This window comes from Motacilla alba, chromosome 4 (assembly GCF_015832195.1).
Source record: "Motacilla alba alba isolate MOTALB_02 chromosome 4, Motacilla_alba_V1.0_pri, whole genome shotgun sequence".
Classification (NCBI taxonomy): domain Eukaryota; kingdom Metazoa; phylum Chordata; class Aves; order Passeriformes; family Motacillidae; genus Motacilla; species Motacilla alba.
Window position 1 is genome coordinate 69,955,281 of NC_052019.1, and position 121,896 is coordinate 70,077,176.

A 121,896-nucleotide genomic window follows, 5' to 3' on the forward strand; every position below is an offset into this window, starting at 1 on the left:
TTGGTGTATTTGTTTTATAAACACTTCTATATTTACAGTTTCATTTGAATATGCATCGGTGCTCTCGTCAATACAACAGCTTCAGAAAAACAGAGCTCAACTCGTTTTCCTGATTGGTCTGGAAGTTAACCAGATGGCAAAGAAAAGGGAAAGCAATCTTGAATGAATGATGTGAAAACAATCCTGGCTTTTGTTTCTGGAATTGTTTTGGTTTTGTACTGTGGTGGTGTTTTTTAGAGGGATCCAAAAATAGGGAGGGGAGAACTGTTGACACAGGTCAACTGGACTAAGGATCTTGGAGAAGTGTTGTAGTAAGGATGCAACACAGAATTGAGTCCTTCTGGACATGTTCATTAAGGCATTTGGCATTTTAGACTATACTGAACTGTCTTGTAGCAATTGTTCTTATGACTGGAATCTTCTAGTGCAACAGTGGAGGATATATCAGTAACTCAGTAGAAAAGGAAACAAGATTAGGAAATAATTTCTATTATTTGAATAATGTTTTATCACTTTCAGTCCTCCATTAAATAGTTGATGTATCCCTTGAAAGTAAAAATCTGTGAGAATCTGTTAGCTGCTTAGAAAAATAAAATCAAGCTCTTTGTACGAATGTGTTTTGACATGCAGTAAACAGCATTTCATTAACATTTGTTAAGCAGGGGCTGTGTTTTGTAGAGTAATCAGAAGCCAAGGTAATCATTTGTGTTGCAGTGACACCCACAAATGATCCCTGGTCTCTGGTGTGCAGGCTGGTGTGCATGAGAGAGCTGGTCCCTGCCTTCAGGTACCTCCCAGCTAATTGCCTGTGATGCACTGCAGGTGGGGAAGGAGAGATGGAGGATAAGGCTAATTGACAGCACCATCCAGCTGGGTTACCCTGGTGCCAAGCCTGCAATTATCAGCAAACACAGGTCTGTCCTGCAAGGTCTGTCCCACCAAGCAGGGGCTGATGCAAAGGCCACCAGCTGACCAAGGAAGAGCTCGTTGCTCCTCCAAGATTGCTGTTTCTCAAGCAGGTGTCAGGGAGGAGATCCTGTGTCATGGCTCCCAGGTAGGAAGTGTTGTACTCTGCTCTGATGGCAGCTCGCAAGTGGCACTCAGAGGTCTGCAGTGGCACTTCTGCCATGCAGCTGGGAGAGAGGCAAGTCTTTCAGTGAGGAAGGAAGAGCACTTTGTGGATGGAACTTCAATTAAAACTCCAGAGAATTAGAGTGGAAAATGCTACTTTAAATTAGTAGTGTTCAGCGATGTCCATATACATAAAGCCTTGCTTTCCCACATTTCATTTTTCTTCTCATCTTGTTGGATATATGACCTTTTTAAAATCAGCAGACATAAGTTAATGGAGCTGCATCCATAATGATTATTCATTTTTACTTAGGGAAAGAGGCCTACAACAAAGCCAAAGAAGTTGACAAGATGGCTGCCGCAGCATGCCCATGATACTGTTCTAGTTCTTGTGTTTTAGTGGCGGAAAAGGGATTTGTCATATGCTGATAACCAAATAAGTGCAGTTAGCTGATATGTTGGAGGCATTTCCCATATTTTGCTTTACAGTCATCACTGGGAGAATAAACTTCCCTACTGCACGCTTTACCCCTTGCCTTTCCCCACATGTACTCTTGAGTAGTCCTGCTGAAATTAATTGCATTTTAACATGTTTTTCTTCCTCCCTCAGTAGATGTAAGGTAGCATCACAATCTGCATTCAGTGGTTTCCACGGGCACCCTGGCTCTGGGTTGTGATTTCAGGCTGATACAAGCAGAGGCTGCTTGGTGCTGTCATTGCCAGAAATGAAGATGCATGGCAGGCCCAGAAAGCACCTCTCACTGTTGAAGCTTAATTAACTCCTCTGTGTTAGTGACAAGTGCTAGTTTGGGACATGCCTGTGACAGTCACTGCCCCCATGTTGCCGGAGATGGGCACTCATTCAAATGCAGTGTGAGCAGCTGTTTGGGTGAAAGCAGAGAGAGATGGTATCTTAGGTATTTAGAGAATCCAGGCTGCCGGTCCCGATGCCGCTCAGCAGCAGGGAACCTACAGGACCTGCGGATAAGGCGTTGACAGCTCGTGGAGGACCTCTAGAGAGCCAGAGTAGTAAATGGTCATTCCTTGTTGCTCTGTGTTCCTGCGGCACTGGGCCAGCACGCACAGCAATGTCCCTGTAAGAAATCCACAGGTGCTCAAATGCTTGGGATTTACATCAGAGTTGAGTCTTCTTGTGGAAACTTGTTTTACGGTTCATGCATTTGCACGAACTTTCGGTTTATTTTCTGTTTATGGAAGTGTCTGAGCACATAGATAATAATTTTCCTTGATATAGTGACTATCCAGGAGTTTGGATGCTAGATGACCTGCACTGGTGTTTGCAATCCATCTTCACATAAGGCTAACATGTACTATCTTGTCAGTAAATTACTGATTTTGGTCAAGTTGCAACTCCTAGCAGCCATTCTCATCTAAGTGCAGGTGTCATTTAATAACATGCTGGTCTTTCTTGCACCCTTGGGGTTTAAGAAAGGTTCATTTGTGCGGGACGCCCAAGAGTCGGAGCTGCTGCATGGCACAGAGGATCAGGAATGTTTATAGCAAAGATCCTTCTCAGGCTTTAACATGCTTATTTCAACTCCTTCATTTTACAGGAGGGGCACTGCTTACATGTAAATGCTTTTTATTGCTTTTTAAAAAATTGTTCTGCTGTTTTATTCCTCTTATTCATGAATATAATTTCAGCAGAACTGATTGCACATAGAGTGTTCAACAGAGTTCCTCACTAACAGTGTCCTGTTTAACCTGGGAGGTCAACATCTCTGTCCTTACCTTCCTGTGTTGGGGTGGTTGCGTTCAGAGAAATGAGCACTCGCTCGAGGAGTTTTTTAATAAAAATTGTTTGTGCTAAAACTTTGACTTGGGGATGAACAGATTAAATAATACCATGTTTAAAATTATAAGGACTTTTTATAAGAGGCTTTGACATGGTAAGGTAATTCCTCAAATAGATTAACTTTGCTTGACTCACCTGTTTCTGTGACATCTGAGAACCATCACTTGCTCTCCTATAAAATTATAGCCTTCAAATCCAGAATACAAATCAGCAAAAGCCCTTATTAGGAAAAATCAATTTTCTTTAACAACACCTGCTTGAAATGTCATTTGAGTATCTGTGTGCTGAGAAGAGCCAAAAGTAGATTAACTCTTCCTTGGATTATAGTGAAGTTACCAACAGGAACACAACTTTTCAGTGGTTTTTGTCATGATTATAAATGAGCTTGTTCACTTGCCTTGAGTCAATTTAATCCAAATATGCAGAGTGCATGGGATGAAGAAGGGCTGCTAGAAACAAATAGAACAAGTGAAAGGAAGCTGTGTTTTGCTCCCTTGTACCAAGACCATAAATAGATTAGAAATGGTTGGCTTTGCCATAATAAGTAAATCCTTGGGAAAACGTCTCAATAAAGAACTGTAAATGTCATTGGCACTTACTAGGATATTTTGTGAGAAACCCTCATATCTTTTGACACCTTCCAAGCACTACTCAAATCACATATTGGAAAGGCTGCTGGTATTTTCATGTCTATGCTAACATTGTGAAACTGTCTCTGGAGCCATGTGTAATTCTTTCAAAGAGAAAAGAGCCAAATTAGTAAATATGGGAAGGAAAACCCGTTTCAAGAATTATTTCATATTTGAATGGTTTATATCCAGCCTGTCCTATTATGCATGTGCTTCAATAGCTCTTCCACCTGAAGATGTCAGTGTTCTACAGTTATTGAGCCAAATCCTACTGAAATAGATGATTGAAGTCAGCAAATTATTCTTGTCAGAGTAAGTACCTCATAGCTCATAGTCTTGTAGAACTATGTTGCCGTGAAAGAAATCTCCTATTTCTAAGTGAGTCTTCTTTGGTTGCACTTCTTTTGTGTTTTTCATTACTATTTAATTTCCTGTAGAAGATTTGAGTTCAGCTCTAGAAAGCAGAACTGAGGTTGTTTTATGCTTGGTAAGTACCTTTGATAATCTGAAATAATATAAAAGCTGAAGAAGAGGAGGCTAAGAAGCAAACATGGGCAGCTGCTATCAATTATTTGGTGAAAGCAGTCAGGTTCTAGCAGACACTCAGTTGCCAAGTACCTTGTCCCTTTGCTAGGACATGTCATGTTACAGTTGAGCAGGTGTATTGATGGAGAAATGGGAGACCACAGACAATCCAGGTTCGCCTCATTTAATATTTATTTCAAAGGAAATTGATTGAGATCTAGTGATGTAAATATTGTTATTTGCGATGCAGGGTACTAATTATGTAATTTCCATTCTTGGGCAGTCAGTCTTGTAAAAGAATAAAAAGATGTGTGTAATTTGTGTGTAGACATCACAGCTATTCAGAGTCACAGAAAAGGCAAATGTAGGGTCACCGTGGGCAAGTCCTTGGTCAGTCCTGCTAAATTAAGGGGAGCTTTCATTCTCAAATTCAGTGTCCAGGCTCTTTGATTTGCTGAGGAGAGGTAGCAAAGACTTAGGTGTCAAAATGTGCAGCAGCTCATTCTGACCAAGAACATAATCTAGTTTTCATGTCGTAAGGAGATGAAACAGCCAGGTGAGCATGAGCCTTCACGTCATTGGGGGAAAAACTGGGAGTTACAGGTGCAGTCACGGGGGTGAAAGTTGGTCTATGGTCTCGGAGGGACTCCCTCCTTCCCCGTCCAAATTCACAATGCCGTTTTGTTCTCACGAAGACAAGAAATGGGCGGGATTGGGTGTTTGCCCTTTCTGCCCTGGCTGTTCAGCGCAAGGCCGTGGAGCCGGTCCGGGTGCATTTGCAGGAAGTGCCCACAAGGCGGCGCTCGGGCAACACGGATAGAGGCAAAGCCTCGCTACCTTGCTTGGTTACCGCTCTGGAGTATTGGGGCGCTTTAGAAATGGAAACGGAATGCTCATTGAGAAATGCGGTATTTACATCTTAATTAATCACCAAAATACAATTTCTTCATGCAAAATTATTTTCTGTTATATATATCAAGTCATGTAACGATCAACTTTAGGAAATACCCTTACCACTATTCTGTTTAGTAGCCAAGGGACTGGGAAAAGTGTTAAACTCTGTGGAAGACCCTCAGAACACTTGTATTACAAGATTATTATATTTTTACCTGTATCTGAACTGGCTGTCAGCTTTGTCCTCTGAACTCTGATGAAACTTTGTGAAAGTTTAATACAAAATTTCAGGTATTGAATAATTTCAGATTTCCTTATTTCCAGCCTAAGCTTATCAAGTATCAGTTTCTAATTATTTCTTCTTGCATCTGCATGGTTTCACACACTCTGCCTGTAGTGAATTGATGAGAAAGGGGTTTTGTCTCTTCTTAGTTTGACTCTGAAAATCAATTCCAACTTCAGCCCATTTCAAGTTCCCCTTCTTTTAGCTTCCCATGACAAGAAAAAGGCATGGCCAGTTGCTGGTTTGCTGCTGGACGAGTTGGCAGAACTATAGTCAATGCGCCACTGACCTCAGAGCAGCTCTGTCAGGGACAAGAAATGAATTAAAGATGGCAGCTGTGTAACAGGAGTCAAAGTTGCAGGGCTGAAAGTGAGAGAAAATAGACATCTGCTCATCAAATACAAGCTGCTTCTGAAATCTGTTGGAGGAATGGGATGCCATCTTTTCTTCAAGTGCTTCAAGTGCTTTGGAGCCTTATGGTTTAGCTGGAATTTCCGAGGGTAACATCAGATATGCTGTGCCTCCTTCCCAAAATGTAGTTGGTTTAAATCTTTTATGGGGCACAGCCACAAGATCATCCTTATCAGGAGAAGGAGGCATTTGATTTTTCTCCTTGGTGTATTACTACTAAATCTCATAAATGCATGTGGTAGGAAGGTGAGACTGAGCAAACTTAGCTGCTGGTTTAAGATACTGCTTTGACCTAGCACAACTTTACCACTCTGGTCTCTGAGACCACGCTCTACTGGTACTTCAACATTTGTGCCGTACCTCTGGATTTACACATGTGCAATACCGAACAAGGGTGTCCAGAATGTGTGTGGACTTGATGGAATGAAAACACGAGATGCAAGTTTGCCAATATCAGTGTGCCTCAATAGCAACTCTGATTCAAGCACACGAAACAAAATGGGACTTCATTTTTCCACCCTTTCAGTTCAAAGGCTGTTGGATTAACCTTTTAATTCAACTCCTTTTATTCCTCTTCCATTTATATTAAGTGACTGAAGTGAGAGAAAGTGAATACAATTCATCCTTCAAGTGGAGAAAAGTCAGGAACAGTGCCAATGAAGTTGAGTCATGTAAAGCTCATAAGGTGGCTAAGTATTATATTGCTTTATTCTCTTCTCTTTTGTCAGTGTTCATATCCCTAATGATACACAAAGCTCTCAAAGGTTGGTAATGTTTCCAGGCAATGCTTTGGTATAAGAAAACCTGTTTAGGGAAGGGGGGAAAAAGGGGGACCTGGCAGCTGCCTCCTTGTTTTAGATAATGAGCTTGATTGCCTATTTGTGATAATTAGATCCACGTGTACCTGGTGTTGAACTGTTAGAGTTTGAAAGAGGAAAAAAATCCCAGTTCAAGACAAAAAGCCAAAAAGTAGAGAATATTTGTAGCAACTGCATCCCTGGTAGTGTTTTGTTTGACTGCATGAAATCCTTGGCAATCTCAGCAGTTTATCATCATGTATGGATTCAGCCCTGTAGGGCTGAGCAGTGCTGAGGCAGGAATTCTTTCTGAAACTTGCGAAAGATAGCTCACTTCTGACTTCACTTTCAGGAGCAATGTTCCACCTATTCCTAAAAGGAAGATAGCCATTATGGGCTGTCTCTTGCTTCTCAGCCTGAAGAAGCTGAGGGTTTTAATGTCTAGGTAAAAATCAGTTGGACTTCCCACATAAATAAACCTGCCTTTGTCCTCATCTCAGGTGTGGAAAGCTCAGAGTTGTCATCAGAAAAGACTGTGGATGTTACTGAAAGCTGTAACTGGCTCAGCGCCCAAAAACATGACTGGTCTTTGTCCTAGTAAAAGGTCTGTGGCCATGCTGATGAAATGGGATTATTGATGTATGTGCCAAAATCCTGCAGCAGCATAACGGTAGCTCTGAAAAAGAATGATTAATATTAATTCTTAATTATTTGGAATCAGTTTTTGGGACATAGAGAGATCTTCTGCTCCAGGAAGCTTCATAAATATCATTCCATTATGTCACTTAATTTATTCCACTGCTAGGAAGTGGCCTTAATTTACCAATCGCTTTGATCCTAGCACACAGGATCTGCTTCTGAAAATTATTATTTCTTACACAACGAATTTGTTTTCTCTCTGCTCCCCAGCTGGGCTGGATGCTGTCCCATCCCCTTTGTTTTTCTGGACTGGGAGTTGGTTGCTCAATGCCAGTGGCACATCCTAGAGCCTTTAATCTTCCCCTGCTACCTCAGTGCCTAGCAGATTCCATCAGACTGCAGCCAGCATCACTTGCATAGTCAGATGTGTCTGGTACAAGGCAGACCGTGCCAGGAAAGCTCATCAAGAATTTGTGTCATGTCAAAGCTGAGGGATGAGGTTACTCTCTGTTAGTCAGCAAAGATTCTGGGGAAATCCATCTTCCCAGAGTGTCCCCAAGCCTTAATTAGAGAACAGATTCATTCTCAAACAAGTCAGGATGCTGTCAAGTTCAGGAAAAGTCAAATTCATCTCTTATTTTGTTTCTCATCTCCTGCTTTCAGTTTCTATCACTAGATATCACGAGTTCTGTAATACCTTATGTGAAACTTGAGGTTCTTGATTAAAACCTACAAATACTGATTTTACTTGGAGAAGAGATCTGTGTAAAATAGATTGTATTTAATCATTGTCTGGGCTGGAAAAGGCTGGTGGTTCACCTGGGAAGCTTTCTTCGTACCGGAGCCTTGGAACAGGACAGGAGACAGAACTGGCCCCTTTTCAGTCGAGAAAAAAACATGATGACTTGTTAAAACAAAAATGTAACCAATTATCAGCATGCTGTCCTGGGAAACCTGCTTTTGAGGCTTTCTCAGCACTCTGTGTATAAAAAAATAATTAGGAAATGGAGTTCTTATGGTAGAAGTTGTTCAAAATTGGCCTGGAATACTGTTTTTTAATTTCTGGTGTCGAGAGTAACCTTCTTGGCAGAGCATTCCTCACGCAATAGGAATCTGTATGGAGTAGGTCATATGCAAAAGCATATAGGGGATGTACAAGTCATCCCCGAGACACGTTTGGTTTATGAGCAGGGGTAAATTGAAAACACTGATTGGAACATCTGGATGCAGTGCTTTCAGATGACTCTTTGCAGGAAGGCACAAGTGAGAATTGCTTATGTTGCAATTTTAGGCCTGTTTGCAGGCAGCAAGGAGCTTGCCAAGAGCTGAAGCCTCACGAACATTCCTGTCACTGCTTGCAGCACTGAGGTAGAAGAACAGCCAGCAGAGCTGGACACCTCCCTGTCAGTCCCAGCTCAGCTCATCGATTCACAGCCTGCTGGAGTGCTCACAGAGTTTGCTGGCAAACTTCTTTCTTAATAGGAATGTTCTTGATCTACAGCAGAGCCACTTGAAGTTGTTCCTGATGGTGTTACTGTGATGTGTGAAATCCAGGAGGGCTTTTCATGCGCTCAGCCTGAGGAGAGCTGGCACAATAGTCACAGGCTCAAACACAAAGGGTGTGTGCAGGCAGGGCTCCAACATGAGAACTCTGCTGTCCTTGAAGCATATCTGGCTCCTGGAGAAGTCAGCCTGTGGAATTCAAGCCCTGTTGCTTGCCCAGTCATTTGCTATATCTGGCTCAAGTGGGAAAAGCTCTTCACAGTCATGATAATGTAATTTCTTCAAAAAGCATGAAGCGTGCACAGCATGAAATAATAGCTGAGGCAAATCTGATAGTTTTATGTCCTCTTTTATGAAGGAGTTTGAAGTATGGGAATTTGGAATGGTTCTTTTCTGTAATGGTTTCAGACTTTACATGATGACGACCATGTGCTGCTCCAGGGTGAACATGATCCAAAGCAGTTCATATACACTAAACCCATGAAGATAGCCTGTCTTAAAAGGGTTTATCATCCTTTATTATTCTATCTGCCTGCAGGATCTGCTACAACAGATGTGTAGTGAGAAATGAAAGGCACAATGGTGGAGGCAGTGGAGCTGAGAGAAAGCCTTGCGTCTACGTTGGCAGCAATTGGCATTTCCATTGGTGCTGTGGTGTGTACTCTAAATTGAAGTGGGAAAGGTCTGTGTATACAGCTCTGCACATACAGCTCTGCTGCCATTTGGGCACAGCGGAGTTGTGTATTCAAATGCAACTCAAGTATTTTAAGCAAGGACTCTTATCAAACAGTAGTGTTCTGTACAAATAGGTAGGTATTGGAGCAGGAAATTAAGGAAAACTGACTTTGAAGTCACATAACAAAGAGTTTGATTTAGGTTCTCAGTGTATATTTTTTGTGTAGCATTAGAGAGTTCTGTCACCTTTCTCCAGCAGGGCTTGTTTGGGATTGAAATGAACTGTCTCAAGTAGTTCATCCTGATCCCCTACTGCCTTTTCACTCTACTGTGTAGTCTTTCCCTTAAGTTGTACACATTAGGCAGCCATGGAAGAAATCTTATCTTGCCTATATTAGATTTTATTTTTCCCCCAGAAAATGCAGCATTCATATCAGTTTCTTTATGAAAGTGGTATTTCTAACTGCCTGAGAAGATGTTTGGCTGTGAGCACTGTGTGCACGGGTGACAATGGTGGTGGCTCTCAGTGTGGGCAAAGTGAGGATTTTTGGTTTTGTGCACTCTGTGATCAAGGCTGCCCATAATACTGATGCCAGTGCCTTTGGCAGCTGACTGTTCACTGTCTGCATTTGGTCCCGACGGAGGTCTGCATTAAATGGACCTCTGTTAGTCTTTTAAGCAGTCCAGTGAATCCAGTTAATCATTTTCTGAACAGAAACCAAATCAGAATTTTCCAGCTGTAGAGATAATTGGAACAACTGAAAAGTCAGGGTCTGGTAATTACTGCTTGGAATCTAGCTCTTTTCTGAGCTGAGGTGATTTCTTTCCTCAGAGGCTCTTTACAAGTTGGCTTTTCCACAGCATCATATTCCATGAGTTTTTTGTTCACCCTGTCAAAACTGCACCCTTGACTCAGCTTTAAAAAGTCACCATTTCTGCACAGAGGCCTTTGAAAGAGCTGAAGTTCATGGTGTTCTTTGCATCACTGCCTCTCAAACCTTACTCAGTCGTGGATATTTACTGGGAATTATAGAAAGGGTGAGAAGGAATTGCTTATTTCTCTTGAGTTTAAAAGCAAAGCACAATGAAAACAGCCCTTCAAATGACATGGCCTGTGTGGCAACTCAATAGAGAAACACAGGTTATAGGGAATCATTAGCCTTATTTTTGCTTTTTATACATCACTACTGTTACTATTATCGTGTCTTGATCTGTCAGTACTTAATTTTATCATCTGCTGCCAAGAGATTTTCATCCTGAAATGGATCTCTCTAGAAAGAAGGATGGGTTTCCAGTGAAATTGTGAAAGAAACACTACAGGTTTAATGCTGACAGAGATGCCTGGATTCTGTCTTTCAAGAACATATATGTCAGCCTTAACTTTTCAAACTTAGCAAATTTATTTGCTGTAGTGTTAAAAAATCCGAAAAAAAATATGCCTCGGATGGATCTTAAGGACAGAGGAAAAGAAGTGAGAAACCCTTAGAGAAAATATTTCAGGGTGAAGTCTTCTGGCAGGTAATTCTAGGTGGGTGTACACAAGGTTTTCTGCTGTTTGCCAGCAGGAAAACGATTGTCTTTATGAACTTGTTACCTGGCAGCTCCAGTGAAACACCTGGTCATCATTTCAGTGACTGGTTCCTGGTAGATTTAAGCTCCTCTACCCTGTTCAATGTGCTCAGTGTATCCCTTTCACACAGGATGTAGACTGTACACAGTGTGTTTAATTTGAAAGAATTAATTAAACCTTTCATTTTTTATTATGCAAACGGTAATTAATTTCAAATTAGCATGCCAGAAAGCTGAAATGTGTGGGGAGAACTGGGTGGTTTGTTTCCATTTCTCTCTACTTCCATCTCTATATGTCAGCATCACTCCACCTGAGAATGGATGTAGAGAGCAGATAGAAATTGGGCAGTCTTTCATTTCAAGTTGAATGGTCCTCTACAGTAGCAGTGGATCAGCTCTGTTTTTCCACTGTACTGGCTTCTGAGGGTTAGAGCAAAACAAACCTGAAAACCACAAGAATTGAAGGTTGCTGGGTGAAGCCTGATGATATGTGATCCATAAGGGCCAATATTGCCAGTGTCCTTTGCCCAAATGTGCATCTTCTGTGCCTCATAAAGATACTTAGAATAGATATTGGACAGCTATTTTCCAAGTTCTTGCTTGTGCCTTTTGAAAATTGTTTGGTTTTGTGTTTTTCAGCTCTTTTCCTTTGCCTCATTCTGAGAGCACTGCAATTTGCATTTTAGCACTGCAGAGCAAGGAGGGCAGGAGGTTATAGCTACCCCAAAAAAGAGGAAAAAAATTTAAAAAAAGGACAAGCATACTTGCTCTCTTCTGAACCTCTTCTTATATATCAGGGATCAGATTAAAAAAACAAAACACTGAAGGTAACAGGACTGACTCTACTAATATTACTGGGTTTTGAACTAGACTTTAGTCTCTGCCCTTGCCTTAACCAGTAGGGAAAAAATTGGTGGTTTTTGAATGTGCTGCCAGCAGATGTCTCACACATTTCCTTACAAAAGGAAATTAATGATTTAGCTCACTTTGATCACACAGCTCTGAGAAACTGAAAGTCCATGAAATGGTTTTCATTATGTTATGGACACATCTTCAGTAGCTGCAGCATCAATTATTTTTAGACCTTCCCTGAGACAGGGTTTACATAGTAATCAAACCAGAACAAAATTTCAGGGGTTCTTCTGGTGTTTTCATGCTCAATGTGAAACTTAATGTACCCAAAAATGTCCAACTCCTCCCATAAAAATTAATTTATATTTCAGGCTTTCTCATTTTTTATTCCTTCTTCTCCCCTTCACATTGCTCATGCGAAGGGACTCTAAAATGGCCTGGAAATCCCGATTTATCACAAATGTAGAGAGTTTGGCAGAGTACCACTGATGCAAATGAGGTTGGCTGGGTTCTTCCATAATAACTGCTTGCATTAATTATTCTTTCTGGTAGTAAAGGAGCACTCTGAATTACACTGTACTTTACACAGCTTGGCATTAGACAGAGATTACTGCTAAAAGCCTCAGAGGGCCAGTTGTGCTGTGCCACATCACATTTCAGAGCCTTTTTTTGGAGGTTCAGTGCTTTGCTGTGTGTCTGAGGTCTGTGCAGGCTGAGAGCGCTGAGCTTTCTTAGCTGAGGAGCCAGAGAAGGATTAATAATATTTGTGCTCCCTGAAAAGTTCTTAGCAGCCTGATTAGTCTGATTGCAAAGCTGGAACGCAGCAGGAACAACAGACCAGGAAAGCAGTGTAGTGTCTGCTCACATGAGATATGAGTGATTGTGTAAAACTGAGAGCTACCTCCATTTTCTACAGAAACAAGGGAGATCTGTCCCCAGACAGAGAAAAGGTACCCTGGTGCTTTTGTGCTCTTGGAGTTGCCAGAGAGTGGCTGCTGTTGCGCTGCACTCAGACCCAATGAGCTCCTGAATACCTGGGAAAGCAGCCTGTGTAACATAACCCACCTGTCCTTATTCACAGCAGTCCTGGGCTGCAGTGACAGGGATGGCTCTGAGTATATTGCATTTGCTTGATATTCTGTGTAAAGGGAGGAAATCCATCCCCAGAGTCTGAGGGGCAGCTTTTTTAGATAGGCAGGGGGATGCTGTTGAGGCATTTCGCAACTGGTTAATCTTTTAGCTGTCTGATTTTGTACATTAAAAATTGTGTCCAGTGTTTCTCAAAATTCAAGGCCTGGATCGGGGACAGAAATACAAGACATGAGAAGGGTAATAAAAGCAGGTGTAACAAATATAAATACACAACTCCACTGTTTGGCCTGTGTTTTATATGCCCTTCTGTCCATCTTCTACTGTGTTTATTTACACTGTAAATTCAGTATGTTGAGCTCGATAAGTAATGGCAATTTAACCCAAAACAGGTGTTGCTGCTAAGCACGCTTGCCCTTATAAAGGAGGAACAGTCTAACAAGATCACAAAAGCCAAAAGGAGTAATAATAAAACCAGAAATAATTGAGACAGTGTGTCCCATATTCCTCAAGGGCAACAGAGAACAGCGTAAAATAAATATGTTCAGTCTTTACTTCTCAGACCTCATAAAAATCCTGGGGGCTTGTCTCATCCTTGTCTTACAAGGCTGATTTCACATGTGCCACCAATGTAATAAACCAGAAGGGGACTTTATTTTAGGGCCCAGGACTTTGACTTTGAACTTTAAAAGCTTAGCCCTTGGTAAATATGGGATTCTGGATGGGTGTGTGCTGAGCTGCCTTAAAATGTGAACTTTTGTCGGAGTAGTGCTCTCAACAGTTGGGAAATGAATTGTCCTTGGGTTTATGGGGTGGCTGGATTGAAATGTTTTACAGAGACAGAGGAATAATACGCAACTCAGAGCCTCTGCTTTATTCTCAGCAATATTGTATGCAAATGGGAACAGCAGCTTCAAAATGTATTCAAGTTTATCTTCCAAATACTATGGAGTTCTCTTACTCTACTCCTGTAATTTTACATGATGGTTTAACAAGCAGGTTGCATGAAGCTGGGTCTGCTGTATGAATACAAGCAGAGCACTCCAGCTGTTTGCCCTGTGGCTGATGCTGTCACATGCTGAACTAAGGACTCACTGCTGCAGCTCTAAACCAAACCCAAGCAAGTGTGGAGGGTATTGGTTAAACCAAACCCAAGGAAGTGTGGAGTGTATTGGTGAGCCACTACGTCCCCTGGAGTCATATTTTGCTTTCATGAGGGTTATGCACCTGCATGTTGTGGTTTGAATTCTGGACCATTCCTAAGGTGCCTGGGAGCTGCTCTCCTCATGGCCATGCTGGCCTTCATGTGAGGAGAGCAATGCCTGTGGAGCACACACAGAATTCCTTGTGTCTGGTGTGATTCCCAATCAGTTCCCTCCAGGAGTCAGACTTTGGCATAAACTTAGACTCAGGTTGACGTGTAGAAGTCAAATATTTGCCTCATATTCCTACCACTGCTTACCCCTCTGCTTCCACTTGCATGTTTTATTTGGGCTTTGGTGAAACATAAACATTTAGCCTCCAGTAACTTGATCCATGGAAAGTTGTTGGAATGCTTCCTGATGTAGGGGAAACGTGCTGAAATCTCCCAAGCTGCGAGAGATTCTTATGGCAACGCACAGGATATAGTGGCAGAATGACCCACAGGCACGAGTGTTTCAGTCATGTCTCCAGGAGCTCTGCTTCCCTGAGGAGGTGTTTGACGGTTTGTGGCTGACTGGAGTACTTTAGAAGTGATCAGACAGCCAGATTTTTGACAGCATTTGGCCGTGTCAATGAGTGCGTGACATGAGTATGACTTGGCATGCTGCTTTTTCCTCGAACATGTGGCTGTGTTGCTCGGAGACTTGCTGTTCTCAGACAAGCCACATTTCCCTGACCAGGGGGCATCACACCACTGTGCTGCTCCCTGGCCTCAGATTCCTCCTCCAGTGAACTGGGGCTTAGTTAAACTGTTGTTTGAGTCAGCCCTTTAGCCAGAGCACTGAGAAAATAGGTCATCCAGTTCTAAAACCAGGTAATTTGATGTTTGATCTGGCCTTGTGAAACACCATGTCAGAGTAATGCCCCTATAAACCAAGGTTTGTTGTTGGAGCTGCTGGAGTGAGTTGAGGGGCAGGCCTTGAGGGCTGGAGATTCTCTTCTATGAGAAAAGGCTGAGAGAGCTGGGCAGGCTCAGCCTGGAGAAGAGAAGGCTCCAGGGAGTCCTGATAGCTCCTTCCTGTGCCTCAAGTGTTGCAACTGGAAGCGCTGTCCCTGCTTGCCCAGCCTCCTGGGCTCCTCCTGGGGCTGAAGGCAGGCAGACAAAACCAGGCAGGCTCACAATAAATGCAGCAGACAGTCTACACTATAAATCAAAAGAAATTCAACAGTTCTGTCAGACAGCATCCCACTCCAGCTAATGATACTTCATTATGTTCTGGAAAAGAGATGGGGCTCTGATAGGTCTAATTAGAAGAAAAGGAAATGTAATTTCTATGTCTCTCTTTCACTGTACTTCTGCACAGATGTTTTCAGGGTGGTTTCCAGGTAACTCCTGAAATCATAATAGAATAGTTATAGACGGATTACGTGCATTCAGTCATTATCCATTGTTTATGTAGCACTGGGGGCTTGTACTGCCCTATACTACACAAACATGATTAGAAGATATATGATGGGAAGAGATGAAGTCATATCCTCCACAAAACATAAATAAGCTGAAAAGTTGTCCTTTATGTGAGTATAGATCTTGTCTTTACCTTTCACATCTTTCCAGAGGCAGAGTTGTGTTGTAAAAATGTAGTTCTTATTGAATTACAGTGTCTAAGGCCAATTCAGATAAGTAAACTTTCTCAGTATTATGGATTCTTGTGCTTACAGCTCCAATTCAAAATCCCTGCCTGCCTTGATTTGAAAGTCTGTAATGGAAATTATTTCACCAAGTGAAATGGAAAGGATCTGAATAATATAAAACTCATAATAAAAATGCATTGAAGTGTTCTGACAAGATCTTTAAAGGCAAAAATACTGTTAGATTGGGAAGGCCATTAACACAGCACAAAGTCATAAGCCTCTTTTTAGGCTTCTGTTTCTTCTGTAGGCTTTCCATTATCTGAGCATCTTTCCAGTTCTAAATTGTACTTTTAAAAACACCCAGCACTTCAGTTTTGCTATTACATACACTTTGCTTTCTCAATATTATCTGAATGTTTTGTTATTTCAATTGCAAGTTCTGTAGAGCTTCTCACTTATAAAGTCCAATCAAAATATATTTTAAAAAATGTAGCGGAGGTTTACTTCTGGGGACTTCTTCCTGCCCATGGAACTGGATGAGCTGTAAGGTCACTTCCAGTTCAAATAATTTTGTGACTTACAGACTTGGTGTTTCAGCTCTCAGTACAGTCAACGGATGTGCCCGTGGTTGGCAGCCAGGAATCTCTATGTGTGGTTGTCTTGGCCAGCTGCCTTTAATTGGGAATCCTTCTGATTAAATCCTGCACTGAGTCCTTCATTTAAGCCATGGTAGGAGATGTAGCTATTGATGTATTTTCTGCCTAGTTGCAATCTTCCTCTATTTCCCTTGTGTGTCACAATTCAAACTAACAATCTTTGGAATGCAATAATGCCTCTGTGGGTCACTTCAGAACTGCCTGCTTGTGTCTTAATATATCTCTATTGGGATGAAAATTGGCATGACTGTGTTCTGCTTTATTTCTATAATTAAACTCACGATATTAGGCAGCAGTTATTGACTAAATTGTGTTTTACCTCTCTACCTTCCTGTAGCCTGCAACAGCAACCTTAGAACTTGTGTTGACTGTTAAGTAAAGAATGCATTTTATGTTTGTTCTCATATAACAGACTATGTAAGGCTGCAGTTCTTTTTCTAGGCAGTTGTTAGCAATGCTTTTTTATATTTGCAATGATGATGAATGGTAGGTCTAATAAAATTGAGGTCCAAAAACTTCTTTATAAATTGGCTAAGGCAATGAACATATAAGCGTGCTTTTAAAACCATTCAGAAATGTTAAAAGCAACTGAATTATTAGAAGCTTGGTCATTTTGTCTAAAAGTAGGTAAAGTTATGACTAGTAGATAAAAACACCTAAAACATTTAAAAATCTAGAACTTAAGCCTCATATGTGGCATAAATATTTTTTGAGTAACTTTTAAAATTTATAAATATCAGTGAAGGTGTACAAGACCACAGAAGGTATAAGAAGAACCCTATCCCATTAACATCTACTTTACATTTCTTTTATAATTACTAATAGGCATAACATTAGTCTGTAGGATAGGAAAATACTTCAGAAGTCTGCATCCAGACTAAGAAAGCTGAAAAATGTTTTTCTGCTGTGCATGGTCATAATTATCTTTTCAGAGTGTAACAGAGAGAAATTACTTCACTGGCTCTTATCAATAAATGCTAATACAGATTTATTTTAAAAATTCCAGAGACCATTAATCTAAGAATTCACGGAAGCCTGAAAAACAAGACGAAAAATGAATCCCCGAGAATTTTCAGAGGGAAAATGAAGTTCTGGCTACTGGAACATCCTGGTTCAGGTATGTAGAATGCACACAATTAGGGATGGCCCTGTCAGATGGCCTGCCAGCAAAGAGCATTAGCAGTGAGGAGGTATCTGCCATTTATCTCATCCTTTCACACCAGAGTCAGCTTTTCATATTTTATTGGTTTTTATTTTTATTCTCACATTTCAAAGTATGCTAAGTTAAAAATCTGCAACAAATACATTCAAAGCTTTTCACGTAACAACTAAGGATCCACTAAGTGGAATTAACATTGGGAGCATTGTCACTTAAGCAGGAAAGAAGGAGAGCACAGCATAGGAGGGAAATCAGAAACAAATATGCCTCCTGGTCCTCCCTGGATATGTTTTGTTCTGAGAAGGATGCAACATTTGAATTTATTTGCAGAGTTTTCTAGAATCATTCAAAATACTACATTTAGGTAGAATCTTTTTTTCCCTTTAAAAATAATTTGGAATGATTGTCGTCTTTTTTATTTTGATGAGAGTCTGCTGCCAGCACGCTTGCTCTGTCCTCAGTGGGTGATTCTGCCAGCATGTGCCTTTTTATACCATTTATTTGCAAGCAAAATACTTTTCAGCTCTGCTTTTGGGCTCTTCAGGTTGTTGTTAGCCATGGGATATCATGGGACAAATTCAATTGTGCTGGATCCACCAGCAAATACACAGCTTTCAATTAATTGTTGGATCTTCAGTTGTTGGGGTCAGCTCTTGTGCCTAATCTCTATTTGAGGCTTTTATGCTACCATTCCCTGGAGAATGACAGGAATTCCTAAGGGATTTATTGGCACCAGCCAGCTGCTGCTGTCTGTTGCTAATGCTGAGATCTGTCAGGTACAGTAATTTATTGAATTGACATGCTTCCTGGGTTTTGAGGGCTGTCCATAAACACAAGATTCAAATCTTGTGGTTTCTCAACTGTTTGGTTACTGGACCTTTTAGTAAGGACATGTGATGCCCTTGTGAGTGAGACAAGCAGAGCTCTCTGACAGGAGAGAGGCTGTGGAGGTCTCAGCTCACACTAAGCATAGCCAGATGTACTGCTGACTGCCAGGAGTGTGCTGACACTACATCCAGGAATTGACACAAATATCTTGCTATAAATGTAAGCTATAATCCTGGATGTATTTCTCCCTATCAAACAATATGAAACATCTGTCAGATAAATCATAGGCTGTTACATTCAATCTTCGAAGCGGTTTCTGAAGTGCTGCAGGACTTTTTGTGCTGAAGATATAATATTCCACACTAAGAAGTACAATATGCTGCATCTAAAAAGTAAAAGTTTTCACAAAACATGTATGCATGTATATATAACCACAGTGTAAATGGTTTTTAGCAAGGATATGAGACTCTACCAAAGATAACCAAAGCCACATAAACTAAAAATGAATGTTGAGATGTCTACCCTAATTTGTAATGATGCCTTTTTATGGTCTTCTGGGCAATGCTACAAAAAAATGGGAGTACTCTGTATATTTTTCCATGGCACAGCAGTGCAGTTCGCCCAGTGAGTTAATGAGCTTGTGGGGAGATCTCTGTGGTGTCTGAGGTGGCACAGCTCTGGGACATCAAAGGCTTTTGTTGCACGATATGGGAAGAGAGCTAGGAAGAGTTCAAGATAAAAGAATGATGAAAGGATAGGTGCTCAAAGCTGGCCAAAAGCAAAGAGAAATCCAGCTGGCTGCTTCTTGTGTTAAAAAAGGACCATTAAGTAAAATGGTACATTAGGAACTCCTCAGCTTATTCCTCAGCAGAAATTTCATTAAGCCAAACAAACTGCTCTTTTAAAAGCTCTTTGCACAGGATCAGAGGTCTCAAGATACAACCGTTTAAATTAAAGGTACTAAAAATATGGAAGATTTTCTTTTATAAATTGTTGCAGTGTTCAAAAGCCACCTATTAAAAATTGATAATATTGAAAAGAAAAAGATATTTGAATCAAAGTCTTCCCTGCTGGATCATGCTTTTTAATAGCCTGGGTTAATGGTAAATTCCTAAGTGGCACTAAGCAGAAGTTCCAAGTGCTGGAAGTACTGCTCTTATCCACCCAAAATCAAATGAGATGTGAACTTTTAAACTCTATAAAGTAAGGTTGTTCTGAGGCTCATGCTATGAGCTGGGGACCTGGGTGACCTGGATCAGTTATTTGCTCTGACTCCTTGATAACCTGGGCTGTATTTTTGAGGCCTGCAGAGACCCACGTTGACTCACTTGGTGCTTGGGTTTTTGGCCAGGCTGTGATTACTGTGAGTACCCTCCAGGCACTGTGTGCTGTGCAGCTCTGGGGATGTGTGGCATTCCCAGTCTGGAAGTGGTTTATGTCTGGCAGGTTTGTAGCTCAGGAAGATCAAACTCTGTTCCATCTGCAGAAGAGTCTGTACACAGACATTTGGCTTCTCTGCCTGTCTTGCTCTCCACATACAGCTATTAAGGATAATTATCCTTTCCCACTGCTGAATTTTATAGATAAGCACATTAGTTGGGAAGTACAGGGGAAAGGAAATCATAAACCTTCATTTATTAATTTGCTAAAACACATCCAAGGAGATTATGCAAAATATATATGTATTTCTGAAAGCTTAAGGGCTTTTTAATTAATTCATCTAATCTGTTAGCAAAAGAGAACTAATTTATAATTTAGTATTTCAGTGGAACATCTCTGTTTAGTGATGTTACAAGGGCAAAGGATAGAGAATGCTGTTTCCATTCAAGGACACCCATTTGAAAAGAGGTTTTTAAAACACTTCTCTGCTCTTTTCAGCTCAGTGATATTTAAGGTAAGAACCTCCAAGGCACAGAAAAGCAGGTACTTACACCACAGGGAAATTGTGAACTTGTAGGCCTGATCTTGTCAATGGTAATGCTGCTGACCTCAGTGGGAGCAGGTATTTGTTCTAAAAGCATCTGTATCATGCCAGCTTTATCTAAGTAAGGTATCCTAGTGAACTCAAAACCAGTTTTAGATTTATCTGTAAAAAATACTTGCATTTGGCTTACAGGAGGTGGCCCATAGCAGCCATGCTTCTGAGGCCATGGCTTGCCTGTATTTTCCAGCAGCAAGCACTCTGATTGAAGCTGAAGTTGCTGCTAAGAAGTGGAAACATTTCAAAATGGATAGAGGGCAGAAATAGCATTTGTCAATCCTGTTTTTCAAATAAGAGAAGTCATACCTTAAAATACTACTTTACTAGGCTATGCAGTGATTTTTCTTTGGAGGAAATGCTGCCAGTTCTCACTTTTCTGTCAGTCTCCCACAAGTTAGTAGCAGTTTTGAGTGTCAAAACTCAATCTGAGAAATTTAATTGCTCTTTCTGTACCATTCTTTCTCTTCTCTGGACTCTTCCAGCAGGAAGTCCAACGCTGAACCCCGTAAGTCAAAGTATTAATTAGATATTCTGCTTTGTCCCCTGTGTTTATGAGTTTTAGCTAACATCTCATGTAAATCTGTAATTCTGGACAGAGAATGAGGCAGTATAGAAGAAAATACTTGCTACATTTTGGGTTGCTGCTGCATGTTTTGATCTGTTTCTCTTGGCTTTCAGCTTTATCTTTGCTCTCACAGATGTCAGTCCCATTAATCTTGCCTCAACAAGTGCACTGAGAGAAGGCTTTTTCAGCATGGCCTGCCTATTTCTACCAGTGTCGATTGATTAGGTCAGTAAGAACTCCCCCACAATTTACACTAGGCAGCTGGCTCGTGCCACAAGTGCTCTTAGAGAGCACTCTGAGAGCTGGAAGCGCTCTTGGGTGAGAAATACACTCCAAAGCACATAAAGGCGTGTCATTTCCAATGGTGTCAATATCATCTTACTGTCAAGTGTTGCAGAAAATACCAGACACATTCACCCATCAAAATCAAGCTGGAGCAAACCCTGTGTTCCTACTGTAAGTTGTCACTAACTGTGTGCTGCAATTGATTCCAAGTTAGCAAGATCTGGGAGGTCATTCTGTGCAGTACTTGCTGCAGAGACATTACCCTGTTCAGATAATGCACAAGAGTTATGCCAGTAAATACCATTCCTATGCTTAGGATATCATCAGTGGCACCATCAGATAGCTAAGGCCTGCCTGTGAATCCTTGAAAACCTTTTCAAGAGATATCTAGAAAAGGTCAAGATGTTTTCCCACTGCTTTGTGGAGTCATGTTTGTTTCGGTGGGTTTATGGTTATTTTTATGTGCATGTGTGAGGATTCAGTTGAGGTAAAATTTGTGGGATGATCTTGTGGTATGTGTAGTGCAACTTTTTTAATTATAAAGAAGACCTGCAGTTCTCACTCACCTGAGCGTTCCCTTTCATTGGTGCTTGTGTGTAGACAGAGAAACTCCGCATGTTGGAAATAAAAAGGAGTTAGCTCTATAAAATCAAGGTTCAACACTTTGCTGCCCAGTCTTTTAGGCATGAAAGCAGAAACTTTCCTAAAGTAATTTAAATCAAGGTGAATGAAAGCTGCCTTTGAAAGCATCACCCTGGATAATTCTCCAGCTTAGCTGTCTTGGGAATAGTTAGTATTAACAAGTATTTATCAACTATATTGCACAATAGAGTTTGGGAAAACTTTCCACCCACTCTTCTGAAGAAGAAGCAAAGTTTGTGGGTGAAAATACCAGCAAGCCTTAGTTTTAGCAAGCAACATGAAATCATCATGCCTACAGTATCCCTTTTCTTATCCACTCAAGCTGAATCATACATAATTGACTGTCTGCAGTGTATAGAAAGTGTGTCCATGTCTGTGTGACATTTTATTGAATATGTTCTGAAGAAGTTTTAAAACTGAAAACGTTAGAAAACTTGAGAAATAATCAGAAATATGAAAGCAGAGCTGAAAAACACAAAATTGAGGAGGTATTTTAGAAGTCTTTTTCAGGAAGTTAATACATGTAAAATGCTGGCAGTGTAATGTATTATTATTATGCCATGTTTTACTTCAGTTTGTAAGAACAGGTAAGTGTGGTACTGGAGGAATGAATCCAATGAATCCTGCGATACCATCTCGGACATGACCACTGATTCTGTTTGTTTTCGTGTGCTAAAGGTAGGTCTTGGAGCAACTCTCATTTCGGCTGTAACACCAGATACTGCAGCTGGGATACCTATTTTTCAGCAGGGTCTGTCTCCAGCCTAGGCTTCTGGCTGAAAGAAATGCTACTGGATGGTTTTCTATCCAAGAGATCCAGACACGACACATTGCAAGGTTTCAAAATGATACAATAACCAAAGGGAATACTCCAACGCTTAATTTCAGCAGTTTTGAAACTTATGAGGGCCTCATGCCAATGGCATAAATCACTTGCTGCTATAAATTGATAAAACTCCATTAAAACTGAATGATTCATGGACATACCAAAAATTAATTCAATCCAATGTAAATTCTCCTTGTGATAAAAAAATCTAAATTTTAGCTTCCAAGTGCTAATGACCTCTGAGAGAATTACAGCTGGTGTTTATTGTATTTCTGATAAATTGCTCTTCTCAAACATATCCAAGTGCTGATGTGTTTTGCTTAGGCTAATATTTCATCAGCTGTCAAAGTGACCAGAGTTTCTGTAGGAAATTTTAGTAATAAGTGAACCAAGCTGTGCCTCCTGATATTGTCCTAGCCTTTATCACATCTAACTCCTGAATGCTTGCCATTGGTTTGCAGATGTAAAATCATGATTGGGTTGTTAACTTCATGTTTGCATGTGGCAATGCTTATCAGATCCAAAATCCACTGGAGTAATGCGTTGGATCTGTTAAACTGGCAGAGCAAGGACATTTAGATTGCATCAAAATTTAACTGCAAGATGAGAACCAGCATTGCAGAATCTCAACGCCGTGAGGGCACAATGGGCTGGATGCTGTTGAAATTTGTCGCATCAAAAACTAAGGCAAAGGGAATGGAAAAAAGAGAAAAGTTTTTGCAATCAGAAGATTTTGAATTTATCAGAAAAAATATTTGAAGTCTTCAGTATGAAAGATAATCTGGGATGTTTATTTTATTATTGGAGTAAGTCCTATTTTTGAAATGTTAGATAATGCTAACAAAAGCAGTGACGTGTTTGCAGTGGTTTTATTCAAACTGAAAATTTTCAAATATTCCAAAAGTACATGGGAGTTTGACTGGTAACAGTTTGAGACTTCCAACTTCTTTTTTTCACAAGAAGTGAAAAAACCCATCTTTCTGAAATGTTCAGAGGTAACAAAATGATTTCTCTTCCTATTCTAATGCTGTATATGAAAGCCAGGATTCATCTGTGTGGGATCTGCATCACATCTAGTTTATTGCAATAGGAGAAGCAATGGAGTTGAGCTCTCAACCTTTTCAGAAATGCAATAAGGGATGTTTTTAAACCTCTCGGCTGCCTGGGGTTGAATCTGTTCCTACTGGATAGAAACAATTCAAATGCACGCTGGAAATGACAGGAGGCAAATATGGGAGGAGTAAGATGCGGAAGCATCGGATCTCTGGCAGCAAAGCCTGTAGTGTACTAGCAGTAACTGAAATTTTGCTAGGCAAACAAATAACAAGTGAGAAACAGTAATAAGTTGATTTAGAATACAGGAAAATTAGGCTGGAGGCTTGAATTGAATTTGTGACTGAACTGTTGAATTACAGGGGAGCTGGATGGTTTATTGAGATTTTTGATTTCAGTTCCGTTCCTTCTCTGACCATTAATGGTGTATATTTAGGTTCTTACTGTGGAAGAAATATTTCTTAATACATGTTTTCCTGCAGAGGGACAAGTACAAGGAGTCTTGAGCTCAGTGTAGGAATTCTGGGGACTCTAGAGATCCATGAGAAAAACACCTATAAGATTTCCATTACTGTCAAGTTTATTTTTTTCTGCAGTATCACCTTTGGTCCCTAAATATTTCAGCCTGTCTCCTCCTGAAACCCGTGGTAATCTTAGTTTGCCTGGAAGCTCCTGAGTGAAGGGCATTCAGCTGCTCCTGTATCTGATGAAATGGAGAGTTTAAAAAATATCTACACCAAAGTAAAATATAAGTGTAATATTTATATGCATTTATATTTATAGATAGAGTGACTCTTTTTAAACACTTTTACAGCCAAAACCGATGAGAGCTGAAACTTGAAATACTGCTTGGAAATTGCTCTCACCAAGAAGAAAGGCTTTTGAGTTCTCTGGAGAAAATTGGTTTTCATTGGATTGAGTTATGAGCATTCCAAAGTGAGTATTGAGAATGCTCTGGGTTTTGCAGGAGCTTTTCAAATGGGCTCATAAATTGAGCAGATAAGGGTGGCTGGTGCAAAGAGTGGTGCAAAGAGCTCCTTAAAGGAACTCCTGACTCAGGAAAAGTTTCATAGCTCCAGCAGTTCTGGCACTGAGGTAGAAGTCAGGGAATGGAGAGCATTTAATGTAGTTGTGGTCAAGCTTTAAGCAGACAGCAACCAGCTAACTCACTCTTAAAAGTGATTTTTCCCCTCTGTTGGAGTATATCTAGTAGAAATTGTTAACTAATGGGTTTTTCAGGTCAATTTGCTTCTTTAATCCAGCTTAATCCTTAAAACAACCTTGAGATATTGTAGGTACATGGGCACTGCCCTTGGAATCTCCAGTTTCCACCTCTGTGAGAGCACTTGAGGTTTTTCTGCCTCTGGTCCCTTTTGCTGGAGGTCACAAGTGTGGTGTAGGAGCCCAAAGGGAAGGTTTTGCCTGTGCTGTAAGGATGGCTGCCCCTGGGGGAAAGAGCCTGGGTTCTGACCCTGCCATCCTTAGGGAACTGGTAAAAACTCCTCTCAGCTCTCTTACAGACTTGAAACTTCCTTTCTAGTGCTCTGTCCCTAAAAGGTTTCCTTGACAAGCAAAGCGGTTGTCTTTCAAAGGGAAAACGTGGAACTTATCAGCATTGGGATGTGAAGCTGAGTGCACACAAGGGCAGGCCAGAAACTGCTAATCCCAAGGGTGTCAGGAAAACCCAACCTTCTCAGCTTCCTCTCCACAGATAAATAGCAGCCAGAGCATTTCCTGGACTGAACCCTTTTTTCCTTTGTTTTCCACCACAGAAACCAACCTTTGATTATTTTATTAATGACAAGATTGATTCATACTGACAGCTGTCTGTTCTTTCCTGAACTACAGACATGCAGAATCCCTTTTTTCTCTGCTGCAGTTATTTGGCCACTGCTTCAGTTTTAAATCTGATATAAACACACCCCAGGATACAGTGAACACAACCAGGCTAGAATCAAATTATCTCTCTATTTATTGTTTTTACTTCTTGGTTTTACTTCTTCTTTTACTTTACTTCTTTACTATTCTTTTTACTTCTTTGAACTCTGATAGGTTGAAATTCTTTAATGACATGGAGCAAATTAGTTATCTGCCATATTAGCAATGTAAGTCAAGAAGATTCATGAGGCAGTAATGAAACAACATAAACTATCCTCTCATTGAGTTGTAGTAATAAGTTACTATTTGGTGTAAATAATTGAGCAGTGTTGATTATTAGCCACTGTGAGTTCTTGTCTTAAAAAGGAAAAGCAATTTTGTGGTACAAGTAGGAAAGAAAAAATTCGAAGCAAAAGAGTTTTGGTTCTTTTTTCCCTGGATTTTGAAGGATCCAAATAGAAAGATTTTTTTTTTCTTTTTTGACAAGCAGGTATTCTGTTATTCCAGAAGGTTCACAGGAACAACAAACTTTAACAAGTACAACCTTGAATTTGACAAATCTTTCATGAATGTCATTATTATCTGCCAATTTCTTTAGTAGTCAAATACACCCACCTTCAGCACCTTCTGTTCTACATAAATTTGTTCTGTCTGATGAAGGCAGAATGCCTTCAATCAAAAGAGATCTTCAGATTGTTTCAAAGGCAGAAAGCAGCTCAAAGCAAAGAGAAACAAATACATTCTGATTTTAAACTCCTGAATAATCTCTGCTTAAATTAGTGAATAGAGAATTATAGAAGAAACAATATGAAGCATTTGTTTAAGCCTTGAGAGACAAGAGCCAGTAAAGTATCTGCTAAAAAATAGAGATGCTGTCTCCTAAAATAAAAGTGACTGGAGTACCAGAGTGCTTTGATTTATAGAAACCATTAATAAATAGCAAAATTGATCACCTATGTCAGCTGAAGTGTGGATGTGGGCCTATGGGGTGGAGACTATGCGTAATTCCCATGTTTAAGACGAAGATGCTTCACTTTCCTATTTGACTGAGCAACACTGCTTTGTTTGTTCAGTGTGATTTGGTTATTTGGTAGTAACCCGTGTAAATGCAGGTGCTGGTACAGCTCGCTTCGAGGGCAGCAAGGAATGGTGCAACAATTAATGCCCAGCTTGCAGTCAGGTTTGCTGTTGTAATTTCAGTATCAACTGTCTTACTCTAATATTCTTTCATATGCTCCAAAAATAGACTTTAAAGACAGCTGGAATTTGCTGGTGCTTTTTAGCCTTTTTCACCTTTAATTCCTCGCATCCTCACAAGCAGCTCAGTACCAGGCTCTGTGGTGGGTTGGATTGTTTGCCTTTGCCCTTTTCCAATCTCAGGGATGTTCTTGTCCTTCAGAATCACAGAATATTCTTTACTGCCATGGGTTTATCACCTATACGAATCTGCTTCCTTCAACTCAGGAACATTTGCTGAGTAAAGAGCAAATAGAAAAATATATGGTATTAGAAAAATATCGCTGCCTGTTTGAGGTGTGAAAATTACCAGGGAAGTGTCATGTTTTGCCTGCTGAGTTTTCTTTAGAGTGGAATAGCAAAAAAACCCCACAAGCCAAGAATCAGGGTTGCATTTTTCCACAGCTACCAGCTTAACAAGATGATGTTGCTGATACTTTTAAAATAGCAAGAGTGCTGGGGGTCTACTTTTCAATTAAATGTGATTTCCTGGCCAGCCATGGTCCCTGACAAAGCAAACTGTTTCATGGCTGTTTGTTACACAGATCTTAGAGAACCACAAGATTCTCAGTCCACCTTGTTATCCTGTTTCTCTCTTGCTCTTCAGCCACTTGCTGCAGTTCCTTGTGAGACTGGTTCATTTCTCCTGGCCAGTTCATCACTCCCTGTGCCCAAGGATTGGCAGGTGAACACATGAGCTTTGTGAATAAGGTTCCCTCCTAAGGAGTTTCCTGGTTTCTCCCTTTGTCATCCGACGAGTCTTCCCAGTATTTCAGTGCATACCTTAAGATAAAAATACCAAAAAGCACACGATTCTATCCCACCAGAACTTCTGCTCATTGTGCAGAGAGAACCAACTTCAGCCTTTACTGTTGGGCTTCTGGTACTGACATGAATATGTGAACAGGTTCCAAGGTTGGGAGGTCATTCTGTGACCTGTGATGCTCAGCTATTCACCCAGACCTCCAGGCTTAACCATCTCGTCATCTCATGACAATGTAAAAATCCTCCTCTCCTACCTAGATATTCTGATTTCATTAAATAACTGTACCAGTCAGCTCGCATGGTATCCATTATTCTTATTGACTTCAAATCTCCTTTTTTCTACATTAGCTCAGTTGCTTTAATTCATACCCCTATCCTGCCACTTCCCTTAAGTTTTCATCTGAACACCACATTCTGTTCCCCAGCAAACATCACAGCCATCCTGCAAGCAGTCCAGGCCTGATAGTGATCTTTCAAAAGGTATCATTAATATTTATTACTTATGTGTTTACTACTCAGAAAGGTGCCACCATGTGTATGAGCAAACAGCAAAACTATCACAATGGTGCTCTTCGTTTTAACTACAGGATCTCACCTGAATGTGCCACCTTAGCCTGCACTAGTGAAGGTGTTGAGTGCGAGCATGACATGGAAGGTTTAGATGGACTTGGAGGGTTTTGATGGCAGAAGCCTCTTGGATATTCTAAACTGATGTATTACTTAATTTACTATAGATTTTGCCCAGTGGTTCCTGGCCTAAATACTGTTTTCTGCTGGGTGAGGAAGCCAGCAGTCATCCACTGCTGGAATTTAAATGCTTATGCTGTCACTTTAAATCTAGCCCAAAATTACATTTACTTTTTTTTCTCTTTTTTTGTATACGTGATAAATAAGTCCATTTCTTCAGGTGCAGATAAATGCAGGAAGCAGGTGTTCTAAAAGTACAAAAGCATTAGATTTGGCTTCCTATATTTAATTCCAACTGCATAACAGCAGGGAGTTTATGCTGCAGGGTGATAGGGATCTGTGCAAACCAAGGGTGCTTTGCAGGAAAACTATGGGAGTTCTTGTCTTGAATGAAATGACATTGAGATTCAGTTTCTCTACCTTGCAAGGTGGTGTTGGGTTGTTTTTTTTCCTAGTTGCTAACAAGGTCAAATGAAATACAGTTAATAATATAATTTCTATCCAAGATATTGCTTGTTAATATATCGGAATGAACAAAATTCAGGAGGGAGTTGTGAAATTGGCGTGAGTTTTCCTGCACCTACATCTGAATGGCTGGACTGATGGCTAGACAGGAATCTTTGCTGCATCCCAGCTTGGAGGGATTCTTGGTGTCTTTCCCACAGAACATGACGCACATTGCAACAATCCCTGCGTACGGCTGGTACCTCCAGTTCTGTCGAGGTTTTTGGTGCTAACATTAATCTACACTAGCTTGAGGCAAATATGCAAAGCAGGACTTTGAAATGTAGATATTAGGAACAGTTTAGTTAGGTAAAAAATTGCTCATGGGTACAATTGATTAGGTTGGGAAAATCATCCATTAAAGGTAAAAAAAAACTTTGAAGGAACAAAAAATGAGAACCACCGTGACTTTTTTTCTAACCCATGACAAATCTAATAATTGCTTTAGCAAAATGCCACTTTGAATGTGCCTCCAAATGAGCAGAAAGAGTTCTATATGAAACATTGAACTGGAGGAGTAGGCACACGGTTATGGCAAGTGTGCATTGCCCAGCATGAGTTAATTCACCCAGAGTGATTCCAGGAGAGGCTGCTCCTGAGCATTTGCAGCTGGGGCAGGACCTTCAGGGACTCATTCCCAGCTCCCTGCCTTCTGATGCAAAATACTCAAGACACCTGATCTGACACATATTTAAATTAAGGAGGAGCTTTCCATATGAAGCATATCAAATCCCACCTGATTTATATTAAATGCTTATTTGGCACATTTTCTCATTTTACCCAAGAGCCACTTCTGGGTGATGGCCAGACAGGAAAGCGGGTTCTGTAGAACACTGATTCAAGATGAGGGCATCATGCAGAGGCTCCACATCAGGCAAATGCATTCAGGCAGAATTGTGAATAAATTTAGTGTGGGGTTTAACGGGAAAAGGAAAGTTGCATGTACAGAGCTCCTGTGTCAGCTGCTTGACATCCTTAGTCTGCACAGACCCTGATTCATGGTTAGGGCAAAATAACTCTGAGGTTTTACATGACTGCTAACACATGAAATTAAAACATATGCATGGTCTGATGGAGTCAAAGATGGCTGCTTGTCTTGCTGCATCCTCAGTACTGCAGGGTTTATATATACAAAAGAAGTGAGGGGTTGCACTGATACTGAATTCTGTGCTGTGGTAGCAATATTATTAGGGATGAAAGCCATCAGAGGCTGCCAGACTGGGACACGAAATAAGTGAGGCTTCCTTAGAGTCTTTGTTTCTCCTCTATTATAGTTGTAGGACACAGATCATAAAACGCTTTAGGACCTGGCAATCTAGATTTTGGAGCTGTGCAAAACCAGTGTTTCTTTCAGGGGAAGTTTTAGAAATTTAGAAGTCTGGTCGCACTGGGGAGTGGAACAAAATGCTAGCATTTCAGAATCCTTTACAAAGAAAAAATGTTTGGTATTTTAAACACAAAATCACTTAATATTTGCAGAGACATGTTTTAACTATTGTGCTTTCTCCTGAAACAAAAGAAGACAAAAACCACGCATTCCCACAGTTTTGTCTTGAACAGATTGGCATATTCAGATAAAACATGCTTCCAGGGCTGTTTTTCCAGCAAGCTGTATGAATTGACATTTCCTGTTCAGATGGTTTCACCCTCCCCGATGACGTTACGCATATCTAAGCATGAATGAGCTCTAATGTATCACAACACTTTGCTGTCATGGGCTCGGGGCCCAGGTTTCCTATGGGGACACCAGAGTCAGTTTTCTCTGGTGAAGGCCTGGCAAGTTTGCAAAGCTGGGTTTTCCAGAGGGGTCAGAACCTCGTCCCCAGAAGGAGGTTGGTCAGGGTGTCAGACCCGAGAGCCATGGGAAGACTGCAGTGGCCTTGGACCACATGTGTGGAAGTGTGACATCTGTGTCTGTGTTTCTTGATGGGATTCCAGGCCAGTTCTGGCCAGTCTCGGTGTGAATTCCAGCCCAAAGCACCCAGCAGCAGAGGGGCTGATTTGGCTCCCAGCCTTTCCTTTCTCTGATTCTTGCACAGAGCAGTGTGTATCTTTGGCTCTCGTCTCTGTTCCCCTTAGACCAGGCAGAGGCCAGCTGGAAGCACAAGGAGAAACTATAATAGAACTCAGCTAGCAGGATTTTATGTTGTTATTAAACAGCTGTCCAAATACCACGTCAGAGTTGCTTAGAAGAATTCTTTCTCTCAGGTTATAATGTACATTTCTCAAGCAGGATGATAATCTCACATCTTCATTTAAGGCCAGATTTCTTTTGAAATACTATAGTTCTTTATAGTTGAGAAGGATTTGCATGGCTGTAAATGGCAAGTGAATTTGGGTTATGGTGTGGCTTGTGATGCTTTGTTTGGTAAATATTGGCACAAAGGGTCTAAGTCCTGAAAAAAATTTACTTCATAACACTGCAAAATGTCAATTGTCCTTTACAATGGGTTTTTTTGAGAAATGTTGTCACAAGCATTTGCATGATTCCAGCTTTGTATTGGTATGTCATAAAAGAGAAAAGTTCGCGGTTTTGCGTTTGATGAAATTGATTTAAAAATCCCTGTTTTCCCTCTTGGAAGATGCAAAAAAAGAACAGTTGATCAGACTCTAGTCGCAGCTTGTGTGTATTAAGCATTCCACATCTATTTTACCTTTTCCACTTCTTTCTAAAAAAATACTGAAGAAAAATAGGGAGCTATGCCAAAAGTAGATGAGCAGAAGATTCATACCAGGACGGGTGGATTAATAGTAAATGGTGAGCTGAGCTAAAAAAGCCCTAGAAAAATGAATTGTGCTGAGAGTTTTTATCTTTAAACAGAGAGTTTAAAAGCAGGAATGTGAAATTCCAAATGGTGAAGAATAATGCCAAAGATTTACCCATGAGTTGCATACAGCTCTGCATCAATGACTCCTCCTCAGTTTGAACTTGCCCCTTCTCTGATTAAATGTCATTGCCACTGTCAGCAAAAATGAAAGAGAGAATTGCAGTCTGGTAGGGAGGCATTTTGATTTTTTGCTTTTAGTACAACCTAGATTAAGTCTTTTTCTGACTATTATAATTAATGGTCATTATGAGAAGGGAGGGGTCTCCACACAGAGAAAAGGCCAGAACCACCACGGATGGACACAGGAACCCAAGGGTAGCTGGGGTTGCAAATACACACTTAGTTCTCGGAGATATTCTTAAGAGGAGCTGGCTGAGTTGGTTACCCTCCAGAAGTTGCACCCAGGATGATATCCATGGGCATCAGAGCTGGTTTTCTCTTCTCAGGATGCTGAATATTGCTAGATGGGTTTCACCTTGGTGGCTGCTTGGAAAGCAAACAGATCAATGCCCCCCATTAGGAATGGGCAGGCTGGCACAATTGTTTAGCGCTGTCATGTGTGGAAGCCACTAAAATTAGCTGCACAGCTTGGGGAAAGTAGACTTCTAGAGCAAAATCTTTTTTAAACTGAAAGGAAAATCTAATGTGTATTTTTAGCAGGAAGAGAAGCACTTTTTGCAAGATCTGCTCTTCCCCCTCTGCTATTCTGTGTGTATTTTCATCAAGTTTTCATACTTTGCAGTTTGCCAGGAGTAGAAACATTATCTAGAGTATCTGCTAGTATAAATGAGTTCTGTGAACTTCTGCCTTTTACACCCACAGAGAATCTGGTCCGTTTTTCGGAGATACATATGGGCACAGTGAAGTGACTAATCTTTAAAGAATGTTCTGTCCTACCGTTGCCCACCCTTCCACTGCTGGGCTGCCCATTTGTACTTCTAAGCCTGGTTTTCAGTTTATTTTGGAATAATAAATAACCTGAATGTGCAAATCCATTCTATCTTCCTGCCCTCTTCCAGCTGCAAAGATTTTGCTTATTTCTTTTTGAGCTATGATTTAATTGTTGTGATTTTTTTTTTTAATTCGTATCCTTTTTGCTATCCAGTTCCCAGCTGCAAATTCCCAACATTATATTCAGCATTTTCACCATGTGTTTAAAATAAAGAGCCATCCTTTCCAACCCCTTTGGAGAACAGATCACTCCCAACTCCACCAATAAGACTGTGGGGAAAGACTTGCTAAATACCACCAGGCACAGAGGGGAAAAGGCAGCTCTCATGAAGATTCTCCTGTTTCTTCTCTCCAGCAGGGCTTCCTCACTGCAGCTGAGCATGGTAGGGAGTTAGTCCCACAGGGCTGTGCTTTCAACAGAGTCAAAATTTACATTCTGCTAGCCCTTCTCCTTCCCACATGTGCACACAGAAGGGAGATTATTTTATCTCTTGAATCTTGAAATATAGACATTAGCAACTTGTCTGAACAAGTACAAAGAGGACATTTCTTGGCATGCAATGCTTTTCCATGTTGAAAAAGTGAAAAATCGCTGCATTTACTTACAGCTTCCCTCTCCCTTCAGCATATGGACACTACTCATGGAGATGGAGTCAAAACTCCGATTTGGAAGGTGCAGAGAGAGCTGAGGGATGGCTGATGTCAGTGGGAAAGGCGGTTAATGGCTGCCTGGATAGTGAAGGCTCACATGGTTAGGATGGCTAAAATACTGCCACCCTCCTCTGTCAGAGCTCCAACCAGCTCTGTGGTTTGTACTCCTGACAGCTATCACATAGCAGGACTTCAGGTAGTCCTGGATGACTGCAGCCCCAGGCACCACAACCTTCCTGCTGCAGAATCCTTGCCCGGGACAGTCAGCCAGATCCCAACCTATCCATGGGCCATGGAGCTCCAGCATGGTTTACTTACTGCTATTCCCAGGAATTTAGATCATCTGGTCAGCTCCATGCTTTGCATGGCAACTCCTCTGTTAGCAGAAGAGCCCCAAGCTGGCCACTGGAATATACAGAAAACTTCTCTTGTTCTTCAGAGTCTTGGTTTTGCATGCCAAAATCACAGGATCTTTCCAGACCCCAAGTATTGCAGCAGACACCTCAGGCTTTTAGGCACTTGTGTGCTTAGTGCTTTTGCAGCCCTTGATTAAGTGAAATCAATTTCATTCTTCACCTTTGAAAAGATCTATCCCACTCTTCTTTCGGAATATGTCCGCTGGCTGCTGACAAATTCCAGACGTAGCAGCTCTGATCCTGAATCATAGACGGCCCTGCTGAATTGCTGTCAGGAGCCACCTGCAGCACTTGCTGTCTTGACATTTCTTGCACTCTTGGCAAACTTTGTTTCTTTCCCAGCTGCACCTGGGGCCATGAAAAATAATTCCTTGTGTCCATGCCGAAGTGCATAACTCTGGAGCAGAACCAGCCGTTCCCCAGGGCTCCAGACTAGTGACACATTACATGAACTGCCCTCACAGTTGTGATCCACAGAGACATTTCTTTTAAAATTGGATTGTTGGGAAAGGCTCTCTTGGCAAGGGCCACACAGCTTTGGAAGTCCCTTCTCAGTGTTGGGCAACAGCTGGCTAGGTTTATGGACTATTGATCAAAATTTTTTATTCCTCAGGTACAGGCTGTGAAGAGCAGAGGTGAGCTGAGTTTCTGGGAACACATTGGAAAGTACAGAGGCTTCAACTACACTGGGGGCAATACTGGAGGTGACTCACTGGCCGTGTCTGTGTGAGGCATATTTTCAGGAGCTTGTCAGAGGTATCTATAAAGGGAAACGGGCTTTATTTGAAGCTATAAAGGAATAATGGTCTTATCAGCAGGACACCAGTATATTTACTTCACAGTAAGTAATATCTGGAAAAAGCTAATCTTCGCATGCCATAAAGGAGGAAAGAGGTATAGCTTATTTATAACGCACTCACATTCTTCTGCAGAGCTAGAAGATCTATTATTGAAATAGCATTTTGCAGGTTTCGTGAAATGAGGCCTTAAAAATTATTTCAGCAAGTAAAAATGCTCAAGTCAGTCTTACAATAGCAGGAACAATTCTTCCAAGTCTTTGTGGTTATATCAATATGTCATCTGGCCCAAGAATTAGTATCTCATAAAATAGTAATTAACAAGAAAAGGAGGGCAGATATGGATTGTTTTGAGCAAGAATACCTGTTATACCTCTCCAGCCTCTCTGCCATCTCAAATTATGACAGAGCAAATTCAGCTATGGTATAAAATCAATGATTTTCATGAGGCTGAATTAGAATTTGAAGTGAGGAGAGTGGAAGTGATCTGTTACTCTTCCTCAGCTAAAAGAAACTGAGAAGTGATGTTTATATAAAAAATATGGCAATAGTTTTCTGGGTTTCAAAAACTTAACCACTGTAATTCCTAAAGCTCTTCATCCAGTGTGATGTTCATCTAGGGAACAGTATGCTATTCCTCATCTCCTGTTAAACAGGATGCACCAATTTGGGTCTATAGCTTAGTAAAGCAGGGCAAATTCACTATGGGTTCAGAATCTGGCCCAATGTGTGCTAAAGAGATCTAAGGGTGTCCCAGACTGCTGGGCTACTGCAGTTGGAAGGTCTAGTTAGGTGGAAAGGTGTAACTGCATCTTTACAGCCATTTATAAAGTTGTCTGAGTCAGTCAGTTCCTCTGGAAGAGTCAATCAGCCTCATGTGGTTCTGGGGAGAACACAGATGTTGCCTCTATAATCTGTAATCTATATGTGGGATGTTTTTCTGAAAGTAATGCAGCAGCAAAATGTGGAAAAAATAACAACATTGCCTTCTGCTTTTCCCGAAGGTCTCCAAAGAATATACCTCATCACCAGTTGAAGGCTGTCTTAAGTATGACACCTTGCCTTGGAGTTTCATGTCTTTAAAAAGAAATGCAGGGACTTCAGTGTTTGGTCACTGTCATGCAAAAACCGTAGGCAGCAATTCTCTTCCTCATTACTGGGCATGCACTTGACAATAAGGATGTTAGATAAAAGGCTGGCTGGCAGGAATGAGTTTTGCTTTCCCTTGAAGCTCTAGAAAAGGGGAAATAAGTGACAGGTCCTCCTTCACTTGATGATTATCCCGTCCCTTGATAAGATCTGCTGAAGCTGGATTCTTTTCATCTCTGTGCTTTGGGTGTGTTGTCTCAGCTAGTTCTGTCTTGCAAAGGGTAGGGCCCTGCTTTCTAAGCCAGCTGGTGAGATAGCTGAGGGTACTGCAGAGGAGAGCACAATTCAGTGTGTCAAAGAACATGAAGAGAGACCATTACTGCTCCTCAGGTAGTGGCCATGTGTTACTGGAGGTCAGTGGTACACTGATGCCTGAGCACTACAGAGATGGGTACAGTGCAAAGTGTTCAGTCTTCTTTATAGACCTGTTCCTGTAACCTATGGTATAAAGGTATTTGCATTGCAGTGGAAGAAAATTGAATTTATATCATGAAAAAGAGAGCACACAGTATATTCTGAGTAGGTAGTTTGGTAGCTACAAGGGTACACATGAACCTCTTTAAATACTTAGTTTGCAAACTTAAAAATCTACCAAGGTACTGAAGTTTTCTGCCAGCGTCCTTTACTTAATTTTTTATTGAAACAATCAGAGAATAAATCACTTCCCTAATTCCCCAAAAGCCCAGCTAAAGCAATACTTTCCAGCATGCATGGTTAGTAAAAAGATTTGGGTTTTCTGAAAGCAGGACAAGACAGTTTGAAAGCCAAGGAGTGGTCCCAAGAAAATAGCAGCCTTTTGACTCCTGTCAGGGACTCCATCCATCAACAGTGTCAAAATGGGTAAAAATAGCACATCTTTCCATTAAAGTTCTGCACGGGAGACATAAAGCAAGGGAACAGGAGCTGAGGCAGCTCTGGCCACTGGAGGGCTCCTGGATTTTCCTGGCTGCCTGCAGGCCGGGCAGGTCTCTGTGCCTGGCTCAGGAGGCTCTCACAGAACTGGCGGGGATGCTGGCGCTGCCTCCTGTCCTGGAGAACAAGCAGCCAGGAAAATAGACTTCAGCTCAGTCTCGTTAACACTTCCTCTACCTGCACTCCAAAAGCAGCTTTTCATTCCTGAAAATTCCTGTTGTCCTTTCTTCATCTTGAATTCCTTTTACTGAGCTGGGAACTGTAACATCCGCAGCTGCTCTGCTCCCGCCTTGCTGGGAGGATTGCTCAGCCAGCCTGGGGAAAGGCATCTGGTTTGGGAAACCTTTGTTGTCATGTAAACAGTCAGCCCTGAGTGCATTTTTTCATTCTTTACCGACAAAGATTAGAATTGCTTCCTTGGCTCTACAATGAATAACTATGTATGAAGGGATTAGCAAAGTGACATTTAAACTCAATGTTTTGGAAACGGGTTGTGAAGTGAAATGCTGGGAACAGAGGCTTTTCAAGAATTTTTGGCTGCCCCCCCTTTCCCAGTAAGGGCACTTGACATAAAGAATCCTTGTGTGTGTGACACTGCCAGGAGCAGATCTGTGCAGGCTCAGCAAAAGAACAGAGCTCTGTGGCAGGAATTCTTGGGGCTGCTTTTCCAGTGCCCCTCACACAATGCCTGGGAAACTCCGGTGGTACTAATGTTTCTTTAGAAGTCCTTTTATGGCACATCTTTTAAGGAAAAGAGTCAGGAACTGAGCTGCAGTCTCTGAGCAGAGACGTGACAGGTACGTGGCTGATGAGATATGAGCTGTATACATATAATTAAAAAGAAAAGCACACAGAGGATATTATGGTGGCCTCAGAAGATCTTTAGTGATGGAAACTATTGAATATTGAAATAACATGCATTTCCTAAATGTGATAGAGACAGTCTTCTAAGGTTACAAATTTGCAATACTTGCCCCTAGATGCTCTGGCTCAGGGTCAGCTGTGGCACATTCTCAGTGCAGAGAATGACAACAGAAATGCATTTACACAGAATTTCACTGTCCAGTTAGGAGATAATTAAATCTGAAGCCAAGTATCAAGAACCAGTAAGGCAACACTGACTGCTCAGAGAAACAATATGACCCAGATGCATTAGAAACTCCATGACCACAGGCTATCTAAATCAACCTGCACAGGTTTTCACTTGCTGCTTTTACTTAGTCCTTACAGAATCTGCTAATTGAGGTCTCAGCATTGAGTGGGTGCTTGTCTATGATTGAGGTTCTTATTTGAACTCGACATCTTCTTGTGGATCTCTTGCTCACATTTTGCAAAGGGCTTGTCATGTGGGATTTGTCAGCAGTTTCCCAAAAGGCTGAGGGAAGAATGCGATGTGTTCTGCAATTTATGTCCTTTCTTGACTGTAATCAGGAAGATTATTCTAACAGCATCTTCCTCTGCTGAAGCTGTTCTCTTAGAGAATGACTGTACATGCTCTCTGTAGCCTCTCATCCCGCAGGATGTTATTATTCTTAATGTTATAAATATCAGGATAATGACTCAATGGTCTAATAAGCTTTCTCAAATGTTCTGAAGCACAGTGTGGTCAGAAGCTGCTTTGAACTTACCACTTCACTGATTTTTAAAAATATACTAAAGCTGACATTGAGTCTTAAATGCCTCATAGAAGCACCAGAAATGCAGCTGATGAAAATCACAAGATCTAAGTTTACATGGAGATCTCACTCTTTTTCCGTGTGGACAGCAAAATGACAGGCTCAGAGAGCACCTCCTGATAGAGGGAACAGTCCAACATCTTCATCACTTTTCTGCCCAGGTTCATTTTCCAGAATAGACACTGATTTCTCATTGCTCATATGTTCATTTCTTCTGGTTTTGAGATTACCGAAATTCTAAACAGACATCTTTGTGTAAAAACACAAAAGGACTTGATTCTGCAAGGAGAGGATCTTAGGGTAAATGTTTAGAAGAACCTGTGCACCTGAGATCTGTCCAGTTTTGGACACCAAGTTCTGAAACACACTAAAATACTTCTGTTTTTCTGCTACAGTGCTCTAAGAAAACCTGAGTCTTGAACTGGTATTTTGTACATAAATATTCACCTTGAATACGGGTCTGTAAAAGGCTCCCTCTTTACAGCAAACGATTTGTGCTTCATTTCAGTGGGAGTCCTTAGCCCTGCTGCGATAAAGGGTTTAGCATAAAATTCAAGTGATCATTCCAGGATGTGAAAGAATCCAAATTGGATTTGGAATGAACGAACATCCTCAAAAAGACTGTGGAAAACAGGTACTTCTAGCTCCTTTGAAGAGATGCTCTGCAGTGGTGACTGGCAAAGGTTTCTCCTTGAAAACATAGTCCAACAATGAAACAACAGGCTGAGATAAAGCAACTCACACATTTAAGCATAGGTGGTATTTCGGTGAAGGCAAACAACTCCTGCATAAAAAATGGCAAATGTGAAAGGATTTACATCCCAAAGATGTTTTGGTAATCCTGGGGATGTGTGTTTAGTGAGGGCTGCAGCAGGAATAGCAGAGTTTGGGCAAAGAGTGGTTAAAACTAGTGTTCTCACAAGCTGATTTTGTAACGCTGAGGAATCACTTACCTATTCTTGAATTTTTTTCTCTTGTCAGTGATCTGTGCCTGGGGAAAAGGAAAAAACATTGTAAGCCTTCATTCATAAATATCAGTCAAACACTTTCCACTCCCTGATCTGTTGATGCTGTAATTGTAAAAGGAGAATACTGTAGGACTTTCCCTTGTTTCAGTGCTGACCAACAGCTTGGGGTTGGGCCTGAGACTTTCCACGGTGGAAAGCGGGACTGCGAAGCAGCTCAGAACTGAGGTGCAGAGCTAAACACAGAGCTTTTGGAAGAGATTAATGTTGTGTTATTAATGCTGTCCAGGCTAGAAAATGATGGCAGTGGCTGGGGGTGACTCAGCAGTGGGTGGTTCCTTGGATTTCCAGCAGTGGTGTCACCTGTTCAGCTCGCAGCCACTACATTTCACCAAGAATTTTTTTTGGTTTCCATCAACACCCCCAAATGTTGAAACTCTGCATTTTCTTGCTGATGGATATAGTGATATTTAATGTGAACTCTGTGCCTTTACCTGTTTGGCAGAGGAACCATTTGAACTATTGAGGAGGTGTCAGTAGAAAATTGTGAGGCGTTTATTTGAGCCTCTAGCATCAGAGTGTTTCCTGAGCCACAGTTCAGGGCTTACACTGCTGAGAGGGAAATGGAGTTTGCCTGCTGGAAATAAATTAATGGGACGTCTATGAAACAGGAGAATTCCTCCTGTTATACTTTTCCCATTCCACTCCTCCTCTTACTGTGGGTCATTTATTATTTCTGCCATGCTTTATTGAAGAGGGTATTTCACAGAGGGAAATGTTTAATGAAATAAAAAAACTCACTTAAGAGAGTGTGGTGTTGCAATATTTATACTGAATATGAAGTGAATGGACTATAATAAGTGTAAATAATAAAAGAAAATTATATAATTCCTGAGAGAAATGCTCTAAACTCTATACTGTTAAACATGTAGCTCTGTGGTATAAAGGAATGTACCATGAAATCAGAGAATCACAAGGCTGGAAGCAACTTCAAGAGATCATTTAGTCCATTCCCTTTCCCCCACAACAATGTACCAAATGTATTTGTCATTCCTGACACAGCTGTCAGGCTTTTTCTTAATTTTCCAGTGCTGATGTTCCAAAACCTCCTGAACCAATCTTGCTGTTGTAAGGCTTTTTATAATATGAAGATTTTCATAAATCTTCCTTGATCCAATTCAATCCTTTTTTCCTTGTCTTATCCAACATATACACGAAGAAAGAGAAACACTCTCTTCCATTTCACAGCACTTACTTCTATTAGGTGGGCAGGAATGCACTAACATTTGCATAATCCTAATCCAGCATTTATTATTTCCTTTGGGCCATGTCTTCCAGGCCTGTTACAATTTCTGCTGATTTCCTTTGAACTTTATCCAATTGTTCCAAGTTTTTACTGAAACACGGCATCCAAGCTGATCATAATGTTCCACGGCAGGCTTAATCAGTGTTAACTTGAAAGATTTTCTAATGTGCCTCATTAATACTGTGGTACTATGATAAATTCAAGGATAACTTGTGTTCTTTTTGTGATCCCAGGTCTCAGAGTTCTGCAAGTAAATTGAATTGGCATAATTGCTCCCTCACAAATTCATGCTGGCATTTTATTCCTTTCTGTCCCTTGAACACAGTCCCTCCTTATCCATTCTGAGATTTGGGTTCTTTTCCCTCACAAAGTATGCTGTTCCTTTTTGTTTGGAAGTTCTGTTTGTTCTGCTTTTTATTTAGTCCTGTATTAAATAGCACTGCTGTTTCCTTGTGTCAGTGTAGGGGAAAAAGAAAATGCAGACCTCTGTATGTACCCTGGCAAAAATGCTGGGTGGCCTTCCAGAGCTTTTAAACATAAACCAGAGAATGATAAAATTAAGGCTGATACGATGTAGAGGCTTTTTCAAGGAAAGCTTATTCCTTCTGTGCAGTGGGAATTACAAATGAGTGGAATCTTACATACACATGAGAGCCTCATGGCCCACAGAACCAGCACATCAATCCCCAAGAGCAGTTTCCCTCCCCTTGCCCATTTCTGAAGGGTACCCTCCACATCCAAACCACAGATGGTCTGCTTGAGAACTAGCAGCCTTATTAGTGACTTTTTTTCTCCTTAGACTACATTGGCTTAAATTATTTGTACTGCTTTTGTTCTGTGCAGCTTGTGTTTTGTTTCCTTGTGTTTGGCAGAGCTCTCACAGCATCCTGACTCCTTGGAGCATGACTTTGGCATTGCACACGTGCTGCTGTTGGCTGATCTGACTGCAGGTTTTAGAGCAATGTGGGGGCTTCCTTCATGACGATGATAACACTAAACGTGTGCCATCAGGTCTCTAAAATCTGTGTAGTTTGCTGTGTTATGCTCATGAAAAGATTTGAAGAAGGCACTTTTCAAATACACCAGTTCCTTTGTGAGGGTAACAGGCGTAAGTGCATGAACTCCTGGAGAGGAGAAACACCAAACCAAATGGCTTTTCAGAGAGGGGTTGTGCTGTGCAGCAGTGGGAGCTTAGTTTGGGAAGTATAAAACGTTGCTGTATTATGGCTGTTTTTAATGAAGGAATGGGACTCTCATTGGGTTAAGAACGATTTATCGCTCAGGTGAGCATCAGTCTCAGAGGCCGTGAGATTTTGAAGAAGTAGTCGGCTGTAGCCTAAAGTAGTTACAAGTTCTTTGTTAAAAGACAATATATCATTTTCTAATTTAATAGACAGTTGCTACAAGGTTTATTTTGCTTTTTTAACTTATCACCTTTACTTATTTTTGTTGCACTGCGAATACTTTTGCTTAATGGGTTTTTGTTACACATCTACACATATGCTTCTATTATAATTTCTAAACCCTTAGCTTAATCTATGTAACCACACCCCTACACTACAAACCCTTCACCATCTTATCAATACAGTTTCTCACTTCCTTAAGGCATATTCTTTCTAACAATTATAGAAACATAAATTTATGATTTTTCTACTTAATGTCTGTGTGCTTTATTTTTACATCAATCTAATCTCCCCAAGGCTGCAGATCAAACCCTCCTGTATCTGTAAAAGTTTTTATCTTTCTATTTCCCACATTGTACCACCTCTGTAATGACACAGAAACTGTCACTTGTTTGCATGCTGGTTCCTCTTGCCAGGTAGGCAGCTCCTGCTCAGTTCTGAGTGACAGAACATCCTGTTCTCTCTGTTCCAGCAGCACAGTACCCACATGCTCATCTGCATACCTAGATATTCATTATCATTTACAAAACAAGAATGCTTTCTCTTCTGCACAGATAGTTTTCGTCAATACAAACAAAAAAGAGCTAGAGCTGTCAAAATTCGTCCTTTTGGCAGCTTCCCACACTTATGCCAAAAGAAAAAGTAAGGATTGAAAAGACTTAAAGGTGGTAATAATAATGAGAAATCAGAACTTTCTGAAATATTTATCATGAGAAACCAAAGCCAAGATAAGTAAGTTGATATATTCTGAATAATTTGGTGGCTTCAAGCAAAAAAAGGGGAATGTAAAGAGTTGTCACAAAAATCTAATGATGACAGGTACAATGAACCTGCACTAGCAAACAGTTTTAGAAAATTTGGGGGTATTTTTCCTACATATGCACAGTCTTCAGAAACCATTATCAGCTTTTCTTTACCCTTGATCCAAGCTGCTGCCTCAGGCCAGTTATTAGAGCTCTCCATAGCTAGCCAGCCTGGGTAGAGGTGGTAACACAGGAGCAAAATGTTGGCTCTTCCGTGGCCTTCTCAATCTGACCATGGATGGAGTCACCCCTGGGAAGCCAGACCCTGTTCCTAATGGAAATTGCAGCCACTGCCACAGCTTACTCTGCTCCTCCTCTCACCTGCTTGCAATGGCCTGTGCTTTTACAGCCAGAGACTTTCCACTGGGGTTCGCTTATCCAAAAAGCACATACCTGCTCCCCAGGGTGTGGATTTACTGCAATTACCATTATTAAAATCCTTTGTGTGTGTTTTTGTTGTGCTGTGCTGGCACAGTGAATGCAGCCAGAGCTGGCTCCCTGCCCTGCTAATTTCCTGGGGAGATCAGGAGTCAGGCTTCCCCAGAGAGGCTTTGCTCACTGAAAGCAATTCCCAGGGAGCAAGAGGAGAGGTCACTACAGAACTTCCATTCTTTTACTGAGTAAGTTTTAACAGCCAGTTCAAATGGGCAACAGGTAAACACTCAGCTTTATCCACAGAAGTAGGCATTCCATAGGAGATTTTTGACTAACAAGCAGTGACAGCAATTCCTTGCATGTGGACAGGAGTGGAAGACATGTCCCTCTCTATCCTCTAGCTCCTTGGCATCTCTGACCCCTTGCTGAGGCTGTCCCTTTGTAACCTGGACAGTCAGACTGGGCAGCACACATAGATAGATATGGTGCCAGCTAGAATATGTGTCTGCATCCTGCCTTCCTGGGGATCTGCAGAGGTGTACTGGAATAGAACAGAGCCTACAAGACATTTTGTACAGAGAAGAAGAGTACTTAACCCATGTTTTTCCCCTTAAGTGAATCTTTCCTTCCTTCCAAAGAACCTGCAGCATCTGAAGGGCTGCCTCTCTTCAGCCCACAGATTGCTGTGCTCCAAGGATGAGTCAGGTAATCTCTTTATATAACCTGTAAATTATGTGGTCGTGTTCTGCCAAACCCCAGCTGGTAGAAGGTTGGACTTTTCTATCTTCATATTTTATAAACCTCTGCCTAAGCTGCCAAGGATACTTTGCTGCAACATAAATATTTACAATACTATCAAGAATGTTCCCTGTTTTCTCCCTCATTTGTCTCAACCCTGCAAACACACTGTGTTTGCACAGTGTGACTGGCCACAGCTACGTACCTTCTTCACTCAGTCAAACTGTGCTTTAACTCTGTTTTTTTAATGAGAAAGGTTCTCCTAGAGATATCTTCTCTGTTGTAATTACTAATCACAAATACTGCAAAAACCTGCTAGGCTTGAAAGAGAACTTTTATTTTATTTATTTAGTTGTTCTACCTAGCACGCACGCTAATATATTTCACAGTTGGATAACATAAGAAGTGGAAGCAATTTGACCTGACATTTCTCAAATGGAACACTCTTCTAACACTCTCAGTGGCCCCGAGCTCTCCCTCTCTTGTAAACAGTCCTGTTATCTCCCAGATAATGAGGCCTCACCCAATGGTGCCAGAATTGCACCCTAAGTGCCTTTAGAGAGCAGAGTTCTGTTAAAAAAAATCCATCTGGGTAGAAGAACTTGGTACCTTTATAGGCACTCAATCATTTTCTCCCTTAGGGATTGTTTTCTTGATTGGATTTTACAGGCTTTGGCAGCTTTTAAATCTGTTGATGCAGCCTTCTGTCTTACAGAGATGCTAATGAAACCTGGTTCCAATAAACAAACACAATGGCAAGAAAGAGCTTCCAACTCAACTGCTCAGGCAGGGGAATTGTGGAAGTGCAGGACACAAAGTGGGCAGGGACAGCCACCAGGCCAAGCGATGCTTTGGGAGCAGCCACTGAGCCATGGCTGATAAAATGGGCCAAGGACAGAGACTCTGGAATGGGAAATAATGGTAGGACACAGAGGTCCTACAGTGCTATCTGGAACTTTGGGAAGCTGGAGCTATGCATATAAAATGTGATTTAATGCAGCCACATACAATGCTGCTCATCCCGCAATGAGAAACGTCACTCATTGTAATTCCTATAAAATACCTCAAATTTTTTTGAAAAGCAAAAGGTAAAACTTTGGAACTGATTTTACCTCACAGCTATGACCATACGTTTATTTAAATTTAATTTCACTTTGGCTGTGAATGTACTCTGGGAGAAGGTACATGTGTCCTACTCCATGTCTGGTAATTCCTAAAACACCCTCAGACACAGCAGAAGTTAGAATGGTTGTTTCCAGCTCTTTTTGCTGAAGACTGGAGTCTGTAAGCTTGAGTCCTTACAGTAGGCTGGTGCTGAAATAAAATCTACTTCTTACAAGTATCGTACCTAGGAACACAAGATGCAAGTTGTTTATGCAGAAACACAGTACATAAATTACAAGCTGGTGAAGAGCTGTTGTAGAATGATTGATAGGACTCCAGTTAAAGATTTTTAATGACTTGCTGTTGTACATCAGGCAGTAATCAGTGGGTGGTGTAGGACCCAGGCCTAATTAATTAGCAGATAATCATAAGCCATGAATATATGCTTAGAATTAACTGAGTAAAAAACAAATGTTCTTTGGTATTTGGTGGTTTAGAGCTTAGTAATGAGATTGTAAATTTGAAATCAATCTTCTGTAATTTATTATCTGAAAAAGATGAAGTCACTAAAGAACATGAGTGCTTCCAGTAGTTTTCAGAAAGGAGCTAGATAGCCCATAATAGAAAATGTCTGATTCACTGTGCCATTCCTGCTATCAAAAAGACTGAGTACCACAGCTTCATAGAGCAGAGCACACATTTTAGTGGTGCTGCTGTTATCAAAAAGGAGGAGCAGGAGGACTGGGATTCATTGAGAGCTCTCTGTGTCACCCAGCCCCAATGTGTGCCTTGAGTGCTGCATCCCTAAAATGGGAACAGCGCTGTCAATGCTGGTTCAGATTCAGATTCCCCAGAGAGGATAAGAGGATGCATTCACCCCATGCTGCCCCTGACACTGGGAGCACAGGAGTGCACCAGCTCTCCCCAGCACTCACACACCTGGCCCAGGGCAGCAAAGGCGTGAAAAGGCTGGGCAAGGGAGCCCCAGGGCTCCACAGCAGCACAGCCACACGTGGGCAGCCACAACCATGAACTTCCTGCTAGTGGCTTGCCAATTTCCTTCATTCTGGTGTGTGCAGACCAGCTTCCCCCGCGGCCGTGGCCAAGGTTTCCTTCTGCCTGCCACAGGGTCCTTCCAGCATTCACAGCCATTTCTCCCCTGTGAGGGCAGGGAGGCCCTGGCACAGGCTGCCCTATCCTTGGAACCGTCCCAGGCCAGGTTGGACAGGGCTTGGAGCAACCTGGGAGACTGGAAGGTGTCCCTGGCCACGGCAGGGGGTGGGACTGGATGAGCTTCTAGGTCCTTTCCAACCCCAGAACATTCTATGATGAACTATTCTAATGTGCATTATCATTATAAATAAAAAAGGACAAATAGTAGCTGGCTTTAGCAGACACGCAGATGTGTTAGATTTCTCCATGTGTTTTTAGCTGAATTTCTGGTGCAGGAATTCCCAGAGCTGCTCATTCCCAGGGTGCCTTTCTCTGTAGCATTTACCCCACAGGACCACCTATCCAAGGCTATACTTTCCTCAGATGGGAGAGCATTTGAGACCATTTTCTGGCACTGGAAATTTCTCCTGATACCACATAGTCTGTCATCTGAAGTTAAAGGAAGTCTTTAAAGTCTTTAAAATCATTAAAATCTTTCTCTTTTAATGTCACTGTCCTGACAAGGCCTCACAAAACTTTACAATCTCCCTTACATTTTTTCTTCCTGCGCTGTTTGTCTCGTACTGCTTCGTTTTTCTCTCCCTGCCACCATTCACACACATGGGAGTTTTTCTTCGTGCTGCCTCACAGTGCATTCTGAGGTATGTAAGATGCTGCTGCTTGCCAGTGGTAATAAAGAAAAAGCTGGTTAATATCAGTAGTATAGGGATGTTTTTAACTAAATGCTGGCTCAGGAAAGAAAGTAAAAACTTCCTAGTGAAATGTTCCTTCTACAGAAATGCCCAAGCAGGATTATGTCTTAAATGTCTGCCTTTTAATAATAATAATAGTAATTCAGCTTGAGTCATGAACTGAGAAAGAGCTAGGGCTGTAAGGAGCATGATTTCACCCAAGTTTCACGATATGAACCACATCTCAGCAAAAAAACATCTTATTTAAAAATATGAGCAAGAATATACTGATAAGAGCAGAGAAAACCCTTTGAGAAAGTTTTCATAGATATTTATTGTAATAAAGCCAGACTTTGTTTGTTGTTCATTGCTTCCAGCAATGCCTTTCTCACAATCATAAACTCCTAGCTAAAATAAATGTCTGACTGCCAGACATTCGTAGGCTATAGGTAGGCGTAATCTGCTTATTTCTGTTTGATGATATATTTAAGAACAAGTACATAACAGGGATGATTGAAAGCAAAAAGATACTCTTAAAATATTTTATTGATATTTTTGGGTTTGAAAATCTTTCCAAAAGTTGCAGAACTCTTAGCCTGAGGGACTGAACCAGAAACCAGAAATATTATTTGCAATAGACGATCCAGGCAAATGCTGCCTTTTGATAATCTTGTGGCATAGTTCTTCTTTGGACTATACTCTGCTCTTGAATAAATACTTGGTAAAACAAATTGGGATGTATGGATCTGACTTTTTTGTGCTTGAACTTACTCACTGGTCAGAGCAGGGCAAACATGGAGCATGTCAAATGTTCTTAGGCAAATGTTGAGATTGTGGCAAACTTCTACCTCATGAACTCGGTATTTCAGCCAAAATCCCTTTCCTGTGATTTTGATTCCAACATATTTTTTACTCTCTTAAAAATCCCCCAGTGGTGTGGCCCAATTGCTCCAAATCCAAGCAAATCCAATTTGATAGAACAAAGTAAAAAGACCTAAGAACTTGTGAAAAGTGTGGTTTGCTTTTTTTATAAGCAACTTGCCACTGTGAACATTCCAGAAACACTCCTGTCATTAAGGTCTGGCTCTGTGTCTCAAAGCACACCCCATTTCTGCCAGTGTAAGGATCTCACTGCCTGTGGATTGACTGTGTGGTGAGCATGCACTCTGTTAATGAAATGGTGTTTCTTTTCAAAGATAAAAATAATTGCACTTTTTGCATCTGACACAGCAGCAAGCCCTTCTGCTGAAATTGAAATTAGCCACCAGCTTCAATTTTACCCTTGAGTCTTGCCACATATTTTGCCTTTCAGACCTGACAATATGCCTTGTGCTCAAATTTCTCTATAAAAAACTGGGACAGTTTCTTTTTGGTGCACCAGAATCAGGAAATGACTACAGAGTGATCACGTTGCTATATGAAAATCAGAAGTCCGTCTATGTGCTCCATTTTGGCTGGGACTGCTGTGTGATGGGGAACAATCTTTGGGGTCCCAGGGCAGGAGAGGAGTCTAGGTTCTTCAGGGAAGGAGAATTCCAAATCAGTTGTTCAAATATGAGCCAGACCAACATGTGATGTCTCTGCTGAAGGAACAGCCTTTGCTTTTGGGCACCCTGAATTGGTGGTGAATTTCACTCTTCACCCTGGCCAAGAGTGAAAATCTAACCCTGTTCCCTCTCCAGAATATCTGCATATCCTGCCGCTGAAATAAAGGAAAATACTTTTGCTTAAAGTAGAACTGTTCTGAACCTCTCACACCAGAGAGGAGTAGGTACAATAAAGAAGTGTCAGAGTAAGTAGTTGTCTCTCCCTCTCTTATAAATCAGTGGGAGCCAGAGATGTTTTATTAAACTGGTCTGCAGGTCCATTCACTTTTTTATGCGTAGTTTCCGTGCTTGTGTGTGGGTCAGCCTGCTCTGTTTCTAAGGCAGATTTGTTTCTGATTTCAGCTGAGCTTAACGCTTTCTCAAATGGCTCTTCAGGAAGCAGGAGGGGTCCTGAGTCTTGGCCTGGATTGTCAGAGGCACACAGGCATTTGCATTTCTCTGGGAGATTTCCACCAAGGCAGGAACTCTGTAGGTGGCTGCTGAGCTCATCTCACTGTTCACTGCTGCTGACAGAGAAGTTCTCCTTCCTCCCCACCATGTGCCTGTCCTCTGTATCTGGCACTGTCACATTCATCCCGTCTGATGCAGGAGAAGGTGGCAGTGTGAAAGCCACCATCTGTGGTGGCAGAAGTTCTGACTGTCCCTGCCATTTCAGAGACCTTCCCTAAAGCTCTTCAAGTAGAACATCTGAACACTTCAATTTGGCTTCATAGCAGTAGCATAAACTCCTCTTTTCTTTCTTCTTTTCTCCTTTTTTAAGCAGAGGAACAGCTTGGCTGAGCTTTCTGTTTGCTTCCCAACTGTCCACACTTTGCCCTCAGCTTTTTACCACCCAGAAAAATAAAAATCCCCAAGAAGTTACACCCAGTTTGTTTTCTTCTCCTCCTTTTGTCTTTTCACAAAAACTCTGCTGGCTGCACAGTGGCAGAGCTCAGGTCTGAATAGAAGAGCCTCCACCCAGCTGATGCCACAAGGGGAAGGGTGGGTTTGGATTCACTTGCAGGTTCAATGTCATTTTCAAAAGACCACACTGGTCTGACAGTCTGCTTCAACACAGAGCAGTTATTTTTATTAGTTCATTAACCTCCTCATTTAATTACCAAGACACTCTGGAATCTTCCAGGACAGTTAAAATCTTGCCTATAATTTTCTGACCATTTTTTGACTTGTGTTTTAAGGGGTGTGGGGTTCTGCCACATCCCTGAGCACATTTGGGCTCAAGGAATTTGCTGGGGCATGAAACTTAGAGACCTGAAATTCTTAGTTCACAATGCAAGCGTAGTTCCTGGCACGGATTGTTACCAGAGGGTAGAAATAAAATCAGTTGTGATCAGGGTGCAAAGAACCATAAGGCTCTGGAGCTCAGGTTTCATTCTTGGTCAGGTTTGGTGACTGGAAGACTGAGCACAGAGGAGCCAGACACGTCAAGCTCCAGGACCCTCTGAGGTTTCTGGCACTTGCAGGCTGTGAGCCTCTTTCAGGACTGCTTTCAAAGGTCACTCAGCTCTGCAGCTTCACTGCCATTGCCTTTGCCACACTCCTGGTGCATGCAAGCTCTTTCTTCCTCTACCCACTGCAGTGAAATGATTGTTTGCCCTGTGATACAGTTCCATGTAAGTTATCCCAAGCAATCTGTGTTCTTTTAGGCAGCTGCCATCCCTGGAGACTGAAAAGCCATCTTTGTTCATGGAACAAAACCAATGTAATAACCATCATGCTCCTTCCTATTTACTCGCTTTACTACACCCCTGGTTCACAGGGAATACCTAATATTGTTCCCAATTGCATTCCTCATGTAACCTCTGTACTCTGAATGATGACAAGTGTAACACTTGCACTTTGTCATGCACCTTCCAGGAATTGCATTTACATCTCTCAAATGATTTTACATGGACTGGAAGCGGTATTTGAAACGGTGTTACATTATAGGCAACAGGCAGCCAGAAGGGTCAGTGAAAGCATTTCAGGTTCATTTCGTAGCAAAGTAGGCAATTCATAATCCTGTTGTGCTTCACCCCTTCCCTTAATAACATATTTAAGATCTTTGTTTTGAGTTCAGCAAAGCATGGAACCTAAACCCAGAAATTGTATCTAAAATCTGGCTTCCTAGGAATGAAAGTACAGCAATGTTGAGTCATTTATTTTTCAGTAGATGATCACCTAATTGCTTTTGTGATTCTTTGAAAAGGTTACTAAAGCACTTTGAAGTTGCAGAGACACACTGAAATTTGAAAAACTATATATCCTTTTTTGTTCAGGAAGACAATCACCTGCTGCAACTTCATAGGACATTTCTGAAGCATTTTTCTGCCATTGCAAATAAAATTAAAAAACAACCAACTAAACAAAAACAAACCAAGTAAATCATGGCCTGGAGAATCCCCTTTAAAATAATGTTTTATAACTGATTTAAGGTCAAGTAGGATCCGTGGCTTGTGGGCTTCCCATAAAAAATGCATTTTGCTAGTTGCTTTATTTTCACTCAGTGGTATTTTTTCAGGAGTATTTCTGCACGCAGGGACTAACCCCATCTATAGCAACACCACAGCACAGGATAACTGAGTGCATTTTGCTGTTCTTAGAGAAATAGCACATACATTCAAAAAGAGTGAAAAATAAGCATTGCTATGATTAATGATCCTCAGTTCTTGGAGAGGATGTATGAGACTGACTTTCTCTGGCACCTCCAACAAAAAGTAAGATCAGATAATTTTATGAATAACATAGGTTCTTATATTTGTCTGCACCCTCCTGCTGTGGTAAACTGTAGCTCCCTTTGGGATTCTTAAATCACAGAAAGGGAACTAAGGAAATAGAACTTAGAAGAAATAAACCCATGCTGAAAATCCTTCTGGATTCTGTTTAACTCAAAGGTGACCCTGACTTATACAAAAGGAAGGAAATTGCTTTAGGCTCATATTCTAGTTTGCACTGGAGGAATCTCTGAAGGCTTGGAGTTTTCACAGTAACTGGGTAAACATGCAGGGATCTATCTTTTGCACCTGCCAAAATGTACTGGAAATCCTGTGACAACAGGTTTTTTGGCAAAAGTCACTATTTTGCTTTCAGACATGACCAGACATAAGAAAAGCAGAGGTGCAGAAAAATCAAAAGAAGAGGGGAAAAAAAAGGCAAGACAGGCTTTGAATCTGAGAGAAATTTGCTTGCTGCCTTTTGAGATAGTTCAGATTGGTTTGTATTGCACCTTGTCCCACTCTGAGTGGGTTTTCTCTTTGTAATAAAGTCTGGCAGTCTCCCACAGCTCACTCATATTGTCATTCCCAAGTGGTTTATTCCTCCACACTTGGCTCCAAACAAGCAGAAAAGGAATAATATGAAATAGATCTCTAGCCTGGTACTGGGAAAGTAAAGAAACCTTCACAATCATAATGTAAATTTATTTCCTTGAAAAAATGCAGAGTGGGAATGTGCAGAATGTCAAAGAGTTGCTGGGCATTCAGGTTTTGGAGAGAAATGAAGGAGGTTCCTCACCAGGAGGGTTGGGAAAGCATCTATTATGATGGAAGAAGGGGAGTTCCAGTCTTTGAAGCAAAGCTGTGCCCAGGTAGTTTTTTAGAGAATTTTGGTTTATCTGTGTGGCTGACACACTTGGAGAATGCGCTCCACTCTGACTGTGTCACATAATCTCACCAAGGTAACACAGCCATGGCTGGTACTGCTCCCACTTGAAAATTTTAACTCTGAGATAACTCACTCCATGCCTGCGGTAACTTTCTGTTGTTGTTATTGTTGAAAGAGTGAAAACATTTGTGAACACTCTTGTATGTACAGTTCCAGAGCCTGAATCACTACAGCGTTCGTCTGGGTTTATTTTGGCACCAGTTTAAATGTTCTGGTCTACAGCATTTGTTTATTTGCTTAACTCTTGTCCTAAACTTCCAAAAGAAACCACCAATTTCCATTCAGTCACTCAGTTGCTTTTCTGAAAACCAACACCACTGGGGATTCAGGGAATACAGGAACAAGGAAAATCTCCATGCTTGCATGGATTTCTTTAAATTCCCATTGTCATCCACTGTGACAAGCAAACTCACAGACTGAAACTGAGTATCCAAAGCCAGCCAGGATGTTGCAGTGGAACACCCTAGACTTTGCTGCAGTGAACTCCCTAAAAGGAGACAAAGATGGTTTTACAGTCCAAACCCCAAAAGCTTTATTAGAAATAAAAATAGAAGTGATTTTGAATAGATCTTGAGAAAAACAAGACCTTTACACACAAGCCTCTCCTTGCACAGAGCAAAAAGAGGAAGCTCAGGGTTACATGCAGCTTTCCTGTAATCCTGCAGACATGCAGCTGCTGAAGTGTTGCAGTGCTCCTGTTTCTGCAAGCAGTTGCAAGGAAGCCAAGAGATGTTTGCTGAAATCCTGAGAGGAATAATTATGTCAGGGAACTGCTTTCTGCTTGCAATCATACACTGTCTTGCCCTAGAGCTGCTTGAAAGAGGGCATTTCCTCTTTCTCTGGCATTGCCAGCACCTGTTACTACTTTTCTTCAGGGCAGCTTTACTGCTTTACTTTGCTTTGGGTTCAATTTCCTTCCCCGTGCATGTCCAAGGAAGATTTGTCTCAGGGAAAAGCAAAATTCTTCCCTGCTGTTTTTCGTGATGCTGGCAAACATCTGCTTTATGTGCTTTAGAATCTGATCTTATTTGCCACTCAAAAGTGCTTTCTTCAAGGTGCATCTAGAAAGCTACTGATCATTTTTATCTTTTCGTTACCTCAATTTTGCTTGAAGCCGTTTGTAATTTCTGCAGCAAGAGAGGAAAATCTGATGCTGTGGTTCTCATCCCTGAAGTCAGGCTTGTGTCAGCCTTTCCATTATATAAACCCTTATTTTGAACAGTTTCAAATTCAGCTATAAAAATTCAGTCTAGGCTGGAAACTGGCAAATTAAGTCTTTGCATGGAATGTTCTTTTTAATTAAAGTATAAAAGAACTGCATTCCATTGCCTTTGTGTTTCTCAAGTCCTCGAAAGACCTGTCAGGCTACACTTAGAATGCTCTTTCCATGCTTGTAAGATCAATTTTCAGAGATACTGAGTGCTTTTATCTCTCAGTTTGATGCAATTGCTCAACCTTAGATTTTCTGTATTTTTTACAAAGCATTTTCTTTGTCAGGTTTCCATTTTCACTGTGTCTATCCACTTACAATAGTTTAAAAGTTTTAACAATTTTCTTTCCTCTTAGTGGTATATTTACACTAGGAATGTACATCACTTTCTTATTCACTTCTATTCCTATGCTATTTTCTAATAAAAAATGTTAAGATTCTTTCTATTGTGCTGTTCTGGCTATGACCATTGATTCCTACAGGGAAGTGGGACAGGGATAATTTAACTGACTCATTATTTTCATGGTGAAGAGTTCTTATTGCAACCTTGTTTACTGCCAGATTTTACCTAGTAATTCCTTCCACAGTAAAATGTGAAGGACAGGGCAGATAATGCTGATCTTGTTGTTCTGAGAGATCAAAAATCACTGTAGGTCAGATGTTGAGGGAGGCTTTACTCTGTTCTCAGAAAAATCACTGGGGATTAATGAGGAAGAAATGGAAAAAAGGGGAACTTTGCAGTGAAATTTGATCATTGATTAACATATATATATATATATATATATTCTTCTGTATTGGACTTCTGTCTTGGTTAGGTGATGTCAAGTTTGAAAAAAGTCCATAAAACATGACCTTTATTTTACTGCTTTTTTCTATACCTGAAGTTGGTACCTCCATTTTTTTTCTTTTTTTTTTTTTCTTTTTTTTTTTTTTTTTTTGCACAGAAAAAACATGGAGTCACTTGTAGACAAAGGAAAAAAAGCCATGGAATTACCCCTACAAATGGGCCAGGTGCCAAAGGAGAGTAGGTTGCAATTCAGTGAGCATTTAAGCATGTGCTGAAGTTTATCCCTTTCCACTTATATGGGCTTAACTTTAAGTATGTGCTCACATCCCTTTGAAATCACACGGTTCAGTGCCCTGGTGAATGGAAATTACTCAAAGCCATGGTGGGACAACTGATAGGGATTGCATTTTGCAAGATCAGTAAATCATATTAATAGAGACTACAGGAATGTAAGCTCTGTTAATACAGGTGTGTACTCGCCGTCCCCAGAGAACTCCTCTTTGCTATAGATTCACCTTTATACTATAACTGTTATAATGCCAGTGTTATTATAACTATCAGAGAAAAAACTTCACTTCTTAATTGAAAACCCTTGTTTTTTTCCCTCAGTACAATTCTATTTTTGGCCCTGAAGTTTTATCTTTCTCTTCATTTGCCAATCCATATCTCCCTGGCAATATCCCTGTGTTCTACTGTACTTCAAACAATTTGGCAACCAAACGAGTGTTTGAAGCTAATTTAATTACATTAGTCTGAGAAGCCAATTAGATATTTGTAGAAGGATCTTGCTGAGTGCTATTTCTTGAATAGCTGAGCAAGGCACACTGGCCCTCAGTTCCTCAGTTCCTGCCAGACTGACAATAATGTAAACTGAATCCCTTTCTGCAGGCAGCCTCTCCACACAAAGGATAAACAGTGGATGCGCTTTAACTCCAACGGTCTCTTGTTGTAATCATCAAAAAAGAAAAACTTCCAAGAAATGTCCTCATTTAGTTGTGCTTTGCCTTCATTTTTATTTGAAGCCTTGGCCAATTTTTGAGATGAAAATTGGACAACTTAGAGCAAAGGATGGGAAGCCAGTTTGCTTAAATTCTCTTCCAGCTATTCACTCAGAAACAATGTATCAAAAACTCTTGTTTATTCGAGTTAGACCTAAGGAACAAGGACAGCTCTCATGAAGGCCAAGCTGATTGATTTCCTAGTTTATTTCTAGGTTTTATGCAACGAGTTTCAAGAATGGGATTGAAGTCAGGTGTAACATCCATTCAGGCTGTCAAATCATAATGCTCTGATCCCAGTAACAGCTTTTCTCTTGGTAATTCCCACTAAATCCCACTCTAAAACCCTAAGGGCTAACGACTTTTCAGCAGCTCTACAAAATTCAGCTTTTAGGAGGCTGGCAATGAATTTTGAAGCCTATCTGTGGGTGTACATTTATGAAATCTTTTACCTCAAGCAATCATGATTCTGTTATTGAGGTAAGTCTGGGCAGCCTCTCTGTGGCTTCAATATATTGCTCTAGCTCAAGTTTAAATATTGGTATGGCTCTAAAGGTGCTCGGAATCATAGTAAAATTAACAAATTAGCATTTTGGCAACCAGTATGAAACCTGTGGAAGGAGAAGACCTTAATGTACTACATTAGGTACTGCTGCTCCTGTTGCTCTCTGGTCCTGGGAAGTTTGTCTTTGGAATGGGGCAGTGAGAGAACCAGGAGCTTTGCACAAAGGCACAAAGGAAGCCAGGGGTGGTTATATAAATAGCAGCGGCTTCTGGGGCTCCTCTGCTCCATTGCAGCTCTGGCGGTTGAAGCAAGAGTTTCTCATCTCGGATCTTTTGGCGATATCACACAAAGAGCCACCCCATTGTACTGCACGGGCTGTTGCCATGGAAACAACAATATTTTTAGTAGTGCCTTTCTGCTGAAAATCTCCGGTTTCTACCGAATGCTGCCGGAGCCTCGCAGCACCTGTGGGGCAGGGCAGGGCTCCAGGAGCAGCGGTGATGAGACAGCGAGGGCTGAAGGGCTTCTCCAAACACTCCCCGCCGAGCACCGTGCCCATCTCGGGGCTCCAGCCCCTGCAGCTGCCCTCCTGAGCACCTTTTCCCTATCAATGGGAGCTGCGTGCAGTTCAGGGGGACATCTCATACCTAAAGCGACAAGCTGGATCTAAGGAATAATGCCTGTTACTGCTCATTACTTGATTTTTTAAAATTAGGAATAATACTAACAATGAAGTTCAGTTGAGGCAGGGGTTGTCTGGCTCTTTAGAGAAATGTGAAAATAGAGGAAATATACAAGCTGGATCTAAGGAATAATGCCTGTTACTGCTCATTACTTGATTTTTTAAAATTAAGAGTAATACTAACAATGAAGTTCAATTGAGGCAGGGGTTGTCTGGCTCTTTAGAGAAATGTGAAAATAGAGGAAGTATTCTAATGAGAGCAAAAAAAATTCTTTGGGCTATGTTATTTGTGCATTGGTACCATTCTCACACCCTTTTCTTCCTCAGAATAACTTTTTGTACCTCCTTTTGCTCACCAGCTCCACTCCTGATGCAGTGTATGTAATTAGTGCTTGCACAAAGCCCTGTTTGCCCTGCTCTTCATTCCCTGCATGCAATGCCTGGTATTTTTGGTGCAGACAGGATGCATCCCAAAACACGTGCCAGTACAATCGTTGCTAACGTGCCACTCCATCACATCAGCTGCTGTAGATCACACAGACCAACCAATCTTGCAGGCTGTGGAACCTGTGTTGATGTTATTTTTGGTTGTCGTCACAGAGCACATTTAACTGTAAAACCAAATTCCTGCTACCACCCTAACTTCTCTTTCCAAAAAGAGCAGGTTGAATTTCCTCAAAACTAGGAATAACTGGGCTTATATCTGGCTTAGAGGTCGCTTGATGCTCTCAATAAAAAGGATTCCTGAAAACACCCCCAAAACTCCCAACAAAGTTGGCAGCTCAGGGGCTGAAATGACTCCAAAGCACAGCAAGATCCAGTTCCAAAGCAGCATTTTGGCTGGAACCCAAGGAATCTGTCAGCCATTGTGCAGGGAATGTGGCTGTCCTCCCAGCACTCACTTAAAAGAGAAAAGTGAGGAGATACTAAGGGCTGAGGAAATGATAATTTTATCTGGAATGTCATGGCCAAATTCTGAGGACAGCATGTAAGTGTCTGTGGAGGGAGGAAAAGAGACCTTCCTCCAGAATGACCTCATCCAGAAGAAATCCCAGTGCTATATGTTCCTTCGGCCTGCATTTGATACCACAGACTCTAAGATACCTGCAAGGAAAAGAGAGGGTGGCTTCTCTTTTTCAGAGGAAGAAACCTATAAGGCAGTAGCTGTAAATCTGTGTCTTGGTTTGCTGGTGCTACTTACAATCAGCTCCAGAGGTTTCCTGAGATGTAAAGTGTAACCATTTTAGCTGGAAAAAGGGACATATCCTATAGCAACAGCTTACTGTTCTCCAACCACAGACCATTTTATACATAGCAAGCAAAGACAAAGGCAGATTTGTCTTTTGATAAGCCTGAAAAACAGTGGCAAAACAGATTAATCCCACAATACTGGGAGATTTGGTTCAAGTTTTTCCACTGATTTTGCAATCACCCGTAATGAACTGTAGGAATATAATTTGATGTAGGTTTTTTTTCCCTTTGAGTTTAAATCCAACTACAATGAAAACAATGATAACTGGAATTCGACTTTGGTTCCAAAATATTTCCGCAGTATGGGAAAGGCCTCTGTTCCCATTCCCTTTCTAAAATGAAATGACTTATTCAGAAGCAGTGCTGCTGAGGGGCTTCCACCCAGAACACATCAACACAATTAAATTACGGTGCTATCTGAGGAAAGAGGTGCAGCAATTTCAGCGGCTGACAGCTGGATTTGCACACATGGATTTCTCCGAGGTGAGCCCCTGGTTTCACAATGCCTGGAGTCTGGCAGCACTCGCATCTCATGGCACCGTGCCCTGGGCGCCGCAGCTCAGCGCTCCCAGCTTGCGCCAACACCATCTCATTTGTCCGCAGGCTCTTCTCCTGAGATCCAGCTGGGCCGATGCTACTTAGAAATCCTCATCTCTCTCCTCGAAGGCTTCCCAGAGACGCTTCCCAGCACAGCCTTTCCAAGTGTCCGGGAAAGGTGCCCCGCAGTCACAAACACGCTCCAGGAGGGAAGCTGGGAGCTGCTGCCCGCCCACCGCTGAGTGGGGCCATCCCCGCCCAGGCTGTGGCCATGCCGCTCCGAGGGACAGCCCCAAGGCTGCCAGAGCTCAAGGAGCACTTGGACGAGGCTCTCAGGCACCGGATGTGACTCTCGGGGCGTCCTGGGCAGGGCCCAGAGTTGGACTCGCTGATGCTGATGGGTCCCTTCCAACTCGGCAATTGTGTGATTCGGCACATGCTCTAAATGGGGCTGTGCCAGTTCACCAGGGCAGGTTTTATACCATGTTCAGTCACGGAACTTAGCTGTCACTGTTCCTTTCAAAAAAACCAGCCCACAATACAGACACTGCTCTCTGGTTTATCTTAGGATGTGCCAAGACTTGCCCTGGTGTAGTAGCTGAGTGTTTTCTTCGAATTTACTGCCTCATTTCCATTGTTCCTCGGTGGTAGGTACTAGAATGATGATAAGACAATGTTTTCCACAAAGATTTTAGGTTGGCGTGGAGCAGTTGTAAGTGGAGATTAGGTAATTAAAGGTTTAACTTCATGCGATCAAAGGTGGCTCTCAAACAGAGCCCACGGCTGGGCCCAGCTCAGGCTTTCGGGCAGCTGATGTTGGCCCTGGGCTACTGGGGTTGCATTCCCTCCTCTGCAGGCACAGTCAAGCTGCTCTGTAATTGAAAGGCAGGGGACAAAAGGAAAGCGAGCACAGGAGGAGGGAAGGGTCGCTTGCCCTCAACTTGAAACCACTCATTCTCTCCAGATCCTTTCTGCAAGGGAATCACAGGCATCGCAGTGACCTCAGCTTAAACAAGGTCTTCAATAAGTAATTGGACTTAAAGATTTCTTATCTTTCCCCACTTACCCTCATCTTAAAGTATATGTATTTTTATTCTGGAAGGTTGTTGAGCTTCATTTTAAAATGCTTTTGGTATTTCATTGAAACAATTAATTTATGTGGAGCTTTCTTTTTCTTGTTTTGAAATTGTTTTGTCATAGCAAAGAAGTGAAAAACTAATTCATACATTTTAAAACCAAAATTTTTTAATAAGATTTCTAAATTAATTCTTTTTTTCCTGCGAGAGAACGACCTATCCAAAATTCTTGTCATTTGTTGCATAGAAGATTCCTCTGACACACTGTGACAATTTGGATAAGCAACCAGAGCTGCCCTTTGGGTTCTCTTCTTGCTGCCAATTCTCTCCTCAGCTCCTAATGAAAAATACCATTGTGTCTCCCTAGCAATTCCAGAGCATGTTGGAGCAGTGTAGTCATACAGTACCTTGATGTGTGTTCTCACCCCTGCACTTCTCACACCCAGATTTCTGGTGGTCTGGAATGAAAGAAATCCAGGGAGGAACTCCTCAAAAGCTGCTTTACAAAGAGCCCTCACATTTTCAGCCTAATAAGGTTTTCCATACACTCACCGAGCTCATGTGGTGTTTGTGGATGTACTTTGTATCATGCATTTAGTAGTTTCTGTTCCTCCCAAATTTTGATTGTGAATCAACAGGTAGAGGCCCAAACTTCCTTATGGGGAAAGTAATTGCAGATATGAGGTAATTGCTGTAGTGTCTCTGTTCCAGACTCCCTTTCCAGTGTTCTCTTTCCTCAAGCATGCTTTGAAACTTTCATTTGAGCCCAGCTGTAATTTCATACATAATTGGGACAGGTTGAACTGCTCATTTTCTTTTTTTATTCTTCAAAAAAGCAATGTGATCCCTAGAAAATTTGTTAAAAGGAAGGAGCAGTTGGGTCCTAAGTGGCCAAGACCCCTTTTCCCAAATGGAAGTGAGGGTTCAGAAAACACTGCTTGGGAAGTTGCAGATTGAGAATGACACTATGGTTGTGTCAGAGTACCAGGGCAACTCCAATCAAAACAGAGATGATCCCTCTGGAGCACAGCTCCTCTGGGCCAGGGATGCTTGTGCTGCAGCACATCCATGAAGAACTGCAGGATTTGAGGATCACTAAACCCATGGGTCTCACACAACGTACTAAACAGACATTAAAAGAGTGTGACACAGGAGGAAATGCTCAACATTGATGAATTCTATCTCTTCCATTTTCTTTGGCTTGCCCCTGAACATGGAAGACAATTCCTTGTGTTTCCAGAGGAATCCCCAAGCAGTTTTTAATAAATGGCAGTACCAACCATGACCACAGGTTTTTTTTCTCTAGAGGCTCAGCAAACTCTGCAATTCTACATTCATTTACTAATTCATTTGCCAAACTAAAAGGCTCTCACTGTTTCCAGAAATTGAACTGTATAAACTCACAACTTCCTTACCTTTATAACTGATCCTTGTGAAGCCATTAAACTCCCCATATGTTTGGGTTTTTTAGCAGTATCTGTGTGAACAACACCACTCACACGGTGCCACTTAGTGCCTTGTGCTGTAGTAGTACCTAATAGCTCTCCATCATATGAGACATCTGTACAGAGCTCAGAACTGCCCCCCTAAGCCCCAGACCAGCTTTTTTCAATCACATCCTTTCCTTCACTAGCATGAGCTGCAGAAATTGTAAAGGGATAGAGGAAAAGGGGAGAAACATGCCTGCTTTGTAAAGTGTACTAATCCCTCTGCACTTTTTTTTTACATTCCTTGCTTTCTCACCTTTGCCAGATATGGTCTCCCAGCCCGTGACTGTGTTTGGGAAAGCAGAAGGAGATCGTGCTCTGAAAGGGTTTGGGTCTGCCAGAAAAGAGAAATATCAGGAAAAAGCTGGTGATAACCAGTATTTCCTTCTGATTGTGTTACACAACTTTGTACCCATTAGAAAGCAGAGGAAAGAGTGACCTGGCTTGTTTTAATTCAGCAGCACTGTTGGAGCCTTACTAGTTGGATCTTTTTGCCTGTTACTTGCTTTGCTTTTTATCAAACCATATTCTTAGTGAGTGCATTGTGGCTGGCATTAATTTTGGTGATTGAAACTCAGATTCTGCAATTTCTTTTTAGCTCATGTTTTTCTGTACAGTGAAATGACACTTGTGGACCCATTCTTATCCAGTCAGCAATTCCATGATGCCCCTGAGGAGGCACGATTTCCACTTCTGCCAAAAACCCTGCCTGTGTTGTACTTGCCTCACATGAGCAGCGGGGCTGTTTATGATAGGAATTTTGATTGTGAATGGCAGCGTGTGCAGGATCAGGGCCACAGTCAGTGTGGGGTAAAGCAGATGGCTCAGAGTATAGGTCTGGTTTCATTCCACTCCCAGGTACTGCGAGGAGCCAGCAGGGAGGAGGTGTTTCCAAATGCCTGGAGGCAGCACTCACATACTGTGAAAATCCTGATTATGCTGACAGACTTACCCCGGGCTTACATCTGTACTGAATTACAGGAGCTCCCCGTGTTTCAGCAAATCACCGCGGCGCTTTCTGATTGCTGCAGTGTTTCTGCTTCCCTCTCCCTAGATGGGACAGCAGAGAGGTTCCATGGGTGGGTTATATTCCAGGTAGGCTGTCAGGGGTTTCTTCCATGCCTCTAAGATTTCTACAGAATTGCGTGTTTAGCATTTACAGCTTGTGTTAATGATGGCTATAAAGTTGTTTGTCTTCATGGAATTAGATATATCCATAAGGCATTTTCCAGCTCAGCTATGCTGAGGCAATAAAGCAAATTCTGCTGGCATTACTCACTGCAGTAATTCCCAAATAATTAGTCATCCTAGGTAATGGATGTGTGATGTGTCCCAGTCATAAAGTGCATAATGCAGGCTATGGACATAAAACACGGCGGCTGCTTGGGAAACACAAAACCAGAAATCAAATTGCTCAAGTTCAGTAAGGAGCCAGCTTCACACTTCCCTGTTCTCAAGTCCTCCTGTGAAGCTTTTCTTCCACTTCTAGAGTTAGGAAATTCCAGTTCTGTTCTTCAACCTTGCATAAGTGGATTTCCTGGTTTTTCACTTCAAATTGCTTATTTGTTACTGAGAAATACTAACACATATATGCAGGCTTGTTTTAATTTCCCTCTCCTCACAAAGAGGAGTATCAATTGACATTGATACTGATACTGGCTGCCTTAAAAGCAGGAATACGGGTGGGGTTCCCCCCCCCCCCCAGTTTTACCTTTTGGCTGACGTTCTTCTATCCTGGCATTAAAGGCTTCCCAGGGTGTAATTCATCCTGGTAAAGTGTTGTACATAGTGCTCACAGTGTTTAGTGAATGTTGCACAGAGAGGAAATTTACTGTTGGAAAATAAATCATCCTGGACTGATTCCAGAAGCGTTCACCAAGTGTGTATGTGTGTGTATCTGTTTGTGCTTGAGTTTTGCCTGTGTGAATTGGGATTTTGTCTCCATAAACTGGTGCTCAATATCCATAGAAACAGCAATATTGATAATGTCCTAAAATCTGTTCAGTACATGGTATTACAACAATTTGCATCAAGGCTGTATTACATTTTCTTCCTGAAGAATTTCTAAAACATGTAAATATGTCCTTAAGGAGATCTCTGTGATCAGTGCAACAACAAAGGAAGGAGACAGATTGCTCAAAGCACAGTGTGTCATGCAGTAATTTCCAGTGGGCTAATCATATTAACAGAGAAAATACTGGTGCCAGTTTTACTTTAACTAGTAAAGTTTTATTGAGTGCTACTGTCCCTAGCTGCTGCCCTTAACTTCATCTGATTACAAAACCATCTACAGTTTGGAGCTGCTTTTATAGCTCACCCTTCTTATAGGGGAACAGCTGGCAAAAAGCAAAACCATGAAATACCAACTCTTAAAATACAAAAAGTGGAAAAAAGATCATAAATATAAAACCAAAATATTGGTTTTATTACATCGGTGGTAATGACCTCACTGGGCTTTCCAAAATGCAAAGTAATCTGGATCTCTGAGGCTCCCCTGAGTGTTATGAAAGTCAGTGGAATAAGCATGGCCTTAGTGAAATCCCACTGGGAAGGCCTCTGTGATTCTGGAACCCATCAGTGATAAATTGGATGGAAGGGAGATTCCCCCCAAAATAAGCCTCCCCACTGCTTTTGCTGTGCGTCAGGACAGAGCTATTCCTAATTGCAGATATGAAGTGATTGCTGTGCTGTCTCTGTTACAGACTCCTTTTCCAGCATTCTCTTTCCTTAAGTGTGCTTTGAAATTTTCATTTGAGCCCATTCTCTTTTTTATTCCTCAAAAAAGCAGTGTGATCCCTAGCAAATTTGTTAAACCTTTTCTTAAAATTTGTTACACGTTATTCCTAAGGTGTAAGTGGCTTTGACCCAGAAAACATTTTGGGATCTCAGTTTTATGCTATTACCAGACCTTTAAAGGTCCCTCCAAGACAAAGCACTCCCTGTCCCTAGCACACTGCTTTATGTACCAGGCTGTTTTGGGATTCACACTTTGTCCTGCTGGGCAAATTGCAGAGTTCCCAGAGCCCTACTGGTGATTCATGTCTCTTTGCAAGGTATAGAAGTGACTCCAAGAGACTTTGTGGCAGCCAATTTTTGGGGTCCTGACACTCAGGTTAAAAACTGACCTCACAGGGAGTTTAGTCCATTTTAACATTCCTGCAGCTACTTCAGAATGCATTTTCTTGTGCATCCCTGCAGATCTCTGTGTGTGATGTGTTGGAATTTTGTGGTTCAGCAGTCTGTGGCAAGCAACAGGCGAGGAGAAAATCCTGTAGTTTGGGAATCATTGGAGTTCCATATGCAAACCTTGAGCGATGTGTATTGAGTGATATAAGAGTCTCCACCGACCATATATTCCTGATTTCTGTGAATTGGTTCCAACCTCGCACACTTAAATCTTTTTAACCCCAAAATTTTACCCGAGGGACTCTTTCTCTGACTATTGGAAACAGTAGACTGGGATCAAGGTTCTGGATCAAAGTCTGATCAGCACAATACCTTCCACTTGAGAGTTAATACACCCACTCCATTAGTCATAAAATATGGAAAGGAACCAAGTTTCCTGTTCCATGTCTCCAGGCATATCCAAGTTACTGTATCCTTGGAATGAGGACTATGGGATATTTGTTTGGTGAATTTGAAGTGAGCCATCTAGGAGCAGAACTGTGGATTTGATCGGAATTTCTAGTAATTGTGTGAGCTCTGCTGTAACCAGAGATTGGCACGATTTGCTGTAAACCAAAAAAGGGAAATTGATGTCTTCATCAGGACGGTTGAAATCCGACAAGAGAGAGACCGAAGTTAGTTGCAAGCAAGGCTCTTCTGGGGGGGACCTCCGAGGTTTTTGGCTCCAGGTTTCTGCCATGGCAGGGAATTGCCTTCTCAAGCCCCATTGATACAGTTGCCAAGCCCATCTTTAATCGGTGACAGCCTCGGCACTAAGCAAAAATAGGCCTCTTGGATTTTCAGAAGGCAACTTGTGTGGTTTGCCTCTACACAGACTCTGATTTTTACAGATGAGCTCAAGCATCCAAATAATAACTTTAAGAATAAATTCTAATCTAGACATTCTGCTAATAAAATCAAAATCTATCAATTATGTTCAGTTAATCCATGTTTATGGCAGTTCAGTCACAGATCACTTAGTGAACTACACAGCTTTCTACTTCTTCAATGATTATTCTAAACCTGATATTTTCTTCTAGGTAAAATAGGTATGTCCATTTTTATCATTAATGTTGGCTAACATTTGGATGTTGCCTCTGATAAGGGTGAAACACAGCTAAAGACATACAATACAGCTGCTGGGCTGCTGGCTTTAACAATTTTATCAGCACTGAAATTTACTTACGGGCTCAAACCTGAGTGTGAGAGGCAAATGAAACATGCCTTGAGATTATTTGTGGTAAAAATGTGGGAGTGTTCTTGCTTTTTTCCCTTAAAAAATGAAGAGATAATGCATTAAAATTACAAAGTTCAGAAAAGATATAGGATCCAAAATGTATTAAACAAAAATATTTTTAAAAATCCCATGAGAATTAGGTGCCTGACCTATGATCTGAAGACATAGCTCTTTGGCAATATTATAAATGCCCATGAATACATTTATAACATTTATAATTGTTTACTTTAGAGACAATATTAGACGGAATTTCCCATAACAGTAAAAAAAGAGCTTGTATTTTATATCTCTTTACCCAAACCAAAAGATGGATACGGCTTACTCATAAGTGTGTCATTGCCACATGTCAGAAAAAAGGGCAACACACTCACTCTGAATTCTTGTATTTCACACAGTTCTATTGTACAAAATACAATTTGGGTTTTTATTTTATGATAATTGAAGTAGTCGAAGTTTAGACCATACATGTTCTTACTGTGTCCAGAATTCTGAGGGTTTATGGTAGCAGGAGTTCTGTGGGTGAAAGAACCTGGGCAATAAAGAGCACTGAAAATTAACAGAAACAACTATTGTTTTATCCATCATATATGTATATAAAAAAGTATTGACCTACTGGCAGCTGCAAATTATTACAGCTTTAAGAGCAGATTTTGCCAAATACAAGCACTTAAAGTCCGTTTTTCAGGGAAGAAGTGTAACCTGAGGATCAAATAACTCAAGGCTTTCGCAGCTGATACAGAATCTGCTGACACCCAGTTGAGGAAATTAGTTTCTCAGGGCTTTTTCCTCTGTTGATTTTTTTTTTTCGCTGCTGAATGTGGTGATAGTTTCTATTTCGCAGCATTTACAAGGCCTAGCACTGGGGAAAGGAGGAAACTAAAGTAGTAAAGCTTCCCCTAAGCCGAGGCAATTATTTTAGCAACTGCAGAATCATGATGCTACAGCAGCTGGTGTCATTCCAAGAGCATTCCATAGCTCATTAGAGCTCCATAGCTGCATGTCCATGATGTTCCACAGACTTCAATGGGTCTTACTTCAACCACTCCTTGGGTAAAACATGTTCCTCCTACCTTTGGGCACTGTGGAATGGTGTGCACACTTCACAGGAAGGTGTTTTTTCCAGGATAGGGTTTGGAAAGCTACCTGAGGCTGTCAGTACCCACACACCTGCTCGCACAGGGTATTCACACAACGCTCCATGCCTGCAGCCTGTGGCACAGCTCAGAGATTTACTGCGAACTCCTAGCAAACAGCAAAGAAAGAGGAGCAGCCTGTTCTGTCTCAAGCACTTGCAGAAGAAAAGGCAACGTTTGCTCTCTAGAAACACAGAGGGACCTCTAACAACGCGTTCTTTGAACGCTCTGCCCGTGCCTTTTCCTGCCCTGGGAGAGGGATTTGCTTCCCGACGCAACGTGCAACGCCGCAAACTCCTAAGGCAGCATAAAAGTATTACTGTTCAGTGTCTGAAGAGATCTGTCCCTGGTGGAGCTGAGCTTAATGATACTGTCAGTAGTCCAGAGCTGGCAGCGCAGGACCTGCACGGGTAATTCATCCCGAACGGGAAGGCCAGGAGACAGGAGGTTTTCATTTCAGCGTGGGGAAGGAAACACAAACCCACCTGGGAGAGCAGCTTGCTTTTATTGCACAGCTCTGTCTGTCTGAAGTCCTCTCGCAGGAGCTGAGCCTGTGCTTGGAAAGGGGATGGAGGAATGCAGAATTCTGGGAGCAGATAAGAAACGATGGGTGTCGAGGCAGGACAACAGAGCGTGTTGATGAATCCCAGCTTCGTTGTTACAGGAGAGCAAAGCTTCTTTTAGAAGATCACTTTGGTGATCTTCTGAAAGAGGATTGAGTTTCCTCATTGCCCACAGAGTGTTGGGTTACCGGTGGAGATGTTTCACAAGGTTTGTGTGTAATTGAAAAGACAGCCTGATGCGAGCCATTGAACATGCCTGACAGGAATTCGGAAGAGGGAATCGGTGGGGCTTCATCCACAAGGCCAGGACGGTGCTGGGGCTGTTAATGCAAGCAGCCATTTGTGTGATGTTACCAGAGCAGAACTCTGGAAAGGGTTCTCAGAAAATTCTTAATTCATTACGTGTGCATTTCGGGCAGGCAGGGGATGGTATGTTTTCAGAAATCCTGGCAGTCATCCAGGCCCAGCTGAAATCCCATCTAACCTATGGAGCTGCTGACTCCGAGAATGCTCACACATTCCCAGAGGAAGTCAGAGAAACACTTTACCTGCAGAATTTCGGCTCCTTGTTATTACCTCCACTGCAACAGTGCCCTGAGGCTCTCATTTGCATAACACACTCCTATACAATGTTTCGCCTGGGATTTATCACCCTGTGTGGAATCAGAGTGGTTTCATGGTTTTTAATTACTGATGGACCTTAATCAGCAGTTTTTGGTTGCTCTGGTGTTCAGAACACGCTGCTGCCTACATTTTACATTTCTATGATTCAGTGTAGCCCCTGAATTCCATTCTGGACAGCTTTTGCAGTAGAATTTGATAAATGCATTCTCCTAGCTCCTTACCTCTTGGTTCCTAAGCAACACTTATTTTCTGCTAGGTTAGTTACCCCTTTACCTGCTGCTTTATGACACAAAGTAGACAGTAGTTTTCCCGAACACAGGAAGGGATTTTAGTGTGGCAAGGGGTTTTTAAAATAATGTAAAATTGGTTAATAGTCATTTACATGTGTAGCTGCTCTATTAATTTTGGAAGAATTGATGATTTCATCCTAGATCCTAGAAAAAAGTGCCTGCAGCAGAAAAAGGCACATGCAGCCGTTATCCACAACAGGAATAGTCTCAGCAGCACTGCACAAGAGAAGAGCTTTATTTGACTCCTGTCCATCGAGGAGTCTTTTTCCAGCAGGCTGTAAGTCAGGCTCCTGAGGCTGTATCTGCACAGCAGCTTTAATGCAGTTTATCTTATCTCTAGATGGAGAGGTCATTTCTACCAAAGACCTTTCTAAGAAGCAATAGATAGAGCCTCATTCATAAAAATGGGAATAATTCAGTGAGGGAATTTGCCCCCCAGACAAATATACCTTCTCATATTCATAATAAATAGCATTTCTTTTGAAGTACCTTGTGTTCACACATACTTAGATAATTTACCAAAAAAATTACTTTACTTGCATGAAGTATTGATTGATTTAAATATCAAAAAAGAGATTTATAGCACATTTCTCCTTAAAAGCCTTGTGGTTCTTTTTAAAATTCAAATCTTCTTTATCGTATTCTATCTCTCAATGCATGTTTTGGTTATGTGAGTAGGCAGAGAGTTTAGGATTGGGTGAGGAATGCAAGAAGTTGCCTTATGGACAGGACAGTATCAAATTTAGACTAGAAATAAAATACAGAAGTTTCAGTGATTGTGGTTAACAACTGGAATAGTGAATCAGGGTCTATAATCATAACTTTGTAGTGAAGTATTGGTTAGTTTCTAAAACATTTGCCCACATGTTTATAAGAGCATTATTTCAGGGAAGTTCTGTCGTCTCTGTGACATGAGCTGCTACACAGATGGTAGTGGTGGGCTCTTCCAGCTTTTAAACCTATAACTAAATCTGATTCTTACTGTCTGCCCCAAAGGCTGCCGTGACCGCTTTGAAAATCTCACAGTAAAGTTCTTGCAGTACACAGTTGCAAAAATGAAATGTACTAGTGGGTTTAAAGCAAACCCAAGGCAGTATTTCTCACAGTGCAGGAGCCAAACTGGCTATGAGATCAAAACCAGGAACAGGTTCAATAGAAAACCATATCATTTCCCTCCCAATTATTGATTGTGACACAATAAACCCAGGAAATACCTAACCTGCTGGGTGCTGGAAGGGACCCATTTCCCAGACAAGAGGCATTTGTTCCAGCTCCAGGCAGATAAGGAATATGCCAGATCAAGCTTTATTGCTCTTTCCAGTGAGTGCAGGAGGAATGCAAGTTGGTGCTTCTGTGATTTGACTGGTTACTTCTGCTTTTGAGTTTAGTCCTCCTGTTTGGTTTGTGAGTAGCTGGGATTACTGAGCCACAGAGATGACATTTATGATCCATTACCTAACACTTCTCTGCAGCAATGACATTCTAGCAGTTAATAATTCTGAACCAGAAACGAGCTGAATGAAATGGCCCAGGCAAAGGTGAAGGAGCAAGGTGTAGGGTGGGTTTGGGTTGGTGTTTGGCTGGTTTTTGTTTGTTTGGTTTTTTCTGTGGAGGTAATGACTGGGTGTTTGGGGGTTGTGATTGTTGGGTTTTCTGTGTTGGGTGTTTGGTTTTTTTTGTGTCTGTGTGTGTGTGTGTGTGTGTGTTTTGTTTTCTTGGGTTTTTTTTACCTGAATCATGATAAGGTGAAATTAGGATTTATTACCCGAGTAATCTCTGATGTTGCAATCTGTAGAGTTCTGTATGCATGAAGCTTTTATTTGGTGTGCAGCAGTGAATCATCTGAATGCCATTTCTAGTATTTAACAGCTATTTAAAACATCCCGAGCCTTACAAACACTTCATTAGCATTCTTCCTTCTAAGGACAAGCACCATTCCTGGTTTAAATCATCCCTCTCCGTTAAAGCATGCATTGGAAAGGCACAGCCAGCGTTTTGTCAGCTGTGCACCCCTAACCTTGAAATCAAATCCTTCACGAGACCAGAAGAAATCCTTAGAATTATATTTTTGCTGTAGTTGTACCCTTTTGACCAGTCTATATTTTCAGCTTTATTGTTGCATGGGATAAAAATGTCCTTTTGTGTGAATGCCAGGCAGTTGGTAGAACACTTGCAGCAGTCTGTGGTGTATCCCTCCTAAAATAGGAAAGTTTTGTTCTGGACAGAAAAGAAAAGAGGAAAAGGTTTTTCTTCCATTGTAAAACTTCAGTAATTTTGAAAAGAGAATAAATCTTCCCTCCTGTTTAAACTTCTTAGATTTATGTTGCAGTTGCATTCATTATAAGCTCATGCCTTGCCCCACTTCTCGTTCTGGCCTTTTTAAGTGCACTAGAGTGCAGTTTTAAACGAGAGTGCAAGTTTTAAACAGGACAGGTGACCTTTGTGTAAAACCCCAGGCTTTAGGAACAGATGAGACTGTTCCCTCCGTACTGTTAGTGGCAAGGAAACCGTGCTGGAGACTGTAGCTGAGAAAGATATTCAGCCAACATGCCAAAGCTTCAAAGCACTAACATGCTGATGGCTGTGGCAGCCTCTGAATGTGTGCTGTAACCTCTTCAAATTATTTGGCTCTTCAGAGGCTCAGTAAAGCCAGAAAAGTGTCCACACCCCTTGCTCTGACAGCCAGAGAACTGTGACCTGTGCTCAGTGACCTGGTCCAGTGGAAGGTGTCCCTGCCCATGGCACAGGAATGGAACTAGATGGTCTTTAAGGTCCCTTTCTGTGACTTCTCCTGGCGCCTGCTACTGAAATGTCCCCTTTTCCTACAGAAGCACACCAGTTGCTGTTTCCAGAAGCAGCCATTTCAGTAGGACTACAGGAATTTAAAGACTTGGTTCCATTTCACTTGGGACCATAAACCTTATGTAACTGGGAAATGGGAGACTCCTCCAGGAAGGCCAGCCCCAGCTCCAAAGTTTTGTTGTTTCAGTGATTACAGGGACTGACACGAGAGGGATATCTAAGGTCACATCCCAGATTTCCAGTGTGACTTTATTGGCATCAGTTGAGTGACTGCACATTTGCATCAGAGCAGGCAGCTGAGATCAGGGTCTGGACCTTTGCCTACGAAATACGGCAGGGAGTTGAGGAAAGTCTGTGTTAAATATAGAATAAGCTGAAAGCAAAGCTCTGTTTATGTCATCATAAAGCAGGGAATAAGCCATGGGTGGAATCTGAGCATTCCCAAGCAGCACATCTGAAAATTAATTACCAGGGTCCACCGAAGGAGGCAAAGGGAATGATGTCAAGCTTGTGACTCGCCAGACTTCTATTCATGTTGTAGTTTGCTGTTTTCAGTGATGAGTGCCTGGCAAAAGCACAGCACCCACCTGGAAAGCAGAGTGCAGGGATGTCCCACCTTTTCCTTCCCCTGTGAGGAAGGACAAGGACACGGAGGACAGGGCCGTGCAGAAACGAGCAAGGTGGGAGGAAATGCACAGAAATTACTACTGTTCTTGGAAATATGTAGAATATTGACTCTGTGTGTAGGCCAAAGCCTGCTTCATTCTTCCTCTAGTTGCAGCAATTCAGCTAAAAATAGCAGTTCACAAAGCTGTTCTTTGGGCAGACAAAGTTTCCTGGCCTCAGGCATGATTGGGAATTACACATCCCAAATTGCATCCTTCCTTGTTACTGACAGCTGTGAGTCACAGGTAAGAGAAACATGTAGGCTTCAGCGAGGAAGAATTACCTTTCTCCAGCTAGGAAGAATTACCTTTTCAAGACCGACCTAAGGGTTAGAAAAACAGGTATAATGTTATTGTAGGAGCCTTAGCACTCACTTGAATCTATTTTTTTCTATAAACTGTCTTCCCGAGACCCGACCATTATTGTTGCTGTTTCTCTGTAACTTGGAGTGAAGCTGTCTCTCAGGAAGAGTGCTGGCACAAGGAGTGAGAGTTGGCACGTCCAGCCTTCGTGCTGGAGCTCCCTCCATTCTCCTGCACCGCAGGACTGTCACCTTTGCGAGGCAGCTGGCACAAAGGGCCATCAGCGCAGAGAAAGGAAACGGAACACGTGTTCTTCTCGGGATATCTTTGTGTGTCAGGCATGTCTGGCTCGGGAAGAGCAGGTTAGTGGCAGCCTGATCTGAAAGAACCAGCAAAGGGCAGCTCTAAGAGCCCCCACCCGGGCTGCAGGTAACTGCAGATGAGCCTCCAACTGCAGCCATCCTCTCTGCACAAATTTCATTTTATGGCCTCAGTACACACAGAGACTGCATAGCAAGGGCTAAAAATATATCCCTTCCTAATGGTGTGCTAAATTCAGTTTTAACTAGTGTATGTTTGAATTAATGTATTCACTGCGCTCAAGTTTAAATACCTATGGATGTTCAAGATTTCTCTCCCCTCAGGGAAAAAATACTTCCTCCAGCTTTCACAACTCTTCTGCTCCTTTCACTGAGCATCCTGAATGGGCTCTATAAACCTTGGCTACAATTTCCGAGCATCTACAAATATTTCCTTAAGAAGAATATTAATAGCACATTATCTTCTAAGGCCTCTCTGCTTGAAGGTCAGCTGAGTGTTTTGCTGACATAAGCCTACTTTTGTTTTTGCAAAAGTGGGAGAAAAAAAAGAAAAAAAAGGAAGCTTTGTCAGGCCCAAAAAGAGAGAAGGTCAAGTTTATAGATGTCTGGCAGAGATTGCCCTCGAATATTTTCATTTGCAGCTGGGTGGGGACTAACAGGGCTTGGTATGGTTAGTGGGGCACTGGAAAGTCACAGGCTCTGCTCTCCTCCTGTCTTCTTAGAGCTGTTCTATGGCATCTTCTTAATAATATATTTTCCTACTTTACTACTTGCAAATATGAATATATACAGTTGATCAGATACTTATATCATACATATCAACATCATAGATACCCTGATGTTTGCCTGGGTTCCGTGGTGCTACTACAGCTTATATTAAAAGGGGATCGTCATGTCTTGTTTGTGTTACAGGCAAAATGCCATCACTAATTTGATTTGCACTTGACCATTTATGGATGTAGGTGTCTACATACATTCTTTTGGTCTTGTAAACGTGGGGAAAAGAAGTAAAAATTGGAATAGAAAATTCTTTTAAAGGAAGTGTAACTTCAAGGAATTGTAGAAGGGTTTGGGTTGGAAGTAACCTCTAATTCCACCCCTTCTGCCATGGGCAGGGATGGTAGATGAAAATGTCATGGTTTCTAAAGATTTTGGATTTTTATTTTTTTTTAAGAGCTTGTGTTAACATGCTGTGATTTCAGAAGATATTCTACCTCAGAAGTTAAACTGCAGGTTTTAGGTGCAGTTGTTACTTTATTGTATCATTGTTCAGCGTGGACAAGCCCTTGAGCAGCACGCTGAAATCCCTAAATCCACTCCCATGTTTTCCTGCTGTAGCATTGAAAACTTCAGTGTGACACTTAGTTATTTCTGAATATGCCTTTTTCAATGGAAATTTTAGAGTGGGGACAGTTTTGTACAGCCTGGTGAGAACTGAATCAGTTGGATTTGACCCAAATTAAAGTTCTCTCAAGACAGCCCTACTTTATTGTTAATCCGAGAGGTATCCCAGAGGGATGTAGGAAGTCCCTTGGCAGGGGCCAGCTGGAGCTTAGCACAGAGGTGCAGGAACTTAGAGGGCTTGGTCCAAGGGCCTGTTTTTAAGAGTTAATGCTTTATAAAACCTGGTGTGACTAAAAGTCGTTCATGCTGACTCACGTTAGACAGGTCAGACCTGCAGATTTACTTCAGCCTAATCGTGTGTGAATATCAGTTTCTGCTTGACTCGGTGTCTTCCAGGGCAGGGTGAAGTTGTATTTTGCAACTGCAGCACATTCGTGCTTTAACCCAAATTCTTAAAAGTGATTGTATTCTGCAAAGGCGCATTCCTGGCGTTTGCCACAGCCTCGCCAGAATTGGAGGGTTTGGGATTTGGGGCTGTTTTGTGGCTGGAAACAAATCCGGTACGTTCATACCTTCCAGATGTTTGTGGCCAAGTCAGAAACACTTGAAACAATCAATATTTCGAGGGGGCGGAAGGAGCAGGACCACCTCGCTGTGGGGGGGAGGCTGGAGCTGGCGGCCGAACGGGGTGGGGGGTTTTCCTCTGGGATGCGGGGGGCGGGCGAGGGAGGGGAGGAGGTGCGGGCAGAGGGGAGGAGAGGGAAAGGAAGAGAAGAGTTGCGGACGGGTCGGGCCGGGGCAGGAGCCGGGGTTGCGGAGGGGCCGGGCAGGGAGGAGCGGGGCTGCGGGCGCTGCCGGGGCCGGGGTGCCCCTGTCCTCCGGCGGGTCCGAGCACCGGGAGCCACCGGGGGCGGTGGCGAGGGTGGGCGGAGGGAGCGGGGAGGGAGCGGCGCGGCCCGGCAGCGCCGGCGGAGGCGGGCGGGGGGCGGCCCGTCCCGGCCCCGTCCCGTCCCGTCCCGGGGCGCCCCGGCTCGCCCCGCCATGGGCAGCGGCCCCGGGACGGGCTGGCAGCGGCGCCCCGGCGCGGGGCCGGGGGCGGGCCGAGGGTGCTGTGACCCCCGGCGGGGCCCTGCCCACCCGCCCGGCTCCGGCACCGGCTCCGGCACCGGCTCCAGCGGCTGAAGTTGCCGAAGTTGGGGCGGCTGCGATGTCCCTCGCCCGGCGGGAGCCCTGACGGGCGTCGCCCGTCCCGAGGCCGCCCGGCTTTGTTGGGTTTTTGTTGATTTATTTCCTTTTCGTTACTGTTTTCCTGCCCTCCCGCCGCGGTGGATGGCCCGCGGTGGGCGCCGCTGGCCGCGCCGCCCCAGCCCGGGGAGGATGGTGGCGGCGGTGCTGGCCGGGCTGTCCCTGCTCAGCCTCCTCACCTGCGGCTACCTGGCCTGGGGCGGCCGGCGGGGAGATGCCGGGGAGGCGCCGGGGGACCTGCTGGGAGAGGAGCCCGCGGCCGGCGCCCCCCGCTCGCAGCCGCACATCATCTTCATCCTGGCCGACGATCAGGGGTTCAGGGACGTGGGCTACCACGGGTCCGAGATCCGGACGCCCACGCTGGACAAGCTGGCTGCCGAAGGGGTCAAGCTGGAGAACTACTATGTCCAGCCCATGTGTACACCATCCAGAAGCCAATTGATCACTGGAAAGTAAGTTTGCTACTACTTCATCATTCGCCTCTCCAGCCCAAGCTCTGTCCCTGTAGGAAAGAGCAGGGGTGAGCCTGGCAGGTTCACGTCTGGGTTATCCTATGGGCAGAAGGTGCCTCTCTGGTTCCCTTAAAAGTCTTGAATGGAACGGACTTGTGATAGGTTTGAAACAGCGAAATAAAGCTGTCACCCCGGGAGGCAGGAGGGTTCAGCACTGCGAGCTGCCCCGCGGAGTGCTGGAGCACACTGGTGCTTACAGCATTGCTGACAGACGTGCTGGTTGTCAAGTAACGTCGCTATTGCTGGGAGCGAGCAGCTCTGCTTTGCTCTGTGATTTCCAGGGGACTCAGAGGAGGAGGAGGAAATGCCAGCCTTTCGTTTTCTCCTCTGTGTTCATTGCAGTTGGGTTACGGGTCTCACTGGCATTGTCTCGATGTGGGTTCTCTCCAGGGATTGTCCTGCATTTATGAAGTGGTGTCCCAGTGTGTCACGTGTGGATGGGCGCAGGGAGTTCAGGCTCTCTCAGCACCCTCATAGCTGCAGCACTGCTCTTGTCATTTTGCAGACAATTACAAACTTTGCTGCTAAGCCACTAAAATAGGTGCCTCTCCTAACCGGTGAGAGCTCTGGCTGGGTGTCATGTGCTTTGCCTTAAAGTTGTGTTATACTGTGGTCTTCTAACAAAATAATTACCCAACCTCAGGGCCTTACATCAGAAGGTTAATGAGGATGAAGGGGGGGAGTTTATGCATTTGAGCTGTAGGAACAATTTCTAAATCTCCAAGTGTGGACACATTTACTCTGGGACAGAACTTCCTTGTCTCTGTTTAGCTTTGCTCCGTTTGACAGGAACAGGCAACTCCTGAAAGAGCAAAACAAAATGAGAGGGAAAAAGTTTATTTTCTCCTTTCCCGAAGTATAAACAGGAACAAGGCCATGTTAATACTGCTGGTAGAAGAAACACATGTTAAATAAAACAAGCAACTGGCCTAGTGTCTCACATCTCCATGATGGAGCTGGAGATAATTCCCAGTCTCGGTCTATTTCCCAGACTTGCTGGACCAGGGAGATTTGCATGGAGAGCTGACACATTATCTAGAGCAAGAATTTCACACGGGTCTTTGTTTTGGTTTTATTTTTACTTCTTTGTGCAGACTGCGTCTCGGAAGTTATTTCGAGGCGCCTCCTCACTCATTCACAAGAGCAGAGCTGCCCTGCGGCAGCTCAGGCAGCAGCTTTCAAGGGAAACGTGTGCCAGGGTAGCGTTCAGTGCATCTCGGCTGTCTTTAGAGGCACGCAGCAGTTGGAGGCCAGGAGCTCGGCCAGCAGCACGTAGCCAGCCAGCTTTGTGAGCACGATGGTTTGGGAAGCAGTGCTTCACAAAGGCAATGTCATGCTGCACAGGAATGACTCATGCAGCAGCTGCAGGAATGGGATGACCGGGTTCCAGTGGAACCAGGGTGCTGCTCTGGCTCTCGGAGCCTGCAGAGATTGTCTAAACATGAGAAAAATACGAGTAAGAATAATTGTAACTCAGTTTAACTATTTTGATCCTTCTTTAAATACAGTAAAAGGTAGGCATGTTCTGGGGAACCCTGCTCTTTTCATCAGCTTGCCAGGCGGAAATGGTTCTGCAAATCTGCCTGCTTTGGTTTTGGAAACTTCTATAGGAAAAAAAAAATTTGCTTGTACTTCATCTTTATTTTCTTAGTCTGCTGGTCTGAAGCCCTTAGAGTATTTTTTTTTTTAATGTTTTTCTACTTTAGGGAAAAAGGAGCTGTAGAGAGAGAACTGTTTCTCATGTGTGAGAAATCAGGGAGGGATTGGTGAGGGGTAATAGCCTGGGTAGAGTACTCACAAGGCAGATTCAGAGAATACTGTTTCCATTCTTGATGAAGATAAATGCTTTGATGACTGCTTTTAATGCCTTCTTAGAAAGGGTGTCTTAATTAAAATGCCAGGATTTGGTCACTCCTAGTCCAGGACAAGTGCTGTTATTTCTTGAGTTCTTAAATGTGTTAGTTCCTGGCTAAAGACCTGCTCATCTTCTGGAGGATCACATAAATGCTTCTTGCCTCCCAATACACATCCAGTGCTTAACATAGTACCAAAGAATAGTTTAGGTCGGAAAGGACCTTTAAAGGGTTACCTAGTCCAGGTCCCTGCCGTGGACATGGACACCTTGAACTACAACATGTTCCAAACATAACCTGTTGGATCAGTCAAATCCAGAGGGACTTGTGTAAATCAGAGTCATGACTGACTCAGGTTGCCAAGTGGAAGTTAAATTTTGGAGAAGACTTTGAACGGCTCAAGTTCTTCACAGGTCTCCAGGCAGCCCCTCCATGGCCTGTGTTAGTAAAGAGACCCTTCTTTTGGTGGCTGTCCCGTGTGTGAACTATTACAGGGCAGGAGGCTGGAGATGACATGTTAGAAGGAAGAGGCAGCATTATTTTTTCCCCCTGTGCTGTACCGCAGTATGGCAGCTGGTGAGCTTGTCATCCTGACCTCTTCTGAGTCCCTGTCTACTTTCTCACACCCTGTGTGCGAGCCTTTGGCTACTTTCATTCCTTGCTTTCCCACAGTATTGTCACTTTCCCCGTTCACTCCATCCAAAACTATTGCTTTTAGGACACTGGTAGGGCTGGCTTCCACAGCTTTTTATTTTGGGCTTTACTTCTGGGTGTGTGGGGGGGTTGCAGCTGAGCTGAACCTCAGGAATGGAGAAGGAGGGCGTGAGCCAGTGGGCTGAGGGCCAGTGTGATGTGCTGGGGCTGTGAAGGGAGGTGAAGAGCAGCTCTGCACAGCAGCTGCACAGCTGGGATGGCAACAGGGACCTGGGTGACAGGGTGTGCTCTGCCCTGAGCAGCTCTGGGACACTGCCCGGCCTCTCCCACGTCCTACAGCTGGACTAAACCTGTGGTTGTCATTTGCTTGGGTGTGAGTGACATAAATTGTCTCCAGATGAATTGTTTTGTGTGATACGGTATTTTTTGTGATTGTTTCCTTCTTGAAGACAACAGGCGTGCCTCAAAACCTAAATAATTTGAGCAGAATGGGGTATCTGGCTGAAAGCCTGTAAGCTTGGAGTAGCATGTGTTGGGGTAGCTGCCCCAGTTCTGTGTAGCAGGCATTTAGCAAAGGAATCTGACAATTAATACTGGCTGATAAGGAGGAATCTAGACATAATATGCTGTGAATGCTTTTGGCTTTAGTTAGATACCTGCTTCCTCCTCTAGGCTCCTGGTTTTCTGCTGACCATCAGACTTGCAGCCTGGGGACCATGGTGTGCACTGGAATCCATCTGGGCCACAGGAAGGTTCCTCATCTATTCAGGAGTAGGGATCTCTCTTTGTAGAATCTGATGCACAGCTGGGGATGCAGATCAGTGAGAATCTGAACTCATTTTCTGAGTCATGGAAGCCCTGCACTAATCTCAGGAATGAGCTTTGCACTGTGGATGGAATGCAGAGATGGAAGGTGTTGGGAAATGCTTAAAGTCTGGGGAAATAAATCCTTTTTTCCCCCTGGGATAAAATGGAATATTGAGAATTTGCTCATCCAAAGCAGACAGAAATAGATTGTATAATCAGTAAGCATAATCTGAGTGTTATTGTAATATAAGTAATTATGTCCCTTATCTAATTCAGAAAAGTCACACATTTATATATACATAGCTATATGTGTTAGGCATATGGCTCTAGGCATCCCTGTGTAGTGATACCTAGTTCAGCATGAAAAATGACAATGTTTGCTCAAACTAAGACTTATTTTGGCAAACAGGAGTGGGCTAAGTACTGGGAGTTGAAGGCAGTGTAGCTGGCTTCAGGCAAGCAGAAACCCTTGAGTCTGAGGGCGCGAGTTCTTGGCCAGCCTGCTCTCTCCCTGCTCCTGGGTGCATCCTGGCCCAGGCTGCAGTTGCAGCAGGGCGCTGCTCTGGGAAGGAGCCGGTGCCGCGGTGCGGGACTGGGAAGTCACCTGCTGTGCTCTGAGCTGCAGCAAAGGGTCCCGGAGCCTTGACGGGGTACTGGGAAGCATATCTAACACTCCATTAGATCCATTCCCTGTGCTGTAGTTAACAAAACATGGGGGCTGCAGAATATCAACCTTAAGAGGTGACCTGATACTTTATCTGCTCTGGAGTAAAGGGACTTGGCAGCCAGAGCTCCCAAGCTTAATTCTGATCGGTGTTTCCATTAAGAACTGAGATGATGAAATAGAATGTTCTGATTAAATGTGCTGGTGAGATAGGAGGGCCTGCCAGCATTAAGAGACTGTAGTGATACCGAAAATCGTCTTGACAAATTAGAGACGTAATCTGAAATAAAGCAAAATTAAAGCCAGCAGTGATAAATAGAAGATACTCTGCTGAATTCCCGAAGCAGGAAGAAATTTAATGGGCTGAGGATGGTGATCAACTCCTTAGACAGTATTTCTTTAGAAAAGTAGCTGGAGTTACAGTGCATCATGCAGAGGGTGTGAGGTCAACAATGTCGTGCTGTTACAAAAAAGGCAAACTTCACATGAGTTTGTGAGAATGTGGGGCCTGGTAGGTCTGTGAAGAGCCCTTCTTCTCCACGGCTGGAGCACTTTTGCCCAAACTTGGGCATCATTCTCCAAGAGCAACATCTGTACCATTGGAGAGTGTCCAGAGAAGGGTGATCCGATATCTCAGGGAGATAACTCGGGGGGAAGGATCAGAAGAAACGGAGCTGTTTAGTCTAAAGAAGAGAAAAATTGGAAGGGACGTGGTAGGCCTCTGGTATTTTAAGAGCTGTGCAGAGAAGGGGCATCGTGTGTGTATGTTCAGTGTCATGCTGGGTGGTACAAGAAATGAGGGGCTTTCTGGAGCAGGAAAACTTCAGGTCAGATCAGAGGGAGAACCTGCAACATAGAGATTGTGAAACCCTGGAATAGCTGGCTTTGGGAAATTGCTGGGTTTCTCCAGCGGCAGTCATTAGGAGAGATATGTCAGCATTGACATAATGTATCTGAGTCTGTCTTGGGGAAAAGGGTTGAGTTGGATGGCGTCTCTTCCAGCTCAGATTCAGCTGTGCTTCATTTGAAGTACAGATTAATACAGAAGGCCTTCTGAGGCATGGTGTGAATAAAACACTACAAATGCCAGAAACTATTTCAGAGTTCACTCTGAGAGAAAATGCTGTGTGAAAGTTTAATTTCAGTTTTCTCCTATAAATTCCTGTTTTCTTCATCCTCGTTTTCTCTGGAAATTTTCAAGATTTTTCCCCCTAGGCCTCATAACTCTTGGAGTATGTCATTGTTTATTTCTGCTGACTTCTTTCAGGACCGTTGGTGGGATGGCTGCCAAAGATGTTGAGGTATCTTTTTCCATGTTCTTATGTCTTTCACTTAGCATGACATTGTCCATACATACATATATATGAAGCACACACAGAGAACAAGTAAATAATTAAATGCAAGGACTTATTTTTCTTCATTTTCTTCTGCTTCTGTTTGCTCTCATCTGTTCTGCAGAAAATTAGATCCAGGTACTGAGTTGCTCTGGGGTATTAAGCTACAAGAGGTCTGTCCATATCACTGTAATTATTAATTGACTGCTCAAAGGAGCATGTGGAGAACAGGGCAGGAAGGGAAACTACATGCAAGCAATCAAGATAAAAGGTAGCACACGCAGGAAGTAGCAAAGTGTAGGACAGGTTGTGATAACTCTTTCTTGCGTCACTTTCTGGCAGCCTCTAAGAATATTGTTTGATAGGCAAAGTCTGTTGCATGGAACAAACAGCATTGCCTGACATCTGTAACTGTGTAGTGGAATTTTTTTGTTTGTTTTTCATTTTCCAATTTATGCAAAGTACGGTAAGCTAAAGAAATATAATTGGAAATAAATTTAGAAAATCTGTCATTGTAAATTATCAGTACTCCAAAGAGCTTGTTATAGGCTTTTATCCTGCAGTTTGGTTTTGTTGGGTGTTCCAACTGGAAAAGAGAAATTACATTCCATGGAAAAGTTAAGCCTAAAGTAATTAAGGAATTTAGCCCTTTTAGCATTGTTCCTGATACATGCCTTTTAATTGATGACACATAGTGCTGCCTGCGACAAGAAACTGAATGAGTGGTGGCCGTGGACTCCTGTGCAGTTCTCTCTTTTCACTGTTACTCTTCCTGTATGAGACTCCTTAAATGAATCAAGATGGGAACATGAGATGGGTGTCTGGAAATAAAACTGGAATTAAAAGATGGGGTCTGCTTTCCTGTCAAAGGAGTTAGACCAAATGAAATGGGACAAATGAAATTAATATTTTCATTAAGACACTTTACATTTCATAGAAAGATTTTCCAGATTAGTGAGCTGAAGGTCAGAAGAAGGGGAAAATCTGTCCACATTCTTTCTGTCTCTGTGACACTTGTGTGGGTGATAATACCACACCCAGGGCTTTGTCTTCACAACTGTGTGTATCTTAGTTCAATGTTTGAATTTTTGTTGCACTTTGGGCTTAAAGTCAATCTTTGAGATTTCCTATTCCCCCCATATTTTTTGCTTTGCCTTGTATTGATTCACAGCCAGATTTTCTGTGCTGAGTTTGCTCCATTCTGGAATGTCTGTTCCAGAATAAAGGAGGTAAGTCACCAGCCATATTTCAATTAATGTAAGTAGCACAAGGCAAAGAAGATTGGGCCTGCGTGAGCGATCTCGTATAGGATGTGTTAGCTTTCTCTGTATCAGTAAGCATTTCATCAAAGCTGCCCAATTTATTGGTTTTCTCACTTAAAATCCAGAAGACCTGGCTGCTGACCTCAGCTTCTCTCTGTACGTGTAAATTGGGAGGCTGAAATGCAATAGCAAGAGTTCAGAGAAAACCCAAGACAATGCTAATGGGTAACAAATGCAAAGGATTAATACCAAAGGTGTTTTAAGCATTGACTAAAATAGCTCTGTGGCCTGTGATGAAATTGCAGAATTTTAAATGGGGAACTTTATTGTACGTGCTGGCTTATCATAAGCAAGCAGTTCAGTATGTTTCATCATCCTAGTTCAACTGCAGTTGTAATATGTTAATTGGTGGTGTCAGCTATCACCTGCTTATTAATTCAGGCTGTTATCAACACATTATCAAGCATGAGGTTGGAGGGACAGAATGTTGCTGGAGTTGGAAAACAAATCTGGGATAATTAGGCAGATTTTAATCTGCTTCAAACGTAAAATTATCTTCTCAAATGCATCTCTGCCGATATTAGATAAGGAGCATTGAAGTAGACATTATTAATATCATAAGTATGTTATGGCCCCAGAGCCTTTATTTTCAACCTTGGGGCAGAAATCTCACATCTGGAAACCAAACCTAGTCCTTATTTTTCTTGCACTTAAACACGTGGTTAATGAGGGTGTTTGTGCCATGGCAGCTTTCTCACTGTCATGGCACTCTGATTGCAAGTGTAGGATTCAAACTAAATTACTTTGGCTTTTCATTTATTTATTTTTTTCTTTTTTTTTTAAATTGAAATATTAATTCAGCTTTTTGGGATACGTTTTAATTCCAGTGCATCCTCTTATCAGAATATTAGCTGTTTTCTAGCCAAATCTCTTGTGTCCATTTTCTGATTCAATCTACTTTTATCTCCATTTATGAGTTTTAAAGCATTCCTTCCCTGAAAGAGAATTTCCTCCCATTATGAGATAACATTATGTAATTTTTCTTAGCATTTATAGAACACAAGTGGGTACCAAGGTAGTGCTTTAGAGGCGATCTCTGTGATAATAAGCTCTCATGAGAAATGAGTTCCCTTCTGTTTTGAAGAGGCAGAAAATTATAAATTTGAAGAAATGCTATAATTTGAGGAAAATGGGAAGCTGAAGGGAAAGGAGAAAATTAGTCTCAGGATAGGGGGAAGCAGTGTAGTATCTTTAGACTAAATATACTCTAATAGGCCCACTGTTGCCTCACAAATTGTACCTCTCTGAATGTAATAAAGTTTGTCAAAACAACATTGAGCATCGCTTTTTATATACCCCATTTTAGTTGCCATGGATCAGGGTTGATAAAGACACAGAAAACTGGGTTTGAGGGGGCCTCTGGAGGTTGCTGAATTAGGTCTCCTGCCAACTTACATCACACAGCAGGGACATGCTGACTTCATAAACTCTTCTTTATTGTTTGTTTCCTCCTGGAAATAAAAACATATTGCCAAGTATTCAAGAGATTGGAATCTTGACTGTTAGGGAGTTCCCTAACTTTACCATGTTGTCTATTTTAGTAAAGAAAACTCTTTTGTGAACTTTTTTATATTTAATATTTTAATTTTTTTCTTTTAAAGGGCCAACTGATGTAATCAGAGACTTCGTTAATGACCACAGCATAATGGCAGCTCCTTCCTTAATTTTTCCATGCTCCCATTTTCAAGAGCCTTCAGAGGAAGCTATTTCAGCCTGTTTGCTGATTTTTCTTAAGAGCAGAATTTTTTTTTACTATTGAACATACTTGCCTACCATCATTCCACATTAGTTCTGATTTGCAGTCTGTTTAGTTCTTAATTCCTAAATTATTTGATGGTTCTGACTTGTCAAAATAAAATTCTTGGTGGAGGGGAGGAAGGAGCAAATTACTTCTGTGTTGTTTCTTCCCCTGTAGAAGTACTTAGGCAAAAAATGAAGCATTTGCTGCTTGGTTTATGGCCCTCTCCATTCTTACCAGCTTCTGTTTTCATGTTTCCTGCTAAATGTGACCTGGAAATGTGCTGGGGTTTAATAGCCTGAATTTCAGCTGTTACCTCCTACAATGCCTTGTCTTTACCAGTAAACTGATTTAATGGGATTTTTTATATATGTATATATATAGATGTAGCTTTTCCTGGAAAATCCCTAAAGTGCTTTTGAATCTGAAAAACTGTAACATCAAGATGCTTCTTACTGTTCAGCGTGCATCCTCCATAGATCTGAGTCATGCCTGCTCACTTTGGTAACAAACACGTTTGTTTTGTTACCATTAACCATGGTGAGTCATGGTAATGCAAAGTGAAATTTGTGGGCTACTTTGCTTTTCTTTATGAAAAAGATGCAGCCTGAGATCTCTTAAAAGGAAAAAAAAAAAACCAGAGTGGAGCATTTCTGTATTAAATTATTTCGTGCCATAGTTGGGTTCTGGGGGTACTTGGGGGACATTGCTGCTCCTTAATAAATTATTCATTTGCATAATAAATGTGTTTAGGGTCAGAAGCAGAAGGAACAACTCAAGCAGTGAGTCAGACAACCAAGATTGAACTTCCTGCCCTTGTGATCATTCACCCAGGTTCATGTGTTTGGAAACCCTTCCTGTGGGATGAGGGTGCCCATCACCCAAGGGGAAAGTGGAGAGCAATCCCTTTGCTCCCCAGTTAGCCTGGAGAAAGCTGTTGCCTGGTTTATGTTTCTCTGGTAATGGAGGTGTGTGTTTTAGAAAATGAGACTATTTATTAGCTTGACCCCATTGCCAGTTCCTTCTGCAGCCTCCCATCCTTCGAAGGGAATACCACAGGAAATTATTGTATCTGCAGTAATACTGGTGCTCTGTGCCACCCTCCCCTCCTGTCCTTCAGGATGCCTCCCTGACCTTTTTGCACACCATCCCCAGAAAACACTCAAGCCTTTCAGGTCATTCCAGAATGAGTTTGAAACATTTGCAGCCTCCCAGACCACTTCCAGGCTTTCCTGGACACCAGCCCACCAGGATGTCCTTTCAGAGTCTCCTCTCTGCTTCCAAGGCCAATCACTTTGGCTGCCAGACTTAAATCCATTCTCTTCATTTCCCCCATTATCCTGTCTCCGGCACCAAGCAGAGGAAGAGCCAAACCAAGTCTTCTCCACAAGAATGAACTGTCTCACCCTGTCCTTTAGTTCTCTAATTCTTTAGGAGTTTTTTGGATGAAGAGCAGATTGATGTGTCTTTCAGATACAATCAGAATTTATGTTCCTTTTAATCAGTTACTGGCATGTGTAAAGATTTGTATGCATAAAGAAATAATATTTATACTTTCCTTATCAGTATTTTAAAGCTGGATTTATTATAGCTGATCACAGTAAATACACTTCAAGTGGTATAAAAGGTAATACTCCTTGCACAGTTCTAAAATTATTTTGAAACTGTTAAAAAAGCCTATCGTCAAAGGAGATTTTCTGATAAATGCTTGATTTTATACCATGTAGCTTTCCATCAGCTTTGCATTTTAAAACTGGAAGAGAAAAGGTGATGCTATCAGGGAGGAGAAGGAACTTTACCAAGGTTGTGCTACTCCCAGGTAGAAGTGTTTGGAAAAGAAAACAAACCTAAGGCACTTGGAAGGAGTTCAGGGATTTCTAATTAGATATGACATGAAATGATATGATAAGTGATGTGATATATGGGCAAGATTATTCACCTTTTACGTTCACCCTTCTGTATTCAAACCAAACCACGCTTCCCTGATTTGCTCTAAGCCCTGGAATTTAGCTCTCTGCTACTGCCAGCCTGCCTGAGCAGTGCAGGGAAATGGGTTGCACTGGGGTTTGCAGGGAAATGTGTTGCACTGGGGTTTGCAGGGAAATGGGTTGCCCTGGGGTTTGCAGGGAAATGGGTTGCATTGGGGTTTGCAGGCTGCTCTGGGAACAAGGTGTTTCCAGGAAAGCAGATCTTCCTTGTCCGCCCACAGCGTCCTTGGCTCCTGCTGGAGGAGCTGTGCTTTGGGAGCTCTGTGGATCCGCTTCTTTTCCTGCACAGCCCTACAGGTTCTGTCAGAGAGAATCCCAGCTGGGCTCGCTGGATGGTGCCCTCCAGGTGGTTCCCCTTTTGGCTCCTGAGCTGATTGCCTTGCTGCTGGACAGTTCAAAAGGGAGGGAACAAACTGGCATTTGGTGCTTTGTGTCCACAGAAAATTCAAGAAAGCAAAGTTTTAAAAAATCCTAGTAAGTTACCATGTATCGCCTTCTTCAAGAAATCATTAAAAAATCCTATTTCAATATGTGGGAATAACTTGTTCCTAAAAAACTTTCAACAGAGATTTCCCCACTTTCCCCAGGCAGTATTAGCTGTAATTTGCATTAGATAACTTTGAAACTGTCTAACTTCCATATTTCCTCCTGCAGTTTAAGCCTCTGATCTCATGGCAATTTTCAGGTGAAGAACTTACTTTGCTGCAAAAGGTGATAAATCTGTACATCTGAGTCTATTATCACATCTCTGCTCTTCCCTTCTCCAGCCTGAGTAAATTCAGTTCTTTCCATCTTTCCACACACAGCTTGGTTTATATGCCTTTGATGGCTCTTAATGTACTCCTCTGGACTTTTTATAGCTGGGCCTATTTTTTATTGCAAAGTGTCATCAGGAACAGGACACAGTGTTCCAGTAAAAGTTTGACCAGTCCATCCTTGCTATCTTGTTCTCAATCCCAAAGTTACTAAAATATTTTCACAGTTGAGTAATTGGAAGGCAGCACATCAACTCCTTTACTGGCATGAATTCACCTCAGCAGAAAATCTGGGCAAAGCGTCTGTTTATCAGAGAGTGTTTGAGGCTTTTCCACTGCTGATGGGTAGGGAATGTCACAGAACAACAGATCTTGTACTATTTTTACCAGTTTAGCTGTGATCTGCCAGTTAAACCAGGCTGATCATCCTTATGGGCTCATTCCTTTGACAGCTCCCACATTCTGTGCAGCGCGGGGCGAGATGCGCTCAAGCCACACCATCCCATGACAGGATAACGGCCAGGTGGGAGCTCTGTCCCCTTTCTCAAAGCTTGGGTACAAAGCAAATGCATCTTCTTTTCCTCTAACAGACCTGGGGAACCTGTGTTTTATTGCCTAACTTACAGCAGGGTGTCATGTTTTCCCTAACCCCTCGTGTAGGGAAAGCTTTTTTCCACAGCACCAAGGCATTGTCGACTCACCCTCAGGCTGGACTAGCAGCAAGCTCCAGATCTTCTTTTCTGCAAGAAACCTAAGTTACTGTCATTGATTATTTAACCCCAAAAGCACTGCTTTGTGGTTATTGTAAGTGAATTGCCCCCTGTTCAGTTCAGGTTATTCCTCTAATTCAATTTCCTTTTGAATTTCAGCTCTCCAACAGGCAGTGCAGCAGTTTGATGAATGCAAATTTACAGTCTGAACAGGTTGTGGAATTTAATCTGTATGAATTTCACTTTAAACATATATTCATAACCCCTATGAAAATAATCACTCAAAATGTAATTAACCCAATTGCTTTTTCTAATTCCTCACAGATGTACTTTAGGAGTGAAAAAGCCTGCAGCTTAAACATATTTATTCCAAATTTTTCATTGTACAACTTGAATTTGCCAAATCAATTTTCAGGGTTAGTTAAAGAAATCATATGGGCATATCATAAAATGGTTTGGGTTGAAAGGAACATTAAAGCTCATCTTGGTCCAATCCCTGCCATGGGCAGTGACACCTTCCACTCTCCCAGGTTGCTCCAAGCCCTGTCCAACCTGGTCTTGGACACTTCCAGGGATGGGGCAGCCACAGCTTTTCTGGTCAACCTGTGCCAGGCCCACCTGCTCATCTCCTCGCAGCGAAATGTTTTTTTTCATTATGTCATTTTCAGCCTTGAGTTTTTGGAGTCTTGTGTGTTTGTGTTTTGTTTTGTTTTTGAAGTGTTTCTGCTCTCCCTTCTCTGTGTTTCTGGTTCATCTAACAAAATAATGATCTTGAGTTTTGGCGTTCCAATGTCCAATGAGCCGTGCCACTGCCCATGCATCCTGCTCTGCTGGAGTGGCACTGGATGTCACCTGCAGGTATTACATAAAGATAAGAATAGGCTGATTTCTCTGAAGAAATGAGGCAGGCAGTTTCCCCCAGGAGCAGACAGAGCCTCCTCTGTAGCTGTGGTGTTGTGCTGAGGCCGGCAGGACAAGGCTGGAACAAGCTGGGAACCCAGGCTGTCCTCATCTGAATCTTGCTCGTGACAGTGTGCAAGGAAGGATTTGTCTCTCACAAGTTGTAACAGATGAAGTTGCTGGACTGTATTTCATCGCAAAAAATGGTCTGTGTTGCAGATCAAGGTGCTGGTAAGTCATATGCAGAGCCAGAAAACTAATAGGCAGCTACAGCTCCAGTATTCAAAAATACAAACACATTTGTGCTCTTTAAAATTCTTACTTCTCTGCTGAGCAAAGACCAATTTCATGATGTAATGGACATTGACATGTAAAGATATTTTCTTAAAAGACCATTTGAAGCTTTTGGGTCTTTTGGGGTAGATACATGGTGTTTAACAGCAAGGATATTTCCTACAAAATTACTGCTGGGCCTTCATTACATTTTAAAGATTGGAGATGACCAATTAGGCATGCTCCTGGTGTTTCCTCTGCTGTAGCTAATCTGTTTTTTATTAGAATTATGACCTTTATTTGCTTTTGAATCATGTCCAGCAAAAAGGAATCGTCACTTGTTACCAGTGAATTGGATTTTGGTTTTGGGAATAAACCATGCATGCTCTTATTTGTGCATGAGAGTTTCTTCCTTGCCAAAAATCCATGGATTATGATGAAGAAGGGAGGAAAAATAATTCCTTGCCAGAGTAAAACATAAAAGATATATCTATATCTGTATCTATATCTATATACCTATCTATAGGTGTGTGTGTGTGTGTGTGTGTGTGTGTGTGTGTATGTATAAATTGCCAGTGTCTTTTTATAAAATGGCGTTTACTGGAGAGGGCAAGATCTGTTGCTCAGCTATTCTTATATGGAAAATAAATGTGCTGTCTCACTTGAACTCAGTCTTCTGACAACCAATGTCCACGGCCAGGGTGTTTGGCTTTGCAAAAACACAGCAAAAGTGTACAAAGAAAACCCCCACCCTTGTCTAGCCTAATTCCCTTGGCTTGCACAAGGGAAATTTTGAATTTAGCAAATGGAACAAGTGTGCTCCCAGCCTGATCTGTTTGGGAGCAGTTGATAAATTGTGTCAAAATAGTCCTGCGTACTTGGAATTAAATCCTGCACATTTCTGAAGAAACACTTGCAAATATTGCTGTTCTGCAGAAGTGTGTGAAACAGTTGGTGCTGGTGCAACAGCGGCCAGGCAGGAATGGAATTAAAATATTTCCTCTCTGCCGTCTGCTCAAGGCTTATCAGCTGCTGATGCCATAGAGAAACTTGGTCTACAGCACCCTAATCCAAACTGAAAATATTGTCCTGCATAAACATTTTTAAAGAAATCTTTCAGCAACTTGGGCTTCCACAACAATTCTTTAATTGCAGTCAGTTTGTCTCCCCACTGAACTCAGCATAAATAAAGACTTATTTCAGTGTTCTTGTGGTTCAGAAAATGCAATTTTAATTTTTTTCTTATTTTATTATTTTTGCCAAAGACAGGCAGTGAGTGTCCTTCATCTCCCAGCCTGTGCTGGGTGAATGTATTCAGCCTGTGTGGCAAGGTGTGCTCCACATTTTCCTCTGCCTTTCTATCCTGTCAAGCCAGTGATGCTCCAGTAGCATCAGGGACTAGGAATGTAACCTGTTCAGTGTCCCTGCCCATGGTGGCCCTGCCATACCAGGGGCATTGGAACCAGCTGATCTTTAAGATTCCTTCCAACCTAAACCTTTCTGTGATTCCATTATTCCAATTCTATGATTTTCAATTTATTTTTACATTGGTACATTGGTACATCTTCAGCTTGTTATCTAGATGCCCCTAAATTTAGGAGCCAGTGAAGCTTGTATTCACAAGATTTTATTTAATACACATGGTTTTGCCATGGTTAAACCAGAAATAATTCATTAAACACAAAATGTCATTCCCTTGAAGCTATAAGTTGATATACCTCCTAGAAATAAAAGTGTGGATTTTCTTAAATAACTTGCTTAGTTAAATAAATCTAAATAAACCCAAACAGTCCACTTAGGTAAGGAGTAGGTGCTTGAAGACAGGAAGTACATGCAAAACAGAGAAATGCACCCACAGCAACATGCGAAATTCTAAATGCAGCTGAACTGCGTGTTCCTTCCCTTTTCCTGCCCCCTGTTGGGATTGTGTCTGTGTGGTACAACTGGAGGTTGGCATGCCAGGAACATGACAGGGAGAGAACAGATTGCTTCCCTTCACTGACAGGGAGGATTTAACCTATTTATGGCTCTCGGGTGTTGGTACAGGAAAAGCCAATCGTGCCCAGGCTGCGTTTGCTGATAGCACTTGTTCTGAATTCACACCTCATCAATCCATTATCTAAGGACATGAGGGAAGAAAGGAACCTTGGCTTAATTGGGGTGGGTGGATGATAATGCCAGGCAAGCAAGAGGACACCCTGCGCCTCAGCCAACGGCAAAACTTTTTCTGGGAAGGAAAATGTGATTCTCTAACCTGTGATTGTCACCACGAACATGGAGGAGGTCCCTGAACCATGGACACTGCCACTTCTTGAGTCTTAAAGCCTCTCCTGCTGCTTCAGCTGCTAGCTTGCTTCAGGATGGAAATGTGCAGGCACAGTGTTTAATTTCTGTCACTTCTCTGCAAGAAAAGAAACTACCTGCAGGTAGAGAAAGGCCATCAAATGCCTTTTGAAAAGCAGCTGAAGCCATGGTCATAATTGGGAAGAATTTTGACGTAGGAGTTATTAAGGCGGGAGAAATGGAATTTTTAATGCACATTCCTGAGGGAGTGAGTGGGAGAAATCATTCTGTCTGCTGAGAGCATGAAATAATGTGTGTGCATTTTGGGGGTTTATTAGAGGGTACCGTGTGCTTTGTGTGATTCCATTTGTTTAGCTAGTTAATTCAAATATATCTCTTCCATCTACAGGCTGATCAAGAGCTCCATAGTAGTCAGGCACTTGAAAATTTTCACCTTTGTCAGATTGTTGTTTTGTTGCATTTTCTTGTGTCAGTAACACACCTTGGAAATTGCAGATTCAAGGAGAGAATGAGAATTTTCTTCTCTTTTTCAATCCCTAGGGAAGGCAGGAATAAAGAACAAATGTTGTTTTCGGCTAGAAAAGCAAAAGAAAAACAAATGGATGGGCATCATACACAGCTTTTTATTTTGTTGGCTCCAGTATTGTGTTTGTTGCCAGCAGAGTATCTGCAGCTGTATGAGCTACGTTATTGGCTATAATATAGGTGATAATAGGGCTTGGATGGTCTTGGAGCAACCTGCTCCAGGGGAAGGTTCCCTGCCCACTGCAGAGGGCTTGGAACTGGATAAGCTATAAGGCCCTCCCAAATCATTCCATGGCCCCAGTGAGGAACCCCAGTGACCCAGAGAGGCTTTTATTCCAGCACATAAAATCCTTAAATGGGGCTGATGCAAAGGATATTTATAGGCTCCGAAAGAATACTGATGAGAGATTTTTCCGGAGCAAATGAAATAAAAATGAGGTTTTTTCCCAAGCAAGTGCTCTAAATCATGGTGAAGCTAACATCTTAGTTTTGAGTCCAACTGGGAAGGAGTTGGAACAGCAATTTGAGATCCTGTACAGGGAATACAGGTAATCTCAGAAGAAAAGAAGCAATTTCTTTGTCAAACCAAGCCTTCCAGCTTAGATCCTAGAACTGCAATTTGCTGTATTTTCAAGCATGGGGTTTCATCCTTCATCCCATAGAAATGAGAATGAAGACAGATGGGAAGAAGGGAGAGGGAAGGAAAAAAAAAAAAAAGCCAAACAAAGGCGCTTATCCAGAACTGGAACAGTTTGGAGGATTGTAGAAAATGTAGTCAGTGGAGAGCTATTTGCCATGTTGGACTGGGATAGCTCCATGGGCTGTGTTAAATGCCTTACATGAGATAGTTATTTTTCCACAATACTAGGAAGTCTTGTGCACTTTGTGAAGTACCACTTATTAGCCTGGGATTGCCTTGGAACAACCTGGGTATCACTGGCACCTGCAGATAATTCCAGAGATGCAGTAAGATCCATAGACATACCTAGCCTTTGTTTTGCTGGTGAAAATCAGGATTTACATTACTCCACACCAAAAGTGGAGCTGTTCTTCCCTTTTTCCTTTTCTTGCATTTTGTTTGGGGGTGGCTAACTAAAAGCATATAAAGAATGAATTAAAAGCTGTTTGCACTTTATGCCTTTAATATATCAGAATGCCAATGTCTCCAGCAACCTTGCTATTAACATTAAGTGGAAATTTATTGTCCTTGGAGTTGACTTGTAGTACTGGCAACAAACAGAATTACTGTTGTGAGTTTTATGTTGGGTTTTATATGACAGCCCAGGATGATGCATTTCTCAAAGCACTTGAGATGCAATTTCAGAGAGGCAAATGAGAATCAGTCAATGGGTCAGAGCAACACAGTTCAAAGGCCCATAGTTCATAAAATATTTATGTGCTGTTATAAAAGTAAAGAGGAAAGGGAGCTTATGTAACATACCAAAAAAAAATGAAGAGCCAGCAGAAAACTTCCTCTCCCATCCCACAACTGAACTGAACTTACATATTTCCAGAGAAAGTGTGTCCAGCCATGGCTTTTCCACAGCTATCCCAGGATGTCTGCTGTTTCAAATCCAGTAATTCAGTTCTTTGCTATTCTATTGTTCCTAGATGGATGCATCACGTCCAAGCCATGCTCTCTGTGACCAACTGCAGAAAAGTAGTTTGCCACAAGATGTTTTGTTGGTTTTTTTGTATAATAATGTAATTGCAAGGGAAAAGGGAAAGGAGGAGAGGGACATCAGAAAATTTACTTGGTGGTTTAAATTCGAATGACATTTCAAAGAAAATCACCCCAAACCACCACAACCCCCCTAAGCAGAAGAAAATATCTGAACTTCCAGGCAATAAAAACCTGAGAGGAAATTTTGCTGCCTGTTAGCTGGCTCATGGTGTCCTTTACACTCTTGTTGCCTATTGTAATTTGAATTTATCTGGATTTTTAGGTACGTGTCTATTTGGTGTTAAAATACTGATCTTATATTGGCTCTATGTCTAAAATACTATGTCTGAAAGTCCTAAAGGAAAATGAAAAAAAATAATGAAGGGCTTAATTTAAACTTTTGGGTAATGTTACTCATTAGAGGAAGCCCTGTTGGAATCACTAAGTTCCGCTCTGATTCTGCTGTGGTTTTTATGGATTTTTCATCTTTCCCTCCTTTCTTTTACCTTGTTTCTCTGTAATCTCCTTACCAGGAGTGGCTGCAGTTTCCCTAGTGACTGTCAGCCCTGCTTCCATCTTGAAGAAGTGGATTATATGAGAAGTTATATAAGAGAGATTATATGAGTAGATTATATGAGTGAAACTTCCAAGTCAGAGCCAGAATGCATATTTATCCCAGACTCTTGGCTCCCAAGGAATGCAGGCAGAGGTTTTACAAACCTTTTGCTGCTCTCCCATTCTATTTCTGCTGACTCTTTAGTCCCCTCCCCTGCATTTTGATTTTGAACACACAGACTTAAGCCTGGGGTTGAGAAGCAGATGCTTGACTTTTACACAAATAATAGCAAAGAAGTTGGTCCTGCAGTGTGTCGAGCACTGCTCATGAAAAGCAGGGCATGAAATGGACTGTTGAGGAATTTTACAGCCATGCAGCCAGATTACCAGAATTCAAAATACATTAAGTGCTGGATATTGAGTAAGCCAGCTGGGAGAGTTCGTGAAGAACCAAGGCAGTGTGGTTAAGTTGCTGGGGCATATTTGTAGAACAAGTTGAAAATGTGTTTTATAGTGTGCACCCACTCCTGTGAGAAACCTGGTGAGGTGATCCTGGACAAGCCTGGTGCTCTAATATATACAAAGTTGGCAGTGACTTACTGCTCTGACTTTGTACAGCTGTACACAGGGATGTTGATTTATCTGTTTGCTGGGACAAATTACTAATGCTGTACTAATTGCTGTCACTAATGGGACAGCAGAGATAAGCATGTGAGCTGACAGGCTCCGTGCAGTGTTCACAGCTTCCTCTGGCTCCTGTTTCCTCTGTGACCCATTGGACCTACACCCCAGAGATTTGCTTAGGGAATGGCCAAGTCTCCTGCAGACAAAGCCGAGCAGATGTTGTGGTTCCGGCAGTGTTCCTGACATGTTCCCATCCCCTGAACGCAGCCACGGCTCTGTGGTGGTGTCACCACTCGTCACCTCTGTGCTGTGGTACAGTCTTAGCACAGACACTGCAACACAATGTCAGCAAGTTGCTGTGGGGCTGATCTGCTCCTCCTTCAGCCTTCCTGGCTCCTGAAGAGGAAAGTTAGATTTCGCTTTTTCACTCAAGACAGATGCAAAGCATGCCTGATTCTTACCTCTTCTTCTTCTCTCTTTTCAATCCCCACAATTTGCAAATTTCTATTCCCACTTAGAGAAAATAACAAGAACAGGTTCTAAATGATGATGCTTTGTTCAGCATGACACCATTTTGTTCATTTTGCCATTATTGCCAGGATTATTAGCCACTGAAATACATAAATTCACAACCTGGACAGGATGTAAGTGATTTGGAAGCCACAATTTATTCGCCACTGATTGAGTAACTTTCCACAGAGTTAACTGTGCTTCAGAAGAACGGATGGGTTGTGATCTTACTATTGTATTTTTCCAACTAAATTTCCCACTGCAAACCCTGGGGTTGAGATCAAATATGCAGGAGCTGCTTTTCTGTGATCACACCCTGATAAATGCTAAATGTGTTTCCCTTTCTCCTGAACAACTAGTGTTTCTCAAAGAATCACTACTTATACCTTTTATTTTCAATTTTTAATGAGTGATCTTCATTTTCCAGGAGGTGTTTGCCCTTAATCCCTTCTCACAGGGTATGTGATGCTAATCTCACTCTACTTAAATAAATGTTTTCAGGCAGGGGGAGAAAGCCCCACAGAAGGCAGCACACAGTGCTGATGGTATCTCTGCATAGGTTCCATTAGTGTATCAGGAGTTGCTGGATATGTTGAATGCACACTTCCAAAACTTTGTGTGTGTCCCATTTACGCCTCACTTACTCTTATCCAGCTCATTCTGTTACATGAGTCATTTTTGTGGTATTTTGTCTGGGATCAAAATCACCTGCCAGCATCTTAAATAAGGCACAGCTTCATTAATACATTAACATTTTATAGCAAGTACTTTATGTAAGCTCTGTCTGCTTTTGTACATAATTGCTAGATATGTAAGAGACTCTGTTTCTAGATTTTTGTGGGACCAGCAGCAATAAGGCACCTATTTTATGCTCCATTTTATTTCCAGGGATGTTGCACCACAGCCCCTGTTCCTTTGGACACTGCCTCCATGCAGCAGCAAAGCAAGCTGTGAGCGAGGAGCAGTGTGAATGAGAGTTAGGAGGGATTAGGGAGTGCAGCACTGACATCCAAGAGAGCACTGCTTGTTTTGCTAAGCCGGATTTAGAGGGAAATAAAGAAGCATTTTTCCAAATCTCTTCATTATTCATTGCACAGTGGCCTAGAAACAGATGTGCTGTTAACCTCTGTCCCCTGTTAACTCCAGTTTGTTCCCTTCTCTGGTGGGGGAGGCTGAGGGAGAGAAAGAAATGCAGCAGGATGGTGTGAGGGGGCTTCGCAGTGTCTGTGTCGTGGCATCTGGCAGCCATCGGGTGTGACATGGACAGTTCTCCATGCCAATTCCATCAATTTCCTGCTCCACAGAGGAGCCTTACCTTTCTCCTAGCCCTTGCCTGGTTTGGGCAGGGAGCAAAGGTAGCAACTCAAATCCATTGGTACGGGAGCAGAGAAATGCCTTTGAAGTACCCCAGACCTTCATCAGGTATCATTAGTGACAGGACGAGGGAGGGGCCTCAGGGTGTGCCCAGGGAAGTTTTAGGTTGGATAGCAGGAAAAATTTCTTCACCCAAAGGACTGTCAAGTTCTGGAACCACCTGAAGCTCAAGTCACCCCCCCGAGAGATTTAAAAGACACGTGGGTGTGGCATTTAGGGACATGGTTTAGCAGAGGAATTGGCATTGTCAGGTCACTGGTTGGACTCCATCCTAAAGGTCCTTTCCAGCCGTGGGTCACAGTGAGCTGGTCACATACCTGCTGAAGTTGCTTTGTTCCTTTTGAGTTCCAATATGTGGTGCTTTGAATACAGACATTTTACTTCCCTTTTTAATGGTGTACTCTATAGTGTGTGCTGTCTCTGATGTGGTAGTTAAAAATTGTCACAGAACTGACTGACAGCCCTGCAAGGCTGCTCCCCACTCTTCTCCCTGCGCTACAACAGCACACCTACATCCACTCAGACACTGGCAGTGAAAGCAGTTCCTTTCCATGTGGGATCCCTCCTGTGAGTAAACAAAGATGTTCCATTTCCCCGTGGTGTCAGTCAGGAACCTGTCATGTGGGACCCAGCTTAATGCAATACCTCATTATCTTCATACATTATTTCTCTGGGAACCACACACAGTGCCTTTGTCTTGATCAAAACTGAATGAGAATATTGTGGTGAGTTCTGAAAAAGGGATTTTCATATTATATTTCTCAGGTGAATCAAATATCAGGAAACAGAAAGAAAATCCAGCAGCCAGCAATATGTGACAGAACCCATACATGACTGCTGGCAATCATTGTAAACAAGCAGGTGCCTGTAACCACTGTATTTTAACAAGTCCAGTTACTAAGAGGTTTGGCATCAGGGTGAGGTTCATTTGCATCCTGCCACCTCTTTTATCAGGACTAAAAAGCCCATTTTGAGCTTTAGCTGTGTTGTGCAACAGACGTAGATCCATCCCTGCTCAAAGGGATGAGCAACACAATAGACTCAGAAGCTGATATCAAAGTGTCAGAAGGACAAAAGGACTGGAGGTCAGTGGGGATGCTCAGGCTGAAAACTATGCAGAGCCCAGAAGAGAGCATCTCTTGGCTGCCAGCCCTCCCTCCCTTTGAAGGCAAGGTAATTCCTCTCACTAATGATTCAGTGCCTCTGCTCTTGCCAGTAAATGTCAGCCCAAAAAACCAGTGATATTGTTGAAAAGTCAAATTAGAGTTTGGTTTGTTTTTTTTTCCAGATAAAGCTGTTCTTCATATTATCAGGCCTGTCAGCTTTTCTGGGAAAAGCACTCTGGAGTGGCATGGAGCAGTTGTGGGTGGTGTCTGTCCCAGGATGCCTGCAGGGACAGCAGAAGAGTGCATCACTCTTCTCTTGCTGCCAAGAACAAGACCTTAAATGAGGGGTCTGGGTGGGCACGGCAGCCTCAGTAAAACTTCAGCTTTGCTCACTGAAGTGAGTGACACACTCAGTTCTGAGCAGCACCTTATCATTTCATATGCAGCAGCATCCAGTGCACAGGCTGAAATGCATAATTAAAGTCCAAAGACTACAGCAGGAGTCCTGCTGTCTCAGACTGCTGTGCCATACACTGGGGATGAAGGAGAGGATGATAATTTCCTTTTGATGCCTGTGTACACGTTTTACAATGATGTTATGTGATAGAATGCATTAAGTGGAACAAATAGAATAACGAAGTTGAGATGAAACAGGAATAATCATCCAAGAATGTTTCTTAATTAATCAGCATTCCCAGTGAACCTCCACATGAAAAAAGGAGTTTAGTGCATTAATTCATAGACTCATTTTGATACTTTGATGACTGAGGAAAAATTTACCTAGAAGCCTGTTCAATTGAAATGGATTGAATTACACTTTTATTTAAATACGTACATATGATTAAGGGGGGTAGAATCTGTTCTCTATCCTGTTATAGAATCTTGGAGACAGTTGAGCTTGAGACATCTCACAGAGCAGGATAATAGAAATATTATAAATACTAAAGAGAGCTTGTGGCTGTTACAACCTGATCATCATACTCTCACAATAATAATTTATCTCCAATGTTAAATTACTGTCTGTAAGACTTATCCAAGCACTCAAATGAAACTTAATGGCCTATGGTACGCTTATGCTCACTATAGCAGTGTAACAATGATGTTCTCCAATGTCACACTCAGGAGTGGTGTGTTTATGTAGTTGTTCAGTGGTTAATAAAATATTTCAGCTGTCACCAAGCTCGGATGTTGTGAAGGTGTCTAAGACACTTGAGATGTCTCTGAAGCACCGCATAGTCCTTTTTTTTTTTCAATATCATAATTTTCTTTAATTATAAAGCAATAACCTCTCTCAAATGATACCATGTAAGCCTGTGATGTGGTAGTTGTTAATGTGTGTCTTACATCTTGTCTTTTTGCCCTCAGTCATCCCTGCTGTCAATTCAAGGTCATTTTAATGCATTTAAGTTGATATAGGCTCTAAGTGCTGGATGTATGAATAACAGCTAAGGACAGTTTTAATTCAGAAATGGTACTAAATGCTTAAAATGAGTACTTTAATTAGAGAGTAATGTAAGACAATAACTGTTTGGCTGCTACCTTAAGGGCTGCCATCAAATATGTCATTTTTATGAGAGATGTCTTCTTATGAAAGGCAGCCGTACAATGAATATCTTTGACGTCCCTTAGGTGCAGTCATTGAATAAATTCTTCCTATATAAAGATGAACCAACTTTCCTAAACTGTCACAGAATTAGGTGGAAAATATTTCACATGTGTGCATGGCAGGTCATGTAAAAACTCCTGTGTTATCAGCAATTAAAGTATTCTTTTAGACAGAATATGAGACATCTTGAAGTTTGCCTTGTCTATAGCAGTGACTATTCTGGGATATTAGGAGACTCTGGGCTGCTGTTCTCCCCAGCTCAGCAGAGAACAAGGGATGGAATGAAGGCACCTCTCCTTTGCAAACTGGTGCGTGCTGTGTCCCTGTCCTGGCATGCTGGTCCCTCTCCACCCTCGCTTTGGGAGTACCCGAGGGGGGGATCCATCTGCACACAATTTTTAGACTCCATTTGTCTCCTTTTCTTCTGGTTTTTCTCCTGCAAAAATGACCAAAGCACGACGACAAATTCATCTCTAACTAATCGCAGAGTCATTTTAGGTTCCTTTCCCCTGTAACATGGTGATTAGGTGTCATATCCGCTGGCATCTGCTGTTGCTGAGAGCCCAGAATTTGATGGCGAGGTCTGGATTTGTGGTTGGCATGCAAAGCATTTGGTCAGATTGTTTTCTTTCCGTGTCACTCCCATGTAGACATGAAACCGCAAGCGCCGATTATGCAATCACACATTTCCCCCTTTTCCCTAAATGAATTGCAGTGATAAAGCTGGAAACGTTGCGCTCTGTTTCCACAGCTGCAGCAAACTGGGAGCAAAGAAAACAATAGCTGCATGAACACATGTGCATTCCAGCTGCTGCCAACTCCCACATTCTCCCTTCTCCTTGCTGTCCTCCCATTGGAGCAGATAAATTGCCTCAGTGACAGGAAAGGTTGCTAGCAGATAAGCTGCCAGTTTAATAATGCTTGGTAGAAAATTTGGAATTAGTGTATGAAAATACTAATTGCAACTTTATTTGGAGGGTGATTTGAAGTCCAAGCTTCTGGAACCAGGGAGAGAAGCCTTGAGGAAATGCAGATGAAGGTTTCTGTTCCTTTTCCCTCCCAGCTTGGTCCCACAGTCAGACATTTTTCCTTTAAAGCTCACAACTCTGGAGACAACAGTTGCTTTCCTGCTGTTCACTGAGCTCTGCCCTGCTCCTGGGGTGCCAGTTGCATCTGCAGGAGTTGGGAAGATAAAAGAGAGAGGATCTGGTGCATATCCTGGAGATGTAAAACTGTTGGAATAGAGAGCTATGGAGAACAGCTTTTTGTGGCATGGTTCCCCAGTTTTCAAGCATTTCTAGCTGCCAGGTGATAAAAATCCTTTTCACAGAATAAACAATAGCAGGGTGTAAGGACATCATTTAAATGGCCAGATGCTGGGGCTGGTGTGAGATCAGAATTTCAAAATGATTCTGAGGTTGAGTTCATGCATCAAAATCCAAATGGCCTTTGGTGAAATAAGGATGTCTCAGCTCCTCTAAGTCCTTGGAGAAGGGTCATGGGAGCAACACTGACAACATTATTGGTCTGTAAGGAAATTGGTACTTTATTTTTCTTTTCCTGAATTTGATGGAAGAGCCTTAACTGATTTAAAAACATCAATGAAAAACTTGAAAGTAGGGCAAGATACAGAATCTTCCAAATGACTTATGTGCAGTAGCATTGCCAGAGTGATAAAACAGTAAATAATGTGAGTTACATTTTTTATGTAAACACTTTGTTTAGAAGTAGATGATTTTTTTCAGTCTGATTTATAAGCACATAAAAATTCAAGTAATTCAGCTGAGGATGAAATAAATGTGTGTGTATGTCCGAGTGAAGACTTCAGGTCTGATTTGTGTGGGCTGACACAGTGGAAGGTTTGGAGTTTGCATTTATTTTTAATGTTGCATTTTCTTCTTTGATCCATTTCTACTCATAACCCACGTTCCCCCAAAATCCCAAAGTCATTAGCCAAACGATAAAAATGGTTGAATGATAGATAATGAATGATACATTCAATATAGAAAATTGTACTTTTCTGCTATTTTTGAAAGCTGAAATGTGCACTTACATATTTTAGGCTCAGGGCTCATTGGGATAGGCACTGAGCAGACTATGTTGCATGAAAACTTTTATGCTGACATTTAGAAGTGTATCCCATGGGATTACACACAGTTGCCATAGACTGTAAACACTGCAGAAATAAGATAGATGGGACTTAGCTTAACCTGCTCTTGTCCAGAGCAGATACCAAATGTGCTGCCCTAAGCAGTGCCAAGGTGCCCCCGCTGCTTGGGCTCTCATGGGAGCCTGGCACTTGGAAGTCAACAAAGTCAACACTTGTCATTAGTCTCTAAGTTAGGAAAAGAATGGAAATAAGGAGGACATGAACATTTAGAAAACATTTTGCTTGTCAGCAAATGAGAGAGAAGCACTGTGGCTACGCACTCTGGCTTTGTTGTCATCAGTCTGAAGGGACCAGGACTTGCTGATGGCTTGGTAGCAATTCATGTCAGGCTGTGATGGCTTTGTTTGCATCTCATTTAAATCAGCTCAGCTCTGCCCTCTGCCCCAGTGTCTCCTGGATCAACCCACCCTTTTCCAGCTTTACTCTGAGTTTAGTTTTAAAAATCTCAGCATATGCAGCATGAAATATTTCATTTTTATGGCAGACATTTCTGCTGCAGAGTAATTTTGTGTGATTCCTTCTTGCTGGTCCATATCCAACATACCCATGGTCAGGATCCCCTTGCCCTGCTTTTCACCAGCTTGAGTGGAAGACTGGCAGTGGAAGAGCTCCTGAACTGCTCCTGATTCCCTCACCAGCACCTTACAGAGCTGAAAACAACTTGGAGATGATTCTGAGTGAACATCCCTGCCCAAAGTAACAGCTTTGTCAAACATGTAGGGCTTGTGGGCTCAGTGCTAAAGTCTCAGTCCACTATGAAAATGTCTTTGTTGTATCTGGTTTCTCTCACTGGTGACTGTGTCCTGCCTCTGATGATTTGCTGGTGATAAGTGGAAGGTTGGGGTTTTTTCCCCACAGTAACTTGGACATCTGAGGACTGAGAGCCCCCAAAATCACATATTTCCCTATTTTTTACTCACCTGGAATTCCTCTGCTTTAGCTGTTGTGTTCTACAAATGGTTTCAGGTAAGATGTCAAAGACTGTTCTTTAGTAACCCCTAAATCTATGTTCTAGATTGGTATCTTGTTGTTGTATCTCATTAATAGGGAAATGCATAATCATCAATAATGACCTCTTTAATTTATGTAGCATGCAGACCAGTGCTGTCACTCTCTATGCAACTGCTATCAAACGTGGGGTTTTTATTTAAAGTATCCTTTTCTGAATCCTAGGCTAGAGTTTATTATTTTTAAAATTGAGAATTTTTTTCAACATATCCTGAGCTATGCAAGCATAATAAAAATACATTTTCCACATGTACGAACTAGAGTTATGCTAGCAAAAGTTCCTGAAATTAGAAACTTCCAACTGAGCTTCTTTGTTAATCCACAGTGAGCCTTAAAAGAATCTCAGTTTGAAGACAATTAATGCAGTATTTGAAAATGGTGAGAGCTTGAAATCAATAGTGTTTTGCATGCACATTACAAAATTAGAAACATCCCAGCTTCTTCTTCAGCATGGTGCAGAACCCACCCTGAAGTTAAGGCGGAAAACACTCAATAGAAAACCCCTCTGGGAAAGGTTTGCTCAGGAAAGCTGGCTTGGCCTCTATGTGTGTGAGGCTGTGCAGGGGATGTGGGGCATGCCAGGAGAGTCCCTTTCCCTCCACAGCCCCTCAGCCCTGCTCTCTGCTGTGGGGGAGCAGCAGCAAAAGTGTGCAAAGATTCTGTCACTGACCTCCTGCTCTGCAAGGAGAGCTGGAAACTAATGCAGAAGGGGGAAATGAAGCCTCCCAATGTTACCACATTCCTCAAGCTCAGGTCTCACTGGCTTCAGCATGCCCGTGGTGCTTTACATCCATAACACTCCAGCACTTCAGTGCGCAGTTCACCTTCAGCAGCTCAATGGGCTCTGCACCTTGGGACTGGAGGTAGGAGTGGTGTGCAGCCACTGCCTGAGCTTTGTGCCTAAATTAAAACAGAAGGGAATTCGTGTTGGAAAGGGGTGTCGTGAGCTCACACTCAGGAGGGAGGATTTATTTGCTTACTTATTTATTTTAAGAACCCTCTGAAATATTTCTCTGAGCATCCAAGAAGCAAAGGGCAGTGAAGTCATCGGGATGCTCCCAGAGGGAGGCCATTGCTTTAAAGTTTCCCCTACAAACCAGAAAACAGCTCAGTGTGTCAGTGAGCCAGCACCGAGCATCTGCCTTGGCTGCAACACTTATCACAGTGGGTTTACTGTGAACATCTGAACAACACACCAGGAAAACAAAAACAAGAGTAGAAAAATGCATGAAGAGCCATCCCTGTATAGTGAGGAGAAATCATTTTTCAATATGCTTCTTATTAGCTGAACATTTTGCACAAATTTTACTTAGTTCCTTGTTCTGCAGATTGGGAATTTCAGGTATTCTAAAGGAGACACCCATGATCCAGAATCTTGGAGGCATCTAAAGTATTCCCAAGTCTTGAACCCCTACTCTTTATACAGGCTCTCAGCAGTTATTGGCCAATATGGAAATAATGCCCACGAAGGTCGAAGTTTAAAAAAAGGTAAAATGAGATTCTGTGGCCTGTCAGCATTTGTTTAGATTTGACCAGTTATTGGTGCTGAAATTCCAATAATGAATTCCAGACTATTCACAGTCCTAACTTGCTTTCTGCATTTGGGATTAAATTCAGCCAATTTATTCTGAAAAATGGAAGCCATGAAATCTATAGGATGTGTCTTAGAGACATTTCATGGCAGTTGGTGAGTTCATGACTTTATCTGCTAGAGAACATCCTCAAAATCAGCATCTGCCTCCTAATCCCTCTATGTTTTGCCTGATTCAGTTTTTTTTTCCTCTCGCACAGTCTAGAAACAGTTTCAAAACAGTTGTGTTGAGGCATTTGTCCTATTGCTATTAGTGCCATTTGCTTCCGTATCATCACTGTCATTTGCTCAGATTACTTTGCTTTCCTATGAATGCCCTGCAAGTCCTTTGAAAATTAAATGCTTTCACTGAAAAAGTAATGTTGGCACATAATGGATAAATTAGAAAGGCATGTGGTGCAGGAAAGTGTACAAATCTTGACCTTTTTTGTCATAGTGAATAGTCTTCTGATAATCAGAGGTTGATATTTATTTGAAGCATTTCTACACTTGAAATATTTTGACTTAAAATCTATTAATTTGCAGACTGTTTTTTTTTTACACATAGGAGTATAAAAATGTGTGTCTTTGTCTGTGTGCCTATAGGTATATTCCGAAGCACAGCCGTGCCAAAAATAGCACACAGACACACAGACACATCTGGGAAACACACCAGAGTCTCCTGCAAAGAGAATATATGAGAATATTCCCTGCAGCAGCAGGGAATATATGTGCATATAGATGGATGTGTGTTATATGTGCAGTGTTACCAGCATATTGAATAACTTCCTGAGGGCACTGCTGAACCAAGGTGCACTGCTGAATGCCTCTATGACTGAGGCTAATTCTTGCTGGGTTTTGGTTCAATATTTTTCAGATCAACAGTTTAGGAATTTCATGCTTGGATCTCTAGTTGAAAAGCCCTCGCTGGGGAAACTGCCTGGTGTTTGAGGAATTCTTGATGGGAATTAACGTTGTGTGACTATGTTCCTTTTTGTGTAGACATTTGCCTACAAGAGGAAGATTGGTTTGCAGTGTTTTGCAGATTCTGTGGCAGTTCCCCTCAGGCCCAGCTTCTCAGTTTTCAGAGGAGAAGGGTGGTGGAAGGATCTGGCTGGGTCCCTTCAGAGAAAATCTTGACTTCCAGCAAAATCAGCTTGTTACAGAGGAACTGCTCGGCTGGGACTGGGGCCTGACCTTGTAATCAAGGAGCCTGTGAGAGTTAAGAAAGCAGAAACTTTGACTAAAATAGCTAAGTGGGAACAAGGACTTCTCCAGTTGGATCAAAAACATGGGAATTTTCTGAAGGGATTTAACACGGCGGAGGAAAGCAAAGGGGAAGGAAATTAAATGCCTTGTGGACATGGTTTCACTGAGGAGTCCCAAATATAGAATGAGCTGAAGTATGGGGCACTGCATGGCTTTCCTGGTTGTAGTTTACCTGTTTTAAGAGGAGAATGTTGCAGCTGAACCATGGGAAGGATGTGGGACTTGTGTGTGTGTAGCATTTCTTTCACAAAAGTGAAGTGCAGATCCCAGAAACCCTTAATTTTCAGGGTGTGTTTTAGCTCTCTCCTGCAGCATCTCCTGCATTGTCAACACCAGCCTGTGAGTTTGGGGACAATTGGGTGGCAGGGCTCCAGGTCCCCAGCCTGGTCCCAGAGACAATGCTGTGCAGAGGGGCCGGGGGGGCAGAGCACAGCAGCAGCGCTGCAGCACGCTGGGTCCAGAGCAGCACAACACCCAGAGCTTCTGCAGACAGTTAGTGAGACCAGAGCTTCTGGGTCCGGGGAAATTAGCTCCAGAATTAAATGGGAGTTACACAATCCATCCACACTGCCAGCCATTAAAGACAGCTATGGCGCCTTCAGAGATCTCGGCCAGGAAGCCCTCATATGAAAGCAGGCTTTAAGTTATTTATGGACAGGCAGAGCCTAATGTTTTTAATTTTCTAGACAGCTCAGGAGGCCAATCAGATTGGCAACACCAGCAGAATGTGTCAAGAAGCCCAGCTCCTGCTACCCCAAATTAATAAGAACCGGTTTTGGGGGAGATACGCGGTATTGGTGGACCTGGCTGTTCTATGCATGGCTGAGAATTGAATCTATTCTCACGCTCAGGGAGAAAGTGTCTTTGGTTTGCTATCTGCTGTTACATTCTCTTTATTAGTGTCAGACTGGTATAAATATATTTGCCCTTGATTTTTGATACTTACTGCTGCCTGTGCTGGATTCATTTTCTCATCATATGGAGGCCATATGTATTCTTTACACATAGCCGGTAGTGCACTGCAGAATTTATTATCCCATCCTTTAAACATACTGCTCTTACACACTCTAAGCCCAACATTTTTATATGCTGTAGATACGTTCACCGCTAGCAAATTACGAGGCATTGTAAAAATTGTATTTATCCACATAATTTTCTATAGCCATTGTTAAATGGAGACATGTGGAGGAAAGAAGGGTGCCTCAAAGTACCTGTGCTCCTGTACATGTAGGTATTTTGAGTAGCTCAGATCATGGAGGAAGAGGTTTCATCCCTCAGTGAGGTGAGGACAGATTTGATGGTGTGACCGAGCTGGTTTTTGAAAGCAGCACACACAGGCACTGTGAAATATTTCCAGGGAAGGCTTTGGCATGCCTTAGGGATATCTTCTGTTATGGTTAAGGTGTCCATACACCTGAGCATTTCCTCCACCAGCCTGATGCCTGTCTCCTCCCACCTGCAGGTACCAGATCCACACGGGCCTGCAGCACTCCATCATCCGGCCGACGCAGCCCAACTGCTTACCTCTGGATAACGTCACGCTACCTCAGAAGCTCAAGGAGGTTGGGTACTCCACACACATGGTGGGCAAGTGGCACCTGGGGTTCTACCGCCGGGAGTGCATGCCCACGCAGAGGGGGTTCGACTCCTTCTTTGGCTCGCTCCTGGGCAGCGGCGACTACTACACCCACTTCAAGTGCGACAGCCCCGGGATATGCGGCTACGACCTGTACGAGAATGACAACGCTGCCTGGGACCATGACAATGGCATCTACTCCACGCAGATGTACACGCAGAAAGTGCAGCAGATCCTGGCTTCTCATAACCCCAGGAAACCCATATTCCTGTATATCGCCTACCAAGCTGTCCATTCGCCTCTTCAGGCGCCGGGCAGGTATTTTGAACATTACCGCTCGATAAACAACATCAACAGGCGGCGGTACGCCGCCATGCTGGCCTGCTTGGATGAGGCCATAAACAACGTGACCCTCGCTCTGAGGAAGTATGGCTACTACGAGAACAGCATTATCATTTATTCTTCTGATAACGGTGGGCAGCCAATGGCCGGAGGCAGTAACTGGCCGCTCCGAGGAAGCAAAGGCACCTATTGGGAAGGAGGTATCCGCGCTGTCGGGTTTGTGCACAGCCCTCTTCTGAAAAACAAAGGGTCTGTGTGTAAGGAGCTGGTGCACATCACAGACTGGTTCCCCACGCTGATCACGCTGGCGGAGGGGCAGATCGATGAAGACATCCAGCTGGATGGCTACGATGTGTGGGAGACCATCAGCGAGGGCAGGCGTTCCCCGCGGGTGGACATCCTGCACAACATCGACCCAATCTACACCAAAGCCAAGAACGGCTCCTGGGCCGCTGGCTACGGCATCTGGAACACTGCCATCCAGTCTGCCATCAGAGTGAATCACTGGAAGCTGCTGACGGGAAACCCGGGCTACAGCGACTGGGTGCCTCCGCAGGCCTTCAGCAACGCGGGTCCCAACCGCTGGCACAACGAGCGCGTCTCCTGGTCAGCCGGGAAAACCGTGTGGCTCTTCAACATCACGGCCGACCCCTACGAGCGCGTGGACCTGTCTGCCAGGCACCCCGAGGTGGTGAAGCAGCTGCTGCGGAGGCTCTCACAGTTCAACAAGACCGCCGTGCCCGTCCGCTACCCGCCCAAGGACCCTCGCAGCAACCCCAAGCTTAACGGTGGAGTCTGGGGGCCATGGTTTAAGGAGGACGAAAAGAAAAAGAAATCAGACAAAAGCAAAGGTGCAAATAAACAGAAGAAGATCAAGAGCAAGAAGAAAGCAAATCGGAAAAAGGGGCAGTCGTTTCACTGCCGGTCACGTCTTGCTGGTGGGTAAACTCTAAGCAGGCTCCTTGGCCCGGCCTGAGTCAGCTTGGCCCCACTTCTTGAACGTCTGATGGAATAGACTAGAAATGCCAGTTCTGCACTATGAATGAAAGTTGTCATCTTTTAATTTTGTCTCTGATTTTACCAGCACAAGATACCTTAGCACTCTGAGTGACCGTGTGACAGACTTTCTCCTCCACAGGATGAGTGGTCCTCACCCATCACCAGACACATTCCAGATAACAACAGCGATAGCATATTGTTTCAGGAAACTTAGCTTTGATAGACAAATGATGGTTCCTTGCCTTAATTAGCTGGAATCTTTGGAGAGCATGGAGATGTTAATGGCAGATGTTCTCAAACTGACATGTGGTTCAGAGGAAGAAAGAAGAAACAAAGCCCGAGAACTTCTGTGTGTCAGTAGGTGTTAGTCATCAGCCTATGACATGTTTTGATATAACACAGCAAAAACTGAAGCCATCAGGGTGACTTTGTAGAGGCACTGGGGAGGGGGGCATGATAGGAGGAAAGCTGTTTTAAATTAGATTTTGTCCATCTTAACTAAATATGAAATATTTATAACCTTTCCTAGATGTGCTGAGCTCCCCTCATTTGCAGTAAAACACGTGACCAACGAGCACACGCCTCGTGTAATTTATTACAGGCACAGACAAAAACACATCACCAAAGTGAATGTAATATTTAAACACTTTAAGATAACTATACAACAATATGTAAAATAGATAATTTATTTTACAGCACAATCCTTATTTCTCTTCCATTAAAATTTCCTGGTTGGTGCAAGGTACCCCTGTGGGTGCCAGGGTTGTTTGGGTTCTTTTAACATTGACTTTTTAAATTTTATTTCCACCGTGTCATTCAGAGTTTATTTAACAGATTCATATCCTCAGAGTACTGTAAGCCAAGGAAATACTGTATACACTGCTAGGATGAGGAAGGAGAACGATTCAGGTGTGTCACTGCATTATGTATTTGCCTTCAGTGGTTTTGAATGTAACAAAGGGTTTATTTAATTTAGGAGTGCCATGAATATTGTTCCGTTTCTGTACAGAAGCTAGGCCATCTCGATGTTCTGGGGGAAAATTCTACTTTAAACCTTTTATTTATGTACCTATTAAAATAGTTTATTTTTATGGCATTCATACAAGTGGTCTGCCTGGTTTTTTGCATCCAAAATAGCAATTCTGGCCTAGTTTGTTTTAAACAAACTCAAGTAAGCTGTTTCATTACTATTGTTTTTGGTACCGGGATGTTTTATGTCATTTTGCTTCTGAAACAGAATTTCTTCTCCCAATATATATATCATTTGAGACATGCTTCAAAGTTTGCCCTTTTCCAAGGTGTCTGCATGGATGATGGATGCACGGACTGGCTGCACATTGGTGGTGATCTGTGATAATTGATAAAATGCACACACACATAGAAGCTTCAAGATGAATTATGTTAAGTAAAATTGATGATTCATTTGTTGAATGGCTGTAATGTGTTTTGGTAAAATTTCAGATAAGCCTGCTTTTCAGCAGTGTGTCACTTAACTCAGAAATTATATTTATATAAATGGATTATGGCTAAAAAATTGAGCATTCCTAAAATCAGTGCACACAGAAATCTGAATGAAATACAGCTGTCCAGAACTTCAGCAACCCCTGACCTTTTCAAAAGGCAACTAACTGCAGGTACATACTGCCAAACCCCAGCAAATGGTGTACTTAAAGATGTAAGGGAGAATAAAGCTGCCATTAACAAAACACAGAAACAAGTCAGGCAGCTCTTAGAGTTACTTCTGTAATGAATATACTGTGGAGGACACAGAAATGGACTTGGAGAATAGCATGTAAATAATAATTATGAAAGGATGGTGTGTATCTGCACAAGTGCTTGATATTGTCACTGTTATTTTTCACGCTGTGTGGTCCTTAAGATGACTAATTAATTCCTTAGAAATCTGTCTAGCTTTTCTTCACATCCACACTATCCAGTGAGTAATCAGGAACTCTGATGTTCTCTAAATTCTCACATTTTTAAAAAGTGTACCGTTGATGTCCTTAAAATAAATGAGAATTACATATTGAGATATTATTCTTCAAAATGTGATCTATAAAATTCATATCTGTCAGAAGATACATTTAATTTTCCAAGGTAATTTTTAAAAGGCAAAAATTAAATGTATAAGTTAAACTATGTACAGAGAGATCAAGATATTTTAATTTATTTTGGCATAATAGCAGCAAGGCAGTGTGATAGAGTATTATCCTCATAGAATTAATTATTGCCCTTTTCCCTGGAAGTTTTATGATACCTTTGGCTTTCATTGGACCAAAGCAGCCAGAGAACATTATTCTCTGACAACATTTTATTCTACAATTATTTATATCTGTTCTCTCTCAGGCAGAATGGGAGTCCTTGAAAGTAAGCGGTGAAGGCAGAGCAGTGGATCAGTTCTCTGTGTGTTAAATGAATGCGCCACGAGAGTAAGTGTTCGTAGAGTACACAGTGGGAGTGCATTCCCAATGAATCTGATATTTTGGTCTAGTAGGGGGCAAAAGTTGGCTTTAGAGTGGGGTAGAAAATAGGCACAATCTAGCTGCATTCCTGAATGTTTTGCTGAAATGCTCCATGTCTGCTCTCACCCAACACTTGTTGTTTCACTGCAGCAGCACAGTGGTCTCTGGTTTGTGGGGGTGCTGTGTAGCTCCCAAACCCCACTGTCTGTTTGCTGATCTCTCAGTAGCTCATACACTCTCCCAGCAGGATTTCACAGCTTGTTTACATCTGCAGATCTGTTACATGCCCACCCTCGGGGGAAGGTTTGATGGGTGAACACTGGAAAAGAGCCCTGGAGAAAGGCTGGACAGGGGACAGACGGAGGGGAGCATTTACTTAGGATTTTTCAAGTTGTCCCAAGTTTTCTCCACATTCTGTGTGGGCCCAAGGAAAAGGCATGTTGGATATAACTCTGATCTGGTCTCAGAGACAGCCACACCTTCAGGGAGCCAGCCTATTCTTCAGAAGAATGCTGTCTTTTCCAGGTTTTCTCAGTTTTATTTTAAAGCTCTTCACAAACAATCTTCTAATGGTAAGATAATTTTAACATCATCAGCGACTTTTAATGTTTTATTACAAATAATATCATTATTGTTATTATTATTGTTGTGTTGTTGTTACTTATTTTGACATAAATTTGGAGACAAAACACTCTTCCACAGCTACAGGTAAAGAGGAGTGGAAGGCAGTACCAGGAATGGTGAGTAAAGCAGAACTGTCAGTCCTTCCCTGTGGGGAAGATGGGAGGGGATGGCCGTGTGGGTGTGAAGCTCAGCCGGACTTGCAAACTTTGGAGCACGAAGGCACAGTGAGGTACTCGGCAGATTTAAACACCACCCAAAGTAAAGCGCTTCACAAACTTGGACTTGGTAAACTTTAACTTGGCCAAACTTTGGCTTACCCAGACACAACAGGGCACTTACTACCGCATTGCCTGGAATTTTTTAGTTTGGTGTACAACGTATTTCGAGAAGAAGGTAGGAGAAAAAAGAGGAAGAAAAAGGAGAAAGGTATATGGGCAACACCCTGGGGCCCAGCGTGCCCTGAGCGGCCTTTGAGCCCGTGGCAGGGGAGCCCCCTGAGCTCGGGCCGTGGCCTTGGCTCTGCTCCGCTCCCCTGCGGCTCCCCAGGCGCGGCTGCGCTTTGATGGGCCCTGAGGGGCCGCACGGACACGCGGCGCCGTTCGGGGAGAGGGGGACGGGCTGACATCCTGGGGAAGGGCGGGGGAAGGTGAGGGTGTCGGTCTGCCATTGTGGGTAAGGGCATGCGAGGGAAACGGTCTGCTGGTGTGTGTGGGGCTGTGGGGTCAGAGTGCCATTTTGTGCAAGGCTGTGGGGGTCACTCTGCCATTTTGTGTGAGGCTGTGGGACACTGCCATTTTGTCAGTCTGTGGGGTCAGACCGCCATTTTGTGTGAGGCTGTGGGACACTCCGCCATTTTGTGTGAGTCTGTGCGGTCACTCCGCCATTTTGTGGCAGACCATGGGGTCAGTCCGCCATTTTGTGTCGGGCTGTGGGGTCACTCTGCCATTTTGTGGCAGACCATGGGGTCACTCCACCATTTTGTGTTGGGCTGTGGGATCACTCCGCCATTTTGTGTCAGGCTGTGGGGTCACTCCGCCATTTTGTGGCGGACCATGGGTCACTCCGCCATTTTATGGCAAGCTGTAGGGTCACTCCACAGTGTTGTGTCAGGCCATGGGGTCACTCCACCATGTTGTGTCAGATAGTAAATTCCTCCCAGTGGTATTCTTTCGTGCAAATGGGGGTGCTGGATGTCCCAAGTCCTATTCTGAATGCGGTTCAGGAAAGTTCTGAGAAAAAAAAAGTAGAAAATTACTTGTAGTATGTTTTATAGGATTTTTTTTTCAGCTAAGGAGATCTCTCAACAAAGGGTTGTTATTTTGGTGACTATTGATGTGCACTCTACCCAAGTACTGGAAGAAGTACCTGTTGGCTTTCAGGACGTAACACTCCCAGATGAACACAGGTCCCTTTTTTCATCTGCCTTTAAACCCCGTGAATATTCTTCAGTGATGCTGAGGCAAAGTGAGTAAAACCTGGTTTACTTCATAATACAGACATAATTAATTATACAACCAATGCTAGGTCTATTTGTCCAAAAGATAATATTAGCTCAGAAAAATACACTGGGACATACAATGTGCCTGTTTGCTGTTGATTTAATGAACTGTAGTCTTGGGACAGCAGGAACATTTCTGTTTGCCATTCTCCATCTTTTATTTTCTCCTTTCCAAGAACAGGCAGAGAATGTGTATTCCCATGGGGGAAAAAAAGCATAAGATTTAATTTAGCAGTTAAAGAACACAAGCTCCATTTCAGCATCTCATTCTGTTCAGAGGAATACTCAGTAATGTACATTATTTCCTTTCTGTGGATCATAAGTCAAGGTCTTGATGAAGTGGAGGATTTGTGTCAGACAGGCCAATGTGAAAATACAAAAGTGCTCTTTTTCTGCGTTATGCTTCCTGTTTTTGTCTCTGCCAAGCAAACTAATAACAAAAAATAAAGTTATTTCATAAATTCCATTCGTTTCATGTATAACCAGGGCAAGGTTGCTGAAGTTTAGCTTGTGGCTGAAGTTACAGAACTGATTAACAACTTATTGTGAATTTCCATAACGAGGGGAGAACAGGGTCCTGAAATGTCATGCTGATGTAGCCTGAAAGATATTTTTTTTATAATTTCTTATAAACATCAGTGTCTCAGTAAAAGTCAAGTATTTAATCACCTGAAATCAGTGCAAGCCATGACGTTTGTTGTCATTCCCTAGATTTGCTTAAAAAAATCTTTTACGAGCATTACTTGGCAAGGCCGTATTTATTCCTCATTAAATGCAGCTTGCTTCTGCTAGTTAAGCTGGGCCAGCATGGAACAGTGTGCAGGAGAAAGTCAAAGCCTTACTCTGAGTGTAGGAATGGTTCTACACCAGCAGTGTGCAGGGCACAGTTTGGAAATGGACATCACTAGTGACAGAACATCTGTACGAATTTGCCAAAATCCAAAGCGAGCGACTAATTCCTTTTAGATAACCAAGCTGCATTTGTGGTTTTTAAGAGGGCTGGAGAAGGAGGGGAAGCATGGCCCTGTGAGAAGATGAAGAGCACCAAGCTGTGACTGCTGTCAGACTTTGAATGAAGAAATTGCACATTGCTAAACAGGAGCATTTTGGGACAGTGAACTGTATGCCATTAAAGAAATGCTTCGTGTATCATCATCTAATTTTCTTCTAAAGAAACACAAGCTTCAAAGCTCTGAATATTGGCAAAACTTGAAGGGCATAACTAGTAATGTCTTACCTTTGGGCAACATTCTGAAGTCTTTCTCTCACGGCATACTTTTTTACAATAATTGGTTCCAGTTTTATTTTGGTTTTCATCAGCAGATTCCATTACATCTTGTCACTCTGGATGGAGGGAATATAATTAGTGTTGATAAAAAGCATATTGGGTCAGTGGTGTTTATCTTCAGCAAATTGTTTAGGCTCTCAAGTGACCCCTAAGCAATCTCTTAGCAGACCCATTTCTAATACACCTAAAGAATTGGTCTCTTATTACACTGTGGCTGTGGAGAATTTGAAAGAAATCCACAAAGAAGGATTTGAAAAAGTACAGAGGGAGCACATAGCTCTGGCCTTCAGCCCAGGTGACTTCAGCATCTTTTGTCTTTAAATGTGATTTCTTTGAGGTTTTTGCTGCTGCTAGATTTTTTTTCTCTTCTCTTTGCAAGGAAAAAGGCTGCATGATTAATTCTGCTTTCAACATTGGCTGTGAAAGTCTGCTTAGAAAGCCCCTGCATGGAATGGTAGCAGAGAAGAGCAAGAAGTGCCTGCTTTTTGTGAGGAGGAACACACTGTGCTGTTTCCCCTGCCACAGCCACAGAGCCCTCACCAGCAGTCATTCAGCTCCTTAGCCTGAGAGCGTGCCAAGATCCAGCAGTTATCCCAGGTAATGAGCAAGCTGAGATTAAATGGTACCCTTTCTTTCCCATCACTTTCTTACCCTGCAGCCTGACTGAACTTGTGGGGTGCATATATTGAAATCTGTGGAAAAGTCTCAGCAGGCTGAGATCCCACTGCCATTCTGTTTCTTTCTCGTCCATGCCAGAGGCCAGCATGAGGACCTGTACTAGGAAACAGTCCTTGAAATCCAGGTGGAGTCATGTCTTTCCTCTGTTAGCTGTGATTGTTCCTTGGAGGCACACAGGAAACATTTCCTATAGCATAATCCTAAATTCATAAACATCCAATAACCATTCTCACTGTCCTGTCTGCTTACACAGTAGCCTTCTGAAATACAGTGTCTTCCCAAAGGCATAGGGTTCAAGGTGCCATTTCTTATCATTGTCTTCAAGTCCCATTTCATTGCTCAAACCCAGGAAATTCTGTTTAACTGGAAGATAGCTGTTTCTTGAACTAACATGAAGAAAAACATCCACTTCTGACTTAGATCAGAAAAACATGGAAAATCCATTGTTTCCCATTGCAGTAGTTAATATCTGAGTTAAAGGTATAAATGCCTTCTTTCTAGTTTAAGTTTTTGGTCTGGCTACAGATTCCAGCTTTATGTTATTTTTATCCTCAAGACAAAGAGTCTTTTGGCACCTGTTGTTTTCCTCTCTTAATTGTACATCTGTATTCCAACCTTAAATATTTTTTTAGAAGCTGAACAGATTGGCTCCTTAGAGTCTAATCATTTTATGGCACTTTCTCCAGTTCCCAAGTAGGAGCTGAAGTTTTTTTACACCCCTCCTCCAGATTTTCAGTAGACTGTAGAACGTGTGGTCATCAAAAGTACATAAAATACTCCAATATTAGTGTCCTTCAAATGATGTACAGGAATATTACCTCCTGAGGAGAAAGCCCTGTGGGCTGCACTGAGCCTAGAGCATCCCCTGCTGCTCTGGGCTTGGGATGGCACTCCCAGGCTGTGGAGGTTGTGGTCATTTTTGTTGTTCTGTGTGAGGCAATCTTTTACTCCTTAGGTGTTGTTTATTCTTAGAAAGGAAAAAAAAAACAACCAAAAACAAACCAACAAACTAAACACTCAAGTTTGAAAATATCCCAGAAAAAGGATTTAATGTTTTCTCACAGCATTTCCATTCTCTGTCTCAACCCCTACAACCGTTTTATAAAAGCTGCCTGTGCAAAGCAGAAAAAAAAAAGGATACAGAATAAACTTTCTCATTATATTTTATATCCCATAATATGCTCACAGCAGCCATGCCTATAATGTGTAATTTAGGAAAAATACACTGTCCTTCTCTGAGGATTATATTTTCAAAAGTCACTTTCCCCCATTTCCTCATTCCAGAGGGTAGGTTCTGTTCAATTCCCCCTAATTGAAATCAGAGCTATTATATTTATTCAGATATAGCCCTCAGGGTCTCATGCATAGCAGGAGTGTTTCAATGGTTGCATTTCCCAGCAGAACATGTTGAAGATCTTAGAGGTGAGTAATCAGTGCCACAGCTGCTCCATTTCTACAGTTACGGGGATATCTTCCTTCTGGTTTTCCTGGTTCCAAGTGCAGTGTGCTGGTTTGTCACTGCTGAATGAGGAAATTCACTCAGTCTCTCCTCTAATCCCAGAATTATTCAGGCAGTAATTGCCTAGTGACACTATTTCTCCAAAGGTCATTTATTTTACACCACTTTTTCCCACCAAGTACTTTCAGAACAGATCAGGAGCATTAGAGTTGCAGTGCAAGGGAGCCAGTACTGCTGGAAACATTAACAGCTTTGATAATGAGAGCAGGGCAGGTCTGAGAGTTTGTAGTTCCTGCTGTGCACAGGTCCAGGTGAGAAACACACTGGTGTCAAGGGGCATCTGGGGAATCACTGAGGTGGGTGTGACAGCAGTAAAGCGAGATTGTTCATTATGGGGAGGGTGGATGGAAGGAGAGCAAGTTTTGGTGTAAAGTTATCAACACTTTGCTTGTATTCCCAGTGGAAAAGCCATGTCAGGGACTTTCTTCTGTATTGTCTCCCAAGACAGAAGACTTCCCAAGGTGTGAAAGTGTGTTTCTGGTGCTGAGATTTGTCCTGCAACACTGTAACCTTAGTTTACCTTAAAGAAACAAAGAAAAACAGACCTTTTATTGTCCATAGAATGCACTGCTCTTACTCACCATGCCATCTTTAGCATCTCCCTACCCATTATCACCACCTTAGGTTTCTTCTGATTCACCCAGCCCTCAATCTCTCACTCTTCCCTGGGGTTTTACCAGTCTTGTTCTTTGTTCTGTTCCCTTGTGTGGTGGGAATAGAATATAAGAAATGTGTAAAAAGCAGCTTTACTCCCAAAGAGTTGCAGCCAGGCCAATTATCCAAGATCAGAAACAGGCCTGACTCACAGCTGTAACCAATAAGGAAGAACAGCCCTATAAGACAGGGAGAACTGGGGCCTGGAGTCAGTTGCTGTCTGGGCTTTGAGGAAGAAGGAGTAGCGTTGAGAAGACCTACCCATGAGAAATCACCGAGCAGGTATGGGACTCTTGCAATAAGATAACAACACTTTTACATTGAGAACACAGCACCCTTGCAGTTGGAATTTCTTTTTCTTGGAAGCAGCAGTGCTGTTCCCAGCAGTGCTGGCTGTGCCCTGGCCCTGTGAGTGTGTCAGTTTTTAAGCGATGCGGGCGTTTCCTGCTCTGTAATACGCAATAAACAGGTTACCCTCTGCATGGAAGATTAAATCCGTGCTTTTGTTAGCAAGTTGAAGCACAGGCTTTAGCTAAATTATCCCCACTGCCTTTGCCTGGCCATCTGTTTCCAGCGGAAATGAATCTTGGGCTTTAATTATAAATCTCTTATGAATATTGTTTTTCTTTTCTCTTCTATCCCAATCTGCCCTTCTGGAGATGGGTTCAACTCTGCCTGTATCGTCTGAAAGGTGGGTGGGATCACCAGTGTGGCTCATGGTGTGATTCATTTTTTCTATTAGCCTTCCTGTTAATGACTTTAAGTCTATTTATGCTCTTGCTGCAAGTTGAAGCAAAAATCTGTGTTACCAAACCGTGTTCATAAATTTGCTACAGATACGTGTTCATTATGAAGCAGTCTAAGTACAAACATGTTAAACCATATGGAAAATCCGCCCCCATCTTGCTGAATTGTTCCAATGTTTAATTACCCAGATTGTTAGAAGCGTGCACCTTCTTTGTAATTGTTTTTCTGATTCTAATTTCCTGGTTTAGCTCTCAGATCATATTATAATTCTTTATGTATGAAGCTGTGCATAGATTGAGACCAATCACAAAAACCTCCTAGTCCAGGTGTTGCTCCCCAGCGAAGCATTGCTCATCTCAGTAAAGATTCGTCATTCAAATGCTGTGTAGTTTATTATTTTTTTCCCAAAGAAAGGGTGAAGTCATTCTCTTTATTTTAAATTAAGTGGGGGACAGGGAGGAGGACGCAGAGTGCTCTGGGCTGAGGTGTCAGGGGAGTCCTTGGTAAGATCCTCTCTGGAGCTCTTTCCTTTTTCCTGGGAGGTAAAGGGGAGGTGTTCACGTCCTGCACAGTGCGAGGCAGTAACTCCTTTTTGTGACCAAGAAAGAAAAGAAAAGCTCACTGAGTTATTCACCCTGGCACCTTTTCCAGCCCTGCTGGGGAACTTGGCCCTTGCTAGTCAGCACAAAGACCTTGAGCAAGAGAGGAACCTTTTTTTGCCAAGCTTTCCTCCCCAGCAGAGGCCAACTTGCAGCAGCACAGCGTGGAGACGAGTCAGTGCAGGATGGACACTGTTAGCCCTCCTCTCCAGAGACAGCTGCATTTATTGCTTCACCCCAGAACCACTGAGCTGGGTGGGTGTTCAGCACCCAGCACTGAAATTCTGGGGTATGTGCAGGTCTTCTGCACCAGCTTTTACCCCTGCCAGGTTCACTTCCCACCCCTTCACTCGACTCTTGGTGCTTGCCATCCGTTAGGATCATTCTCTTCAAAGGATTTCCAGTTTAGAAGGGTGCCAGGTTGCCTTTTGATCCTCTTGAAGATGCTTTCTCTCCAGAATGACCAGAGTAACTTTTATCACCATTACTGGAGGGATTTAAAAGCTGTGTAGATGTGGCAGGTGGGATCACAGTTAGTGGTGGCCTTTCTGCCACTGTTAAATCAGCTCATGGGTTTTCTTCCTGTATGATTTTGCTCTGCTGAGTGCTTGTACAGAAAATGTATCTACACTAAGTGCTTCCTACAGCTTTTAAAGGAGTCCTGAGAAGGTTTTGCTGTTACTTTATAGGATGAGGCAGGGAAATATCCTCACACTCACCCCTTTCCCCCCATTTCTGTTTTAAGTTCAGTGAGTGAAAATTATTCACTCTGATTTGTACTCATTCCTCCCCAAGCTGTCTTCTTCCCTGAAAAATACAATATTTCTTTTCATATTCTCCACGAATATGAAAGCATTCCTCATAGAGAAGTTTAGCAGTGGCTCCTGTGGGCAGGCAGCTGAGAAGCATGAGACAAAAGGTGGGATTGTATCTAGTACCAGCTCTCTGCACCTCTGGGAGCCCTTGGAATAAGGGGAGATGCTCCAAGGATCGTTCAGCTGGATCTATAAGTTTCTGGGCTGTGAAATGTAGAATAATATAGAAGCAGGCGATGGAAGATAATGACAGAGTTCCCCCAAATGAAGACTCTGCCTTTACACACCCAGCCTCTGGGGAAAAATACAGATAGAATTGGTTTATGGAGCAGGAAAGATGTTGATTCTTCATCTACTTTTGAATTAAGAACTCCGAACAATGGAAGCATTTGTGTGGATTTTTATATGAGGAGATGACTTTAATCTATTCTCAATCACTGTCTATGTGAATATTTAGTACAAAACCAGACATTTAGTCAATGAAGGATAATCCAAGACACTCGTAACTGTTAGGATAAAATGCTAGCAAAGTTACTCTCATAGTAACACAAATAGTATTATTAAGCCTCCTGACCCTGGATTTTGGGCACCTCTACTTTTCCATCCATAAATCCTTCTAAATCAGTGATCTCTGGGTGTTGATTGCTTGTGTTAGGCCCTCTCTACATACCAGCCTTGGGAAAGGAAGCTTGGAATATTTGTTTCAGGTTCCAGCTGCTGTGCCTGGGGGTGTGAGAAGTGTGCTCAGGCTCATTAAACCTGCAGCACCTGGGAGCTGTGCCTGTGGTGGCACCACAGACAATATTCCACATGAAACCCAGGCACTGGAGCTCCTTGGCATGAGGCACACGCGAGCACTCGGGAGCAGTTCCAGACCTGACTCCAGCACAGCTCCTTGTTTTTCAGCTGCTGACCAAGAGGTGCTTTGTACAAAAAAAGTCGGAAGTGAAACACGTGTCCTCAGGGAAGCTGGAGATGGAAATAGTTCTCTTGTGAGACATCACACACACATGGACTGGAGCTGCTTTGGGAATTTCTCCAGAGACCAGACCCTTTCTCACAGGTTGTGGGGAGCTGAGCTTTCTCCTGTCTGGAGTTTTGTGGGGAAAACAAAATGCGATGTCAGATGCGGAGTTCTTACAGAGGATAATATGCTTACACATCTTCCATTTCCCCAGGCTAAGAGAGGACTGCTTTTCCAAAACATGGATAAGCCAGCTATGCTACTGTACCACTTCAATTGTTTCCAGCTCTAGGCAGAGATCCAGAGGCATTCTGGATGCATAAGGTGCATTCTGGATTCCAAAAGAAGGAGTCTTTCTCTTTAAGCCCACTCATTTCTTCAATCTTACACAACTAACCTGAAAGACTCTTATTACTTTTAAGCTGTGCTTCTCAATTTGCTTTTGAATTGCTTTCATCTAGAGTGTGAAATTCCAAGTCACTGCAAAAAAGCTGTCTGAGGAATATTCTTGGCAGTACTGCTAGCAGAGAGTACAGGAAACCTCGCAAGAGAGTTGGTTCCAGCAGCACTGCCATCCACGTTTCACAGCTGCAGGGACATTCAGAGCAAATCCAAACACTGGCTTTCCTTTCAGCAGAGCCACAGTTACCCAGGATAAATCCCTGGAAGTGTCCAGGGACAGGTTGGATGGGAATTGGAGCCACCTGATCCAGTGGAAGGTGTCCCTGCCCATGGCAGGGGGTGGGTTGGATGGTCTGTAAGGTCTCTTCCAAACCAAACTGTTCCATGGTCCTGTGAAAACACTTGCAGGCAGCCCCTTGAGCTGCTCAGCATTACTGCGCTGGTACATTGGCCTCATCTGTGTGAGAAGCACATTTTCTGTTACTGGTGCAAGCCCTTGAATATCACCTTATCTGAAATGTCCTCAAGATGGAAGGGGTCCTCAGCACCCCATTTTTGGCCGGGCGATTATCCCTGTGGAGAAGACACCGTGGAGGAGCCATGAGGCTGCCCTGGGCAGGCCAAGCCATGGTGGCTTTGCTGCAAAAATAGAGGTCTTCATTGCAAGAGCCCCAAGAGCTACAGGGAGTGAGAGCAACTCAGAACTGCACTGCTGACTTCAGCCTGTGTGTTCCTGGGATGATGCAGAACCTCAGCTTTGCCTTGGCTGAGCTGTGCTGCAGCTTTGGGGCTCCTCACCTGTGCTGGCATCACTGTTCTGCGCTTGGGCATTAATCTCACTTGGCCTTCAAGTCTGCAGTAGAACTAGCGCTTTTTAAGCCAGTTACTTTCAGAATTATTTTGCTTTTAGGCAGTACAGGTGTTATTTATTTATTGGTTTCACTAAATTTTTTCATTCCTTAGCTGGAAATCACAGATACTTTTTTCTGATCCTGGCAACTGCAAAACCACATAACCCTGAAGTTGCTGTTTAACCCACTGGTGTTGACTTAGGTAAAACCATCAGAGAAGTCTCGCACAGTTTAAAAAAATACCATTTATAGCAGTGTGTTTGTGGATACCGTGAACAGTGAGGCGTGGCAGGAAAGACTTCATCAGTAATTTTTATGCAGAACTCTGACTCAGCATTTTCTATCGTATAATATTGGAATAATACCAATTTCTTGAGGCAGATTAATTGCTGACTAAAATTTCAGAACAAAATAAAACTGAAATAAAAGTCAATTAATATGCTTCCGACAACTTTCCCAAATATATTAAACCTAAGGAAATACCTGAGGGTATTTTATATTTAACATCTTAAGGTATTTCATATTTAAGATATTTTAATATTCTAAGGATGTTTCAGGAATAGGCGATACCGTTTTCCTGCAAAAAATTCACTGTTCAGGAAATAATACATAGCAAGCTATAGACACTTCTGGGGAAAACACTGGCAAGAGGGAGTATACATTTTTTTCCAGTTACTATATTATCTTCCAAAAAAACAGGACACACACATACTATGTTTGTAATAAGTAGTTAGCACGTGGTAAAAGAGTCCTGAAAAAAATGGCAGCATTCAAAGAAAATGATTTCTTGTACCCTGATGATTACACACACACCGCATGACCAAGAGCCAGCTTTTGTGGTAAATAGTAGCTTTCCTTACGGGTTTTTATTCAGTGAACGTGGAATCTCTGAATTATGCCATATTGGTTAACTTAGAAAGCTTATAAAAAATCCCTTTTGGTCTCTTAATCATCCACCTGCTTTGGCAGCACACCCTGGCTGCAGAGGGCTGAGTGCTCGTTTCTCATGCAGGAATCACAACCTGGCTCTTATTTATTCACTTATTTCTCATGCATCCTACCCTCTTGCTTATGCTTTTTTTCATGGCTGCACATTTTTCAGGGACTTCAGTAGAGTTCCTTGTCAAGTATCAGTGAAGTATGAAAATCACTTAACTGATTAGACAGAGATATAATTTAGCCAACATAGTCAAGATCAAAGAGACTGAATAACCTTTTTTGCTCCCAAAGTGGATTTAACATCACAAAGGAGGAACGTATGGTTTCATCTTTTGCTGAGTTATTACTTTTATTCTTTTTCTTTTGCCTTTTTTTTTCTTTTTTCTTTTTTTTTTTTTTTTTTTTTTTTGGATGTAAAATAAATAATCCATGCAGACAAGGGAAAGTAATAGTGTAAGGACTGAAAACTCTAAATCAAGCAATGGGCCATGGAAGCAGAGCTGTGTGGAGGTGAAGGGTACCCTCAGGACTTATTTACATGTAGCTAGATAATTTACTTTTGTTTTAAGAGACTGCTTGAGTCCAATTACAGTCATTTTGCATTGATGTAAGTGTCACACTTGATTTATGTGCACAGTGATTGTACAAAATCACACCCAGCTGAAATATTGCCTGACAGTTCCCTTGGAGCTCCAGGAAAGGCTTGTTCTATCCCGTTTATTTTGCTGTGAATTGGAAACTGATAGGAAGGTGCCGGTGGGACGAGTACCTGGTGTGGGCACTCTGTATCTTCTTTTAGTGATGCTGGTTGCTGGCTCTGACTTCCCACTCCAGGACTAAACCAGAGGCTTGGTAGTGTGGGAGCAAGAAGAATCCGGGTACCATGAGGGAATGAGTTGGAACAGGCAGAAGTTGCCCCACGTTCTCCTCCACCACGTGTGGTAAGTGTGTTCTAATATTGTTGTCAAATATTGCCTATAATCAAGTGTGGTTTTCCTGGGAAGCTGTGGGAGTTGATAGTTGGGAACGACGATGTTTTTCAACAGTTTGTCCTTCTCAATAGCAGAAATGCTTGGAAAAAGTTGTCCCATCCCATTGAAACCTGAGAGATTTCCAGGCAGGTGAGATGTAGAGGCACTCACTGGGTTGTAAACTCTGGTT

The 121,896-nt window shown here is 42.4% G+C and overlaps 1 protein-coding gene across 2 annotated transcripts; it reads left to right on the plus strand.

Annotated features, from left to right (window-relative positions):
• The first annotated feature begins 73,729 nt into the window (after positions 1–73,729).
• On the plus strand, positions 73,730–111,246 carry ARSJ (arylsulfatase family member J). Of its 2 annotated transcripts, XR_005256872.1 has the most exons (5): positions 73,730–74,436; positions 105,241–107,052; positions 109,042–109,124; positions 109,860–109,897; positions 111,069–111,246. XR_005256872.1 is itself a non-coding variant. In XM_038136331.1 (2 exons), the coding sequence occupies exons 1-2, from the start codon at positions 74,069–74,071 to the stop codon at positions 106,640–106,642; spliced, it is 1,770 nt and encodes a 589-aa protein (XP_037992259.1). In that variant the 5' UTR covers positions 73,730–74,068; the 3' UTR covers positions 106,643–107,791. The 2 variants fall into 2 exon arrangements, 1 of the variants encoding a protein (XP_037992259.1); XM_038136331.1 differs by lacking the exons at positions 109,042–109,124; positions 109,860–109,897; positions 111,069–111,246 and having other exon boundaries at positions 105,241–107,791.
• Positions 111,247–121,896: the final 10,650 nt, after the last annotated feature.

Coding starts and splice junctions, on each gene's coding strand:
- ARSJ (XM_038136331.1), top strand. CDS start 74,069: ATGGCCCGCGGTGGGCGCCGCTGGCCGCGCCGCCCCAGCCCGGGGAGG. Junction 74,437..105,240: donor AGCCAATTGATCACTGGAAA/GTAAGTTTGCTA, acceptor TCCCACCTGCAG/GTACCAGATCCACACGGGCC.